We start from the raw sequence: 144,179 nt of genomic DNA, 5'->3' as shown, positions 1-144,179 counted from the left end.
CAGTACCTCTACTTATTACCCTTGTGACAGCCTCTGTTTCTCCTGGTTGCACCACAGGACATCTACTTTCCTTGTGCCTCATCTGTAGCTGCTCATGTCACCTGGCTCGTCTATACCGTTCTGCTGTACACCCACTCACAGGACCACGACCTACAGGTTTGGTGCCGCAAAGTCCATACCTCCTTGCGGCGGTTCCTGGCGAAAACCACCGGCCTGTTAGACTCCGCGCCTGTGGGTGGGCTAAGCAATGTCCAGCAGAGCCTAGGGATCAATTTCCTATAAGCCAACCGTGACACTCACTAACACCCCCTTTTCACAGACAGCCACATTCAGAGGATTCCACTATCTAAGGCCACCCATGACCCAGGCCCTTGAGCGTGGGTAAGTCTTCAAGTTATAGAGGAAAGAGTGAGAGCCAGGAATGGGTGGTGTTTTAGTTTTGGTTTAATCCTGAGAAGAACCCCAGTGTTGAGGTCTAGACTTCTGCTGGACTGAGCATCCTGCTGCTACATCTGCAGCTCAGAAAACCTCCATGGGTCTTGACTTTTGTAGGTCAGGACATCCAGCTGATTGAAGCTCCTTAAGCTAGTGATGTAATAGACAGATAGTGGCATATTCAATTCCGATCCCGATCCGCGGGATCGCGCCGGGAAACGGCCGCGAACCTAATCCGCGGTACCGCAATAACGTGGATTTTCGTTCGCAGCCCATAGGGCTGCGTACGAAAATCCGCGTTATTGTGGTACCGTATTACCGGAGTGCTGCGCATTTTCCGCGGTAGCGCGCGTTGCCGCGGATTGGATCGGAATTGAATATGCCCCATAATGTGTTAAACCTGCCTGGCATTTATTTACTGATTGTATATAATATTCTAGTGATTATTTTTATTACAATAAATGTACTGTTGTACTTTTCTAACTGCATTTTCCTGAGTGACTATAATAACCCTAGAAGGTATTGGACAGGCTTCCCTGGCGTAGTAAGGCACCCCTGGATGGCCAGCGTGAAGTGGGTAGAATTGGGCCAGATAAACCCGGAATCTTCAAGCTCGTTATCTTTCTCTTATCTGCTTCCTTTCTCTGCTCCTATGTGCCCCTATCTTCATTGCAGGTATCCCCCTCCCTCCCTCCCTCCCTCCCTGCTCTCCCCTGTGCCTCACATCCTGCTCCTCTCGCTCCTCCCTTACTCCTTGTTCCTCTCTATCTATCCCTGTTCCTGCTCCTGTGCTGCCTCCTCTCTGTGCCGCTCCTCACAGACAGTGTCGGGACGTGATGACATCATGCCCGACAGTCAAGGAAATAGGAGTAGGGCAGCGGCACCAAGTAAGTATTTACAGGGCGGGGGACAAAACCTATGGAGAGAAACATGTTGCATAAGTGTACTTATTACCAATATGGATTTTTGAGTGCACTTCGAAAATAAGTTTTTTTTTGTTGTGATATTTAAAGTATGTTTCTTCTTCATTTCTTATAGGTGAGCAAAATTGCCGTGAAATTTCACACAAAGTGTACAGGCCGCTTTGTAGAGGTGACGTACCTCCCACCCGTCCGGGACAGTCCCGATTTGAGGGCTCTCTCCTGTCATCCTGATTGGGACAGCTTTTTCCTACAGGTGGGAAATTTGGGAAGTATGTCTCATGCACATCACAGAGCAGTGTTGAACGTGTGCTGTGCGTACTGCAATGAGAGGTGTTTGCAGGGAGGGGAGGAGAGTATGGCGCAGCCTGGCACTTCAAAAGCGTTAGGCACTCCCCTGGTGAATGGCCACGCCGCCATCATGATGTGGCCATACCGCCTGTTCTTATGCCGATACCGAAATGTTGGGAGGTATGGGGTGTGAAGTTCCGCACCTACAGTCTATGAGTTCTGCTTTTGATTTGCCATTCCACACTGTATTTGTAAATATGCTTGAAATGTCTTATATATTAATGGAAAAGATCCTGCACAGTGGGAGTGAATAATAAAACATGTGTTCACATGACAAACCTGAAATCTTATTTCTACTGAAGTATTAGATGAATTATTTTACTTTCTCAACAAACAAGTACATAAAAACCACTGTTACTGCCAGTTCGGATCGTTGCTGGATACATTACAGAGAAAACTACAATAGGCTGCAATCCATGATCAACACAAGGTTCTGGACACAATTGGAAGCTGAGCAAGCTCTTTAGCTAGTTTTGCCGTATTGTTGCCATGACTGCAGGACCACTGAACCTCAATAAGTTGATTTATATAAAACGGTTACAAATCACATTCACAGATATATATGTAAATATATATGTAAAAGTTAAAGGATCTTAGTGAATATATTTGTGTTATAGATGTGATCATTATGGAAGATATTTTTCGTATACAGAGCAGATTCAATAGAAAACCGCAGCCAGGCTCTCTGGAGCCTGCAGTGCACATGCTGATCCCGACACACAGCCCGAGCTCATCTTTTTCCAAACTGGACAGAGACGTTGGTCGTCAAATTAAATAACCGCGGTTGTTAAGTGCTTGGGGCCAGATGCCAGATCACATGGGGCCTGTTAGTGCAGACATCTGATGACCCCAGGCTTATGTAGGCACTGATAATATACTGGTTATAATAAGGAATCAGCCTGGTTAGTTATGAATCTAAGGCTTTTGTATGGTAAATAATGTTTTACGGTGTCTTGTACTGACCACAGTTGCAGTTCAATCAAAATAACTGTCAGTAGCACAAAGCTTCAATAGCCTGCAGACTTCTGCCCACAATTAGATCTGAACATTGCACTTGTGGCCCCATAGAAGTACAGTACAGTAAGAGCTGGGACATTCACAGCTATATCCCCTTAATCCTATCTGCAGTCACTGTATTAAAGTTGCTTTTATGTCATTCTTTATATAAAAACCGGCACCACTTGAACTTTTTTTTATGCTTTCTCTTCAAAAAATGGTATAAATAGGAATAAAATATGTCCCAGTCATGGTTATTATTGTACCGTGACTCAGTAATAGCTATGAAATCTAAATTATACCGTTTTCAGCAAAGACTGAGTTTTAAAAAAAACTGATGTAAGTCAGTATAAAAGTAACACAGACTTTCACAAGTACTGATGACTCAGACATGGGTTTTATACCCGACCGCCTAACATTTCAATCAAGGATGCTCACCATAAGACAACTAAAGCTGCGGTATGGAGTTGAGTTGACTATGTTAATATTAAATACCCTCTCTTACTATACAAATCTGCAATTTGACCAATCGTTGGGTTCCCAAAAATTCCTACAGATCCATGCCAGTCCCACTCAGTTTAATCAAACAGGTACTATCACTGACCCTGGCCTCCATACTTGCCAGGCCCGGCGCTCCCATTAGGCAAGGTTAGGCACTTGCCTAGGGCACCGGGCTCTGGAGGGCGCCACAGAACTGGAAATTAATTTTAAAACTGTGCGGCGACCGCTGACCATACCAGTCACGGCCGCCGCACAGCATTCAGATGCATGGGGAGGGGGGGAAGAGGCTATTGCTCACCACCGCAGCCTCTCTGCTCCGTCTCCTCCCCTCCACTCACTAGTGTCAGTGAGTGGAGGGGAGGAGACGGAGCAGAGAGGCGTCGGTGGTGAGACAAGGTAAGAAAAGACGGGGTGAGAAGGGAGGAGGGCGCCGATTTTTGCGGGGGGGGGGGGGAGAGGGCGCCGATTTTACCTAGGGCGCCATGGACCCTAGCACCGGCCCTGGTACTTGCAAGTCACTCGGACTTGCACAAGGAAAGAGGCTACTTGCTTGAAAAAGAGAGCAGGACTATTATCCATGTCTGCCGTGTAGAAACAGTTGTGTCAGGATTACAGCCAAATGCGGATAATTATGAAAACAATATGATAATAATATATCCTACAATCTGAAGTTCATGTAAGCAAAATGGTTTCCAGCAAGTCACTGTGTGTAAGCAAACAAGGGGTTAATGGAAACATACTATCTGCCACCTTCCACTGATTGTTTACTCCCAGATTAGCACAGAAGAGCATAAAAGATTGGCTAAACTTCGTTTTACCAAGAAGAACCATATTTGCGCCAATCCAAGTACAGAAGATATTCCATATAGGAAACATGATTAATCAAAGCAATTCTTCATCTAATACATGTTTATGAAGACTTATGTATACATTTGTAACCTCTGAAAGTAGCCTATAGGGAGCAAATAGGAATCATCCATCTCCCCCAAATTCTGTTTTCTATGTATATGTGCAGAAAATGATACAATGTTTAGTGTAAGTAACGTCATATCTCTGCTATGTTCCAGAAGAGCGCAATGGTATATTTTTAAGAATCCAATACCAGAACTGTTCTTGGACAACAGGGCAATAAATTAATTGTAAAACAGATTAGCATACCATCCACACCTCTTTCAATCATGTGATGTGGAAGGGATGGGTAGTTTGGCAAGAAGGAAGAAAGTTTTAAAAGTAGTACAATTGTTTGGGAAATTGTCAGTTTTTGGGATCACTCTGCTGTTGAGAAATTTTGAGTGGATTTTTTTCTGTGTTTTATTTCTGTTTTATTTTAAGAAACTGGATTCATATTATGTATTCAATTTGCTGTAACTATTTAAGCTCAGTAAGCCTTGTTAATTTAAATTATATTAAATACTATTTCTTAAAGAATTCACATGCAAGATGTTTTTTTTGTTTTTTATAATGCTACATTTTTCCAGGAAACTGCAACTGAATAAATTATATTATGAGTGCATTTTGGGATAAGTCAAGGAATAACTAAATATTTCATTTGGAAGTCAAATGGATGAGGTTGGGAAGGATCTGGGTATGGCTTTCTCTGAGATCCTTTTTTGTCCTGATTTTAAAATGAGCAATGTTGGCAGATACACTATTATTGATACATTAATATTGTTGAATGTTAGTTATGAAGCTAAGGCTATTAAATGGTATTGCAAACAAGATATATTTTGTAGACTCCAATTAATTTCCACGCTCACTATCAGATATTGTTTTATTTATAAGTTATATTGCTGTTTGCTTGGAACCTAAGAGTTAACAGCTGCAATCTTAAATCAAATAAGCATTTCCAGTAAGATCACAAAGTAAACATACCGAAAGCAGTGATAGAAGCCAGTGTCAATAGGATGTGTAAAAATAGCCCTTTCTATTTTCTTTTCCATATAATTTTAAAACATTATCTTAAGCCAATAAAACATATTAATTCTATTTAGAATTAATGTAGCATTGATTGCGGCCTATATACGCCCTATAATGTGGGCTTGTCAGTCTGGAATGTGAGTGAGTAATATAGTAAGCACTTATTATTGGAAGCCAATTATAACATTGGTTTTATTAATGTTTTCTGGGGATCCTTCCCAATTGTACTGTTTATGGAGATCGCATGTTAATGTCACAGTGTATGATATAATTATTTGTTTCATTTGACACATTTGCAAAGATGTGAATAGATGGCCATTGAATTGAGGCAGCACAGTGGCTTAGTGGTTATCACTTCTGCCTCACAGCACTGGGGTCATGAGTTTGATTCCTGACCATGGCCTTCTCTGTGTGGGGTTTGTTTGTTCTTCCCGTGTTTGCGTGGGTTTCCTCTGGGTGCTTCAGTTTCCTCCCACACTAGAAAAACATACTGGTAGGTATCAAATTGACCCTAGTCTGTGTGTCTGTGTGTTCGTGTTAGGAAATTTAGACTGTAAGCTCCAGTGGGGCAGGGACTGATGTGAGTGAGTTCTCTGTACAGCTCTGCGGAAATAGTGGCGCTATATAAATAAATGATGAATTTCACAGATTAATGATCAGAGTAGTAGTAGTATGGATGAACATACCTGGAGATGAAAAGAGAAGAGAAGGATGAGGGTTAGTTGCTCTGTTGTCTAACTGCATTTTCGTCCACTTTGTGAGAAAATCCCACTTTGTGAAGAAATCACACACGTCTACCCCCCACATACGTCTCCCCATAGATGATGATGATGATGCCCATGACTTGATATAATGTAAATACAATGCAAATGAATTACATACTCAGCTGGAGGGGTCAATACACAATCAGCCAATCGGAAGCAGCTAGATAGTCACAATTACAATTGCGCATCTACACTGTAGCACCCACATGAGATAAGCCTGCTAAAAGGCGTGTCTTCAGATGTGTCCACATTTAATTGGGTCACAATTACGACAACTAAGCTGTATTTGCTCTGCATATCCCTGTTCTGCCTCTGCAGGTGTAAAGAGCCGCAAGTCAATGATACACAATATATACGGACATTTGTGTACAAATTTTTGATTCCTATCCTATAACAAACAATGGATGTAGATCAAATTGTAAATGAGCCACATTGTTAGGTTTTATATATTTCCCACTTGCAGCAGAGTGTAAGGCTAGCAACCCAGCCTCAACTGTGTTCAAGGTTCAAGCATTCCAAAATTCTGCCAGTCCAAAGCAGGAACATGTATAGAACTGTGTCAACCTATCAGAACATTACAATATGGATGCCTCCAGCTAAGCAGAGACGTCTCTGGGCCTTGTGGAGAACAAAAGTAAAATTAGATTACTCTTAGTGTTTTTACTGACATATTATGTTAACTTCTACAAAATATCTATCCAATTGTGGGCCAATACCCAACACCCAGTAGGCCAGGGTTGGTCTCATTCTGAATAGTTCAGTGAGAACATATTGGCGTACCAACCAGGGGCAGGCTGGGTTGGGGGCCAGGGAACATATGCCTTCGTGGCCGGTCCTATAGGGGGCTACCTTGGTCTGGGTCACTGGGCCACCTGCATTTTGTTTCGTTTAAAATGTTCCTAACAGGCTGCTGAGTTCAGTCTTGCCCTATCGGGCTAAAATTTGCCAGTCTTCCCCTGGTACCAACTAATGGAAAGTTTGATTATTCCACACTCATCACATTACAATGTAGCCGCTCTATGATGATGTTGTGGGGGGCAGTAATAGTTTGGGGTTCTTTGGTGTCCCTGTGTTTAAAAACAGAATGTACCAACAATGATTGCCACTGACATCAATCTTTGTTTTCATCTTGTCTTCTGCTGTTTTGATCTTAAAATAGACATTTTTTTTGTTCATTTCTATCCAAAATGCTGCAACTCTCTGACCTTGTAAGTAAAAAAAGAACTAAATTGTAAACAGCTACATGACACATTGGAGCTATGTATTATTTTTGCACTTTGAAAAATGTCTTGTAACCTTATTAAAATATAATGTATCTGTGTATTTATAGATCCACTTGAAGCAATACATGGCATCATTTAGTTAGACATTATTTTATTTTTTTCTGTGAACTTGAAAATTCAACCTCTGTTCACTGAATGGTAGAGATAGCTACAGCACAGATGTGAGGAAGATACCAAAGAAGACAAATATATTAACATAAAAAAATGTAACTTATTAGACTTATTAGAACACTCAGTAATTTGTTCCCTTTGCAAAAATAAGTTTAAACAGCTTCTGACAACAAGCACATGAAGGGAAATCATACTAAAATCTAGTTTACCAAGCACAGGTACCCATGTACAACAATCTAAACTAATCTGTCCACTTCCTGGAGGGCCAGAAAAATGTGAGCTTATAACTCACTCCTAGCAGAAGGACCCAGGCATGTATGTCTTCCAGGATTATGTGTAGACAATTCTACATTAAAGTGGGAACTTTAGACAATACCATCTGTTACAGTTGCTCCCCAAAGTAACAATTCCAGAAGGAAACAGATTATATTTTCTTTTACTTTTATATTTTGCTTTATTTTCATAGTGAACAATTTAGTTAACATGTTTATAAATATGACTGCATAACTGTTAAGAGCTCAGTTAGTGCGGTAGCTCCTAGCGAGTTAGTCCCATATAGTTAGATTTTTTTGTCAAGTCCTGGTGGTATATTTACTAAACTGTGGGTTTGAAAGAGAGGAGATGTTGCCTATAGCAACCAATCAGATTCTAGCTGTCATTTTGTAGAATTTACTAAATAAATGAGAACTAGAGCTGAAAGTGAGCGAGGTAGGCAAGGAGGAAGGGAGCTCCCCTCCGCCTGCCACCCCCCTCTGTCCGCCGGCATATTAAAAAAAACAGTCACCTGATCGCGCAGCAGCTCCCGGCAGTCTCCTCTCCTCCTCCTCACTCCCACTGAATGTCATCACACCCAATGTCATTTTCAGTATTGTATTACGTATTTGTATTGTGTGTGTGTGTAAGGGGCCAGCGTATTGGTATTGTGTGTGTGAGGAGCCAGCGTATTTGTATTGTGTGTGTGAGGGGCCAGCTTATTTGTATTGTGTGTGAGGGGCCAGCGTATTTGTATTGTGTGTGTGAGGGGCCAGCGTATTTGTATTGGGTGTGTGAGGGGCCAGCGTATTTGTATTGTGTGTGTGAGGGGCCAGCGTATTTGTGTTTTGTTTGTGTGTGTGTGAGGGGGCTATGGATTTTTTCAGGGAGGGGAAGTCCAAACCAGTTTCTTGCCTAGGGCCCCATGAGGTCTAAATCGGGCTCTGGTGATCATTATCATTCGCACTTACACCTGCCCTGTAGCTGATGCAAGTGATACAACAGAAAAACACGTACCTTATAGAAGCCCAAAGCTTGAATCGGGCCCTGCTACATGCGCTTGAGTTTGGCACGCCCTTACTTTAAATTGACTAGGTGCATAAGCCCATTGCCTTCCCTGATCCACCCATGGAATTGTAGGCTGTTCAAAGTGCTCTTTGTGCTCAAAGATGAATTGCATAAACTTACACTCTCTGGTGTGGAGATTGTTTCTGAGCAGAGCAATGTAATGCAACATCTGGCACGTATCAGCATTTATGGTCCTTAATAAAACAGGGACAGTAAGTTCAGTACATGTTAAATGGCCGCTTCCTCCAGTAACAGGTCAGGATTACAGTGTATTATTTCTTTTCACCTAAAAATATATTGTTAATCCTTCCTGATGGGAAAATAAAACATACCCTGTGGGCCTGAGTCATTAAGTAAGGCAAAAAAAGGAGTTAATGTTCTCTGGGACAAACCATGTTACAATGCAAGGGGCGCAAATGAGTTTATTATTTTGCACATACATTAAAAACTTGCTGTTTTTTTTCCATCTAGCACACTTGCTAGCTTTAATTTTAAACTGAAATTTAAACTTGATCTAGGACATACCCTACCCCAACTATAAATCTCCAATGCAAAATGGTTTTACTTAGGTGCACAGTTACTCCTTTTTAATGATTTGCTCTCTTTAATAACCCAGGTCACTATAGGATACAGATACAACAACAGCATAAATATCCAACACAGGCAGCAGAACATTTTAATCTGATATGGAGAAGTAATTTGATTGTTCTGTGACTTGGTACCATGTTATGTGTGTGTGTGTGAAGAATAAAATATATATCATGGGCCTGATTCATTAAGGATCTTAAATTGAGTTGTGACTGACTGTTTTTTCATGTAGCACACAAATATCAACTTTAAATTTCAGTGTACAAATAAGCTATCAAGTATTTGTGTGCTACATGAAAAACAGTCAGTATTTAACTTATGTGCAAAACAGAATACTAATTTGCACCCCTTGCATTGTAACATGGTTTTGTCCAGGAGACTCAAATAAGAAACTTCTCAATTTAAGATCCTTAATGAATCAGGCCCCATGTGTTTCACTCCAAAATTGTAATGCTCATTGGCAATACTCTTGAAAACAGCTTAGAGGCTATTTTCTGACATTGGTAGAATATAGTGGGAGAGCCTCAGGGTACAGAGAAAGGATAGTCACCTGTCACTAAGATAGGTCCCACCAGGACCACCCTTATTCTTTGAAAAGGTTTTTCAATAGTAGATAGAGACACCAAGATGGCTGGGTGATCATATTTAGAACTGGAAAGCTGGTATTGTGGCTCAAATGGCCACCTCAAGAAATGGAATCTGCCAGCAGGGACTTGGTTTCCTAGCCCCCTGGCTACTACTATTCTTCTCCCCTGTATAATGGTGTAATCCAGGACCTCTATCAGAGACAGGGCCATGCAGGTGGCATGGACAACTGACCAAAAGAAAACTCCTTATGATGTTTACATCTACTATTACAAATAATTAATGATATAGCCTATGGCAGCATCCATCTGTACTTTTGTCAGTGTGTGATGGAATCCCACATCTATCACCAAACTGCAAGTGACTGGAGTCCAGAAGAGTCTGGAATCAGGAAGATGAAGGTCTCAGAATTAAGTTTGGAGGCTTTATCAATGCTAAGATAAAATACAGGAAGTGACACAAGTTATTAGACACACAGAAATACATCAAGGTGTAATATCAGCATAAATTAGACTTACCTGGTCTGGGGAAGAAGGGAAGTGTTAAGGTCAGAAGTCTGAGGAATTCCGGCCTTATTAAAATAGTACATTGTAATTGCCCTCCTTAGGGTGGGAATAGAGAGAGTTACTAGAGGTGTGTAATCCTAAAACAGTTCTATTTGTGTGTAGATTTGTATAGATTTGTTATTTTATGGAACGTTTTCCTGGTTTTCTAGAAGCAACAAAGTGACCCTGGAACCTCAACAAGCTGCATAAACTGTGAACCTTCCTGCAGAACATGTGGATGTGCTGATATTATGTATTCTTACTTATTATTAGGGGCTCGTTGATCGTACATCTGTTTTTATATGTAATAAAACATACTGTACATGCACATCAAAAAAGCATATGTCTGTATGCAGGTCTAGCTGCTTCTTACATTTACATCTGGAGTGGCAGAACTGGGAAGGGAAAGGGCGAGTGAGCGTAGGCCAAACACAGTATGGGTGTTTTTGTATAATTACGGGTGAGGTACACCTGAGCAGTGCCGTAAATATATATTTTGGTGCCCTGGGCGAGACAGGGCACCGGCGCCCCCCATCTAGGGAAGGGGTTGGGGGGTAGGAGGAAAGAAAGAGAGAGAGATTTTGTGCGTTCCACTGGCAGGAAGTTCGGCATTTGAAACGCAAGTTGCGGAACTTAACGGCTGAAGCAGCAAACTCTGGTAAGTTAAAATCTCTCTCTCTCTTCAGCCCTTAAGCGGAAATTAAGGGCTGAAGGCAGATAGCGGACGGCTGCTGCGCCCCCTTGGCTTTGCGCCCTGGGCGACGGCACCGCCCGCACCACCCTTGTTACGGCACTGCACCTGAGCACCAAAGCATATACACCTGTCGGGAGGGGTATTTGCTGGGGGGGATGATGCAGTGAAGATGCTCTGATGGTGATGATGATGATGTAATGATGATGATGATCAGCAGGACTTGTTAACCATTTATGATTGGTTGATTGCGCCTTGATCACTCCCACTGTACTTACATCCATTAGTGTGGCTGCTACATTATATGAAGTTGCAGTTATCTACTTGCATTACTTACCTGACATTTCTGTTTGGACTGCAAAAAGAAAGAAGAGTCTCATTTGATTTTAAAAGGGGAAAAACAACAGATGCTTGTAGTGTTTGTGGTGCGATATGTCCACCTCTACATGAGCCCTTTATTCGTCGTCAGGATGTACTGAATATAATGAAATAAATAAAATAAATAAAAAGCAGAAGTAGCTGCACACTCACACACACACACACATACACACACACACACATACACACACACACACATAGACACACACACACATACACACACACACACACACACACACATACACACACACACACACACATACACACACACATAGACACACACACATAGACACACACACACACACACACACACACACACATAGACACACACACACACACACAAACAAACACGCACACACGCATACACACACACACGCATACACACACACATAGACACACACACACACACACACACATAGACACACACACACACACATAGACACACACACACACATAGACACACACACACACATAGACACACACACATATACACACACACACATAGACACACACACACACATAGACACACACACACACACACACATACACACACAGACACACACACACACAAACAAACACACACACACGCACACACGCACACACGCACACACACACAAACACATACGCATACACACACACATAGACACACACACACACATACACACACACACACACACGCACATAGACACACACACACATAGACACACACACACACACACACACATAGACACACACACATAGACACACACACACAAACAAACACACACACACATGCATACACACACACACGCATACACACACACACACCCAAAGTGAAGTGAGAACCAGCCTGATTTAGTTACCGCTACTGCAGGGAGAAGACCAGCGTGGGGATCCCCCACAAAAGCTGCGACTAGTACCAGGCTATGACAGGCTGTTCCCATTATAACCTGTGGTGGAGGACTGGGCTCCTCCTAGCATTCCTGGGTGGTGAATACCAGCACCTAATGTTGTTAATCTCCTGTTGGATTAGGTAATGGAGAAAAAGGGAAAGGAATAAAGTTGGGAAAAGGGGAAGTAGTCGAGGTCACCTGACTGATAGGCAGTGCACTGCTGGTATAGCTCACTAAGTTATGGCTGATATAGGGTTAATAGAAATACCTGGAGAACACAGGTTCTAAGAGTCCTCTGTGTACACCCAGAGTAGACTTGTTGCAGAAAAGTCAAGAGAATAATAAATACAAATATATCACCTATAAGTATGCTGTCTACAGCGTACTACAGCACATCACACTATTAGAAATACGATAATTAATTATCTAGATCTAATGATGAGAAATGAGAAGCACAATGAACACTTGTATGGAATTCAAGCTTCCATAAACTAGAAATTAGAAGATTGTGTTCAGGATTTTTAACCAAAACAGGTCAAAAGACGAAGTACAAACCACTCTTAAGTATTCAGATTAAGATAAAGAATGTGAAGTACTGTCTAGGTAAGACCACTGGGGCTGATGTTGAGTTAGATGAACACATATAGTAAAATACGCAACTTGGTTCTACGCAACCAGGCCGCACGCGTACAAGCGTATGCAGATTTGCTCAAATCAGACACCGGTGTCTGCTTGTGATAGGAGAACCAGATAGGTGCCTTTCATTGATCATGCATGTATTATATTATTTTGAGAGGGTATTTTATCAAGATTTGTTTGTTTGGACACGAGAAGGAAAGTTACACCTGCTGTATTTGAGGTTTCTTTATTTTATCCAGACATAATAACAAGTTTGTACTACAAACAAAACAAAAGTTTGGGTGTATTGGGTGTAAGTGTGTCTGATGTAAGACGTAAAACTGCAGCATCTGCTGCTGGTGCAGATCTGTACGCATCTTGTTATTTGGCCAACTTTACATACACACACAATAGCGGTTTTATAGTGAACGCATTTTTTGATGCAAGCAGCATGAGCCCCATTATAGTTATGTGTATAATGACCTAAGAAGAAGAAGGGAGAAGAAGATCCTAAAGGAAATAGTAGTGTAATAAAGAGCACAACAAGAGATTGGGTGAGGCTTTCTGTGTCCCAGTGGACCTTGGGTACCAGGGCATGCTCCGGCAGCCATGAATATGCTGGCACTTGTAGTGCCAGCATACCTGTACAAGTATGGTGCGGTAAATTATTTGAAAGTCCATAATCCAGAGAGGTCAGAAAAAAAAATAAAAAAAATATATATATAATCTCTGCTACCGAGTGAAAATGTCCTAAACACAGACATGGGGCTAGATTTACTAAACTGTGGGTTTGAAAAAGTGGAGATCTTGCCTATAGAAACCAATCAGATTCTAGCTATCATTTATTTAGTGCACTCTACAAAATGACAGATAGAATCTGATTGGCTGTTATAGGCAACATCTTTCAACATTTTTCAAACCCACAGTTTAGTAAATATACCCCATGGTCACCAAGTGCACATGATGCATCCAGCTGTATAACTGTAGCATTTATACCAGACATACAAGTGTGCACACTTAAGCTTCACGATAGAATAGACGTCTGACAGTGTTAGCTAAAGTCACATCAACCTATTATTGCACCTATTTGTCTTTGTTCACGTCTACTTGAATTAATCCATTGTGTGAACACACACTTGCTGTACCTGGCCTACCGTTGCCCTCACCTTCCCTCCCATTTCCGTCACTTCAGGTTTAAGGAGCTATAATTGTAAGATGCACAACAATCAGACCTATGGATACTCTTTGATATACATGCGCAGTACGAAAATGTATATATCATGCGGAAAAAACATTGATTAACCCAACTGGGAGGAGTGCTGCTATACAATGTAATAAGGAGGAAAAAAAAGCCAAGGAAACGACAGCGATAACTTGTAAATTTAATTCAGTATATTTTAGGAAGGGTGTGTCTATTAACAGATAAAAACCTTAGCCGATAAACCCCAAGGGGTATATTTACTAAACGGTGGGTTTGCCTATAGCAACCAATCAGATTCTAGCTGTCATTTAGTAGAATGTACTAAATAAATGATAACTAGAATCTGATTGGTTGCTATAGACAACATCTTCCCTTTTTCAAACCCGCAGTTCAGTAAATATACCCCCCGAGTTCCAAGCACCCTGGTTAATAGGCCCTGTAGCAGTGCTCAGCATAGCCAAAATGAAAATACACTCAGTTAAAGAAATCATCAGTGTAATATACCGGTCGTAGGGACCTTACAGCATGGAATGTCTTTGATTTCTGGTATATTTATCTATTGTTTATTTGCAAAAGTTTGTCATCTATTATTTGGCTAAACAGAGTACCGCTCTCTATTTTAGAGAAAAATCAACACACGCCTATTTTCCACTATTCAGATCACTTCTCCCATTATTATAGAACAACAATTGCTATTCTATGATATGTGATGTTCTGTATCTCATCTCTAATCACTGAATCTCCAGCAATTGTGGCTGCCCTGAACCATGGAGGGTTTCACACATGAACATTCCCATGCTCATGGGAAGCTCCCTTCTCACTGAAATAGACCTGAAGTTTTTGTTGCTTTTCATTAGGTGTCAGTTTCCTGCAAGGAAACCAGCCATACTGTACGCATCCTTAGTTTCCTTTTTCCCAGCATTGCAGTTTCTTTAGAGGCTCTCAGGGGCCGGTTTCTTGCTTAGCTTCGTTTTCTTGCCTTTCAGCACAGTTTATTAAGAGCTTTTTGCTTATTAAGCATTTTATATGTCTATAAATTAGAGAAAATGAGCAACAGAGAAAATCTTAGTTGTCTTCTGTTATTAAACTGAAAAATATTACTGCATGTAGAGTGTATGACGTTATTGTAACAAGCTGCTTATACATATATATATATATATATAACTGTTTTTCAAATCCCCCTATACTTACCTTTCAATCGCCCTGTTAAAAAAATCCTCTCTAGTTATTATACTATAATCACTTTTTGTATTGTTTCAATGCAATATCAATAAAGTGCATTTAAGCCAGGCATTGTATATCAGGGTGCCCTGACCAGGCCTGCGGTACCTGACATATACATCACTGTGACCCCAAATTGTGACCTGTTTTGCTAATTACACCACTATGTTAGTTAAGGGATAACAACTTATAATGGGCCAAAGAGAATAATATATAATGCCCCATTAGTATTACAAGTAGAAGTATGTAGCAGGGAGATAAGGTCCATGATGCTCCAGGACCAGGTGACTTTTATTCACTGGTCAGCGTCCCATGAAATAATAAAAAAAAAATCCCCCTTAACTTACCTTTTAATCGGCTTGTTCTCCTGTCCTCTTCTCTTCTTTTCTCCAATTCTGTACTGCTGATTGTTCTTCTCGCACGGGTGACTCCTCTGTGCTGCGCTCCGCAATGGATGTTGGGTGTGATGACATCATGCTCGACATTCACTGCGAGCACCGCACGGAGGAGGGAGGGAGCCGGAGTACCAGCTAACGTGACCGCGTGACCGCAAGGTAAGTAGTTTCTTTTCTTTTTTTTGCAGGATTTTTTTTTTCCATTAACAGTGCTGCCCCCTTGCCACAACCAAAACTCCTTCTGGGCCACATTCACAGGCGGGCTGGGCCGCATACAACCCTGGTGTAGAGCATACTTGCCAACTCTTTGGGAATGTCCAGGAGACGCCTTAATTCTGGATAGGTCTCCCGGACTCCAGGGAGAGCTGGCAATTCTCCTGCCTATTACCAGTGAAGTGGCCAGATTTTGAGCCTCCATGATGCGATTTTCCGGTAATCGCATTATTTTGGCTCGTCCCCCCTCCCCCCCCGGTGTAAAATGACGTATTTGGGGCAGAGTCAAAATGACGCGAGTCGCCGAGCTCTGCCCCTTCACGCCCACCAACCCCTGAGACTCCCAGAGGCCAACCTGGAAAGGTTGGCAACTATGGTGCTATGGTGTAGAGGGCAGAGGACAGTTGTTCAAAACTGCAGGCCCGTGTGCAAATATATATTATTTGACAGCACGCACCTTTTTTTAACTATTGTGAAATGTGTGGATTTGCGAGCTAAGATGAGGGTGTCTGGCTCATTGTCAAATGTGAGGAAAAGTAGTTGCATTTGTACTGAAAAGCACCTAATGGGACATTAAAGTGTTTAAAACCTTCTTATATCATTTCCCTGCTTGCGGCTTTTCAATGGTCTTTTCAATTTGCCTTGAATGTTCTTCGATCTTAATCGTGCATGGCACAGGGCTATTACAGAGGTGTATTTATTTTTAGAACAGTTGAAATACTTACACGGGGGAATTCAACAAGCAAAAATGAGCGAGATTTCAGGCCGGATATCGCTGCAGAGTCTGACTGCGCCAGGCTCAGTCGTCACTTCACTTAGAGATGAGTCTCCCCCATATTGTACACAGGTGAACTCCAATCATTTAATTATGTGTCCTTTTTGTAATTAAATAAGCAACAGCTTTTCAGTAGTTTTTTTTATTTAACATGATGTTCAAGGATTTCTTCTAAATGCTCCGGTTTTCTCCCATAGTCCAAAAACATTTTGGCAGGTTAATTGGCTTTTGGCAAAAACGACAAAAGTGTGAATGTGTGGAGGAAATGTGTGGAGGAAATTTAGGAGGATATTTAACCAGGGCCATCTTAACAACATTGTGGGCCCCCGGGCAAAGCAGTGCACTGGGGCCCATATATGTGTGTAAAAAAAAAAGTGACTCATTCAGCGTCCCCTTACTTACCTTTACATCCCCATCTCTTCTTTTTTTCTAAGTCTTCGCTCCGTGCTGCGATCGCAGTGAATGTCGGGCGTGATGACGTCATCATGCCCGACATTCACTGCGAGCGCCGCACGGAAGAGGGGACCAGGGAGGGAGCCGGATCGCCACATGACCTGACCACCTGATCTGAACGGTAAGGTGACTGCAAGAGGTAAGTTCTTTTTTTGTTTTTTTTTTGTTTTTTTAAACAGGATTTTTTATTTTCGTCCTGCCTAGGGCCCCCTTTCCAACTGGTACCCGGGCACCTGCCCATTGTGCCCATTGGAAAAGACGTCCCTGTATTTAATAAGCTGTGAAGGGCTAAAGTTCCAGCAAAAATTCCGGCAAAAAGGCTCTTTCACAGCTGATTCTTATTTAGTAGACGGTTCTCCGCTGCATCCCTGCTAGGTCAAATTCCTTTGTGCCTGTGCGGACATTAGTGTGGACGAAATAGCGCTTCCTCCTTTTACCAGCAGCATTAGCCTCGGCATGAGAAGCAGCAATGGTATTTCACTATGTATTGCTGTCATATGCGGCCTTACATAATGATAGTACCCCAATGATAAGTAGACCCCTTGGACCAAGGGTCAGGGAACTTTTTTACCTTTTACCCCCAAATATATTTAGATACGTGGACGTTACCCCCTTGATTTGAAAGCAAGGAAATCATATATTATTAATTATTGGAATTTAAAATTTTATTGAATCTATTCAAAATTTCTTTGAAAGCTTCAACTTCAAAACTTCAGGTTTTGGAGAAATGATGTTGCTTCATTTTTAATACGAGAGCATCAATTTTGGGGCATTTTGATGTCAGAGCAATTTGGATACAGTCTTTGTTTTCAAATGCAATACGTGCTTCATTATTGCATCGAAGCTCAAAAAGTGCCTCTGCCAACCCTTGAGGCTCTTCTGGTACAACAGCAATTTCACATTTAAAGGGGTCTACAATCCAACTGACAGCATGTGATTTGGCAGCATTACCCCCAGGAATTTAATTTTTACCCCATTTGGGGTAATTTACCCCTGTTCTCTGACCACTGCCTTAGACTGTAAGTAATGAGATAAGGACTAATGTGAATGATTCAACATTCTCTGTACAGTGTTGTATAATATAGTGGCACTGTATACATAAACAATAATCAATAAATAATACATTTTGCTTGCATCAGTGGTAGGAATGTATGAATTCATTTCATAATTGAAGAAAAAAAAAAAGTAAAAATTCCTAATTGGAGTGAATACATTTTATCGACACTGTATGTACCCTTACACCGGAACACCCGCAATTGTCGGAAGTGTCTTATATACTTTAAAAATAAACCCATAGAAACAAGATTATCTGGCGCTCAGCTGCTATTCAGCAAAAATGACCTGATTTAATCAAAAATAATAAAAAAAAGCAGAAGTCTTAGTTGCAGACATTTGCAGAAACATTTACTATGAAGTCACAATGGATTCTGAAAGACACTAAAAGGGGTTCCAGTAAAATAAGTCACTTCTTGTTATGATCTTATGGCAATCACCTGCCCCAGATCATGCTGTGTATCAGTGACAACACAAGAGTTATGACCTAATCTTCCATTGTTCATACTGTTGTGTTTTCTGTGGAAAATATAAACCTAATACATCCTGAGTGCTGTGATATGGCAGGAACACATTCCAACCTGGAAATAACATTATACATGGACGCACTAAATGTATTCTGTATTCAATTATATATTCGCTGGCTGTGAAAGTACTTGTTTTCTAAAAATAACTTACATAATTATTTTATACAACTAATTCTTAAAAACTAAAATACTTGTTCGCCCCCCCAAGTAGCAGAATGTTAGGGGGCACATTAAATAGTTACAGCGCTGGCAGGGATGAGCTTTCTAAAACTGCGGAGTTACATGACATTGTCCCCCTCCTCACATTTCTGTAAGCTTGCCTGATGAAGGGGCCTCTGTGCTCTGAAAGCTAGAAAATATAATAATTTCTTTTGGTTAACCAATAAAGGTATCACTCCTAGAGGGGAATTCAATTCCCCCCGAAGTACCACCCCTTTATGGATATTACCGTTATTGCCGGCTTTCTGTTCGCAGCTCAGGGAGCTGGAAGCAAAAAGCCGGCTTTAGAACTAATAACGGTAATTGCGCGGCGGTACTTCGGGGGGAATAGAATATAATACTTTTGTCTTTTTTGACACTAAAGTACTTAACATCACATATATGCTGCTGCTGTAGTTAGTTGAATATACTTTTTGGGGTAGAATAGCCTTTAGCATACCAGCGGAGAATGGTCCAATGTAGACTCATGGCAGAATAAAAGCTCTTCAAAAAGGGAGTATAATGTCTGCTATGTGTCCTATGAAGGAGAAGGTAATAGTTCTGACGATTTTGCTTTTCTAAACCCAACCAATGATCTAGAATCCTTAGCAACGAGATAACATAGTTTTTGTGGTAATCTAAACTCTCCCATACTTGTTAACATTGGCCCGCCACAAATGGGGATAAGTGGTGCACACACAAAAATGGCCACGCTGTGTTTGGGCGTTGCCGTGCCACTTGGGAGTGTGGTCATGCCATATACGAGCATGTCAAATCACCAGTGACAAGTATTGTGCTTAGATGCGCTAGGGATGTCACCATTAAAAGGCTAAGGTTGGTGTTCAAAACCATAAATAGCTCCTTTCCCTGATGGATTTAAGAGGACATGACCGGATTGCTGGGTTACTCACATGGTATAACATTGTGGAATTTACCTAGCCTTCTTATAAATTTCCTTGCTGGGCTGGTAGTCTCTATCTTTTGCTTTGGTCAAGTTGCCGACCCTGCCATCCATGGATTGATGTTCTTTGTGGTTGTGTCCCTTGGGTCGGAGGTCTGCAGTTTGCCCCGTGCTATCTGGTGGATTGTGTGATAAAGGGCATTTGGGGTGCCAACACTCATTGATCTTAGTGGTAAGTGCTGGTGGATCGAGACTGGTGACCTTGTTTTCGGGTGGTTCTGGGTACCGGACACCTATTGATATTGCTTTGTGGTTTTCCGGTCTTCCCTGCTGGTGGTGGGTAGTCTGGGGCAGTGTATCACAACTCCATGGGAGTTGATGTTGGCCTCGTTGGCCGGAAAACATTAGCAGTTATAGGCCAATACCTGATGGGAGCACAGTAGTATAAGTTATTTTGTTGAAGACTATGCCTCCCGTCAAATTGTCAGGCTTTGGTTTCGGTTACAGGCACCGCCCTCCTGGGCGGGTTTGTTGGTTGCGTTGCGTCAGCCCAGAAGGGATGCAGGTCCTCGAAGGCTTGAGGATTATGGATACCCAGTTGTTGTAAGGGTGTGCCCTGGAAGGAAAATGTCCCCCATATGGTTTATATCGAGAGGGTAAATGATCTTCATCATGGTATGATTGAAAGTGGTTCTAATACCCCATTCATACTGCACCAAAATCCCGGGTTTTTCCCAAGGCGAGCTCAAACGACCCGGGTCTTGGTGCAGTATGAATGGTACAAGTCAAAAATCCTGGGTCTAAAAACCCGGGTCTTCAACCCGGGATTTATCGAGGGGTAATTCCTGGGTCGGACCCGGGTTGCCTGCACTATGAATGGTGCAACCCGGGTTACACAGAAAACAAGCTGATTGGCTGTCTGCCTGTCTCTGGAGGATGATGTCATCGGTGGCAGCCCATGGAAGATTGGAGAAGGAGTTTAGGAGTGCAGATCAAGCTGAAGCAGAATCTGATTTTTTTGGAGAAAATTGCTTTTATTTCACTGAAAAAGTGTGTATTAACAGCAATTATGATACACTGGATGGAGGAAGAGGTGCGTGAGCTGCTGAATGTCAGAGGGGAGGAAGAAATTCGAAAGCAAGTGACTGGGACTGTGAAGGATGCCACAGTGTACTACAACATCGCCAAAATACTCACACAACGTGGCATAAAGAGGACGCAGCAACAAGTCCTGAACAAATTGAAGTCCCTGAGGAAGCAGTACACTAAAGTCCATGACCACAACAGGTGCAAAAGTGGCGCTGCAAGAATGGACTGGCCCTTTTATGACCAGTGCAATATGGTCTTTGGACATTCTCCTCTGACAAATCCAATTGCACTGTCATCTTCTAGCAATGTGGATGCGGCTATACCAACACCACCAGAGAGCACACAGACAAGCGAGGCCGCAACGATAATAATAGAAGATACTATAGAAGACACCCCAGAACTGGAGTGCTCTGCCACAACAGATGACACCAACATTTCTTTGGATGAACTGAACGATTCACAGCCATTCCCTGCTGCGCAAGTCGTTACAGATACTTTGCAAGAAACGCAGCCAGAACCAGTGCCGGTGTCAAAGTGTACGCCAGGTCCCAGTTTACGCTCCAACAGTAAGTATCTTTAATAATCTCACATAATAACCAACTATATATACATACCAATATATCTACATAATTGGCAAAAAAAAAATTAACTGTATAAACATAACTGCCAAAAACAGAGAACTATATCAACAGAAATGCAAGCCAAATACCAATAAATATATCTACATAACTTTAAAAAAAAAAAAATGTTTGAACATAACTGGCAAAAAAAGAGAAGTATATCAACATAAATGCAAACCAAATACCAATATATCTACATAACTTAAAAAAGAGAACTATATCAACAAAAAGCCCAAAAGACAAATATAATACACTACAAAGTATTAAAACATTAACACACATATGTTGCAGTGCAAAACTACTGGGCAAAAGGGAGGAGGCCTCAAGCACATATCAGCTTACAACACTGCTTTTTTGTTCTGCCACATTATATATTTTAATGTATGTTTTACCGTGTTTTTTTCTACGTACAGTTTACAACGTTCCTAAAAAACGCAAAAGGCCCAACAAAATGGAGCAAGCAACTAAAACAATGACAACTGTCATGATGGATCAACTGCGGGAGATGGACAGCACCATGAGGGAACACGAGAATACACAACTGCAGCGTTTCATGGGCAATGAGCGGGAACTCCAGGACTCTTTCCTCATGCAAATCATGAACATGCAGGAACGCGTGTTACGCGAAAATCGTGAGTGTATTATCGAATTCATGGACAGACTCCTCTCACGGGTGCAGGCACCTCCTCCAAGTCCTTACTGTTATGAGGGACATTATCCTATGTACCAGCGGGGGCAACCCATGTTAGGCAACAATAACCCTCCAAACCCTGTACAGAATACACAACATGCTCAACCTATGGGTAACCCCAACATAGAATACCCACCGACTTTTCCACTCCAAACCACTCCACAACCAGAAATGCCACAATATAGGCAATTGTAATACTCATGTTTTATGGTCAAATGTTTCACAGTTAATTGTTATCATGTATGTTACGTGTGATCTGGAATCACACCGTTAGCTTCACATATAACGTGAAAAGCAAATTTGCACTTACTGTTTGGGCACATTTGTGTCATCTGTTTACTACTAATGTATATATTTTATTTTTTTCTACATGCAAGTAAGCACTTTTATATTGTGTCATTTTATATTTTTTTGTGAAGAGACATATGAGGAAATATGTACAAAACAAAATACAATACGCATTACACATGGCACAGTCACATAAAAAAAAAAAAAATGCTTACCAATAGTTGTGGTCAACCACAGCCTGCAGAATGATGGAATGCCAGCCTTTGCGGTTGTAGTAATCCGCATGGTTGTCTGTGGGGGCAATGATGGGGATGTGTGTCCCGTCTATGGCTCCAGCACACTGTGGAAACCCAGGCTTCAGGAATCCTGCAATTGTATCATCCAGGCGCTGACCTTGCGGTAAGGAGATGAAGCGATGATACAGGGCTTCCAGCAATGCCGTGGTGACTTCATGCAATAGAGTGCACACCGTGGATATCCCCACTCCAAACAAGCAGGAGATTGTCCGGTATTCTCCAGGGGTAGCATACCACCACAACACAATAGAAAGGCGCCTACATGGTGGAATAGGTTTCCCAAAGTTAGTGGCCTTCCTGGAAAGTGCTGGGGTAATAAGGTCCAGCACATAGTTAAATGTCCCACGTGACATTCTGAAGTGTTGCATCCACTGCTGTTCCTCAAACGCTTCCACAGTAGACCAGAAAGCTTCTCCGTGGCTACGCTCTCTGACACGCATGGTTCAGTTACTGGCAGCACTGAATCTCAAAATTGAGGCAATGCTGGCCCTGAGAAAAGCTCTCCTCCTGCACATATGCAGAAACCGAGTTTTCTTCTGTTGTGCCATAAACTTCGCCTTCCTCCTCCTGAACTGGAACTGTGCAAGAGTGCACAGTGTCAGCAGCTGCAGCAAACTCTCATTTGCTGCATAAAACAGCAAAAACACACTAGTAAACATGAACTCTGGGCTACACAAAAGTGAGTCGTCGGCCATGATGAAAAGTAATGTGGTAAACAATCACCACCCACTTTTGCATCATCAAATTGCCAGGGCACAGACTTGTGCAGTATGAATGGGGTCAACCCGGGAAATTGGAAATTCCCGGGTCCGAGGTGCAGTATGAATGGTGTTTCTGAGCTGGGACGCTCCGAGCCCCGGCAAAAACCCGGCTTGAAAAACCCGGGATATTGCCGGGGCGGCAGTATGAAAGTGGTATAACTGAATTGATGATGCTTTCTCCTCCACCATAGGTTTTTCTCATGTTAATAAACCTTTATTTTGCCAAACTCTGATTTCTGCATCCTTTACTTAAATACAATGTTTGAGTATTGTTTTGGGGACATGTCCTGGATGAGCAACAACCGTTAAGCATTTTATAAACATTTCAAATAATCAGTTGTGCATCAGTAACTGGACAGGGACCTATATAACGTCAGTGTTTAAGGCACTACGTAAGCCATCCTTTTCTACATTCTGGCTCTCTGTACTGAAAGCGATTTCCGAAACAGATTAAATAAAACTCAAACTAGTTTCCCATTATTTGAACAAATTCTTATAAATTTCTGGTATGTAGTAAAGCTATTTAATGGGTTATTACAGTTTTCAATACTTAATGTGAGAAATAGACAGGAGTGACATCACCACTGACCTTGTGAAACGCAAAACAAAATACAGCTCTGACGTATTTCCATGCTACCTAAGCAACGGTTAAATTAGCCATAGAACTAAAATGTTCTCCATCTACAATGTGCTCCCACAGCAAAAATAACCACTTACAAAGCTTTTAAAGCATTTTATCGACGACAGTGTCAGTCTCCACTGTATATTCTGAGACACTAGCATCAAAACTGACGCACCAGTGTTTGCAACAACTAATAGCACAGTGTGCTAGTATTACTATTATATTTTAGTATATAGCATCAAGTCATGACGTAAAGCTTTATAGAGAATAATCACATTCACATCAGTCACTTCCTTAGTGGAGCATCCATTCTAAAATCTCCCTCCTCCACACACAACACACATTAAAGCCAGTTTCTTCCGAAGCCAGGCGATGATGATAGGTGCGTGGCTCCCTGCAGCTTTAAGCATCGCTAGAGGTACAGTGACAATGCTGCAGAGCCGAGAGAGCCAACAGCCCTCTGTGGCTGTTTCTCCGGCCGCAGCAACTAATCACCAAGATCAAAAACACGCAGGGCCTGGGACCTTGTGTGATCTTGTCACCACATAAAGAAACTGGGAAAAAATAGAGTAAGGAATGTTGTTTTTTTACAAGATTTTGTTTATTGCAGTATAGTATTTCTATAAAATTACTTTTTTAAAAATAATATTATGTTTACCTAAATTTTTCTTAACATATTTTTGATTAGGTTTTAAAAGTACGCTGCTTACTGTGCAGTACAGTTAATACAATATATAGCAAAAAATGACATTGATTAATGCATTTACATAAAAATGAATTTAGTTTTGATGCATTGTGCTTTCTTGTGTTCCGTATATTCATTTATTATATTAGAGTAATAGGACAGTGCTAAATAACAACAGCTTAAAACGCATTCAATAATTGGTCTTCCAGAAAACATAACATTATAAAGTGGATGACATTTAATGGAATATAACTTACCTGATCATAATAAAAGATGGTGGTATAAGGAGGAAGCAGTGTAATAATCAAGGAAATTCAAGTTTCTCTCTTATAGACTCCCTAGAGGTTATTTATTAACTGTAAGATTTACTTGGCACAACATATCGATATTTGTGGAACTCTGCATCATGTTTTGGGTTAGACATAGGTGCACATTCCATGCATATTCACCTGCTTCGGTGTCCATATAAACTTAGACAATATGACATATATTTATATGAACATACCCAGGAGAACATGAAGACATCATCGTACAGCACTTCCTATTATTATTATTATTATTATTATTATTATTAACATTTATTTGTATAGTGGCAGCATATTCCGTAGCGTTATATAATTGAGAACAACACAGTATTAAAACAAGACTGGTTATTACAGACAGACAAAGAGGTCCCTGCTCTCAATCTACAGTGCAATAAGAGTTTGATAAGATCTACATGTTGGATATTGGTCCAGCCAAATTACAAAAGTAGAAAGTGCTTAGTGGGCTATGATCCAGACACACAGCAATGTTGGTCAGTGGGTCAGGGATCAGAGGGTTGATTGAGTGTAGAAAGAACACATGTAGTCTTGTGTGAACTGTGTAGATTGTGGTAATAGGGTTCCCTAGGGAGGTTAAAAGGGTGGTTGAAGAAATTGATAAGCTAGCCTGATAAGGTTGGTTTTTAGAGAACGCTTAACGCTTCACAGAATATTTGTTTTGAAAAGGAGAGAATTCTAAGAGGGTGCAGCCTGAAAAATGTCCTGTAACCGGGAATGGGAGCTGGTAAAGAGAGTGGATGAGAGACGACGATCTTGTGATGTACGGAGGTGTCAGATTGGGAGATATTTTGAGACAAGTGAAGAGATGTATGTTGGTGCAGTTTTGTTGATAAATGTGAGTAGATGCATTTTATATTGGTTTGCTAAAACACAGAGTGGAGACTGACAGAGTGGATCAACAGTGGAAGAGTGATTTACAAGGAAAATCAATCTAGCCGCTGTGTGCAAAATAGATGGTAGAGATAAGGGTCTGATTCTGGGAAGACCAGTAAGGATAGTATAGTGATAGTCAATTCGGGAGATGATGAGTGCATGAATTAAACTTTTTGCATTGTCTTGAGTAAGATATGTGCGTATTCTGGAAAATGTTTCTTTTTATATATGTAACAGGATTTAGATATAAATTGGATATGGGTGACAAAAGATATTTCTCAGTCAAGGATCACACCTAGGCAGTGAACTTGTGGGGTAGGATTTATTGTCATATTATCAACAGAAATAGAAAGCAGGTAACTTCTGGTTTTGAAAGATTGAGTTTGAGTTGGCAAGAGAAGATCCAAGATAAAATTGCAGAAACACAGTTAGTAACATAGATGGTGAAAGATCCGTTGAGGATAGATACATTTAGGTATCATCTGATGCTGAAATCCAAAGGAGCTTATTAGTTTTCCAAGAGAAGTGTTATAGATAGAGATGAACCGAAGGCACAAGACTGAGCCATGTGGAACTCCAACTGATAAAGGAAGAGGAGTGAAGGTAGATCCAGAGAAACGAACACTGAAAGAAAAAAGAAAAATGTAGGATGAGAACCAGGTTAGGATAGTGTCCTGAAAACCTAGGGAATGTAAATTTTGTATGAGAAGACAGTGCTCAAAAGTGTCAAATGCATAAGAGAGATACAAAGTGTGGCTGGATCACTTATAATTAACTTATTGTATACATTTATTTCAATTAGTGGCACAGTGCACCGATGTATTTCATTGCAAATGTACTGATTTTTGTATTAGAAATGTATTGATTTCTGATGCAGTAGGAATATTTTGGAGGAAATGTCTTTTTGTAAGAAAGAAAATCAATTAGACCCTTTTCATTTGTGAGTGACCAAGACCTCTTTTAGCCTGAATGCACAGGACGGGTCTTTAGACTTTCATCCTCTGTCTTAGAAAGATAGGAATCTAACAGCAAGTAATTTAGGAAATCACAGCTTGATCTAAATGTTGTTTATTTGAAATAGCATTTAAATCCAAATTTAGAGAAAATATTACATCCTGATGCTGATAATTGAATGTAATATCTCAGACTTTGTGGTGCCAGGTAGGAAAGGGTGCTGGTTTACTCCTGCCAACTTCTTTGTTAGAATCCGTATATAAAGAGCTCTGTTTGACCATATAATGTATTACACCATCTGTACTTCTGGATGATCACTAGTACCTCCAACTAATGTGCAATGGTCCTTTAAGGACCCTTTGAGCAAATAAATATCACTGCTAGAAGATTCTGCCTCATGCCTATTGTCTGCAGTATCCTAAGACAAACAGATAAGAGCTTCCATTCTAATACATTCCCCAGCTGTCCTGTGTTGATCCCAGCATCTCTGTGTCAATACTCTGCCTGCTAGCCTGCAGTCCTGATCCATAATAAGCGGTTAGAAGGTACTAGCTAACCCACATCAAAGAGGCGTTGTAGCAGCTATATGAGCTACCCTAGCAGTAAGCGGATCTAGGCACCATTAAGGAGCCTAGTGGTGGCAGCAGGATTCTCCTACAACAATTGCGCAGTTGGAATTCGCAGTCGGCGACTGTCTGGTAGTAAGGTGACACCAGAAGGAGTGGTCAGTAACAGTTGGTTACTGATGATGCAAAAGAAACCCAGATAAACTGTGCAGGAAGAACCTCCCGTAATCCTTCTCCCCCAACAGACCCAGTGGCGAAGTAAGCCTATCCGGTCACACAGGAGAATTAGACTTAGCAGTGATCAAATCATTGACAACCAGAAGGGTCCAATAGTTGCGTGAGGAAAAAAGCGTATGAGGTTGGTAGGCAATTGTCTCAAGCAACTTGGAGGGGCATGGAAGCTGAGAGATGGGACAATAATTTAAGAGAGTGTTTAGGTCCAAATTTTGTTTTGTTTTTTCAGAATAGGAGAGATCACTGTGCGCTTGAATAATACACATTTTATTTAAGATTGGGATGAGCAGAAGAGACAGGAAATAACTGATTTATGAGGTTATAGATCAAGAAGACAGGTATTAGAACAGAAAGATGGAAAAAAGAGAATACGTACTTCATGTTCATTTGTGGGATCAAATAAAAGAAGGTGCCATAGAGTGTAGGGAAGGAATATAACTGGTTCTTTGCTGAGGAAGAAGATATCATTTCATGATAGATTCTATCTATCTTGTCCTTGAAGTAGGAAGCAAGATGTTGGACACTGATAGTAGTCGTAGAGTTTGGCAAGGGAGGGTTGAGAAGAGAATTAAGTGTATTAAAAATGTGTTTGGGGTTAGAATCCTGAGAGAAGATGAAAGATTGAAGTATTTTTGTTTGGCAGTGTCCAGAAAATTTCGATAGGAGTGATAGCAGTTTTTGTGAGGAAATCTTTAGAGGTACAAGACTTACGCCAATGATGTTCTGCTTGGTGAGAACGTTTTTGAAGATGGCATATTTCTTTAGTGTGCCACGGCTGACATCTTAATCAACAAGTAGCTGAAGCCGCTCTATCACATACTGCATATTATCACATTAGATACTTTGCACTAGGATCAATTTCACCCCTGCAGCTACTGCATGTGACGTTCGGCGGCAGCAGTACACTGCAGGCGCTAGTTGGGTCTCTGTGGTGATTGCCTATTCACCCCATTATAAGAGCGACCCTGTGTTTTTCTGCATTGTTATATTTGCAGCCTCTGCCCTGTTTCCATGTTGTTTAAACCTTGATGAACATTAATTTACTTGTTAAAATTTATGGCTTACATAACCTGTATATTGAATTGATGTACTTTTCAGACCCCTTTTTGACTTGAAAAGCTCTGCAATGTCACATAAAGTATGAATTATTTCCAACAACACTTGTCTTTAACACTTTGTTTCATGCAGCATTCTTATTGTTAAGAATTTTAAGAACTTTTTTTAGAATTATTATTTTTACGTAGTGGAATGTAAACATTTTCTTTTAAATATTAATTCACGTTCATCCTATTACTTTTCACCACTGTATTTATGTATTCTTCCCATGCCTCCTTCAGTTGTCACCCATGTCAGTATATACACATTCCTTCTCCCTGCTGTCACCTCATCTGACACACTCTCTCCTCCTGCTTCCAATCACCACATCTGACACACTCTTTCTTCATGCTTCCAATCACCTCATCTGACACACTCTCTTCTCCTGCTTCCAATCACCACATCTGACACACTCTTTCTTCATGCTTCCTATCACCTCATCTTACACACTTCTAATTCCCTGCTTCCAGTCACCTCATCTAACACACTCTCTCCTCCTGCTTCCAATCACCTCATCTGACACACTCTCTCCTCCTGCTTCCAATCACCACTTCTGACGCACTCTTTCTTCATGCTTCCTATCACCTCATCTTACACACTTCTAATTCCCTGCTTCCAGTCACCTCATCTAACACATTCTCTCCTCCTGCTTCCAATCACCTCATCTAACACACTCTCTCCTCCTGCTTCAAATCACCCCATCTGACACACTCTCTCCTCCTGCTTCCAATCCCCTCATCTAACACACTCTCTCCTCCTGCTTCCAATCACCTCATCTAACACACTCTCTCCTCCTGCTTCCAATCACCCCATCTGGCACACTCTCTCCTCCTGCTTCCAATCACCTTATCTTACACACTTCTAATTCCCTGCTTCCAGTCACCTCATCTAACACACTCTCTCCTCCTGCTTCCAATCACCTCATCTAACACACTCTCTCCTCCTGCTTCCAATCACCTCATCTAACACACTCTCTCCTCCTGCTTCCATTCACCCCATCTAACACACTCTCTCCTCCTGCTTCCAATCACCCCATCTGACACACTCTCTCCTCCTACTTCTAATCACCTCATCTAACACACTCTCTCCTCCTGCTTCCAATCACCTTATCTTACACACTTCTAATTCCCTGCTTCCAGTCACCTCATCTAACACACTCTCTCCTCCTGCTTCCAATCACCTCATCTAACACACTCTCTCCTCCTGCTTCCAATCACCTCATCTAACACACTCTCTCCTCCTGCTTCCAATCACCCCATCTGACACACTCTCCCCTCCTGCTTCCAATCACCTCATCTAACACACTCTCTCCTCCTGCTTCCAATCACCCTATCTGACACACTCTCTCCTCCTGCTTCCAATCACCTCATCTAACACACTCTCTCCTCCTGCTTCCAATCACCTCATCTAAACACTCTCTCCTCCTGCTTCAAATCACCCCATCTGACACACTCTCTCCTCCTGCTTCCAATCACCTCATCTAACACACTCTCTCCTCCTGCTTCCAATCACCCCATCTAACACACTCTCTCCTCCTGCTTCCAATCACCCCATCTAACACACTCTCTCCTCCTGCTTCCAATCACCCCATCTAACACACTCTCTCCTCCTGCTTCCAATCACCCCATCTAACACACTCTCTCCTCCTGCTTCCAATCACCCCATCTGACACACTCTCTCCTCCTGCTTCCAATCACCTCATCTAACACACTCTCTCCTCCTGCTTCCAATCACCCCATCTAACACACTCTCTCCTCCTGCTTCCAATCACCCCATCTAACACACTCTCTCCTCGTGTTTCCAATCACCCCATCTAACACACTCTCTCCTCCTGCTTCCAATCACCTCATCTAACACACTCTCTCCTCCTGCTTCCAATCACCTCATCTAACACACTCTCTCCTCCTGCTTCCAATCACCCCATCTCACACACTCTCTCCTCCTGCTTCCAATCACCTCATCTAACACACTCTCTCCTCCTGCTTCCAATCACGTCATCTAAACACTCTCTCCTCCTGCTTCAAATCACCCCATCTGACACACTCTCTCCTCCTGCTTCCAATCACCCCATCTAACACACTCTCTCCTCCTGCTTCCAATCACCCCATCTAACACACTCTCTCCTCCTGCTTCCAATCACCCCATCTAACACACTCTCTCCTCCTGCTTCCAATCACCCCATCTAACACACTCTCTCCTCCTGCTTCCAATCACCCCATCTGACACACTCTCTCCTCCTACTTCTAATCACCTCATCTAACACACTCTCTCCTCCTGCTTCCAATCACCTCATCTAACACACTCTCTCCTCCTGCTTCCAATCACCCCATCTAACACACTCTCTCCTCCTGCTTCCAATCACCCCATCTAACACACTCTCTCCTCCTGCTTCCAATCACCCCATCTAACACACTCTATCCTCCTGCTTCCAATCACCCCATCTGACACACTCTCTCCTCCTACTTCTAATCACCTCATCTAACACACTCTCTCCTCCTGCTTCCAATCACCTCATCTAACACACTCTCTCCTCCTGCTTCCAATCACCCCATCTAACACACTCTCTCCTCCTGCTTCCAATCACCCCATCTAACACACTCTCTCCTCCTGCTTCCAATCACCCCATCTAACACACTCTCTCCTCCTGCTTCCAATCACCCCATCTAACACACTCTCTCCTCCTGCTTCCAATCACCCCTTCTAACACACTCTCTCCTCCTGCTTCCAATCACCCCATCTGACACACTCTCTCCTCCTGCTTCCAATCACCTCATCTAACACACTCTCTCCTCCTGCTTCCAATCACCTCATCTAAACACTCTCTCCTCCTGCTTCCAATCACCCCATCTAACACACTCTCTCCTCCTGCTTCCAATCACCCCATCTAACACACTCTCTCCTCCTGCTTCCAATCACCCCATCTAACACACTCTCTCCTCCTGCTTCCAATCACCCCATCTGACACACTCTCTCCTCCTGCTTCCGATCACCTCATCTGACACACTCTCTCCTCCTGCTTCCATTCACCACATCTGTCACACTCCTACTTCCCTACTTCCAGTCACCTCAACTGACACACTCTCTACTCCTGCTTCCAGGAACCTCAGCTGACACACTCTTTCTTTGTGCTTCCAATTAACTTATCTAACACACTCTCTCTTCCTGCTTCCAATCACCTCATCTGATACACTCCTCCATCCTGCTTCCAATCACCCCATCTGACACACTCCTACTTCACTGCTTCCAATCACCTCATCTCACACACTCTCTACTACTCCTTCCAATCACCTCATCTAACAGACTCTCTTTTCCTGCTACCAATCACCTCATCTGACACACTCTCTTTCTGCTTCCAATCACCTCACCTGATACACTTCTCCACCATGCTTCCATTCACCCCATCTGATACACTCTCTATTCCTGCTTCCATACACCCAATTTGCCACACTCCTACTTCCCTGCATCCAATCACCCCATCTGACACACTCTTTCTTCCTGCTTCCAATTGCCTCATCTAAACACACTCTCCTCCTGCTTCCAATCATCTAATCTGACACACTCTCCCTTCCTGCTTACAATCACCTCATCTGACACACTCCTACTTCCCTGCTTCCGATCACCTCATCTGACACACTCTCTCCTCCTGCTTCCAATCACCTCATCTAACACACTCTCTCCTCCTGCTTCCAATCACCTCATCTAACACACTCTCTCCTTCTGCTTCCAATCACCTCATCTAACACACTCTCTCGTCCTGCTTCCAATCACCCCATCTGGCACACTCTCTCCTCCTGCTTCCAATCACCTCATCTTACACATTTCTAATTCCCTGCTTCCAGTCACCTCATCTGACACACTCTCTCCTCCTGCTTCCAATCACCTCATCTAACACACTCTCTCCTCCTGCTTCCAATCACCTCATCTAACACACTCTCTCCTCCTGCTTCCAATCACCCCATCTGACACACTCTCCCCTCCTGCTTCCAATCACCTCATCTAACACACTCTCTCCTCCTGCTTCCAATCACCTCATCTAAACACTCTCTCCTCCTGCTTCAAATCACCCCATCTGACACACTCTCTCCCCCTGCTTCCAATCACCTCATCTAACACACTCTCTCCTCCTGCTTCCAATCACCCCATCTAACACACTCTCTCCTCCTGCTTCCAATCACCCCATCTAACACACTCTCTCCTCCTGCTTCCAATCACCCCATCTAACACACTCTCTCCTCCTGCTTCCAATCACCCCATCTGACACACTCTCTCCTCCTGCTTCCAATCACCCTATCTGACACACTCTCTCCTCCTGCTTCCAATCACCTCATCTAACACACTCTCTCCTCCTGCTTCCAATCACCTCATCTAAACACTCTCTCCTCCTGCTTCAAATCACCCCATCTGACACACTCTCTCCTCCTGCTTCCTATCACCTCATCTAACACACTCTCTCCTCCTGCTTCCAATCACCCCATCTAACACACTCTCTCCTCCTGCTTCCAATCACCCCATCTAACACACTCTCTCCTCCTGCTTCCAATCACCCCATCTAACACACTCTCTCCTCCTGCTTCCAATCACCCCATCTAACACACTCTCTCCTCCTGCTTCCAATCACCCCATCTGACACACTCTCTCCTCCTGCTTCCAATCACCCCATCTGACACACTCTCTCCTCCTGCTTCCAATCACCTCATCTAACACACTCTCTCCTCCTGCTTCCAATCACCCCATCTAACACACTCTCTCCTCCTGCTTCCAATCACCCCATCTAACACACTCTCTCCTCCTGCTTCCAATCACCCCATCTAACACACTCTCTCCTCCTGCTTCCAATCACCTCATCTAACACACTCTCTCCTCCTGCTTCCAATCACCTCATCTAACACACTCTCTCCTCCTGCTTCCAATCACCCCATCTAACACACTCTCTCCTCCTGCTTCCAATCACCCCATCTAACACACTCTCTCCTCCTGCTTCCAATCACCCCATCTAACACACTCTCTCCTCCTGCTTCCAATCACCCCATCTAACACACTCTCTCCTCCTGCTTCCAATCACCCCATCTGACACACTCTTTCCTCCTGCTTCCAATCACCTCATCTAACACACTCTCTCCTCCTGCTTCCAATCACCCCATCTAACACACTCTCTCCTCCTGCTTCCAATCACCCCATCTAACACACTCTCTCCTCCTGCTTCCAATCACCCCATCTAACACACTCTCTCCTCCTGCTTCCAATCACCCCATCTGGCACACTCTCTCCTCCTGCTTCCAATCACCTCATCTTACACATTTCTAATTCCCTGCTTCCAGTCACCTCATCTGACACACTCTCTCCTCCTGCTTCCAATCACCTCATCTAACACACTCTCTCCTCCTGCTTCCAATCACCTCATCTAACACACTCTCTCCTCCTGCTTCCATTCACCTCATCTAACACACTCTCTCCTCCTGCTTCCAATCACCTCATCTAACACACTCTCTCCTCCTGCTTCCAATCACCCCATCTGGCACACTCTCTCCTCCTGCTTCCAATCACCTTATCTTACACACTTCTAATTCCCTGCTTCCAGTCACCTCATCTAACACACTCTCTCCTCCTGCTTCCAATCACCTCATCTAACACACTCTCTCCTCCTGCTTCCAATCACCTCATCTAACACACTCTCTCCTCCTGCTTCCATTCACCCCATCTAACACACTCTCTCCTCCTGCTTCCAATCACCCCATCTGACACACTCTCTCCTCCTACTTCTAATCACCTCATCTAACACACTCTCTCCTCCTGCTTCCAATCACCTTATCTTACACACTTCTAATTCCCTGCTTCCAGTCACCTCATCTAACACACTCTCTCCTCCTGCTTCCAATCACCTCATCTAACACACTCTCTCCTCCTGCTTCCAATCACCTCATCTAACACACTCTCTCCTCCTGCTTCCAATCACCCCATCTGACACACTCTCCCCTCCTGCTTCCAATCACCTCATCTAACACACTCTCTCCTCCTGCTTCCAATCACCCTATCTGACACACTCTCTCCTCCTGCTTCCAATCACCTCATCTAACACACTCTCTCCTCCTGCTTCCAATCACCTCATCTAAACACTCTCTCCTCCTGCTTCAAATCACCCCATCTGACACACTCTCTCCTCCTGCTTCCAATCACCTCATCTAACACACTCTCTCCTCCTGCTTCCAATCACCCCATCTAACACACTCTCTCCTCCTGCTTCCAATCACCCCATCTAACACACTCTCTCCTCCTGCTTCCAATCACCCCATCTAACACACTCTCTCCTCCTGCTTCCAATCACCCCATCTAACACACTCTCTCCTCCTGCTTCCAATCACCCCATCTGACACACTCTCTCCTCCTGCTTCCAATCACCTCATCTAACACACTCTCTCCTCCTGCTTCCAATCACCCCATCTAACACACTCTCTCCTCCTGCTTCCAATCACCCCATCTAACACACTCTCTCCTCGTGTTTCCAATCACCCCATCTAACACACTCTCTCCTCCTGCTTCCAATCACCTCATCTAACACACTCTCTCCTCCTGCTTCCAATCACCTCATCTAACACACTCTCTCCTCCTGCTTCCAATCACCCCATCTCACACATTCTCTCCTCCTGCTTCCAATCACCTCATCTAACACACTCTCTCCTCCTGCTTCCAATCACGTCATCTAAACACTCTCTCCTCCTGCTTCAAATCACCCCATCTGACACACTCTCTCCTCCTGCTTCCAATCACCCCATCTAACACACTCTCTCCTCCTGCTTCCAATCACCCCATCTAACACACTCTCTCCTCCTGCTTCCAATCACCCCATCTAACACACTCTCTCCTCCTGCTTCCAATCACCCCATCTAACACACTCTCTCCTCCTGCTTCCAATCACCCCATCTGACACACTCTCTCCTCCTACTTCTAATCACCTCATCTAACACACTCTCTCCTCCTGCTTCCAATCACCTCATCTAACACACTCTCTCCTCCTGCTTCCAATCACCCCATCTAACACACTCTCTCCTCCTGCTTCCAATCACCCCATCTAACACACTCTCTCCTCCTGCTTCCAATCACCCCATCTAACACACTCTATCCTCCTGCTTCCAATCACCCCATCTGACACACTCTCTCCTCCTACTTCTAATCACCTCATCTAACACACTCTCTCCTCCTGCTTCCAATCACCTCATCTAACACACTCTCTCCTCCTGCTTCCAATCACCCCATCTAACACACTCTCTCCTCCTGCTTCCAATCACCCCATCTAACACACTCTCTCCTCCTGCTTCCAATCACCCCATCTAACACACTCTCTCCTCCTGCTTCCAATCACCCCATCTAACACACTCTCTCCTCCTGCTTCCAATCACCCCATCTAACACACTCTCTCCTCCTGCTTCCAATCACCCCATCTGACACACTCTCTCCTCCTGCTTCCAATCACCTCATCTAACACACTCTCTCCTCCTGCTTCCAATCACCTCATCTAAACACTCTCTCCTCCTGCTTCCAATCACCCCATCTAACACACTCTCTCCTCCTGCTTCCAATCACCCCATCTAACACACTCTCTCCTCCTGCTTCCAATCACCCCATCTAACACACTCTCTCCTCCTGCTTCCAATCACCCCATCTGACACACTCTCTCCTCCTGCTTCCGATCACCTCATCTGACACACTCTCTCCTCCTGCTTCCATTCACCACATCTGTCACACTCCTACTTCCCTACTTCCAGTCACCTCAACTGACACACTCTCTACTCCTGCTTCCAGGAACCTCAGCTGACACACTCTTTCTTTGTGCTTCCAATTAACTTATCTAACACACTCTCTCTTCCTGCTTCCAATCACCTCATCTGATACACTCCTCCATCCTGCTTCCAATCACCCCATCTGACACACTCCTACTTCACTGCTTCCAATCACCTCATCTCACACACTCTCTACTACTCCTTCCAATCACCTCATCTAACAGACTCTCTTTTCCTGCTACCAATCACCTCATCTGACACACTCTCTTTCTGCTTCCAATCACCTCACCTGATACACTTCTCCACCATGCTTCCATTCACCCCATCTGATACACTCTCTATTCCTGCTTCCATACACCCAATTTGCCACACTCCTACTTCCCTGCATCCAATCACCCCATCTGACACACTCTTTCTTCCTGCTTCCAATTGCCTCATCTAAACACACTCTCCTCCTGCTTCCAATCATCTAATCTGACACACTCTCCCTTCCTGCTTACAATCACCTCATCTGACACACTCCTACTTCCCTGCTTCCGATCACCTCATCTGACACACTCTCTCCTCCTGCTTCCAATCACCTCATCTAACACACTCTCTCCTCCTGCTTCCAATCACCTCATCTAACACACTCTCTCCTTCTGCTTCCAATCACCTCATCTAACACACTCTCTCGTCCTGCTTCCAATCACCCCATCTGGCACACTCTCTCCTCCTGCTTCCAATCACCTCATCTTACACATTTCTAATTCCCTGCTTCCAGTCACCTCATCTGACACACTCTCTCCTCCTGCTTCCAATCACCTCATCTAACACACTCTCTCCTCCTGCTTCCAATCACCTCATCTAACACACTCTCTCCTCCTGCTTCCAATCACCCCATCTGACACACTCTCCCCTCCTGCTTCCAATCACCTCATCTAACACACTCTCTCCTCCTGCTTCCAATCACCTCATCTAAACACTCTCTCCTCCTGCTTCAAATCACCCCATCTGACACACTCTCTCCCCCTGCTTCCAATCACCTCATCTAACACACTCTCTCCTCCTGCTTCCAATCACCCCATCTAACACACTCTCTCCTCCTGCTTCCAATCACCCCATCTAACACACTCTCTCCTCCTGCTTCCAATCACCCCATCTAACACACTCTATCCTCCTGCTTCCAATCACCCCATCTGACACACTCTCTCCTCCTACTTCTAATCACCTCATCTAACACACTCTCTCCTCCTGCTTCCAATCACCTCATCTAACACACTCTCTCCTCCTGCTTCCAATCACCCCATCTAACACACTCTCTCCTCCTGCTTCCAATCACCCCATCTAACACACTCTCTCCTCCTGCTTCCAATCACCCCATCTAACACACTCTCTCCTCCTGCTTCCAATCACCCCATCTAACACACTCTCTCCTCCTGCTTCCAATCACCCCATCTAACACACTCTCTCCTCCTGCTTCCAATCACCCCATCTGACACACTCTCTCCTCCTGCTTCCAATCACCTCATCTAACACACTCTCTCCTCCTGCTTCCAATCACCTCATCTAAACACTCTCTCCTCCTGCTTCCAATCACCCCATCTAACACACTCTCTCCTCCTGCTTCCAATCACCCCATCTAACACACTCTCTCCTCCTGCTTCCAATCACCCCATCTAACACACTCTCTCCTCCTGCTTCCAATCACCCCATCTGACACACTCTCTCCTCCTGCTTCCGATCACCTCATCTGACACACTCTCTCCTCCTGCTTCCATTCACCACATCTGTCACACTCCTACTTCCCTACTTCCAGTCACCTCAACTGACACACTCTCTACTCCTGCTTCCAGGAACCTCAGCTGACACACTCTTTCTTTGTGCTTCCAATTAACTTATCTAACACACTCTCTCTTCCTGCTTCCAATCACCTCATCTGATACACTCCTCCATCCTGCTTCCAATCACCCCATCTGACACACTCCTACTTCACTGCTTCCAATCACCTCATCTCACACACTCTCTACTACTCCTTCCAATCACCTCATCTAACAGACTCTCTTTTCCTGCTACCAATCACCTCATCTGACACACTCTCTTTCTGCTTCCAATCACCTCACCTGATACACTTCTCCACCATGCTTCCATTCACCCCATCTGATACACTCTCTATTCCTGCTTCCATACACCCAATTTGCCACACTCCTACTTCCCTGCATCCAATCACCCCATCTGACACACTCTTTCTTCCTGCTTCCAATTGCCTCATCTAAACACACTCTCCTCCTGCTTCCAATCATCTAATCTGACACACTCTCCCTTCCTGCTTACAATCACCTCATCTGACACACTCCTACTTCCCTGCTTCCGATCACCTCATCTGACACACTCTCTCCTCCTGCTTCCAATCACCTCATCTAACACACTCTCTCCTCCTGCTTCCAATCACCTCATCTAACACACTCTCTCCTTCTGCTTCCAATCACCTCATCTAACACACTCTCTCGTCCTGCTTCCAATCACCCCATCTGGCACACTCTCTCCTCCTGCTTCCAATCACCTCATCTTACACATTTCTAATTCCCTGCTTCCAGTCACCTCATCTGACACACTCTCTCCTCCTGCTTCCAATCACCTCATCTAACACACTCTCTCCTCCTGCTTCCAATCACCTCATCTAACACACTCTCTCCTCCTGCTTCCAATCACCCCATCTGACACACTCTCCCCTCCTGCTTCCAATCACCTCATCTAACACACTCTCTCCTCCTGCTTCCAATCACCTCATCTAAACACTCTCTCCTCCTGCTTCAAATCACCCCATCTGACACACTCTCTCCCCCTGCTTCCAATCACCTCATCTAACACACTCTCTCCTCCTGCTTCCAATCACCCCATCTAACACACTCTCTCCTCCTGCTTCCAATCACCCCATCTAACACACTCTCTCCTCCTGCTTCCAATCACCCCATCTAACACACTCTCTCCTCCTGCTTCCAATCACCCCATCTGACACACTCTCTCCTCCTGCTTCCAATCACCCCATCTGACACACTCTCTCCTCCTGCTTCCAATCACCTCATCTAACACACTCTCTCCTCCTGCTTCCAATCACCCCATCTAACACACTCTCTCCTCCTGCTTCCAATCACCCCATCTAACACACTCTCTCCTCCTGCTTCCAATCACCCCATCTAACACACTCTCTCCTCCTGCTTCCAATCACCTCATCTAACACACTCTCTCCTCCTGCTTCCAATCACCTCATCTAACACACTCTCTCCTCCTGCTTCCAATCACCCCATCTAACACACTCTCTCCTCCTGCTTCCAATCACCCCATCTAACACACTCTCTCCTCCTGCTTCCAATCACCCCATCTAACACACTCTCTCCTCCTGCTTCCAATCACCCCATCTAACACACTCTCTCCTCCTGCTTCCAATCACCCCATCTGACACACTCTTTCCTCCTGCTTCCAATCACCTCATCTGACACACTCTCTCCTCCTGCTTCCAATCACCCCATCTAACACACTCTCTCCTCCTGCTTCCAATCACCCCATCTAACACACTCTCTCCTCCTGCTTCCAATCACCCCATCTAACACACTCTCTCCTCCTGCTTCCAATCACCCCATCTAACACACTCTCTCCTCCTGCTTCCAATCACCCCATCTGACACACTCTCTCCTCCTACTTCTAATCACCTCATCTAACACACTCTCTCCTCCTGCTTCCAATCACCTCATCTAACACACTCTCTCCTCCTGCTTCCAATCACCTCATCTAACACACTCTCTCCTCCTGCTTCCAATCACCCCATCTAACACACTCTCTCCTCCTGCTTCCAATCACCCCATCTAACACACTCTCTCCTCCTGCTTCCAATCACCCCATCTAACACACTCTCTCCTCCTGCTTCCAATCACCCCATCTGACACACTCTCTCCTCCTACTTCTAATCACCTCATCTAACACACTCTCTCCTCCTGCTTCCAATCACCTCATCTAACACACTCTCTCCTCCTGCTTCCAATCACCCCATCTAACACACTCTCTCCTCCTGCTTACAATCACCCCATCTAACACACTCTCTCCTCCTGCTTCCAATCACCCCATCTGACACACTCTCTCCTCCTGCTTCCAATCACCTCATCTAACACACTCTCTCCTCCTGCTTCAAATCACCTCATCTAAACACTCTCTCCTCCTGCTTCCAATCACCCCATCTAACACACTCTCTCCTCCTGCTTCCAATCACCCCATCTAACACACTCTCTCCTCCTGCTTCCAATCACCCCATCTGACACACTCTCTCCTCCTGCTTCCGATCACCTCATCTGACACACTCTCTCCTCCTGCTTCCATTCACCACATCTGTCACACTCCTACTTCCCTACTTCCAGTCACCTCAACTGACACACTCTCTACTCCTGCTTCCAGGAACCTCAGCTGACACACTCTTTCTTTGTGCTTCCAATTAACTTATCTAACACACTCTCTCTTCCTGCTTCCAATCACCTCATCTGATACACTCCTCCATCCTGCTTCCAATCACCCCATCTGACACACTCTCTCCTCCTGCTTCCAATCACCTCATCTAACACACTCTCTCCTCCTGCTTCCAATCACGTCATCTAAACACTCTCTCCTCCTGCTTCAAATCACCCCATCTGACACACTCTCTCCTCCTGCTTCCAATCACCTCATCTAACACACTCTCTCCTCCTGCTTCCAATCACCCCATCTAACACACTCTCTCCTCCTGCTTCCAATCACCCCATCTAACACACTCTCACCTCCTGCTTCCAATCACCCCATCTAACACACTCTCTCCTCCTGCTTCCAATCACCCCATCTGACACACTCTCTCCTCCTGCTTCCAATCACCCCATCTGACACACTCTCTCCTCCTGCTTCCAATCACCTCATCTAACACACTCTCTCCTCCTGCTTCCAATCACCCCATCTAACACACTCTCTCCTCCTGCTTCCAATCACCCCATCTAACACACTCTCTCCTCCTGCTTCCAATCACCCCATCTAACACACTCTCTCCTCCTGCTTCCAATCACCCCATCTAACACACTCTCTCCTCCTGCTTCCAATCACCCCATCTGACACACTCTCTCCTCCTACTTCTAATCACCTCATCTAACACACTCTCTCCTCCTGCTTCCAATCACCTCATCTAACACACTCTCTCCTCCTGCTTCCAATCACCCCATCTAACACACTCTCTCCTCCTGCTTCCAATCACCCCATCTAACACACTCTCTCCTCCTGCTTCCAATCACCCCATCTAACACACTCTCTCCTCCTGCTTCCAATCACCCCATCTGACACACTCTCTCCTCCTACTTCTAATCACCTCATCTAACACACTCTCTCCTCCTGCTTCCAATCACCTCATCTAACACACTCTCTCCTCCTGCTTCCAATCACCCCATCTAACACACTCTCTCCTCCTGCTTCCAATCACCCCATCTAACACACTCTCTCCTCCTGCTTCCAATCACCCCATCTAACACACTCTCTCCTCCTGCTTCCAATCACGCCATCTAACACACTCTCTCCTCCTGCTTCCAATCACCCCATCTAACACACTCTCTCCTCCTGCTTCCAATCAACCCATCTGACACACTCTCTCCTCCTGCTTCCAATCACCTCATCTAACACACTCTCTCCTCCTGCTTCAAATCACCTCATCTAAACACTCTCTCCTCCTGCTTCCAATCACCCCATCTAACACACTCTCTCCTCCTGCTTCCAATCACCCCATCTAACACACTCTCTCCTCCTGCTTCCAATCACCTTATCTAACACACTCTCTCCTCCTGCTTCCAATCACCCCATCTGACACACTCTCTCCTCCTGCTTCCGATCACCTCATCTGACACACTCTCTCCTCCTGCTTCCATTCACCACATCTGTCACACTCCTACTTCCCTACTTCCAGTCACCTCAACTGACACACTCTCTACTCCTGCTTCCAGGAACCTCAGCTGACACACTCTTTCTTTGTGCTTCTAATTAACTTATCTAACACACTCTCTCTTCCTGCTTCCAATCACCTCATCTGATACACTCCTCCATCCTGCTTCCAATCACCCCATCTGACACACTCCTACTTCACTGCTTCCAATCACCTCATCTCACACACTCGCTACTACTCCTTCCAATCACCTCATCTAACAGACTCTCTTTTCCTGCTACCAATCACCTCATCTGACACACTCTCTTTCTGCTTCCAATCGCCTCACCTGATACACTTCTCCACCATGCTTCCATTCACCCCATCTGATACACTCTCTATTCCTGCTTCCATACACCCAATTTGCTACACTCCTACTTCCCTGCATCCAATCACCCCATCTGACACACTCTTTCTTCCTGCTTCCAATTGCCTCATCTAAAGACACTCTCCTCCTGCTTCCAATCATCTAATCTGACACACTCTCCCTTCCTGCTTACAATCACCTCATCTGACACACTCCTACTTCCCTGCTTCCGATCACCTCATCTGACACATTCTCTCCTCCTGCTTCCATTCACCACATCTGACACACTCTTACTTCCCTACTTCCAGTCACCTCAACTGACACACTCTCTACTCCTGTTTCCAGGAACCTCAGCTGACACACTCTTTCTTTGTGCTTCCAATTAACTTATCTAACACACTCTCTATTCCTGCTTCCATACACCCAATTTGCCACACTCCTACTTCCCTGCATCCAGTCACCCATTCTGTTACAATCCCCTTCCCTGCATCCAGTCACCCCATCTGTCACAATCCCCCTTCCTGCTTTCAGTCACTTTATCTGCCACAATCCCACTTCTCTCCTTCCAGTCAGCCCTTCTGCCACATTCCAGCTGCTGTTTTCAAATATTACACTGCCTGTCTGACCTGATGTCTTATTCACTGGCTTGAATCTGGCAGCGGGGTATTTGAAAAAAACAGGTCAAGCGGAGGACCAGCACTGAGGAGTTACAGTGGCGTCCATATAATTATCAAGTGACAAAATAAGAAAAATAACCTGTATTCAGTGGGCTGACCACAACCTTTCTAGTGGCTGGCCATACTCCTTCAGTGCCCACACTAATTCATGGACCCCTAATATTGCATTTCCCGCAGTGGGCCCTGCATGCCCCAGTCTGACACTTCCTACCGGTGAGCACTCTCAGGAGAACCCGTATGAACACGATGAGAACAAACAAACAATACAAACACCACTCAGACAGTGTCCTGTTGTAATGGAGCCCATAGCCCCAGCAACACATGGCAGCAATGCTAACCACTGTGCCACCCAATATAGATTTGTTATACTTGTAAAGTGTTTTTTTTTGGATGGGGTATAGTGTGCTCCAAGTTTTCACAAGAGAGCAGTATAGTATAGCAAATTCATTATCTTTCCACCACTACGAATTATGTTGTGTCAGGATTTTCTTGCATCTCTTTAATTGTAAGCTAGTTTGAAGTGGGTGGGCTTATAACCAATCAAGCATTAGAACAACAGCACAGGCAGCCCATTACTATTAACCACTTACAGGGCAAAAATATGTGTCACCTCCACTAATCCACTGTGCCCTGTAGTTGGGCTCCACCACAAACATCCCGTGCTCTCACCTCCCCCAAATCATCCAATGTGGCTGTGATAGAAGACCAGAAGCATTTTCTGTTTAAATGTATTGTAAAGCAGTGGGTCACATTTTTAACATACTTACCAACTTGACAAAGTTGGTTTCCGGGAGAGGTGGGCGAGATGGGGGCGGGGCCCCAAAATGCGCGTCATTTTGGACCCGGCCCCCGTGACGTAATGACGCAAGAGCGTCATTTGACAGCGGGGGGCGGGGCCAAATGCCGCGATTCACCAGGAATCGCAGCGTTTGGGAGCTAATTCTGCCCACTTCACTAGGAAGTGGGCACTTCCTAGTGAAGTGGGCAGATCCGGGATATTGCCACACTCGCCCGGGACTCCGGGAGACTCTCGCAAAATGCGGGAGTCTCCCGGACATTCCGGGAGAGTTGGCAAGTATGATTTTTAATAATGCTGTTTTGATGCTATAAGTAAATTACATTTTGCTGAGTACATAGAACCCGTAAATTTACGTAACTGAATTATAATTTTAAAGCATATTATTACAACCTCATTGTCTTCTTAAGGCTAAAATGACCTATTTCGACCTCATTATAAACCGAGTGTAACTGTATTCAGATATACTGTATATTTTGTTGTACATATTATCCTTTTTTGTTAGACTAAAGAACATCTCTTATATTCCTGTACTCCACCTTGTTGGCCACTGAAAGATTATGCATTTGTGTTGTACTCTTATTTATATTCCATATGTAGAATATGAATGACTTTATAAGCTGCTTGTATGGAGAATAGTCCGGCGTAGGTTAAACGCCTGTGTGTAGGAGTCCTTAGAGTTATTCATATTACTTAGGAGTAATAAAGAAATAAACATTACAAATGCAATGTGAAAGTACATCTGACAGACTTGTGAATGTGGTGTAGAAAAACTGAATACTTTGCTCACCTTTTGTATAAACATGACATGCTTGAGAATCGCAGCATTCCTCTAGGTCATTACAGTCAAAGCCATTTGCCTTGTAGCTTGACAGTAACAACAAGCTTTGAAAACTCATTTTCCCAGTCTTGAACGGTGCAAATAAACCCATTCTAAATAGATTAAACGATGTATAATGTCAACTACAGACATGAGAGTAAAAAATATGGCAAAATAGAGAACTTATGAAGATATACAGTATTTGGATTATATTGATGACTGTTTTAAACAAACATGTAGACTTGGATGCTAGTCCATTTGCGTAGTGTAAAATACAAATTTCTCTACTGCGCGTGCACACACAAAATAGTACACTTGTGTCTGTATGGAGAGCCAGTGGCATCTTCATCATCATCATCATCATTTATTTATATAGCGCCACTAATTCCGCAGCGCTGTACAGAGAACTCATTCACATCAGTCCCTGCCCCATTGGGGCTTACAGTCTAAATTCCCTTGTATAGACACACAGACAGAGACAGACAGATAGGGACAGACTAGGGTAAATTTTTGATAGCAGTCAATTAACTTACTAGTATGTTTTTGGAGTGTGGGAGGAAATCGGAGCACCCGGAGGAAACCCACGCAAACACGGGGAGAACATACAAACTCCACACAGATAAGGCCATGGTCGGGAATCGAACTCATGACCTCAGTGCTGTGAGGCAGAAGTGCTAACTGCTAGGCCACTGTGCTGCCCATCTTGTGTATACGACTCCTTATGCTTATGGAGGTGGATCGGGGGAGGCAATGAGCGTGGAGACATCCAAGGACAGTAACTGCGACTAATATAGAGCTGGATGCAGAGGCCATTACGGTTGTCAGGAAGCATGTCTGTTGTGGATGTTCTCCTAGGGGAAGTTACAAACTGATAATGATCAGCTGAGATGTGTCCGACTCATACATAGAATCAGTGGCGGAACTACCATTGTTGCAGCAGGAGCGGTGCATGGCGAACTGTGGGCCCCGGTGTCCTCCTCCCTGCTTCCCTGCACCGGGGCCCACAGCTCGCTAGTTCCGCCTCTGCATAGATTGTGTCTTTATTTGGATGCAATTTGCTTCTGTGTTGCGTCCGAATTCTACATAAGGCTCAAGGTTTATACTCCATAGGTAGATGTGGGTGATTTATGATCCAGGGCAGCATTTAGTTATACAGAGAGTTGCCTAGTTTCCCTCCATTCTCATACATCTGTGCACTGCCCAATTCTGTTTTTGGGAACCGTCTCCATGGAAACACTACACACAGAGCAAACATATTGTATCCAAGTCTTGTGTTTAAGCACCATGGGCCTGTTTAATCAAGGTACGCATTCTGAGAGCAACACGCATTTGTTTAAAAAACGCACGTCAATCAGCTCTGCGCACTCCCGAATTAAAAAAGGAACAGTTCTGCCGATACGTGCGTTGAGGAATTCGGGTGTAGGTCTGCTGTGCTCTACTACAGAAGACACTGCCCGACACATCCAAAGCCAGTGTGGATTATAACTTCACTACAAAACACACAGAAAAAAATAATATTGAATTAATGTCACCAGTTAATAATAATATTTTTCCCCCATTAAATACATTTATTAGGATGTTCTTAATGTCTACTGAACATAAAATACATTTTTGCAGTTGCTCCTGTTTGCAAGCACATGTTATAGCATATATACAAGACTGTCCTCCCTAGTACTCAGGACTTAGATTAGCCCTGTAGCTGGAGATAAGGCAGAAATGTCTTTAATAAGTCATTAGGGAGGGAACACTGAGACTGTCTATATTATGCTATATTTTATTACAATGTTATAATCCCTGTCACCTTCTAATACAGTATTTCCCAACTCCAATGCTCAGGACCCCTAACAGTGCAGGTTTTCCATATCTCTTTGCTGGAGCACAGGTATATTCATTACTAACTGACACATTTTGAAAGATCCACAGGTGATTTAATTATTTCACTGGTCACCTTGAAAACCTGCACTGTTAGGGGTCCCTGAGAACTGGAGTTGGGAAACAGTGTTCTAATACATATAAAAATGAAGTCCATTCGCTAATCAAGGTACGTTTCAAAAAAAAATCTCTTCCTCCCTTGAACTTCAATTAAATGTCTTATTCCACAAAATTAAATCTTGTTTTTGCATGTGAGTGCAGAGCTCACACACCTCATTCAGTTAGGAACTCTCCAATAATACCAGTTCTTCTTCTCAATAGGAGCAAAATTATGCAATTCCTCCTTAAATTGATTTATTCGTTCAAAAATAGATGCATGACATCACATAAAGTAATTTGCACTGGGAGCCAATAATTTGATTTATTTTACATTTGAATTTATTTGCTGTAACTGAACTAAGAGATGAATATGTAATGAAACCGTGTCAGAGCCTGCAATACTTAAAGACATTAATATTACATAAATATCCTGATTTTTGGGAACTGCCTTGAGTAGACACTTCCCATAGCTCTGAATGGATCAAATTGGTATTATGAGACTACATGTTCTGGGTTAGGCTGGGTACACACTACAGGGTTCCCAGATGATTATTGGGCCAATCACATGATAAATGACCGTTTTGGCCTGATATTGAATCAGTGTGTACGATCCAACGATGAATAATTATCGTTCCAAATCACATCGTATTGTTTTATTTGATTTCTAAAGTGAATAAAAATCTCATTGTCACGCCTGAGGATCTGTCTGTACCCAGACTGGGTTGTGTCTCTGGACTTAGGCTGGTGACTACGTACACAAAGCTGGGTGGCCTGATTATGTTCATTTGAATGTAAATGAGAGGACTGGTACAGGTGGGGATGGTCTAGCAGAGGATACCAGGCAGGAACTGAATTGATGAACTGGACTGGAATCAGAATGCTGAACCGGAATGGAACCGGAATGCTGGAACCGGAATGCTGGAACCGGAACGCAGGCTGCACTGTCTGAGCTGGAAGGATAGAAAGGCTACAGACTGCTGGGAACCAGGTTGGCGTTTGGAAATACAACGTTGCCCTGGCAACAGGTAAAGGCTCCAGGAAGTCCTTTTATAGTAGTTGTTTGTTTCCTGATTGGAGACTGCAGTCAGCTGGGCAGAAGCAGCACTCCTAGTTGCTGGGATGGATCAGGTGACTAGGTCCAAGATGGCAGCTCTCATGGAATGGTTTTGGAGGGAAACCTCGAGTAGAGGCTGCTATCCCCTGTTTGGCTAAGAGGAATTATGTGAATGAATCCAAGATGGCAGCGTCCATACACTGATTTTGAAGGGATTTCTGGAGTGGAGACAGACTGGGCAGCATCTTGCAGAGAGACGTGAAACCAACAGAGCCTGAGGACTGTAGGAACTGCTTGGAAAGACAGTGGAGAGGTAAATGACAGGACCTGAGAGCCTGGTGTGTGACACTCGTTTAATGATAGAACAATGTCGTCCCAATCCTGCAGTGTGTATGCACTCAGGACCGGCAGTGCCATAGATCTCTAGAGTCTGCAGAGTCACGATCTTTTCAGACGATGATTATGACAGATGAAGAGCACAGATCTGAAGGTAAATCTTTAGTGTGTACATGAATCGTTAAACTGATCGGAACTTTTTTTTTTAGTTGTAAAATCGTTATATTGTATCGGGGGAAAATATCTGTAGTGTATAACCAGCCTTAGGGCTACGTTTACTAAGCTGCGGATTTGAAAAAGTGGGGATGTTACCTATAGCAACCAATCAGATTCTAGCTGTCATTTTGTAGAAGGTACTAAATAAATGAAAGCTAGAATCTTATTGGTTGCTATAGGCAACATCCCCACTTTTTCAAACCCGCAGCATAGTAAATCTAGCCCTTAGTCTTTTGGCATAGCAGCCACTAACTTTGTATTTGCGGACTGTCTTGTCTGGGACACCTCCTTATAATTAAGAAAAGAGAAATAACAAAACAGTCAAGATAAACCTTCAACAGGTCACTTGATGCATAAAATTATATGGACATTATAACACATAGTAAATACCTCTTGCCCAACATTTACTGTATATATACAATAGCAGTTTTTTTTGATTGTTTGTTGCCAACTTTATGCTTTTTAAATTTCTTAAATTACTATAACAATGTAATACAAAAATGAGATTGAAATACAGTTCTTTTTTTTAATGACCTTATTTCCTCTTGTTTACCCTATTTATATCTGTTGTGGGATAATCAAAAACATTAATGATGGTATGATCATATGGGGCAGCTCAATGGGAATAATAAGAGACAATAAAGTTTTAAATAACATACTCGATCTGAGGCCCTTTTAGGCTTTTCTGGCCTTTTAACAAAAAGCTATATGTAATTTTCTCAGCATGCCACATAAGGAACTGTCATCACAGTGTACATAAAGATCAAAGGATTAATAATATTTATTTTCAAATGAATGTTTAAATGTCATGTTTGCTAAGTTAAATGCAGTGTTCCTAAAATCTAACAACAAGGTAATTATTTTTAGTAATGGAGCTAAGTTCAGTGTTTTCTCTTAACAGGGCAACATTCCAAGGTCACTTGTGGTCGTCCATTGTTTTCATCTAAGGAGCAAGGACTTGCCGTTCTCTCAGGGCTTTTTATTTTTATTCTAATTAGAATACTTCAGTAAAGAAGAAAGAGTAAGGTGAGTAATAAAGAGGTAAATGATGGAACTGAGGAGTATTTATTTTATATATATATATATATATATATATATATATATATATATATATATATATATTTACAAGTTAACCCGTGCATGATACTCATGCATTCTAGTCAAATCAAGCTACTTAAGGTGTTAAAAAGGTTCTTGTCATGCATTTGGGTCATAGCCCAGGCCTCAACCACCAACCACTCCCCACTGTCACCCCCGGAAACCACCAACCACTCCCAACTGTCACTTCTCCTTCAAGAAATATATATATATTTTTTTTAAATCTTTATAAACACTTTTAACAATTAACAAATTAAATTAACAAATTAAAAACATCTTAGTATACCAAATTTCAGCCCTTTCTGAAATTTTTTTCCCACACACACTAAGAATTTAGTAGGTCAGTGTATAACTCCGCCCAGCAGGTGGCGCTGCAGCTTGGTTTTATTTTTTCCACACACAGACAGACTAACACACGCCACTAGACATTTATATATTAGATATATATATATATATATTAATAAAGTATATGGCGCATGTGTGTTTTTTATTATTAGGTATGTTCGAGGTACTACAGTTTCCAGCAGGCTCTGGCTGTTGGTACATGCTGGTGTTAGTAGTTCCTCAAGTTCGAGCCCCTGTCAACCATGGGCATGCTGGTGCTTTTAGTTCCACAAAGCTATTTAATGATTTTCTGAATTTTTTACTATTACCAACCACCCCAGGTGTGCTAGGATGAGCCCCGGTGTTCAGTATGAGGCTAATTCCCAGGGGCAGGCTGAGTTGGGGGCAGGTGGACATCTGCCCCCTGGGCCGGTCCCACAGTGGGCTACCTTGGGCTGGGTCACTGGGCAACCTGTATTTATTTTCCCTTTAAAATGTTCCTAAGAGGCTGCTGAGTCCAGTCTTGAACCCGGGCTAATATTTGTCAGCCCTCCCCTGCTAATTCCCCTAGGGAATTCCTCTTCATGCTGACCAGACTGAGATCCCATAGATTGTAAGCTTGCGAGCAGGGTTCTCTTACCTCTCTGTCTGTATGTATTACCCAGTATGTTTGTTCCCAATTGTAAAGCGCTGCGGAATCTGATATATAAATAAATGTTGATGACGATGATGACCTTAGGCTGCTATAGTGTATCCGTCCCAGTCTGGCATAACCCGATGCCACTTTTGCAGGGTATCCCACACCCATTGTCACCCAGCTTTAATAGTAACAAGTCCAGAGAACAGCACTGGTGCTATTCCCTTATGTATTGGCTACTTAATTCAGGGTACACATGCATTTTTAAATTCTATTCAGAGGTGTAGGAACCAGGAAAGGGGGGGCAGAGGGAGCAGTTGCCCCCCTTGATTTTTCTTGGGTGGGCAAAGACCATGATTCCCCCCCCCCCCCCCCACCCATTAACTTCTACACAAAAGCCTTCATGCTACTATCATGGTATCTGTTCTAAACTTGTGAAACCTTTTTATATTAAATGATTGTCTTAGTATAACTAACAAATGTTCTTTAACATAGATTGTCTTAGTATAGATTTAATACAGATTGATTGATTTGTTTATTTAAAAAACTCAAAGTGTTGCATTCAACAACATTTAATAAATAATTTGTATAGATGATGAACAACTATTCACTTTACTTTTACCCTAATTTCGTGCGGTGCGTCCAGTAACAAACATGAGATATAGCCATCTGAATTTATAGCACAGACCATAACCAGTGAGGCAATGACTATAGATTTAAAAATACTCGCAATCAAATGAGATTAGACTGTCAATGAAATCTGAATAAAAACTAGGTTAAAGACCATGAAATATTTTAATTTTTTAACATAAACAATTGAATTTATTTATCCTTTTAACAGCCATTGTACTAATTGATAATTAATATTAATCATAATATTTATTTAATAATGCATAAATAAATTTTGTCCAACCCCTGAAATACTGACAAAAATGAACACAGGATTGTGTATATGTATATGTGTATATCTGCTACAACTGTCGTAAAACGAGATACCATATGTAAGAAAAAGGGTCTCCAAGCCCTATAGTAATCCTTGACTTTTGCCCCTATGAAAATTTTTGTCACTACGCCCCTGATTGTATTTATACATAAAGTGTATTTATTACATTTTTAATATGGTGATTATCATAATGGACTTTATGATGACGAATGCCGTATCTTTACTCCGGTTGCACTAAGCCATGCTCACAGATTATATTGATACATGTCTGCATACGTTCACTGTATTTGAGTTGCACATATCTTAAAAATTTTCTGACTTAATTTTACGCTTACGTTCTGGCTGCAAAATTGCCGCCTACTGTAAACCAGGCCCAATGTGTTTAAACAAATGAAACAAATGCCTTAAAAATCATCTGCAATGACAGCATTAAGCAAAGATTGGCAAATTCAGACAAATTGTTAACAAAGTTTTGGAAAGTTAATCAAAAGTGCACTGAACACTAATAAATGTGTTGTGGAATTGACGGCAGAAGGTGAGTGTTGTACAGTTTTTAGATAAAGTTTAGTGAAGCCTGTGTTGCTGTTTACAGTACAGTATCTCAACCGCTGGTGCAGGACAATCATAAAGGTCCCTTTTGATACCCAGTGTTTGGTGTTATATCAATAACAGCTCATTTCAATAGTGAGAAATGGGAACTGCAGGAACTCTGAGAACCCCCTTCCTCACTCGCACACCCACCCACCCAGCTACTTCACGTAGCCTCACAGAGAACAATTGTTAAGTGTAATGACCTCAGTTGCTCCAGTTCTCCACATGCTAGGAAGCCCTAACCACATGCTTGGAGGAAATCCCCCTTAGTCATAACCTTTATTTTGGTCTACACAGCTGCAGGATTAGATAACTGGATAGGATGACTTACCTCATCATATTCTTCAAACTAAATCTGCATGTGCATTGACTAACACTAAATCAGGCCTAACAATACAATATAAAGTGATTTATTCATATATGATGAGGTGAAATTTTATGTGATCAGGCTTTAGTAAGTGATAATCAGCCCCTGTTGTCTCCACACAGTGGAGGCAGCCATTGTTGGGCTGAACCAATATGCATAAGAATTTAGCTTATCCATTAACTAGGAAACAATGCTATCACTGAGGCCTTTTAATTAACAATATTTATGAGGCACTGTTCCTGTCAATTAATAGGCTGAATTGTCTTGAGTTTTGGTTTCATCCACAAAATGGCCGCCCCCACTGTTTGTGTTAGAAGTTTTTTAACCCTTGTAGCTGCAAATATAGGCATTATCCTAACTACCAGACCCTGCATTCTTATGTCTCAGCTGCCTTATCACATAAGATATTGCCTTGATGCTGGCAGATGTGCTTAATTCCAATATAGCTATATTGTGCACAAACTTCTCCTTTATGTATATGCTGACATGTGGGGGTGTCTCCGGTGAAGACCCCCGCCAGCGCTGTGTCCCTGGAGGGACGGAAGATGCTGGAGCCGGTGCCCGTGAAGAGGGCGAAGATGTCCGCCAGCGCTGTGCCCCTGGAGGGGCTGAAGAGGTCCCCGATGGTGCCCAGCAGGAAGAAAGAAGAGAAGAAGTACTCACCCGTCCAGCGATCCAGCGGTGAGTATCGTGGCTTCTTTCCTGCAGGTCTTGTGCGCGGGGGAAGGATGAGCCAATCAGGGCTCATCTTTCCCCGCTGGCCAATCAGCGGCCGGATGCGCGAGCCAATCGCGGATCGCGCCCGGCCATTTAAAAGATTGGCGCCGACACGAGCCAATCAGCGCTCGTGCCGGCTTATGACGTCACGCCGGCGACTATATAAGTCGCCGCGTGGCGCCATTTTGGCAGAAGTCCGTCGGCGGAGAAGAGGAAGGACGTCTCTTCAAGACGTCCAGCAACAGGACCAGCGGCAGCGGCGGCAGGGGGCCCTTGTAAGGGCCGTGAGCTACCCTGCCGCCCGAAGACTACAAGCAAGTAGTGATCGCCGGCGGGGAGCCCTTGTCAGGGCTGAGAGCGCCCCCGCCCCAGCAGCAACAGGAGATCCAGCGCCGAAGAGAAGAGGCGCCGCCGGCTGGAGGGTCTGGAAGACCCGGAGAAAGAAGCAGAAGACGGCGTGGCAAGTTGAGTATCCTGCGCAGAGCAGGTAAGTATACTCAGCGTTAATTCGGGCACTAGGCCCGTGGGCACAGTCGGGCACAAGGCCCGTTGGCACGGTAAATTAGGGGCACAAGGCCCAGGGACCTGGGCACTAGGCCCCGATAAAGTTAGTGGGCCAGTAGGCCATTGTATTGATATAGAAGGGGACAAGCCCTTATTAGTTAGACAGGGGGCGTGGGAGCCCCAGTTACAAGGGCACAAGGCCCTTAGGTAGTGAGTGGCCTAGAGGCCATAGGAAGGCCAGAGGGCCTGGTTAGGGGCTGGTAGCCCGTAGGCTATTAAGGGCACAAGGCCCTCAGTCAGTTAGGGAGGCCACAGGCATCAGGCAGGGGCTAGGACCCCTAGGTAGTAGGGCATAAGGCCCTAGTGAGAGGGCTCAGAGCCCTGAGTTAGAGAGGGGGCTGAGGCCCATGAAACAGAGCAGAAGGCTCTGTGTGTAGCTGGGCAGAGACCCATGGTGTGTAGGGCATAAGGCCCTGGTGGTGTGTGGTAGAGACGTGAGAGCATCGTGAGTGTAGGCGCGGTCCTGTGTGAGGTGAGCACACGTAGTTAGGAGGTACAGTAGAGCGGAGGCTCCTGTGGTGCTGTAGCAACCTGCTGGTTGGCTAACAGCGGTGTGCTCTGGTAAGTAGCGTGCAAAGTACTGTATACTGTATTTATTCTGTCTGTGCGGCGAGTATAGTTTACATTACGGTATTTTGGGGTGTGCTACATAACTGTGTCCAGGGGCAAGACGTCAGGCCCCCATTAAAGGTAGGCTCTTGTTCCCTGTGTTTCCTGTGCTAACCCGTGTTGTGGGGACAAGTGTAGTTACCAGCATACACATAGTCAGGGGAGAACACACGTAGTTTCCCTGTCCCTTAGGTCCCCGGGGTCACACTGGTACCCAGAGGGGGTGGCTGAGTGAGTCGGTGGCAGTGCAGCACACCTTGAGGCAGTTCCAGGGGCGGCCGTGGTTCTGATCAAGGGTCCTCAAGGCCGGTTCCGTGCAGGTGGACCTGTGGTTCCGGATGTAGGGACACGTGTGAGATACCCGAGTACAGGCAGTCGGGCGGTTCAGTTCGATCGGCTGTTCCGTGCGGCAGTCGGCCCGCGGGTTAGTGTGCTGTTCTACTGAGCCTCAGCCGGGCTTAAAGAACCGGTCCTTAGGGTCCGTGGGTGACCCCATAGCAAGAAGGCAGCTTCTTGGTACGACCTGGGTGAGGGGGTTAGGAACCACCCTCCGGTTTAGGCTGTGAACACCGGCTGGTGTTCCCCGTAGCGTGTAAGTGAGCAGTTCCGTTAGTGCACCACACCTAGTTAGTCATAGTGTTTGACTTAGTTGCGTTGCCGACCATTAGAACGTTGTTAGGGTCGGGTCGCTGTTGTAGCCAGTCCAGTTTTGTGGGTGCCATCTTAGTCTCACTGAGAGCGTAGAGGGAGGCTGTGTGTTCTTGTCATCCGCAGGAGTCGGGAAGGTGCAGGAGAACCGGATCGGAAGTGGGAGTGTCCCGGTGAGTATCACGCTCGATTCCCCCTTTCGGTTAGGCCCTCACCGGCAGGTGTGTGAGGTACTTGAGGCGGGATTAGTCCTCGGACTAGTCTTGGCCTTCAGTGCCTGTAGTCCCCCGCATCTTGGCAAGAACAAAGTGAGGAGGCGGCAAGGAGCTTGGACTGACTGTGCCCTTGTTCTTTGCCGTAGTCTCGGACAGCCCTTACCTGGTAGGCACGGCCGTAATCTCTGTCTCTATCTTAGAGGGACGTGATTGGAGGTGACTGCGGCTGCGGATCTGCTGGGATTGGATCGCAGCTGGGAAATTGGAAGCGGACTGGAGGTGACCATCGTTTACAAGGTAAGTTCTTTTGTGTTGCGTCTGTCCCTGTCTTTCCCCGCAGGGGGGCGTTACATTTTGGCGTAGTCGGCAGGATCAACGATGGCTCATCGGGGGATCATTCCGCTGTACGAGGGATACAGCTGTGTCATCTCTCGTGACGAAGTGGCAGCGTTCACGAAGCAAATCCTGGAACGTTGTGAGACAAGGAAGAAGAAGAACAGAGGTACTAAACGGCAACAGGTGGAAGAAATGCTGTGCTGGAAGTATGGGTTGCCTGGACACTTCGCATACCACTGCCCAGTTGCCGAGGAGATCTTTGGTGAATGGGAGGACGACAAAGTCTCCGATGAATGGGAAGACGAAGAAGTCTTCGAGTGGAAGGACGAGGAAGCCTTCCATCAATGGTCTCAACAGAAGTCGGAGTCTGGAGGGAAGGATCGGCAGAGCCTGCTGACTGTTGGATCGCAGGTGATCGTCCCGTCCAAGCAAGATTCGCGACAGGGATACCTGCGTCAGCCGGATGCTGGAGCCGGGGTATTGGAGACGTCGGATACGTCAGACGACTTGTCCGTGGCTGTGGAAGAGTTGGTCCCTGAAGACGAAGGGAGAACTGAGCAGACCCTCCACGGGGCAACGTTGTGTCCGGAGACATGTGAAGATGTCTGCCCGGTGGTACCTGAGAGGATGGAAGCCATCAGTACCCCGGAAGAGAGAGCTGCTGAAGAAGTACTGCCTGACGAAGACTGTACTTTAGAGAGCGCAGCTGGAGAGTGGTGGATGTTGTCACCTTCTGAAGAAGCTTCCCGCACAACCGAGGAGGTATCGGATGAATGGGAGGTTCCGGCAGGCGCCGAGGAAGAGACTCCCTGGATACCGACTTCGGGCGAGGAAGTTGCCAGGATGGTGTGGATCCTGCGCGAGAGGGCCTTACCGCGAAGGATCCGGTGGACGCAAGTCAGGGATGCCGGTAAGCGACCCTTGGAGGTGAACGTAGAGGAGAAGACGTCGATTGTGGGGACCACAATGGAAAAAGGCGGCGGAAATGTGGGGGTGTCTCCGGTGAAGACCCCCGCCAGCGCTGTGTCCCTGGAGGGACGGAAGATGCTGGAGCCGGTGCCCGTGAAGAGGGCGAAGATGTCCGCCAGCGCTGTGCCCCTGGAGGGGCTGAAGAGGTCCCCGATGGTGCCCAGCAGGAAGAAAGAAGAGAAGAAGTACTCACCCGTCCAGCGATCCAGCGGTGAGTATCGTGGCTTCTTTCCTGCAGGTCTTGTGCGCGGGGGAAGGATGAGCCAATCAGGGCTCATCTTTCCCCGCTGGCCAATCAGCGGCCGGATGCGCGAGCCAATCGCGGATCGCGCCCGGCCATTTAAAAGATTGGCGCCGACACGAGCCAATCAGCGCTCGTGCCGGCTTATGACGTCACGCCGGCGACTATATAAGTCGCCGCGTGGCGCCATTTTGGCAGAAGTCCGTCGGCGGAGAAGAGGAAGGACGTCTCTTCAAGACGTCCAGCAACAGGACCAGCGGCAGCGGCGGCAGGGGGCCCTTGTAAGGGCCGTGAGCTACCCTGCCGCCCGAAGACTACAAGCAAGTAGTGATCGCCGGCGGGGAGCCCTTGTCAGGGCTGAGAGCGCCCCCGCCCCAGCAGCAACAGGAGATCCAGCACCGAAGAGAAGAGGCGCCGCCGGCTGGAGGGTCTGGAAGACCCGGAGAAAGAAGCAGAAGACGGCGTGGCAAGTTGAGTATCCTGCGCAGAGCAGGTAAGTATACTCAGCGTTAATTCGGGCACTAGGCCCGTGGACACAGTCGGGCACAAGGCCCGTTGGCACGGTAAATTAGGGGCACAAGGCCCAGGGACCTGGGCACTAGGCCCCGATAAAGTTAGTGGGCCAGTAGGCCATTGTATTGATATAGAAGGGGACAAGCCCTTATTAGTTAGACAGGGGGCGTGGGAGCCCCAGTTACAAGGGCACAAGGCCCTTAGGTAGTGAGTGGCCTAGAGGCCATAGGAAGGCCAGAGGGCCTGGTTAGGGGCTGGTAGCCCGTAGGCTATTAAGGGCACAAGGCCCTCAGTCAGTTAGGGAGGCCCCAGGCATCAGGCAGGGGCTAGGACCCCTAGGTAGTAGGGCATAAGGCCCTAGTGAGAGGGCTCAGAGCCCTGAGTTAGAGAGGGGGCTGAGGCCCATGAAACAGAGCAGAAGGCTCTGTGTGTAGCTGGGCAGAGACCCATGGTGTGTAGGGCATAAGGCCCTGGTGGTGTGTGGTAGAGGCGTGAGAGCCTCGTGAGTGTAGCCGCGGTCCTGTGTGAGGTGAGCACACGTAGTTAGGAGGTACAGTAGAGCGGAGGCTCCTGTGGTGCTGTAGCAACCTGCTGGTTGGCTAACAGCGGTGTGCTCTGGTAAGTAGCGTGCAAAGTACTGTATACTGTATTTATTCTGTCTGTGCGGCGAGTATAGTTTACATTACGGTATTTTGGGGTGTGCTACATAACTGTGTCCAGGGGCAAGACGTCAGGCCCCCATTAAAGGTAGGCTCTTGTTCCCTGTGTTTCCTGTGCTAACCCATGTTGTGGGGACAAGTGTAGTTACCAGCATACACATAGTCAGGGGAGAACACACGTAGTTTCCCTGTCCCTTAGGTCCCCGGGGTCACACTGGTACCCAGAGGGGGTGGCTGAGTGAGTCGGTGGCAGTGCAGCACACCTTGAGGCAGTTCCAGGGGCGGCCGTGGTTCTGATCAAGGGTCCTCAAGGCCGGTTCCGTGCAGGTGGACCTGTGGTTCCGGACGTAGGGACACGTGTGAGATACCCGAGTACAGGCAGTCGGGCGGTTCAGTTCGATCGGCTGTTCCGTGCGGCAGTCGGCCCGCGGGTTAGTGTGCTGTTCTACTGAGCCTCAGCCGGGCTTAAAGAACCGGTCCTTAGGGTCCGTGGGTGACCCCATAGCAAGAAGGCAGCTTCTTGGTACGACCTGGGTGAGGGGGTTAGGAACCGCCCTCCGGTTTAGGCTGTGAACACCGGCTGGTGTTCCCCGTAGCGTGTAAGTGAGCAGTTCCGTTAGTGCACCACACCTAGTTAGTCATAGTGTTTGACTTAGTTGCGTTGCCGACCATTAGAACGTTGTTAGGGTCGGGTCGCTGTTGTAGCCAGTCCAGTTTTGTGGGTGCCATCTTAGTCTCACTGAGAGCATAGAGGGAGGCTGTGTGTTCTTGTCATCCGCAGGAGTCGGGAAGGTGCAGGAGAACCGGATCGGAAGTGGGAGTGTCCCGGTGAGTATCACGCTCGATTCCCCCTTTCGGTTAGGCCCTCACCGGCAGGTGTGTGAGGTACTTGAGGCGGGATTAGTCCTCGGACTAGTCTTGGCCTTCAGTGCCTGTAGTCCCCCGCGTCTTGGCTAGAACAAAGTGAGGAGGCGGCAAGGAGCTTGGACTGACTGTGCCCTTGTTCTTTGCCGTAGTCTCGGACAGCCCTTACCTGGTAGGCACGGCCGTAATCTCTGTCTCTATCTTAGAGGGACGTGATTGGAGGTGACTGCGGCTGCGGATCTGCTGGGATTGGATCGCAGCTGGGAAATCGGAAGCGGACTGGAGGTGACCATCGTTTACAAGGTAAGTTCTTTTGTGTTGCGTCTGTCCCTGTCTTTCCCCGCAGGGGGGCGTTACAGACACACAGGGCCTGATTCATTAAGGCAAAACATTGAGTAAGTTTGATCCTGGACAAACCATGTTACAATGCAAGGGGTGCAAATCAGTTTATTACTTTGCACATAAGTTAAATACTGGCTGTTTTAATAATGTAGCACACAAATAACTTGATAGCTTTATTTGTACACTGAAATTTAAAGTTAATCTAGGACATGCCCTACCCCAACTATAAATCTGTCTCCACATTTAAAATTTACCTCCCCTCCAATGCAACATAGTTTTGCCCAGGTGAAAAGTTACTCATTTATTTTGCTTTACTTCCCTTAATGAATCAGGCCCAATAGCGATTTATATATTGTTTGTTTTTGGGCGTCGGACAACAGCTTTCTTTTGTTTGCACTTTTTCATTGGTCTCATTTGTCCTTTGCTGCCGTCTCAAATGATTTTATTCACTTATACACATTTCATTCATTTTAAAAAGCGCCTTTTTCTCTTTCACTCATTTCTAGTTTGTGATATAAGAACTGAAGAAAGACAGATCTCAGCAATGAGGATAGCACCAGATTTCATATAAGGAGTATTTTTTTCTATTTATTATGTGAATTGGAGAGTCCCAGTAATGTACATAGCCAATACAGAGGAAATTACTACCCATCCAACTGGATATACGTCTGGTAAGTCAAGCTCCATCTATTAGGGGTCCAAGTAAGATGGAGAAGGATGAATGGGAAAAAAGATGATAGTTCCCCTTTAACAGGTATTTTAATTAAGCACATCCTGGTAATAAAAATGTTCTTAAGAAGAGTAGAGAAGCTGCCAACATTTACATGCGGCTGATGCAGGATATTTGGACAGGTGATCTTGTGTATTTTGGATGCAACATCAATTCATTGTCAAGAAGAAGGTAATTAATATAAGCCCATCCGTGATTAACAAAAGTACAATTCAACTTCTAAACTGGAGAGTCACGTTGCAAGAGTTTTTCCTTCTTCTGCAGTTTAATTTTGTTGCTACACCTGTAAACTTAATATTGTATGAAGACAATTAAAGACAGGAAATAAGACTGTTCGTCCGGTTCAATATCCAAGACATTGTACATTCCAACTCAGCACTGGTTTAATTATGTTCCTGAGGCTGGAGATCATTACACAAACTGAACAGCTAATGAGATTAATACTAAGAACACAATTAATCTTACATATGTGAGATATCATACAAATAGTGTGTAATGAGTTTGTTGGGGACGGGAAGGTATCGAGAGTCATAAAGGCAGTGAATACATGCAGCAATAAAAGGTCTTCACATTTATCATTAATAACTTTGTACATCAATTCTTGGTGAGAATAATACTCTCACATCAAAGAGAGTTTTGTTGAAAAGCCAGTGGCCATTACTCCCATCCAAGTATTCTGTATATTCTAATGAACAACTGGCCAGCTGGTGGTGATATTGTATTGATGTCTATTGAATGCACATTGTTGTAACTCAGCTAACATCCAACATGGCAACACACAATCATATGTACAGAGAAGCAAAATAAAGCAGGCATGAAAATGTGCTAGAATTCCTTTTCAAATTGAATGTGGTTACATTTGCAGAATAATGTGCATTCCACAATATTAAATTAAGTCAACGTGACATTTGCAGGACTTAACAAATAATACAATAATTTAAAGTGTATAACATACTGTAATCATATATCATACAAAGACTTCAATGGTAATATTTTTACTAAGAGAAGGGTCAATATTTTTTAAATGTGTGGTTCTGGAACAAACAATATGGTCCTTATGTATAGTAGTATGCAACTTAATTTACTCTACAATGTAAGTGTAAATTGCTTCCCGTAGTTCTATGTGTCTTAAGACAGAGCCCTCTTAACAACATTTGAGGCCCTCGGGCAAAGCAGTGCATTGGGGCCCCTATATATATATATATAAAAAAAAATAATGATTATATATATGGGCCCTGCAGCCCAGGGGGCCCGTCAGAGGCAGATAAAAAAGAAAAGTTCCTGAAAAAAAGAAGAAGAAAATACTTACCTTGCTCTTAGCTGGCGATCCGGCTCCCTCCCTGGTCTCCTCCTCCGTGCTGCGCTCCGCAATGGATGTCGGGCGGGCGTGATGATGTCATGCCCGACATGCACAAGGAGGCATAGCCCATTGCTGGCAGCACTAGGGCTGGTTGTTTTTTGTGTGAGTACATGTTGGTTTTTGTTTTTTATTTTAAAAATCTATTTATTTTAACATAATCATCATCATTATCATCTTATCATCTTGCACTAGTGGGAAAACAGTCAGCTCTCTATCTGAGAGCAAACATGTAATGGTTAGAGCAGACATGTAATGTTTAGAGCAGACATGTAATGGTTAGAGCAGACATGTAATGTTTAGAGCAGACATGTAATGGTTAGAGCAGACATGTAATGTTTAGAGCTGACATGTAATGTTTAGAGCAGACAAATAATGTTTAGAGCAGACATGTAATGGTTAGAGCAGACATGTAATGTTTAGAGCAGACATGTAATGTTTAGAGCAGACATGTAATGCTTAGAGCAGACATGTAATGCTTAGAGCAGACATGTAATGTTTAGAGCAGACATGTAATGTTTAGAGCAGACAGGTAATGTTTAGAGCAGACATGTAATGGTTAGAGCAGACATGTAATGTTTAGAGCAGACATGTAATGGTTAGAGCAGACATGTAATGGTTAGAGCAGACATGTAATGTTTAGAGCAGACATGTAATGGTTAGAACATACACACAACATTTTTTCCCCAGCACACTGCTATAGCCAGCAACAGATCTGCCATTTCTACTGTAGATAAAAATGCAAAAGTCTTTGTTGCACACATTTGCAAATGTATGTTTAAGCCATCCGCCACGCCAAGGCACTTTTGCTAATAGGATGGTCCTACTCTAAACAATGAGAGTCCCATATATTTGGGCCATACATATGTGTTTTTAAATTGAGAGCCAACTTACCAAAGAGGTACCCCAGAAGCCTCCAAACAGCAATTCAGTGCCAGTACCCCCTCTCAGCTACTGACACCAACATGCCTCTCAGACAAATACAAAAGTGGAAGCTGCTCAAATCAATTTATAGGCCATAACAGGTGCTTGAAAGGGTGGGGTTATCCTGCAAGGAACATACACACATTTTTTCCCCCAGCACACTGCTATAGCCAGCAACAGATCTGCCATTTCTACTGTAGATAAAAATGCAAAAGTCTTTGTTGCACACATTTGCAAATGTATGTTTAAGCCATCCGCCACAACAAGGCACTTTTGCTAATAGGATGGTCCTACTCTAAACAATGAGAGTCCCATATATTTGGGCCATACATATGTGTTTTTAAATTGAGAGCCAACTTACCAAAGAGGTACCCCAGAAGCCTCCAAACAGCAATTCAGTGCCAGTACCCCCTCTCAGCTACTGACACCAACATGCCTCTCAGACAAATACAAAAGTGGAAGCTGCTCAAATCAATTTATAGGCCATAACAGGTGCTTGAAAGGGTGGGGTTATCCTGCAAGAGTAGGACCATCCTATTAGCAAAAGTGCCTTGGCGTGGCGGATGGCTTAAACATACATTTGCAAATGTGTGCAACAAAGACTTTTGCATTTTTATCTACAGTAGAAATGGCAGATCTGTTGCTGGCTATAGCAGTGTGCTGGGGGAAAAAATGTTGTGTGTATGTTCCTTGCAGGATAACCCCACCCTTTCAAGCACCTGTTATGGCCTATAAATTGATTTGAGCAGCTTCCACTTTTGTATTTGTATGTAATGGTTAGAGCAGACATGTAATGGTTAGAGCAGACATGTAATGTTTAGAGCAGACATGTAAATGTTTGGCCAGTGCATGCTTAGTAAAAAAAACTACTTTCAGTTCATCCAAGTCAGACTTACATCCTACACTACATGATCTCCTACATATATGCTTGGTTTTAACAGAAATATGAAATGAGGGCTTCCTTAGTGATAGAGTAGTGACACTAAAAGCAGAAAGTCAATAATGGTGTAAAGGTCCAGGAATATATACATATACATTAGATTAGTTTCTGTTCTTTAGTGGCCTTAACACTTACTTGAGGCAATTAACTATAACTTTGCAAATATATTAATTTCCGGGGATTAATATTTATATAGATGCTTAATTTTTAGTTGGAACCTTGGGCTCATCTCTCCAGGGGATGTGCTCCGGCTTTCCCGCCAAGAATCCAGTTTGAACTAGTCTATTAGCATCTTACTGTTGGTATCACTTTAAACATTTATTCCCTAACATCAACAACTAGAGTATGCAATGTGCGATCTTTTCGGCGAATGAACCGAACAGCTGCTGATGAATAGGGGATTAAAATGATACTAAATATGACACAGTTCCTGCAACCTGAACCTTGAGTTTTACTAATATGCATATAACTTATAATATTACACATAAATACTGCTATATTTTGACATAAATAACTATGTGTTGCAACTACAATTAATGTGTAATAATTAGAAATGTGTGTGTTCATGTGAATGTGCATAAAAATGTAAAAACTGTTATTGCCACGTGTTGCGGCTGGATACGACCTTCCACGCTGTAGCGTGCTCTACGCATATTTTCAGACAAAGACAACCAAGTTTGCTCGATATTAATTGAAATGACTTTATCCAATTAGCTGACTTCGACAATAGGTGCATAGTATTAATTTGGTAGGATTTCCTTTATTTCTTTGATGGTTTATTCTTAATTTGGAGTATTTCTATTTTAACTGCGAGTTAACAATATTTTGTAGTCATTTATATTCATTGTTTGTTAATTTGTAGTGTTTTACATCAGGGTGACTAATATGTGTTGTGTGACACACTGGTTCATTGTCAATGTTCTTCTTTTGACTTCTGAATTGCGGGCACGCATGCTCTGAAATATTTTGTACCTGTACAAAAATATATCTACTACAATTTAATTTCCCTTGAGAGAAGTTACTAGCGAAGAATCTTGATCCTCCGTGATGGCTAAATACTATCTCTCTATGGAGAACACTACAAACTTCATAGGAATTTATATTTTTTTTAAACGAACTGTAAAAAATAATGAATCTTTTTCTGTTTTTGAAGTGTTCTCTATTGTGTCTGGTGTCAGACAATATTGACTTTCTTTACTACTAAAATGCTAGAATACTAGAATGCTAAGTGAGAAGAGACGGTGATTACGGAGTGACTTGTTACTATGGAGACAGCAGAACAAGCGACTTGTACTGAATGCAAATGGGTGACTCAAGCTGTCTCGTAGTTTACAAAATGACTTGTATGAGAGAAAGCTTCCTGGTAATAATCCTCAAATCCCTATTGTTAGGAATACACAGGTTTTGTGAGGGTAATTTAAGAATTAAAAATTAGGAAGAACATGAGAGAATTTAGGAAATGAAACACAATTAGTGTTTTGTTGCACAATGTGTTCCTGTTGTGTTCACAGGGAAACAAAAATTGTAGTTATTGTATCAAAATGTTACCAGAAACTAAATTAGACAACTCAAGAGGTTGAGGTACAGAAATAATGAAGTCATTCATCCTTTTGTATTGTGCACAGCCATTTTGTCAACATATACCCCCCCCCCCAACACCCTCTCCCCCAAAGTGTCAGCCCCTAGCAGTGTGACTGACAGGCATTTCTGTTCTAGTAGTTGTGGGATCACTGTATTGTTATTCAATGGTTGTGTTCTGGTTGGAAGATAAGGGTGAAATATTTTGACACTGCAGTTGAGCATTACAGAAGGTACTGGTTAGCACTCAAATACACTAATACAATAATACAGTTTCAGCTGATGTGTAAGCTGTTATGGGTATGTTTTTGAAATTTGAAAGATTCTTTAATATCAGGGGCCTGATTCATTAAGGATCTTAACTTAAGAAACTTCTTAAGTCTTAAGTCTTAAGTCTCCTGGACAAAACCATGTTACAATGCAGGGGGTGCAAATTAGTATTTTGTTTTGCACATAAGTTAAATACTGACTGTTTTTTCATGTAGCACACAAATACTTGATAGCTTATTTGTACAATGAAATTTAAATTTGATATTTGTGTGCTACATAAAAAAAACAGACAGCATTTAACTTATGTGCAAAACAAAATACTAATTTGCACCCCTTGCATTGTAACATGGTTTTGTCGAGGAGACTGAAATAAGAAGTTTCTTAAGTTAAGATTCTTAATGTATCAGGCCCCAGATCTATTTAAGCTTTAGTGGCCCTTTAAACATTTATATACGTTATTGCTATGTAGAATTCTAGTTGTTTTCCCAAAAAATAAATTCTCCATATGGCGTTAATATATGAGATATGGCCCTATTGTATGTTGTATGACTATTAGTAACAAATCAGGAGTTCTGTCACAATATACAGGTGACTTCGCATATTAGTAATAATTAACAGAAGTGGGTGCATTATTCCTTGTAATACACAAGTTTTTCTATTGAACACTAAAGTGATGACCTCAGAACTCAACCATTATATTCAATGGCATCAAACTCAATGTTTAGGCAGGTATTTTTTATATGAGTCTATACATATATTGCAATCACTTGTGTATTATAAGCATATAAAGGGATTATATATGGTTTTTAAAGGCCTTTCTCTCTATGTGTTTAATACACAATTTCTAAGCACTTGAATTCACCAGTTATTGATGTGGACTAATAACACTGTACAAAACACAGTGGCGGATCCAGGGGGGGGCCATCGGGGCAATCGCCCCCCCTAGCAGACACTTGCTGCCGACGGCTGTACACTATGTGCAGGTCCGTCCAGCCGTGACTGGCAGGGACAGTGTGCTGCTGGCTGCTCTGATTGTGTTTAAAACACAATCAGAGCAGCCGGGCAGCACACTGGCCTGTCACGGCTGGACGGACCTGCACATAGTGTGCAGCCGTTGGCAGCCTAAGATGTTCGAAAGGGGGCGGGGCCTAAATCGCCCCCCCCTAGATCGCCCCGGGTACAACAGTTTTCTAGATCCACCCCTGAAAACATTGTTAATATATAGTAGTACAAGGTCTGCCTGACAATGATCTGGTTATATTTCTAGCTTTCAAATATGGATCAAGTGGGATGAGCATCCACCCAAATATATATATAACTACATGTAATAAATCTCCTCTTAGTGGAAGCTAAAAAAAGGAACTTATAGTATTCCTATTATTACTGAAGCAGATCTCCCAAGATACTCAGCCAGCTATCTAACTCAGGATCCCTATAGACTAACTATACGCAGTATGCTTTATTAAAGTTCATTATTTTGTTTCTCAGACTGAGGGCTCATGATAAGTTGAATGCAAATTGTGTTCCTTGCGTATAATAAACTTTTTACTGCTGGCCAAGCGCACAAAGCACTAATTCCGATATACTAAGATGTAAAAGACGCATTATACGCCAAGAACGTAACATGAGCCCCTGAGACTTTATACAGTTCTGGCTTTGTGACATCATTTCAAATGCATGGTGACATTCTGAACCAATGCTCAAACAAATTTTGTTAGCAATTATAGATAATTTGATCATTTTTGTTCCGTAAATTGATTATTAACTCAAGATAATGAGACGTTTCAAACCAACAAACTACCAAATAAAAAAAAAAGCATGAGGGAACCAGACATAGGGCTGGTTTAGTAAAGTCCCTAAACAGGGAAACAAACTCTGTGACATAAACAGAAGAAGCAGTAAATCCAGACATGAGCGATAACGCAAACTCTGTGACATATCTCTGGACAAAACAAGTGTGATGCGGGTGTTACTAGTGATCAGGTTTGTGAGGGGTTCCTGGTTCCTATATTGCACCCTGTTATTTGTCAGTTGTTAATTACTATTTCAATGAAAGTGAACATAAGTGACTGGAATGTGATAGTGTTACAATGAAGGCAGTAGGAGAAGTGGCGGTATGACATACCACTGTATACACCCCCACTTCCACCACTGTATATATATATAATGTAAGTGACTGGAATGTGATAGTGTTACAATGTAGGCAGTAGGAGAAGTGGCGGTATGACATACCACCGTATACACCTCCACTTCCACCACTGTATATATATAATGTAAGTGACTGGAATGTGATAGTGTTACAATGAAGGCAGTAAGAGAAGTGGCGGTATGACATACCACTGTATACACCTCCACTTCCACCACTGTATATATATATAATGTAAGTGACTGGAATGTGATAGTGTTACAATGTAGGCAGTAGGAGAAGTAGCGATATGACATACCACTGTATACACCTCCACTTCCACCACTGTATATATATATAATGTAAGTGACTGGAATGTGATAGTGTTACAATGAAGACAGTAGGAGAAGTGGCGGTATGACATACCACCGTATACACCTCCACTTCTACCACTGTATATATATAATGTAAGTGACTGGAATGTGATAGTGTTACAATGTATGCAGTAGGAGAAGTGGCGGTATGACATACCACTGTATACACCTCACTTCCACCACTGTATATATATATAATGTAAGTGACTGGAATGTGATAGTGTTACAATGAAGACAGTAGGAGAAGTGGCGGTATGACATACCACCGTATACACCTCCACTTCTACCACTGTATATATATAATGTAAGTGACTGGAATGTGATAGTGTTACAATGTATGCAGTAGGAGAAGTGGCGGTATGACATACCACTGTATACACCTCACTTCCACCACTGTATATATATATAATGTAAGTGACTGGAATGTGATAGTGTTACAATGAAGGCAGTAGTAGAAGTGGCGGTATGACATACCACCGTATACACCTCCACTTCTACCACTGTATATATATAATGTAAGTGACTGGAATGTGATAGTGTTACAATGAAGGCAGTAGGAGAAGTGGCGGTATGACATACCACTGTATACACCTCCACTTCCACCACTGTATATATATGATGTAAGTGACTGGAATGTGATAGTGTTACAATGAAGGCAGTAAGAGAAGTGGCGGTATGACATACCACCGTATACACCTCCACTTCTACCACTGTATATATATAATGTAAGTGACTGGAATGTGATAGTGTTACAATGAAGACAGTAGGAGAAGTGGCGGTATGACATACCACCGTATACACCTCCACTTCTACCACTGTATATATATAATGTAAGTGACTGGAATGTGATAGTGTTACAATGAAGACAGTAGGAGAAGTGGCGGTATGACATACCACCGTATACACCTCCACTTCTACCACTGTATATATATATATAATGTAAGTGACTGGAATGTGATAGTGTTACAATGAAGGCAGTAGTAGAAGTGGCGGTATGACATACCACCGTATACACCTCCACTTCTACCACTGTATATATATAATGTAAGTGACTGGAATGTGATAGTGTTACAATGAAGACAGTAGGAGAAGTGGCGGTATGACATACCACCGTATACACCTCCACTTCTACCACTGTATATATATAATGTAAGTGACTGGAATGTGATAGTGTTACAATGTAGGCAGTAGGAGAAGTGGCGGTATGACATACCACCGTATACACCTCCACTTCTACCACTGTATATATATATAATGTAAGTGACTGGAATGTGATAGTGTTACAATGAAGGCAGTAGGAGAAGTGGCGGTATGACATACCACTGTATACACCTCACTTCCACCACTGTATATATATGATGTAAGTGACTGGAATGTGATAGTGTTACAATGTAGGCAGTAGGAGATGTGGCGGTATGACATACCACTGTATACACCTCACTTCCACCACTGTATATATATATAATGTAAGTGACTGGAATGTGATAGTGTTACAATGTAGGCAGTAGGAGAAGTGGCGGTATGACATACCACTGTATACACCTCCACTTCCACCACTATATATATATATATAATGTAAGTGACTGGAATGTGATAGTGTTACAATGTAGGCAGTAGGAGAAGTAGCGGTATGACATACCACTGTATACACCTCCACTTCCACCACTGTATATATATATAATGTAAGTGACTGGAATGTGATAGTGTTACAATGAAGACAGTAGGAGAAGTGGCGGTATGACATACCACTGTATACACCTCACTTCCACCACTGTATATATATGATGTAAGTGACTGGAATGTGATAGTGTTACAATGTAGGCAGTAGGAGAAGTGGCGGTATGACATACCACTGTATACACCTCACTTCCACCACTGTATATATATATAATGTAAGTGACTGGAATGTGATAGTGTTACATTGAAGGCAGTAGGAGAAGTGGCAGTATGACATACCACCGTATACACCTCACTTCCACCACTGTATATATATAATGTAAGTGACTGGAATGTGATAGTGTTACAATGAAGGCAGTAGGAGAAGTGGCGGTATGACATACCACTGTATACACCTCCACTTCCACCACTGTATATATATATGATGTAAGTGACTGGAATGTGATAGTGTTACAATGAAGGCAGTAAGAGAAGTGGCGGTATGACATACCACCGTATACACCTCCACTTCTACCACTGTATATATATAATGTAAGTGACTGGAATGTGATAGTGTTACAATGAAGACAGTAGGAGAAGTGGCGGTATGACATACCACTGTATACACCTCCACTTCCACCACTGTATATATATATATAATGTAAGTGACTGGAATGTGATAGTGTTACAATGAAGACAGTAGGAGAAGTGGCGGTATGACATACCACCGTATACACCCCCACTTCCACCACTGTATATATATATAATGTAAGTGACTGGAATGTGATAGTGTTACAATGAAGACAGTAGGAGAAGTGGCGGTATGACATACCACCGTATACACCTCCACTTCCACCACTGTATATATATATATAATGTAAGTGACTGGAATGTGATAGTGTTACAATGAAGACAGTAGGAGAAGTGGCGGTATGACATACCACCGTATACACCCCCACTTCCACCACTGTATATATATATAATGTAAGTGACTGGAATGTGATAGTGTTACAATGAAGACAGTAGGAGAAGTGGCGGTATGACATACCACCGTATACACTCCCACTTCCACCACGGAATTAAACCATATGTCAGTCATAGGTACTGAATAGTATAATAATGCCCCTAGTGAATAGTAACAGTTATCAGATGTTGTCTACATTCTTTTTGCTATTTGTATGTTCCATGCTGTTGTATATAATGTTTCAGTATAATGTTCCTTTAATTATTCTGTCATGCCCAACTGAAACTACTTATCAACCATACTGACTTTGTCTTTTTTTGAGTACCAGTAATTAATATTTGGCAAAGTCACTTTGATATCCCTAATGCTGTTTTGATGAAGCTTTGCCATTTTCGCCTTGCATTAATTAGTACTTGGCTTACTGATGTCATTAGTAATACAGGGCTCAGGATGACTGCTACAGCAGCTACGGATATTTTCTTATTTTTGTTTTTGTATGTGAACATTGTGTGTGTTAATATGTGTACACTCATGACATCACATGGATGATATTGTACATCTGACAATCCGACAATCTGGATATCCTGCCTCAAGGAAGGAAGCTTGTGTCCAGTTAGGTGTGTGTGTGTGTGTGTGTGTGTGTGTGTGTGTGTGTGTGTGTGTGTGTGTGTGTCTGTGTGTGTGTGTGTATACCTTATCTGCCTCTTGTGCTGTCTGTAACATTTCATGTAGGGACATCCACCAAGGATGACAAAGGTTATGTTTTTAGGTCATGGGATATCCTGCTACACAAGTTATTATTAGAGGGCTCATCTGCAACTTGTAGTTGACCCCATGATCTGCCACTATTTAATTCTAGTAGCAAGACTTAGTTACCACTTTACGTGAAAGCATGTCCACCACGAGAACTATAATCATGCTCACTGACTTAAGGAGAGTTAAACACTTTACAGGTTTTATTCTTGGGTATTAGTGGACTAAAACACCTACACACATGTATCTGCGTTGGTTCTGATGTTCAAATACATACAAATTAGAAGTCTGTACTTGCACACTAATGAATAATGATACCAGATGTTAATAGATTCTCAACTTATTTCATATGGCTTCATAGGGCTAAAAAGCTTAATAGGATATACACTGCTTTTTACACCAATGCTATTGTATAGCTACTATATTATACTACCACAAGACAAACTTGCTGTAGTTAGCATCAGGGCCGGACTGGGACTAAAAATCAGCCCTGGCATTTAAAGCACACAGGCCCATGTGTTGTGGGCTCCATGCACTATATTGTTGCACACTGATGCTGGCGCAGTGCGTGTTGCTGGTGCTGTACAATATTATGTAGTATGAGTGTGTGTGTGTGTGTGTGTGTGGGGGGGAGAATTATTTCTCCTAATGACCCTCAACATTACATTGTTAGCACCCCAATTACATCAATAAATACCATGACAATACATTATTAGTGCCCAAATTACAGCAATAAATAACCCCCGCACACACTCATACTACATCAATCACCCCCACATTACAGCAACCGGCATCACCCCCCACATTCCTGCAACCAGCATGACCCCCCACATCACAGCAACCAGCATGACCCCCCACATTCCTGCAACCAGCATGACCCCCCCACATCACAGCAACCAGCATGACCCCCCCACATCACAGCAACCAGCATGACCCCCCACATTACAGCATCCAGCATCACCCCCCACATTACAGCAACCGGCATCACCCCCCACATTACAGAAACCAGCATCAACCCCACATTACAGCAACTGGCATCACCCCCACATTACAGCAACCGGCATCACCCCCCACATTACAGCAATACTCTCTCCTAATTATTAGCAATACTAAGCCCCAAACACACTACAACATTGCCGCCACCACGGCACCCTATACTACAGTAATACCACCAATTATACAGGCGCCACTGTAGGAAACCAATGTTTTGCTTTTTACAAATCTCCCACAAAATAGCAACAACAGAGTACTTACACACATATAGGTAACAGGTACCCTTTTCCTCACTTAAATAGTAATGGCAGAATTTTCATTAATCATTCCACATGAAATAAAACTCTTACATATATCTAAAAAGACATAACTATTGAATGATCATTTGAACCCACACGGCCGCATTAAAAGTATTTCTATCTACAGCAAAATGTCAAAGAAAAATATTTTTTTTACTAACTTTTTATTAGTAACTGGATATGTGTCTTTTCTATTCATTTTAAATGACACAATATATAAATTAAGGGGGATATTGGAGGTGGGTGAGAGATAATTGGTTGTGATCCATCAGTTTGATGGAAAACAGATAGGAAGCATTTAGATTATTTACCTGGAGACGTCTACCCCCTTAACTCACAGGCAGGGCCGACAAGAGGAATTTTGGGCCACGATACAGCAACTTCTTTGGGCTCCCATCATATTCAACAATGAAAACTTGCCTTTGGCAGAAGTTCATATTATGCCACACCGTAGTGCGCCAAGGTCATATTATGCCACAATAGTGTCCCCAAATAACATTATGCCATAGTAGTGCCCCCAAATCATTCGTAGTGCCCAGACAAAAACTCATTCACAAATAAAAATTGGTACAGCATATCAGATACTGAGAGTGTGAGGCCCAGGGGCAGCTTAGATATATTGACACAATCACAGATACAATTTATGACAAGCAATGTTTTTTCCTCTTAATTAAAAATCTCTGTACATGTAAATATGCAAGAAACATTACAGCGCAATAATGAGCAATTTTTTTTTTTAAATGTCATTGGATACACAGTAGTGCCCCCAGTTCATGAAAGGATGGTTAAAAACACATTGCACACGAGAAAATATATGAACTTACCTGATTATGGCATCCTGTGTTCTGTTCTCCTACTGGGCGCGCTGGGCGAGGAGGGATCAGGAGCTGTCAGCTCACACAGGCAGTCAGGAGCAAGAACAGAGGGCAGTGGTCGAAGCGAAAATTTGGAAGTGGGGGTATGGAAAATATAAGTGAATTGAGTATGAAGGCTTGATTTTTTTTTAACATGCATTCCCATTCTTCATTACTACTTGTGTTTTATGATGGCTGCATCCCTGACATTCCCATTCTTAAGATGTCTCTCCCTTTACACTTTCTGGGGGTAGGGGCTGTTGAGAGAGGGGTGAGAGAGCCAGGGGGTAGGGGCTGCAGGGATCATGAGTGTGAGAGAGCCAGGGGGGTAGGGGCTGCTGGGAGAGGGGTGAGAGAGCCAGGGGGTAGGGGCTGCTGGGAGAGGGGGTGAGAGAGCCAGGGGGTAGGGGCTGCAGGGATCATGAGTGTGAGAGAGCCAGGGGGGTAGGGGCTGCTGGGAGAGGGGTGAGAGAGCCAGGGGGTAGGGGCTTCTGGGAGAGGGGTGAGAGAACCAGGGGGTAGGGGCTGCAGGGATCATTAGTGTGAGAGAGCCAGGGCGGTAGGGGCTGCTAGGAGAGGGCTGAGAGAGCCAGGGGGGTAGAGGGGTCAGAGTAAACTGCCAGGGATCCAGTACAAGCTGCCAGTGATCAAGAGGGAGTTCAGGTCTGGTCCGGAGACAACTAAACATATCATTGTTTTCATCTACATAAATATTGCTGTACCTACAGCCCCCATCATGATTATTTTTTTCTTGAAGGTCAGAGTTATATTTTTCATTTAGAGATTACTTTTCATTGACTTCTTTACAAAGAAAGGGCTTCCAACACTTTATGCTGCTACCTCATCTTTCACTGCCTCCGAAAGAAGGTTTATGCTCAAAGTTTATATTCTACTGGTTCCAGTTTTTCCATATCTCCTGTATAGGCATTAGTTAAATCAGGGTATGTGTCTGTAGAATTAATTGAGAGTGCAGCCCCCTCTAAAATGTATGCCCAACCAAGTGATTTGAGCAAAGAGTGCTTGACAGGGCAATGCCACACAGCCACATTCTTGTAAGTTAGTTTATTGAATAGTGTTACTAAGTGTATTGTCAGTGCTAAATCTGCAATTCGATCAATGCTCTACTGATTCCAGAACTTCTTATGTAAGCACTAAATCAGTCTTGTGACAGGACAAGAGAAAACAGCAAGTCACCACACCTGACAGTGTCACATGACCGATGATTCCAATGAGACATTTTTTTGTGTTCAGTGGTCAGATCACTGCTTCATCATCTTACACAATGTTACTGTAGACCCCAAGGTTTGCTCTTGTTTAATCATTGATGTTATACCAGACCTTTGCTATTTTGATTAATCAAGCTGTATTTTCCTTGTCTATGTACAAATATACAGAAATATGTAACTAAAGTTTATTATTAACAATAATGTAGGAAATTTTTAAATGTTTTTGGATGCCACTACAAGAAACACTGAATTACCATTTAATAAATTCCTAGAAGTCTAATTTAGTTTGAAAACAAATTAATCTGTACACTACATTGTATAAGTAAACATAATGCGCTACACACACCAGGTGAGTCATATAAATAAAGGTATAGATGCATTAAACTTACATTACTTTTGAAAACAATATATTTGGCATGCCTCTTGGTAAGTCAAACAAATGCACTATAATGTATGAGAGATACTTTGTACAAGAGTACATCTCATTGTGCCGCTTTATTAGGTTGACCGATTGGTAGCACTGTTCAATTGTGGTTTATAGATGATAGATAATTTAACGTCAGCAATACGCATAACGTGTTACTATACTTTCTTTTCTTTAGCAAATATAAAGAAGAACCCAACCAGTATTCAACTTATATGCAAAATAATAAACTAATTTGCACCCCTTGCATTGCAACATGGTTTTATCCAGAAAACTTAAGTAAGAAAACTTACTCAAATTGTTTCCTAAGTACCTTAATGAACCAGGCCGTAAGTTTGATGACCCCAAAATAAATAGTTTTTGTTATATTGCTGTACTTTTGCTGTGTATAATAAAATGATATAATGACCAGGGATGATTTGCCATGCCATTGGTTAATTTAATGCAGCTAGTGCAATCTCAGAAGCATATATTTAGTTATTTATATTAGAGGCAGCACGGGGGCTCAGTGGTTAGCACTTCTGCCTCACAGCACTGGGGTAATGAGTTTGATTCCCGACCATGACCTTATCTGTGAGGAGTTTGTATGTTCTCCCTGTGTTTGCGTGGGGTTTCCTCCGGGTGCTTGAGTTTCCTCCCACACTCCAAAAACATACTCATAGGTTAATTGGCTGCTATTAAATTGCCGTTAGTCTCTCTCGGTCTGTGTATGTTAGGGGATTTAGATTGTAAGCTCCAATGGGGCAGGGACTGATGTGAGTGAGTTCTCTGTACGACGCTGCGGAATCAGTGGCGCTATATAAATAAATGCAAAGAATGGACTTCAGATTAATATTTTGCTGGAAATTAAACGCCTTGTCAATGTGTACTAAGAAACTGTAACATAATTTTTAAAACAGATGAACAACATCAAAGTGCTTTATCATAGTGCAAACACCACTTCATCTTTAAAAAACCAGATATCTACGTGCATATGCTTCATGTAACATGTGAACATTGGTGACTGCTCCGATCTCAGTCTTGTCAGCTGTCACTCTCGCACATTATACAGCATTGTGCTTTGTTGTACAAGCTAGTAACATATTTGCATGTACAATATTTTCAACGCCAAGCAGTTATGTATAGGGTTAATTAATATAAAGATGATTTACAAAAGTGCAAGCCCACAGAGCCAATCTACTTGCACAAATTTGTTTTGTGCATTCTTATGAACTGCACCTTAAAAAAAACAAAAAAAACACAATCTGTGTTTTACCTTTGCAGTATTACAAATCTAACCAGAAATGCCCATAGTGGAAGGAGTGAAATCATTGCTTCAAATCACAGACCTCTATCACTTTAACTCCACTCACTGAATTAAACACGTTAGTAGTAGCATTCTTTATTTCTCAAATCGGGACTGTCTTTATTGCACGTGACCTATAAAAGTGCAACTTGATATTGCATAAGGCATCTCTGGTGGAGAGGAAAATGCTGTGTGGCCCCTGCAAACCAGGTAATGCCACCCCCCCCCCCCCCCTCTGTAAATATACCTCCTCTACCCCGTCATCTAATATTAATAATATTGTTACACAAAACAAAATCTGTATTGCATGCTAGTGCAATAGTAGGTATAATAATTCCTAGACCACACCCATTAAGGTAATACACAATCCAACAAGCTCCTCCCACCAGAGATGCCACATATTGTACCCCATATCTGCTGCCTTCAGATGTTTCCATTGGTCCCAGATATGAGACAGACTACTCTGTTGATGTCATTGAATTCAGCACAGTAAAGTTGTCTGCAAGTGGCAAACAATTTAAGGTAAGAAAAGACAAGTTAACACATGCAAACATTTTTCTCTATTTTGCTTCCTCAAGTGGTTAAACCTTACACTCATTAGTCACTCTTGAGTGTATCCACCCTTATGTCCGCTAGCTACGGTTTTGGCGCTGATGTTAAAACAACAGGGTTATGTCAAAACAATATGAACTTTCCTTTTATGAAAAAGGTAAAAAGAAATCTATTATTTAGTAACCAGTCCACAGGAAGACAGGTTTACAAGATAAACTCTTTAATTGGTATTTAATATTGTAACCTGAAAAAAGAATTAAGTCAACCGTGAAAAGGTCGTCTAAGCAGGAAAGAGTATTTGTGTAACAAAGTTGTGTAATTCAGAATGAAGGTGTCAATAACAACAACAAACAGGTAACTATTACTTACTGGGATAATGAATAAAACACTTTTTTAATAAAAAGAACTGACAAATAATTGTTTTAACAACATTTAGTTAGCAAAAAAAAAAAGGATGCTACAGTAATAAAAATATTGTATGTTTTGAGCAAATTAATTTATGGTAAATATTATGGTGTTAAAGATGGTAACACTGAGCTTTTCTACATATCCTACTCTATCACTAGGTGTCAGCGACAGCCCCTAGCTCCAGCAACATGCCCAGGAATTAGCTGATTGAGTTCCCGTCGGGGTCTCGTTAACCGCAACACAATTTACTATGTGTGTTCGGGATGTGGAGATTCAGAAACTTTTAAAACTAAAGTGAGTACATATGATCTTTGGCCCTAAACTTACATCAGAATAAACACATATGCAATAATCTGAAGACCACCACCACTCCATAAATCCAGGCTCCTCTAATTAAACTGCTTGCTTTTACAGACCAGCCTAAGGCTGGGAATACACTACAGTCATTTTAGCTGATTATCATGCCAATCACACGATAAACTACTGTTTGGCCCGATAGTGCATCAGTGTGTATACTGAAACGATGAACAATGGTCATTCCAAAGCTCATCATATCGTTTCATTTGATTTTTAATTCCAGACTAAAAATCTCGTTCAATAATGGAACAATGCACGGTGGCTAAGTGGTTAGCACTTCTGCCTCACAGCGCTGGGGTCATGAGTTCAATTCCCCACCATGGCCTTATCTGTGTGGAGTTTGTATGTTCTCCCCGTGTTTGCGTGGGTTTCCTCCAGGTGCTCCGGTTTCCTCCCACACTCCAAAAACATACTAGTAGGTTAATTGGCTCCTATCAAAATTGACCCTAGTCTGTGTGTGTGTGTTAGGGAATTTAGATTATAAGCTCCAATGGGGCAGGGACTGATGTGAGTGAGTTCTCTGTACAGCGCTGCGGAATCAGTGGCGCTATATAAATAAATAGTGATGATGATGATGTCCTTCCTGCAGTCTGTGTGCACTCACGATCAGGATCTCCATAGAGTTTACACAGTCATGATCTTTTCAGCAGATGGTTATGACAGATGTCAGATTTGAGGGTAAATCTTTATAAACATTAATAGTGTGTACACATGAATCGGCATGCTGATCGGGACTTCTTTTTTTCTTCAGTCGTTTGAAAAATATGGCATCAGGAGAAATTGTCTGTAGCGTGTACCCAGCCTAACACTGATCTGAACTCTCTAAAATCATAATGTACCTTCAATTAGCTTTGCTTTGTTTGCAATAGCAAGTTCCTGTTAATCTTTATGTGAATAGGAGATGCCTAACAGGTTTAAACAGGACATGCCTTTTGTAATTTACAAGGTATGGGAGCTGCTGATAGTTGCTGAGTCAAAACACAGGTAGGCTGTTGCCTCAATCACTGGTCCCAGTGTTTATGGGGAGCTGGTTAATATGACTCTGCCCTGCAGGCCTGGGAAATGTTTATTCCTCTGAAAGAGGAAGCATGAAGAATTCAGCACGAGTTTTATTTAGCACAACAGGAAAAACAACATTGACATTTCAGCCAGTTGTTAGAAGATATTTCCACTTCCCTGAATATGAATATCACTAACCCAAAAGCACGTTCACTTGGGTAAAAATAAAAGAATTGTACTATTTTTGGTAGTGATAGACGACCATATCAGATCAGAGTTGTACGTGCCCGGATGCACGGACACCATAATGGAAATGGCCTGAAAGGTTTAATTTTTATGGTAGGTTGTTTTATTATGTGATATATACTTTACATTCTAATCTTGATTTTATTTTATGTTTTTGAATTTTATTCTACACCATCAATTTATAAATGGCTAGTCGCTTTACCTCACTGAAATAATGGGCAGTGTTAGTGTCATTTTTGACCTGCTTCCTAAAGACAATTTGAAAATAAGGAGAATTCAGTAGAATAGACTTATGGGTATTGCAACTCATATGACTGCACATAGGGGGAATTCAATTGGGCGCTTTACTGCCGAAAGTAACGAGGCCTGTGCACTGTTACCGATATTACGGTAATTTCAATGCCGGCTTTTTGCTTGCAGCTCCCTGAGTTGCGAGCAGAAAGTAGTGTTAAAATTACCATATTAACGGTAATAGGTTTAGCGCAGCGTTAATATGGGGGGAAATTAATTCCCCGCCATAGAGTCAAGGTATCATTGGTAGAATATATATCACAAGTGTTATGATCAGCTGCAGGTACCACTGTGCTCATGGCCATTGCATAGCAACAATGGCTGACGTCTTTCAGTCAGAAGCTGACATTCTTCCCGCTTGCAGTACTGGTTGGTAAGAGTTTGCAGCCAGAGTCATTGAATGTTTATGTTCCTCTTCTGGGGCCTGATTCATTAAGGATCTTAAATGAAGAGGTATCTTATTTCAGTCTCCTGGACAAAACCATCTTACAATGCAAGGGGTGCAAACTAGTTTTCTGTTTTGCACATAAGTTAAATACTGACTGTTTTTCATGTAGCACACAAATACTTGATAGCTTATTTGTACACTGAAATTTAAAGTTGATATTTGTGTGTTACATGAAAAAACAGTCAGCATTTAACTTATGTGCAAAACAGAATACTAATTTGCACCCCTTGTATTGTAACATGGTTTTGTCCAGGAGACTGAAATAAAAAGTTAAAATCCTTAATGAAACAGGACCCTGGTCTCTTACACAACAAACCAGAATCTATTCACAGGTGCATCTTGTTCTTAGGTTCCAATAGTGGGTCATGTGATCAGGAGGCCTGTCTTCCAGACCTCACCTCAATGATTCTACAGGCTTTATTAGGCTTCCTCTTCTGTACACTGTACTGGCGATAATGTTAGATCAACACCTGCTGAGATGATGAGACACCTAGAACTGCTTTGGAAGGTCTCACTCTACAGCAGCCCCTTTCTTGTTGAATGTGTCATGCTCATGATGACTCATAGTCATACTTGCCAACTCTCCCGCATTGTCCGGGAGACTCCCGCATTTTGCGAGAGTCTCCCGGACGAGTGTGGCAATCTCCCTGATAGGAAGGGGGAAAAATTTAGTTTAAACGCCGCGATTCATCCGGAATCGCGGCGTTTAGCCCCGCCCCCACTGTAAAATGACGCAATTTGCGTCATTCCGTCACGGGGGCGGGGCCAAAATGACGCGATTTCGCAGCCCCGCCCCCTGCACGCCCACGTCCCAGCCGGCATCTCCCGGAAGAAAAAAAAAAAATGTTGGCAAGTATGCTCATAGTGTGGGGACATATTATCACAGTGGGCAATGCGGGTGTCACGGGCACTAGGAGTCTTTACCCAGGGATCACCAGGTGATAGGCTTACCAGAGCAGTATAGGTGGTAATATGGTACTCTGGTAGCAGGGTGATCACGGAACAGGAAATAGCAGATGATGAGATGCTCAGGAAAGTCTATGACTAGCAGCACTGGCAATATGGAGGTAGTAATACACGAGGAACTGTATGGACAAAGGACACGTGAAGGTAGTCAGTGGTCTGCGGTAGCAAGTTGTACCACTGCTATAGTGAGGAGGAATGTCCAACAGAAACGAGGAGGTGATGAGAGTCAGCGGTCTGCGGATAGCAAGTTGTACCGCTGTCTGAGTGAAGGAATGGAATCCAAGTGGAGGTATCCGGGGAGTCAGTGGTCTGCGTTAGCAAGTTGTACCACTGCTATGTGAGAGGATACTGGAACAGGTGAAACTGTAAACAGGGGTCAGTGGTCTGCCACTAGCAAGTTGTACCACTGAATATATATGTGAGGAGGTGCACGGGGAGAGACTGCCACACAATATATACACGGGCACCTTGACTTTGATCCACAGTAATATGCACAATATAAATGTATAAATGACTGAACAACACTGCCAATATAGAAAGTCTCTTGAAGTAATCCAGCACAAGTTAACACAGTCAATGATGGCAATAGACTCAGCGGATAGCAGACTCCAGAGGAGAACCAACACAGTCCAGCAAGATATGCAATACACCAGCACAGTCAATGAGAAGTATGCATACCGTGGTTCAGAAGCAGGTAGTCAGATAGGAGTGCAGGGATACCTGAGCGGCAGGAGGCCGGCGGGATGAGAAGTCCCAGGATACCTGAGGCAGCGGTCAGTAGGTGCAGCGCACAGATAAGTAGACCAACAGGGACACGAATCCACAGGAATCAATAACACGTGGAACTGGACTCACGCAGGACCCAGGAGAGTGGAGATGATCCAGCAGAGGAGTAGTAGATGAGATATAAATCCAATGCAGACTGGAGGGTAGACCTGCGGGACACGTGAAGGCGTGGAGAGCGGATCAGCAGTAGATAGATGATAGCGCGGTCAGCAGCAGCAGGGCTCTGCGGTACACGGAGGTAACCAGTATCAACCAATAGTTGTCAGTAGCGATGGAACACGGGAGAGCAGAGTAAACCAGGAGCTGTTGATCACGGAGAGTAGCAAATGGCAATGAGAGCAGCAGTCTCGAGGAAACACAGGAGAGCTGAGAAGAGACTGCAGTGCACAGGAGCAGCGGATAGGAATCAGCTAACTTGTCACGATGATGAACACAGGCGAGTTGTAGGCTGGAGGCTGTAGTGCACGGAAGCAGCGGGTAGACATCAGCTAACAATCCCGATGATGAACACAGGCGAGTTGTAGGCTGGAGGCTGTAGTGCACGGAAGCAGCGGATAGACAACAGCTAACAGTCACGATAATGAACACAGGCGAGTTGCAGGCTGAAGGCTTGTAGTGCACGGAGGCAGCGGATAGGAATCAGCTCACGGACTTGATGAGGAACAGGTGAGTGGATGTAAAGTAACGGTTGGAGTGCACAGAGGCAGCGGGTAGGAACCAGCAAACAGTCACAGTGAAATATAATAGCGATGATGTGGATTAGAGGACTGAAGTGCACGGAGGCAGCGGATAGGAATCAGCAAACAGTCACAATGATAAGTAATAGCGTTGAAGTGGTTTGGAAGACTGTAGCGCACGGAGGCAGCGGATAGGAATCAGCTAACAGTCACGATGATACAGTTGATGGTAGAAGTGGTATGGGAACCACAGTAGTAGAAGTGGTTTGGAAACCACAGAGGTAGAAGTGGTTTGGAAACCACAGGAATCAGCAGCGCTGAAAACACGAGGAATACAGGAACACCTTCAGAGACTCATAGGGAATGAGACTCCAAGATCAGGCAACGTGGTGTTGACCACAGGTGCTTAATATAGGGAGTGTTGCCTGATCTGCCAATTAAGTTAAAGGGACATACACTGAAGGGTAGGAAAGGGCTGCGCATGCGCAGTCCCTCAGGATGGAGGACGGCCACGGTTCCTAAATGTCCGGGAAGAGGCACTCACGGTCCGGTGAGTGACAGTACCCCCCCTTTTAAAGGTGGGCACAGAACGCCTGGAACCGGGCTTGTCCGGATTTTTGGAGTAGAACTTCTTCAAAAGGGCAGGAGCATTAAGATCTTCAGCTTTGATCCAAGAGCGCTCCTCAGGACCAAAGCCCTTCCAATGAACGAGGAAACGGAGGACTCCTCGCGAAATTTTTGCATCCAATACCTCAGTAATCTCGAAATCCTCCTCCTGATGAACTTGAACTGGCTGCGGAGCTGAGGGAGGAGTTGAGAAACGGTTGATGATAAGAGGTTTGAGTAAAGACACATGGAAGGCATTGGAAATCCGAAGATTCTTAGGAAGAAGAAGTTTCACACATACTGGATTGATTACTTGAATGATCCTATATGGACCAATAAAACGAGGGGCGAATTTCATAGATGGAACCTTCAAACGAATGTTTTTAGTAGATAACCAGACACGATCTCCAATTTTTAGTGGTGGAATAGCCCGCCTCTTCTTATCTGCGAAAGATTTATATTTGATAGATGTCTTCTTTAAACAGGTTTTGACCTGAGACCAGATATTTTTAAAGGTCTGACAAGTAATCTCCACCGCAGGAACTTGGGTGGGCGGGAGGGCAGGAAATTCCGGAAAAGACGGATGGTGACCGTAGACCACAAAAAATGGAGTTTTGGATGATGACTCGTGATACATGTTGTTATGGGCGAATTCAGCCCAAGGGAGCAACTCTACCCAGTTGTCTTGATTGGCTGATGAGAACATCCTTATAAAAGTCTCAAGATCTTGATTGACACGTTCAGTTTGTCCGTTAGATTGCGGATGGTAAGAAGATGAGAGTGCTAATCGTATGCCCAAGGTTTTACAAAGGGCTCGCCAGAATCTGGAAACGAATTGTACTCCTCTATCCGACACAATCTCAGACGGACATCCATGGATACGGAAGATCTCTTTAATGAAATGTTCAGCCAGAATGGACGAGGAAGGCAAACCAGCCAGAGGAATGAAATGAGCCATCTTCGAAAATCTGTCCACCACCCAAATAGTGTTATGATTCTTACTATGTGGTAAGTCAGTAACGAAATCCATACTAATATGGGTCCACGGTTTGGACGGAATGGGTAGTGGTCGCAGCAACCCTGCTGGAGTTCTGCGGGAGGATTTAAACTGGGAACATAGCTCACAGGAAGCAATGAACTCTTTGACGTCTCTCCTCATTGAAGGCCACCAGTAACTTCGAGAGAGAATCTCAAAGGTCTTGTGTTCACCGGCGTGCCCAGAAAAACGAGAGGCATGGAACCACGAAAGGATTTTCCTCCTTAGAGTAGGAGGCACGAGGGTCTTCCCAAATGGTAGCGTTTTGGTGGATGAAGCAGCCAGTGAGATACATTTGGGGTCTAGAATGGTATGGTTGGAAACCTCTTCTATATCAGAGGACGTCATAAAAGCTCTAGATAAAGCGTCAGCTTTTTTGTTCTTGGCAGCTGGTTTGAAGGTTATTATTAATTCAAAACGGGAAAAGAAAAGAGACCATCTTGCTTGACGAGGGTTCAAGCATTGGGCAGACTGGAGATATGACAAGTTCTTATGATCTGTGAAGATCGTCACCGGATGGCGAGCTCCTTCCAATAAGTATCTCCATTTCTCTAATGCAGCTTTGATAGCCAGTAACTCCTTGTCCCCGATAGTATAATTCTTCTCTGCGGGCAGGAGACCCCGAGAATAGAAGGCACAAGGATGAAATTTTTGCTGTTCCGAGCGTTGGGAGAGAATAGCTCCTAAGCCCACATTAGAGGCATCTACTTCCAGGAAGAAGGGGAGTGTCACATCAGGCTGTCGAAGGATTGGAGCCGAAGAGAAGGACTCTTTTAGTATTTGAAAGGCTTGAAGAGCCTCAGGTGACCATTGCTTAGGATTAGCCCCCTTCCTAGTCAAGGCCACAATAGGAGATGCAATGGAAGAAAAGTCTTGAATGAAGCGTCTATAGTAATTGGCAAAACCTAAAAAACGCTGGATGGCACGAAGAGTAGTTGGCTGGGGCCAATGTAGTACAGCATTCACCTTGTCGGGATCCATTTTCAGGCCAACTCCGGAAACTATATACCCCAAGAATGGAATCTGGGGTAATTCGAATGAACATTTTTCTAATTTACAGAACAATGAATTTTTCCGTAGCCTGGAAAGGACTTCTGCCACATGTTGGTGGTGAGAAGGCAGGTCCTGTGAAAAGATCAATATGTCGTCCAGGTAGACGACGACACATACATATAATAAGTCCCGGAAGATCTCATTAATGAAACCTTGAAAAACAGCGGGGGCATTACACAGCCCGAAAGGCATTACCAGATATTCGTAATGCCCGTCTCTGGTGTTAAACGCTGTCTTCCATTCGTCACCGGAACGGATTCTGATTAAATTGTAGGCACCACGAAGATCCAAGTTAGTAAAGATACGGGCTCCCTTGATGCGATCGAATAGCTCAGTGATCAGCGGAATGGGGTACCGATTCTTGATAGTAATGGCATTGAGTCCACGAAAATCTATGCAAGGGCGTAAAGATCCATCCTTCTTTTTAACGAAGAAGAACCCAGCTCCAGCGGGAGAGGTGGAAGGTCGAATAAACCCACGCTGGAGGTTCTCCTGTATATACTCAGATGTAGCTTGAGTTTCAGGTAACGAGAGTGGATAGACCCGGCCCCTGGGGGGAGTCTTGCCAGGTAGAAGGTCGATCGGACAATCCCAAGAACGATGAGGAGGAAGACGTTCAGACTGAGCTTTATCAAAAACATCAGTAAATGAAGCATATTGAGGAGGGAGTCCCGGTGAGGTAGATGAGATGGAAGATTGCTGTACTTTGAGAGGAATGACTTGGGAAAGGCAACGATGGTGACATTCAGACCCCCAAGACGTGACTTGAGGGGTGCGCCAGTCAATCTGGGGAGAGTGACACTGAAGCCATGGAAGGCCTAAGACAATTGGACTTGTCGTAACAGGAAGGATTAAAAACGATATTTCTTCATGATGCAGGGCACCAATCTGAAGGGTTACTGGAGACGTACTCTGAGTGATGAGACCGTTGATGAGACGTGATCCATCTATAGCCGTCACAGTAATGGGTGTTTTTAAGGTAATCACAGGTAGGGACCATTGATTTACTAATGATTTGGAAATAAAATTTCCTGCTGCTCCGGAATCAATCAATGCCTGTGACTCAAAGGTTTTGGTAGCACAGGAAATCGTAACGTCAAAGGCACAGACTTTAGATTTCATGGAAGATGGAGAGGACTCCAGGGACCCTAACTTCACCTCTCCAGAACTAGTTAGGGCCTGGCATTTCCCGATCTCTTAGGGCAAGAGCTGAGCATATGAGTGGAATCAGCACAATAGATACAGAGTCTATTCTTTACTCTTCGTTTCCTCTCCTCTGAAGATAATTTGGAACGTCCTATCTCCATGGGAATCACAGAGGGTGAAACTGGACGAAATTGAGGGTTAGAACGAAGAGGTGCTTTAGCAGAAATTGTTTTCTCAGCCTCTCTTTCACGAAATCTCATATCAACACGATGGCAAAGAGAGATCAGATCTTCAAGTGACGAAGGAAGCTCCTGGGTAGTCAGTGCATCTTTAATTTTATCGGAGAGCCCCTGCCAGAAGGCGGCAACTAGGGCTTCAGTGTTCCACTGAAGTTCAGAGGCTAAGATCCTAAATTGAATGACGTACTGTCCTACTGTATGAGATCCTTGTCGCAAACGGAGGATGCTGGAAGCAGCGGAGGTCACACGACCTGGTTCATCGAACACACTTCGGAATGTAGCAATGAATTTGGCACTATCTTGCAATATTGGGTCGTTTCTTTCCCACAGAGGGGAGGCCCAAGCCAGGGCTTGTCCAGAAAACAAAGAGATAAGATAGGCCACTCTGGAACGATGGGTAGAAAAATTTTGAGGTTGGAGCTCAAAATGGACTGAACATTGATTAAGGAAACCCCTACAAGTTTTGGGGTCCCCATCGTACTTTGACGGAGTAGGCAGGTGAAGCGTAGAAGCTGTAGACACCTGGGATGGCACTGGGGAAACGGAGGAAAGCACAGGAGCCTCAGTAGTAGCTGTCACTGTCTGTCCAGATGTTCCTTGGGAGGTTAACGATTGATAACACTGAAGTAACAGCTGTTGGCGGGCATCCTGTTGCTCTACACGGCTGACCAGATGCTGCAGCATCTCTTTGGCTGTAGGTTCCGTATCTGGGTCTGTCATGGCCTGATCTTACTGTCACGGGCACTAGGAGTCTTTACCCAGGGATCACCAGGTGATAGGCTTACCAGAGCAGTATAGGTGGTAATATGGTACTCTGGTAGCAGGGTGATCACGGAACAGGAAATAGCAGATGATGAGATGCTCAGGAAAGTCTATGACTAGCAGCACTGGCAATATGGAGGTAGTAATACACGAGGAACTGTATGGACAAAGGACACGTGAAGGTAGTCAGTGGTCTGCGGTAGCAAGTTGTACCACTGCTATAGTGAGGAGGAATGTCCAACAGAAACGAGGAGGTGATGAGAGTCAGCGGTCTGCGGATAGCAAGTTGTACCGCTGTCTGAGTGAAGGAATGGAATCCAAGTGGAGGTATCCGGGGAGTCAGTGGTCTGCGTTAGCAAGTTGTACCACTGCTATGTGAGAGGATACTGGAACAGGTGAAACTGTAAACAGGGGTCAGTGGTCTGCCACTAGCAAGTTGTACCACTGAATATATATGTGAGGAGGTGCACGGGGAGAGACTGCCACACAATATATACACGGGCACCTTGACTTTGATCCACAGTAATATGCACAATATAAATGTATAAATGACTGAACAACACTGCCAATATAGAAAGTCTCTTGAAGTAATCCAGCACAAGTTAACACAGTCAATGATGGCAATAAACTCAGCGGATAGCAGACTCCAGAGGAGAACCAACACAGTCCAGCAAGATATGCAATACACCAGCACAGTCAATGAGAAGTATGCATACCGTGGTTCAGAAGCAGGTAGTCAGATAGGAGTGCAGGGATACCTGAGCGGCAGGAGGCCGGCGGGATGAGAAGTCCCAGGATACCTGAGGCAGCGGTCAGTAGGTGCAGCGCACAGATAAGTAGACCAACAGGGACACGAATCCACAGGAATCAATAACACGTGGAACTGGACTCACGCAGGACCCAGGAGAGTGGAGATGATCCAGCAGAGGAGTAGTAGATGAGATATAAATCCAATGCAGACAGGAGGGTAGACCTGCGGGACACGTGAAGGCGTGGAGAGCGGATCAGCAGTAGATGGATGATAGCGCGGTCAGCAGCATCAGGGCTCTGCGGTACACGGAGGTAACCAGTAGCAACCAATAGTTGTCAGTAGCGATGGAACACGGGAGAGCAGAGTAAACCAGGAGCTGTTGATCACGGAGAGTAGCAAATGGCAATGAGAGCAGCAGTCTCGAGGAAACACAGGAGAGCTGAGAAGAGACTGCAGTGCACAGGAGCAGCGGATAGGAATCAGCTAACTTGTCACGATGATGAACACAGGCGAGTTGTAGGCTGGAGGCTGTAGTGCACGGAAGCAGCGGGTAGACATCAGCTAACAATCCCGATGATGAACACAGGCGAGTTGTAGGCTGGAGGCTGTAGTGCACGGAAGCAGCGGATAGACAACAGCTAACAGTCACGATAATGAACACAGGCGAGTTGCAGGCTGAAGGCTTGTAGTGCACGGAGGCAGCGGATAGGAATCAGCTCACGGACTTGATGAGGAACAGGTGAGTGGATGTAAAGTAACGGTTGGAGTGCACAGAGGCAGCGGGTAGGAACCAGCAAACAGTCACAGTGAAATATAATAGCGATGATGTGGATTAGAGGACTGAAGTGCACGGAGGCAGCGGATAGGAATCAGCAAACAGTCACAATGATAAGTAATAGCGTTGAAGTGGTTTGGAAGACTGTAGCGCATGGAGGCAGCGGATAGGAATCAGCTAACAGTCACGATGATACAGTTGATGGTAGAAGTGGTATGGGAACCACAGTAGTAGAAGTGGTTTGGAAACCACAGAGGTAGAAGTGGTTTGGAAACCACAGGAATCAGCAGCGCTGAAAACACGAGGAATACAGGAACACCTTCAGAGACTCATAGGGAATGAGACTCCAAGATCAGGCAACGTGGTGTTGACCACAGGTGCTTAATATAGGGAGTGTTGCCTGATCTGCCAATTAAGTTAAAGGGACATACACTGAAGGGTAGGAAAGGGCTGCGCATGCGCAGACCCTCAGGATGGAGGACGGCCACGGTTCCTAAATGTCCGGGAAGAGGCACTCACGGTCCGGTGAGTGACAGCGGGGTTAAAAATGGACAGAAATGGTTGAATGGTATCCATTAAAAGTGGAGAAATGTCTACTAAACTATCCGAGGTCAGGGGCAGAAGAGAGAAGCCAGGTACAAACCACAGTCCGGGTCACAACTGAAAGGCACACACTAAGCACAAGTTCAGCACACTGGGTAAGAACAAACTATCAACAGTAAAGGTGTACAGTTTCTTTTATTCATCAAACCAGACCATCCTTATGTTGTCACATATTTAAATTTCAAACAAAATGGCTGACATCATGTCATTATGATATCATGTTTGCTTACTCCGGATTTTGTGTAGTTCTCCCAGGAAAGTAGGCTCCGGGAGAGCAGGCACCCACCCTCCTGGATTCTGCCTGATCTTCTTGCGAAGTGGGCATGATCACATGATTTGCTGCAAACTGGGTCATCATGGCCTGCCTCCCCTGTTGCACATTGACGTGAATGGCTGCAATGTGTAGCAGGGACCGAGGCTGTGATGACGAGAACCATAACTTCATTTCAAATTCCAACCTTACGGTACCACCCCTTTCACTCACTCAAACTTGTAACTTTTTCTCCCAAAATATTGCTATGTCTAGACTCATAAACCTTATAATAATAAGAGTGTGGGGACATGGACGCTGTCATTATTACTGGTGACAATTTTGTGTGTGAAGTGTTGTATAACATTGATCAGTACGTTTGGAAACATTTTTCTCCGTCAGATTGCAACATGCAGGCATAATATGGGTCCCCCTAAAAGTATAAAAAGAAACCCACTCTGTGCCAGCTTTAAGCCATTGCAAAATTCAAGTCCCTAATGTGCTTTCTCCTTTCACACTCCTGTCTCACCCCCTAACCTGAAATTTCATTTCTGCTCTGCAAAACATGGCGCGCCAGTGCGCTTACTCTGTATTTCACTACCTTTACCCTCCCCAACGTCTCCCCTCCTGTGCAAACTGCTGCTCCTCTGTAAATGTGCCCATCCTGCACTACAAACCTATTTGCACATGTGGTAATCTATTGCACAAATCAGGGGCCATGGCATGACCAGATATTAATGTGTACATTACTTCCACTGTAATTCTTCAGAAAAATGACATTGGTGAAGCACAGCTGGTATTGAGCATGTTACTTGTTACAGGCTCGAGGTGTGGGAACGTTTGGTGCATAAATGACAGTGGGCGGGGCTACAGCGTCTCTTCATTTGTGAGACGAGAATAGAACACAGGTGAAAATATAACTCTTGGACACCTGACATAAATTTTTTCCCACACAGTTGAAGCCAGTGATTATAAGTTCTCATGAATGCAGCTAGTGACTAATATGACTGCAACTAATAATTCACATGGATGAAACTTTCATCACTTAAATACAGAAAACATTGCATGCCAATTCCGTGAGCTCAATGTAAACATATGCTATTGTGAAAAGAAATGTACACTTTGTCAGAAAACAAATGTAAATAAAAAAAAAGGATGTAAACTAAAAATGAAAGCAGTAGATCAGTTGCCAAAAATGAATTCAGCTTAATTACCTTCAAATTGTTTGGGCAGTTTATTATTATTATTATTTATTATATATTTATGTATTTATTTATGTATTTAGAAGGCGCCACAGACTCCGTAGCGCTGGACAATTGTACAAATACAGCTAGGACATAAATAATACAGCAAGCAAAATCACATATACATGAAGCAGTTACGTATATGTAGCACAGACGAGTGTGAGTAAAACTGTGGGGACGCTCACAGAAGACATGACAAGACGTACGATGGAGACAGACAGTAGACCGACATGACTCAATAATTACACGAAACCCTGCCCGTGATAGCTCACATTCCACATGTACGGGTGGTTTACCCTGAACACCTATTTTTAAAGGTCTAGTTTCAGACATTTATATTTTTTGTTGCAATTATAAGTCTGCCTGGAATAAAGATTAGTGTTACCTAAGATTGGCACTGAAACAAAATGGCTCCCTCTAACTGATTATTATGAAGTATATACTTATTTTTCTTACATAATTTATAATGTTTACATTAGTGTAGTTTTTGTACTGTGATCTTTGCTAATAGTCAAAATAAAGACATTGTAAAGAAGTTAAGATAAATATATATATAAAATTTGAAATAATGTATCCCAGTGGTAAAATATAATGGTTTCAGGAGTCACCAAGGAGTTTGATGCCAGAGTCCTCTTATGCAGGTCACAGAACTCAAACTTCTAATACTCTTTATATTTTACAGTAAGGGGGACCTTATTCCTTATAACAGACAAGTTGCTCGTATGAGGTGATCCTCGTATCCAGATGTGTTTTACCTTCACTGATAGTGGTACATTCCATTACGGAACACTTTCAGAATGAGTCATGTGACAAGTGACATAACCCCTCTCCAAAATTAGACATTTACTTACGTCTTTACATATATTAATTTTGGTTACGTGTTATTATATAGAAGCAGATTTGTTATAATGCTAGATAAAAGTATAATTAACCAAATTACAAGGTAATTTGGAAAATCTAACCAAATTTACCAAATCTGTCTTGTGAGCTGGTTCAAGAAAACACAAACAATACACAATTAGGCGCTATTGGGTAAAATTTCTTAGAGTGCTTCACCAACCACTGCTACAACATACAGCAGATAATGCTTCTGCAAAAAAATGTTAAAGAAATAGCAAAAATACAGAAGAGCGCTGGTTAAGGTGAATAAAGTAACTCTTATAATTAAAAAAAAAATTATAATATATATAAATATATATATATATATATATATATATATATATATAGAGATCACATAAAAGTGAGATATTAAAACATACACGCTAGTTTTGTCTCCAATTGATTAATCACTCCCACAGGAACAAATATAAGGAACCACAGATATTTGATATATGGTCCGATAAGCAGTAGCAATTCCTTGTGAATAACCAAGCCAATTAATTATGTGGTCAGATTCCATTGTCCAGAAACAATTCCACATAAATAATCCAGTAATTCATCGATTGCCCACAAATTTATTCAATTGATGTTCTAAATGGCAAATCCACTGCTCACCTCCTAGGTGGAAAGGTCCCACCAATAAGAAATTGCGACAGGATCCATCAATTAGGAGTCAATTTGAAGCCAGAAAAAATTCCACTGTCAACAAATGTACTAAGTATCTTACCTTAGCTCTGATGGAGCGCTCTAGATTCTATGTAGTTTGAAAGGAGATCCATTTGCCAGAAAAAGTCCACTTTCCTGTTAGTAATTGAGAAGCTGGAGACTTCAATTTGTTGGCCACTAGCGTCACCTGACGCGTATGTGCAGATCACCCGATTCACCATCGTTTGGTTAGATATTGCAAAAGTGGGTACGCTCCCTCAATCATGTTTTATCATACCAAATCATATCGCCTCTGTTTATTTGGTTTTTGAAAGTTCCTAAAAATCACGATCAACGATGGAACGATGTCTGGCAAATGTGCAAGTGTGTACGCACTCACGACCGCCTGTCTAACACTTCTGCCAATAGTTCCCATGGGACTTTGTAGAGTGTGTATGGAGTCACAATCTTTTCAGCAGATGGTTATGAGAGATGAAGAGCACAGATCTGAAGGTAAATTGTGTAGGTGTGTACACATGCTCATCTGAACTTTCAATTGTTGGTGAAAGCGTTACAGAAACTGTATCTTAAATAAGATTACATGTGTGTACCCAATTTAGGGGCATATTTAACAAATTGTGATGGTGCACTATCGTGCACTTAACGTACAATCCATGCCCCGATGTGTCCCCCGCATATTTATTAAAGGTGCATCGCAGCAGATATAGTGGATATCTGCTGCTTTGCATTCTGCTTCGTTTTGGGGAGCAGTCACCATTCAATAGTATGGTGACTGCTCCCTCTTGCAATCTAACAAGTTCCGAAAAATAGTTTTTTTCGGGGACTTGTCTTGATAATGTACGCAAGCTGAAGCTGGCGTACATTATCATAAATGAAAAATCTCAGTGCTGTCAGCTCTGCTCCGAAGAGCAGAGCTGGACAGCGCATGTGTGGAGGGATCATGTGATCCCTCCCTGTCAATCTCTGCAACTATAGTTGCAGAGATAGAGCAAGATGTTTGTGCGCATGTGCAGTTCGAAGCAATTTCTGAAAGAAGAAGAGTGAAGAGGACGAGGAGGCGATCTGGAGACAGCGCATTCCGAAGAGGCGGGTAAGTATGATTTTTTTTTTATCACAGAAACAGCAGTTTTTCGGAACTGCTGTTTCTGTGCTGGGTTGTACATAAATGTGAGAAATAGTTCAATCCTTATCATTGCGATAAGAATTGAAAACTATTTTTCACTTTATGTTAATATTGATAAATGTGCCCCTTAAGCTGTAAGCAGAGATATTTCCTAGTAAACATTGCAAAAACAATAAAAAAATGTAAAAAGCAGTGAATTAAATCAAACCACAAATAAATTGGCTAACTTTCACAACTTTCAAAGAGTTCCCCTCAATTAAAATGATTACTGTAAGCATGTTTATGATGCTGTTTGAATGGGAAAAGTGACCACGCAGAACACGTGTAAGAAGCAGGGGAATGCCAAGTATGTTCCAATAATAAGTAATGGGTTTTCCTTACATTTATCAAGGAATGTCAGATTCCCCAGATCCCCAAGTGGGATATTTCATGAATCTGGAAAGAAAGAAAGCCAAGAAATTCTGCATATGAATGTGATGTACGGGAAGTCGGGAAGTATTACAAAGTTTGGCTGATGGTTATTAATATCCTATGTTTTTCAGAGTAATTTTTAACATCAGTGTTTCTACTTAGTTAAGAATATATATAATTCATTCTTGATTAGCCTCTTTCCAATGAACATAGAATAACACAGAAATTCTTATTTGTCACTGAACAAGGGTTGGTGACATTCTATGTGGCTTATGCTGAGTTGACTACTAAATTATAGGGGAATATTCAATTAGGAATCATGGCTGCGATTATGCACCGCCGCGTGGATCTCGGTACCGCAACATGGCGGATTCCTGTGCGCACCCCATAGAGCTGTGCACAGAAATCCGTGATGCAACGGTACCGTAATGGCACTTTATAGGCGCATAATTACAGCTCCGGATCCTAATTGAATATGCCCCATAGAGTGATAGACTCATTGGAATCTTGCTATGACAACCTGACTCCCGGGACTTATCCAGACGAAAGTTGAGGATGGTTAGTTTGTTGCAAAAGTAAAACTTTTCCGAGTCTTAAATAATTCCTCGTTACATCACACAGAAAAATAAATATTATATCACAGAACGTGTGTGATGCAGTGTTTTCTAAATCATTTCTATAAAGATACTTTTTTCAACAACATTAATTTATTCTTGGATGTCATGTTTCAAGCTAGATGGATGTTTATCTAGAAATAATTACACAGTAATAACAATGCATTGTAGACAGCCAGCAGCTTTTACTAGGGTGTGTCTTGTTCCACCTAGAGAAGAGAAACACCTATGATCCCAATGCAGAAATAGAACAACCTCAACAGAGTTTCAGTGAAATTTAGGCCTCATTGTTGCTAGACATGGGTGAATTGATATGGACAATTTTGAAATTTTGCCAAATTTCAACAGTTTAACGAATCAATTGTGTTCAGTTGATCCAAAATTTTCTTTCATTTACATAAACTGGAGAATCAGGCCATTCACAGGCCATAGACGTTAAAGAAGCTAATCAGCAATGGTCAACAACAATGATATGGTTCCAAAGGTGATCAAGAGTTTTAGTCCAGTTTAAAAATCAAATGAAACGATACAATGTGCTTTGGAATGATAATTGTTCATCGTTGCAGCATACACAGTAATGTGATATCGGCCGAACGGTCATTTATCGTTTCATTGGCCTGATAATCATCTGAAAACATTGCAGTGTGCACCCAGCCATACTGTTACTATCAGTCTGTTCATCCCCTCTAATAAAAGCTCTTATTGTATTGGGAAGTCCCAATATAGAGAATGATGACTAGAAGAAAAGAAAAGTAATGCAATAAAAGAGAAAGTTGTATACAGTAGATATCAGTCTACGGCATTAAAGTATGGACTGGTTGGCAATTCAGATAACAAGGAAACTTGTGAACCTCTACGATCACGTTTAGCAGAGATTTCTTTATTTATTCCCACATTTGCAGCAGTTTGATGATGACAATGATGAGATAATATGTACTGCAATGTTTAATGTGTACAATGTGACGAGACAATAATACTGCAATGTGAGAGGGAATATATAGATGGACATTTACTCTCATCCCATGCTCAAAAGTGATCAGATGAAAATTAAATTTTACCACCCAGCTATCAGCTATAAGTCTGACATATGCAGAAAAGGGTAAATATGCTCACATTGTAATTGTGTAAGAAAAGAAGCAATGATAGTGTCAATGGTACGGAAGCAAAGTAAATTAGTGCTAATTGATAATCGTCATCCAACTTCTTTATAATTAAAAGAAAATGTAATTGGTGGCAAACATTTATCAGTTATGCACAATGCAAAGTATCTGAGTTTGCAGATTCTCGCAATATGTTGGTCCTGTGCATTTCCACAACATATGGAAATGCATCATAGACCCCTTTGCAAGAAACATGTAAGATCCAACAAACAAGGTGGCAGATCTAAAATAAAAAAAGAACATATACATATATATATATATACATACAAAAGAACATATACATATATGTACATATATAATAAAAAAGAACAAATACAGCTACTATTGCCGTCCTTGCTTATGGTAACGAGGATGTTGATGTGATACATGTTGATTGTTCTTGGAACTTCACCTGGTAACAGTGAAATACAAAAGTGAGTTCTCAGTCACTGTCACTTAAATCTTTATAACAATTCTATGGGAACATTTCAAACCAGCCATCTCTATGGACACCAATCATCAACACTGAATGTATTAGACAAAGGGAAAAGATGCAACACATCATAGCGCACTGTCATTAAATTCACACATAGCAAAAATAAAAGCTCTGGTTGTGGGAGTCCCCAGAGGTTGGAGTGAAATGAAGTGATTTGAGTAGCTTGGACTCAATATCAAGCCAGGACAGAGTGGCAGGAAGGGTGAAGGAGATTGTAGATTGTAGTTTTGATGTTTAGGAAGCCTCTACCACCTCGTCTTGCGGGTTTTTAAGAATGGAGAGTCGGGTTCTGGGTTATTTTTTGTTGCAGATGATGCTTTTAAATTCTGAATAAGGAAACTTAACCGGAGTGTTTGAAATAGGTAAAGGAGTTTTGTGAGGATATTCATTTCGACTACAATGATCCTGCCCAGCCACAAGATTATTAGAGCTTACCAAGCATACTGATAGGATTTGATCCTAGGGAAGACACACTGAAAATTCTCGACATACAAGGATTCATGGGAGCGGATAATGTAGACCATCAAGTGTTTCTTTGGACAGTCAAATTGGGAGGGGACATGTTGTTTTACTGAAGAAGGAAGGTTCAGCATCATGGCTTCTGATTTTGTTAAGTTTATAACCAGATAATTTACCATAGGTGTCCATCTTTTTAAAAAGATTGGAAGTGATATTCTGGGTTGCTGTAGGATTAGTAGAAAATTGTCAGCAAAAAGAGATATTTTACCTTCAAGGTCTCCCACTTTCACACCCCGGATGCCTTGAGAAGATTCAATTGTTGCCACCAGAGGCTCTATTGCTAGGTCAAATATGAGGTGGACAAGGTATAACCCTACCTAGTACCATTTGTAATGGTGATAGGGTCAGACGGGCAACCAATAGGTGGTAGTCATTTTCTCCGCTCTCCAAATTCCAACACAGCATACAGCAACATTACAATACCGAAGAGTATAAGAGCAACACTTAGAAAATGACAAAGACTATAACAATGATAAAATGTAGACTTACAAGGTAATAGACAGGTATTATTTTCGCCAGGCTCATTGACCGCCAAATGTAAAATCCGACTTTCACAAAGCTCTCCAGCACTAAATTATGTCACATGTAATGGGCACAATGCAAATGACACTTACAAAGCGGCAATGGTCAGTGAACCAGAGTAGGTAGTATATTATTGAGCCTGTTAGCTAGTAACTTTGCATATAGTTTTATGTCATTATTTATGAGCGATATGAGATGGTAGTACGCACATTCATAGACTTCTTTTACCTCTTTATGTATAATTAAGATTCTGGCCTCAAGAGCATCCATGGACTGATACCTTCCCTCTAGGTGTTAGAGATCACGGCGGCCGCGGGCGCCGCCGCGACTCTTCCTGCTTCTCTGGGGACGCCCCGTCTGTTGCTACGGCAACCGGGGCGTCACTTCCGTTTTCCGCGACCCGGTTGCCTAGGCAACAACCGGGACGCAGGGGAGCTTCTGGCGCCGCGCTCGGCCAGCTGTCAAACAGCCGGGCGCGTGCGCATAGGGGGAATTTGAGTCAGCCATGCAAGGCTGTTGTGGATCAGTCAATTAGGGCTGATTAGGGAGTTAGGTTACCGCTGGCACTCTGCTGTTTCCATTTGCTGCAGGATCTGCATTTTTATTATGCTGCAGCTGAGGACACATTCTGGACTGTGTCCTGATTGGCCATTAGTACTATTTAAGGCAGTGAGGACTTAGCCTCACTGCCGGTTATAGCGTTCTGTCCTCAGTCCTGCTGCCTGCTTGTTCTATCCATTTAAGGTTCCTGCTACCTTAGATTTGACCACCCGTGTTTGACCCCTGCTTGTTATTGGACCTGTGACCCTTCTCTTCTGACCTTGACCTTTTGCCTGGAATTCGGATTTTGCTTCTCTGCCTGTGAGTTTGACCCTTCGCTTGCCCTTGGATATTGCATCTGTGCCTGTGACCTTTGGACCTTGGATTTCTCTTATATACAGACCACCAATCACTCCTGGGAAACTCCTTTAAGTCAGTATACGCTACTCGACCCTCGGTCGGCCCGCAGCCCAGTCTGTCCCCACCACTAGGGGCTCCAGCGAACACCTGGCCTTCTGAGTAGTTCCCGAGTTTCACTGTACTGACTTGGGAGTTCCTAACACTAGGACTGAGTTAAAAGTATGTGAAGGTGGGGGAGCAGGGTACCTAGCGATTTTTTGGAGTAAGCTGCAGACTATCCATCCTGGGCTATGGCCTTACCCAATTTTGGTGTAAGCTCTTCAATATAGATTTTGTTGTTAAGGGTGTTCGTCGCTTGTGTGGATAATTTGGGGAGATTTGCTGCTTTCAAAAAATCATTAATCAGATATTCCTGTCTTTGTTTGATGGATATGGAGTGTCATTGTTGGAGATTCTTTTATTTTGAGAAATATTTTTGGAATTACAATCTAATTTTAAGGAAGTCATAAGTTAAATTGTACTATGAGGCAACATCCAGAAGATACCTTATATGTATCCCAAAGCAACATTGGAGTGATTTTGGGGGAGTATTGAATTCAAAATATTGGGTGAGAACTGTATTCAATTGATTGAATGGAGTAGGAGGGACTTGTCTATCCTCCATGTGGATCTGGGAAGGGGGGGGTTTAATGCGATGATGGTGAGGGTTACAGAGATCTGTCCACACTACAGGAAAAATGTGGGTTTCAGATAAGTTTTGGGTGAAGTAATGGCTGAACTCTGGAATAGGTGTCGTGGGGTGGAGAGTAAAGGCTATAGTCTCTAAGAGGGGTTCAGTGTCTCTCAAGGAGTTGAAAAGATTATGGAGTTTTAGGAAGTCTTGAAGAACTCTTGGGGTAATAGTTTTAAGCTGCAAGATTCCAGCGGGTTTGAAAAGAGGAGATGTTACATATAGCAACCAATCAGATTCTAGCTATCATTTATTTAGCACATTCTACAAAATCATAGCTAGAATCTAACTGGTTGCTATAGGCAACATCTTCACTTTTCAAATCCACCAGAAACTCTCAGCTTGATACATGTACTCCCTGGTGTTTTGGGAATTTCTTCTATTTGGGATGGAACCCGGTAGAGAGGATCTGTCTAGAGTATTGGAAATATAACTAACTTTTAAGCACCCTCTCTAGATTTTACTCATTGTGTTGTGCAGTCTGATGTTCCCACAGATGTGGTATATAGCTGATAGGAGGCGGGCATGGTAAGTTTGACGTGGAATTGAAGCGAATTGCAATCTGCATGCAGATTTTATTTATTGTTTTAATTATTTTCATCACAATTTGCAAATTTTGATCAAAAATGGTAACAGAATTACCAGGGCTTCTTACAACCTTAATTCTTACTACAACAGCACAGCTTCTGGGAAAAAGCTTTGGGTCAATCTGTGTGGACAGGCTGTATTTGGTGAAAGGCTTTTTTCCACATATAATGTATTAATAAAATGTCTGTTTATATTTCAATAAATAATGTGACAAGTACATGTTGGCATGCTTATTACAGATATACTACATGTCAATTTTTATATAATAATATGGGACTCGAAGCCATTTGCTATTCACATTGGCTGGCAATATTAGAAATAAAAAAATGGTTTAAACAGAAATGTAATTAAGAAAAATCATTTTAGGAGCATAAAACGTTCTTTATAATAACATTTTTGTCTAAAACACAATTATGTATATATATATATATATATATATATATATATATATATATATATAAATAAATAAATATTATGTGCACTTTATAACAATGGGAAAAAGAGTATACATAAAACAGAAACATATAAGCTAGGCAAAATAGAAGCAGAAGTGAATGCAAAAGGTAGGGAGAGCCCTGCTAGTGAGTGCTTACAATATAATGGGAAAAGGTGCAGCTGAGACAAGAGGAACCAGTAAAAATTGTGCAAAAGTGGATGATTAAGCTGTTGTAAATAAAGTAGTTGTAAGTACTTATGTGAGGGCAGTCTCAGTGGAATGTTGGTGATGGAAGCAAGATTGCACAGAGTCAATATGGATGTGAAAGGAGCGAGAGTGACATGGGCAGTTGTACACATTGGGCCTGATTCATTAAGGAAATTAAAAGAAAAATGAGCATCCTTGAACCTTGGCAAAACCATTTTGTATTGGAAGGGAAGGTAAATTTGAAATGTAAGGACAGATTTATATTTGGGATAGGGCAAGTCTTAGATCAACTTTGAATGTCAGTGTAAAAATAAAGCTATCAAGTATTTGCATCCTACATTAAAAAAATATTTTTTGATGTAGGATGCAAAAAGTAGGATTTCAAAAGTATTTTCCTTATGTGCAAAATAATAGGTCATACGAATAGGAAATAAGTCAGATAAACAAGTCAAATGAGACAGGCAGCAAAGTTGTCAAGTAATTGGGAAACTAGACGTGGTTGGCGATAAATGACAGCAACATGAAGCTGTAGAGCAGGGTTGTCCAACCCACGGCCCGCGGGCCGCATGCGGCCCAGCACGCCTGTAAATGTGGCCCAGAAGGAGTTTTGGTTGTGGCAAGGGGGCAGCGCTCTTAATGGAAAAAAAAAATCCTGCAAAAAAAAAAGAAAAGAAACTACTTACCTTGCGGTCACGTCAGCTGGTACTCCGGCTCCCTCCCTTGTCTCCTCCTCCGTGCGGCGCTCGCAGTGAATGTCGGGCGTGATGTCATCACGCCCAACATCCATTGCGGAGCGCAGCACAGAGGAGACACCCGCGCGAGAAGAACAATCAGCAGCACAGAATTGGAGAAAAGAAGAGAAGAGGACAGGAGAATAAGCCGATAAAAAGGTAAGTTAAGGAGGATTTTTTTTATTATTTCAAGGGACGCTGACAAGTGAATAAAAGTCACCTGGTCCTGGAGCATCATGGACCTTATCTCCCTGCTACATACTTCTGCTTATATTACTAATGGGGCATTATATATTATTCTCTTTGGCCCATTATAAGTTGTTATCCCTTAACTAACATAGTGGTGTAATTATCAAAACAGGTCACAATTTGGGGTCACAGTGGTGTATATGTCCGGTACCGTAGGCCTGGTCAGGGCACCCTGATATACAATGCTTGGCTTAAATGATATTGCATCGAAACAATACAAAAAGTGATTATAGTATAATAACTAGAGAGGATTTTTTGAACAGGGCGATTGAAAGGTAAGTATAGGGGGATTTGAAAAAAAAAAAGTTATTGGTTGCTATAGGCAACATATCCACTTTTTCAAACCCGCAGCTTGATACATTAACCCCGAAGTGTGGTTTAGTTATTAATTAAATATGGACTTTTTTGCTGCATACAGTATTTGATGCATAAAAGTGTTACACTTAACCAACTATATCTTACATAAATTTAAAGAAATTAATTCTCAGAGCCTGCAGTATCCTCCTCTTAGTCAACAAACACATATAATTGTTTTGGATGATAAAGCAGTTGCCACATTGAAAAAATAAGTGAAAATTTTCAGTTTTAAGCAAAGCATTACATTAGAATTATCATTTTAGTATAGTGTATCAGATTAGAAATGTAGTTGTAATATTAGCAGATACAGAGTAATGAGTTCATGCCATAAGCTGTTTACAGCTTTAATTTACTGACTACACTTTAGATAACGAGACTCTTCCCAAGGGCTTAATTGGCATCTTCTGCTTCAAGCACTTCCTAGGTCTGCACTCAATACAAGTTCATGAACGACAAAAGCACCCCACAACTGAGTCTAGATTTCTACCATTTATTACAAGTAAACAGATTGTGTTGCTTGCTAACTGTAATTATCCATATTTCATTCAATGTGATATATGCCTTATCAGATATTTAAATTTAGTATTGCCCACATAGGTGTGTGTATTTCCTATTGGGAAACACAGTGGTAGAAATAGATACAAATTATCTTGATTGGTGAAAGGTAAGGGGAGCAGAGAACACACCAGGGCTTCAGATTCCATAGAGAGGACATTTTCAATTGTTTTTTTTTAAACTCAAAATTTTATTATATAAACACAAGTGACAGAAAACTTGAAACATTAAAAATACAAATATCACTCACTTTCCATAGCAAAATTACAAATTACAGTAAAACACAGTAATAATGAATAAAGGGGGGTGGGTGAAACTATGGAAACTGAGGGGATGTAGGACAGGGGAAGAGGGAAGGGTATGGTCCTCGGGTAAGGGGAGCTAAAAGAGTGCAAACTCCTATGGGAGGGGATGTCGTTAGGGCTGTATAATGGGACTCAGAGAGGCAATTGGCCTGGGGTCATACAGGGGGAGGGCTATTTAGAGGGTGATAAAGTGGAAAACCCTAGAAATAGAGCCAGGGAGCCCAGATTTGATGGAATTTGTCTTCTTTGTCCCATAGCAGTGAAGTGATTTTCTCCATGTTGACAATAAACCAGACAGAGGATCTTAGAGTCTTAGAGAAGAGATGCGCGGGGGGGGGGGGGGGGGGGGGCTCTCTGTCCGCTTCCACATCTTAGCTATCACACAAAATGCGGCCGCCAAAACATGCAAAGCTAGTTTCACTAAGTGAGCATCGAGGTCCTGTATAGGGTAGCAGAGTAGGAAGGACCACTGATCTTTCCTGATAGGGCATTGGAGAAAGGAGGAGAGGAGAATTGCAACCCTATCCCAGAAGGAGGATATGGCAGGACACCACCGCAAAATATGTGAGAGAGTGCCTCGATGACCGCAGTTCTCCAGCAGGCAGGAGAAGCAAACGGATGCATCTTTGCAAGTCTACCGGGTGTGAGATACCATCTGTAGTAAATCTTGTATGCGTTTTCTTTAATTAATGTAAATATAGAACTAGAGGCCACATTCAATCTGATGGTTTCCTAGCAGTCCTCCACCGGGGAGAGGTCCAGGTCCCTCTTCCACTCCCTCTCATGTGCATTACCAGGGCTAAGCATATCCTCCAACAGGAGGTTATACAAGAAGGATATCATACCTTTTTGCAAGGGGGAAGAGAGGCAGAGAGTTTCAAATGTGGAGGTGAGGTGAGGTGAGCTACCCGATAGGAGAGACCGGAGTAAGTGCCAAACCTCCAGATATTGATAGAAAGGTGGGTGAAAGTTAGAGTCTTTAGAGCTGAGAGTGTCATAGGGTATGGGCTTTTCCCGTTCAAGAAGGTTTCCGGCAACTCAAAAACCTGCTGTGGTCCATATCTGAGAAAAAGATCGAGACATACCCGGAGGAACGCAGTGGTGTGATGGGGAGAGGGCTGGAGGGAACAGAATGATGATGCTTACAGGTCTCCCAGGTCTGGGCAGCGAATTCCAAGGTTGGAAAATGTTTAATCAGAGCCTTCCTAGGAACGAGAGGCATTCCCCAGAGACCAGATAGATCAGGCAGGGAGAGATAGGCAGCTTCTAAGTCTGCCCATGCGTGAGAGGCGGGAGGCGCAAATGAGGACACCACTGAACTAAAGTGGGCCGCCTAGTAATAAGCCTTGAGTTTGGGGAAGCCCCTGTCTCCACGGCTCGTAGGTTTTTAAAGTAGCGCCAGTCGGATCCTGGGAGGCCTGTCCCGCCAGATAAATTTAGTTAAGTGTCATTGCATAGAGTATAATTCAGACAGAGGTCTCTTAACAGGCAGTGTCTGAAAAAGATAAAGGAGCTGGGGGAGAATAGTCATTTTCACCGCAATGATCCTGCCCAGCCACGATATGAGAAAATGTCTGATTTAAATTTGAGGAACAGAGCCGGGTAGTTCTCCTGGTATAGGGATTCATAAGAGGTGGTAAAGTAGACCCCAAGATACTTTATTTTCAATTGTTTTAAAAAGATACACAAGTTAGGTACAGTTGTCATGTTGATATCTGTGAGTGGGCAGGTACATCAGTGAGCAGGTATCTAAGCAAGCAAGTATACCAGTGAGCAAGTATCTAAGCAAACAAGTATATGAGTGAGCAAGTATCTAAGCAAGAAAGTATCTAAGTGAGCAAGTATCTCAGTCATCATTGTACAATCAGAGCCCTTAACTTCTCTTAAAACAAAAATGAATTGAAGTCATACTTTAAATTTAGAAATTGGCAACGAAGTATGAGCTAATGATTGGAATATTTCCAGTCATTTAATTTGTGTACAATGGCAACAAGTGCTATAAGGGGCCCACTAGGGTGTTTGAACAAGTTAGTCACAAGTGCACTATCTAATAATGAGTAACTCCCACCAATAAAGAATGAGTGTTATTTTTCTTTTCTAATGTAACAATTAGCAGCAGTGAAAATTCCAAACTTCATAGGGCAGACAATTGTCGAGAACACTGAGAGAATAGAGTTCACAGACCAAGCTACGTGACTATATGCAGCATTGCCACTGAAACTCAGCAATAAAAAAGTCAAAAGTAAGCATCACCGATGAACACCTATACAACTGTTCATATATTGTATTAAAAAAAATAGTAGTAATGTGAATGACTTTAATTTAGAAACATTTTTTATTTTAAATAATACAATAAGCAAACTTTTATACCTTGAACAAACTTGCCACTTTGCAAAACTTTAAGTGTGCCTATCATCATCATCTATTTATATTGTGCACTAATTCTGTAGCGCTGTACATAGAACTCACTCACATCAGTCCTTAATCCTTTACTAGCAGTCACATTTAAATACTTAGCAATAACGTACACGTGGATGCTGGAATTGGTCTGACCTTATGCAGTAATCATGGATACATAATTAATGGCAGTGCCAAACACTAGTAGAAGGTGGATAAACAAATAATAATTAAAATGGTCTATTTTTTAAACTATTAGTTATGTTTCCAATTTAAAAAACACAACAGACATTGATTAATTTTTATTTGCATAAATATGGACATTATTTGTGCTAAAAACAGTATTTGTTGCATAAAAGTGGTATACTAAACCAAATATATCTTATACATAAATAATGTAAATAAATGAATTATCAGAGCCTGTAGTATCCTCATTTTATCCAGCAAACACATCTGACTGTTTTGTCAATTAAGTACCTGTCACATTGAGAAAAACAAGTAGCGTTTTCAGTATTTTGATATATCATACTTGCCAACTCTCCCGGAATGTCTGGGAGACTCTCGAAATTCGGGTCTGTTCCCCGGGAGAGCAGGCAATTCTCCCGATTCCCAGTGGGTCGGTAAATTAAACGGCTGACACCGTGATGACTGTTTTGGAGGCAGGGCTAACGACGCGATTCTTTGAGCCCCGTCCCCACACTCCCACCTGCGTCCCGGAACACAAGTTGCCAATGTTGGCAACTATGTGATATATGGAACATAAATACATTGGGCCTAATTTGTTATGGAAAGTAAAGCAAAAATGAGTAACTTTGAACCTTGGCAAACCCATGTTACAATGCAAGGGGTGCATATGAGTATATTATTTTGCACATAAGGAAAATACTGGCTGCTTTTTCATGTTTCACACAAATACTTAATAGCTTTATTTTTTAACACTGGCATTAAAACTTGATCTAGGACATGCCCTACCCCCATTTTAAGTCTGTCCTCATATTTTAAATTGACCTCCCCCTCCAATGCAACATGCTGTTGCCCAGGTTCAAAGTTACTAATTTTTTTGCTTTTCTTTCCTAATGAATCAGGTCCATTGATACCATGAATTATAAAGAGATGCTAAAGGTCAAGCTCATAAATCAACAAGTCATTGAAAATTGGTGACCAGGATTCTCTCTTTAGAAGCCAATTGTGTTCAACTAATGTAATAACTACTAATAATGTATTAATATTATTTTTGACTCACTATATTTTTTATATATTTATTTTAAGTTTTCAGATACAACCAATAGAAAAGGAAGGAATTGGGGGAGAGGAATGACAGCGAAAGGATGGAGGGTAGGATCAGGTATAAAAGGGTAAAGGGGGCACATACAGTATTTGGCTACCTGTTTAACAGAGCAGAAAGCATCTTAAAAACAATTGTCAAGTGTGACATAGCTGCAACATTATTATATTAAACTCCACCCACCAGAGTGCCATGTTCTGATGAGTCCAATACCTGTGCCCACATTAGGGAATTCAATACCATTAATGCACCAGCCCTCTCTTAAGGGTATATTTACTAAACAGCGGGTTTGAAAAAGTGGAGATGTTGCCTAAAGCAACCAATCAGATTCTAGCAGTCATTTTGTAGAATGCACTAAATAAATGATAACTAGAATCTGATTGGTTGCTATAGGCAACATCTCCACTTTTTAAAACCCGCAGTTTAGTAAATCTAGCCCCTAATCTCATTTCAGAGCCACTGAACCCATATAAATTTGAACTTAATGACAGGTGTTAACCATAATGTCTCCGAGTTTAGATTTAACCATAGTTATAAGAAGACCCAGTTTCAGCCACTTTGCTGTCAACCTCAATGAACTTAATTTGTAGACAATGGTAAATTAATAAAATAAACTTTAGATGTGTGATAATTGGCTCTCTAAGTTGGAAATAAAGTCTAGAAACAGTGAATGATGTATTAAGGGTTATATTCTGACAGTGGGCGAAGTGGAAATTTAGATGTGGTTGTATGGAAAATATAAGTGACTGGAATTTGACAGTGTTACAATGTATGCAGTAGGAGAAGTGGCGGTATGACATACCACTGTATACACCCCCACTTCCACCACTGTATATGTATATATTTAATGTAAGTGACTGTAATTTGATAGTGTTATAATGAAGGCAGTAGGAGAAGTGGCAGTATGACATACCACTGTATACACCTCCACTTCTACCACTGTATATATATGTATAATGTAAGTGACTGGAATGTGATAGTGTTACAATGTATGCAGTAGGAGAAGTGGCGGTATGACATACCACCGTATACACCTTCACTTCTACCACTGTATATATGTATAATGTAAGTGACTGGAATGTGATAGTGTTACAATGAAGGCAGTAGTAGAAGTGGCGGTATGACATACCACTGTATACACCTCCACTTCTACTACTGTATATATGTATAGTGTAAGTGACTGGAATGTGATAGTGTTATAATGAAGGCAGTAGTAGAAGTGGCGGTATGACATACCACTGTATACACCTCCACTTCTACCACTGTATATATGTATAAAGTAAGTGACTGGAATGTGATAGTGTTATAATGAAGGCAGTAGTAGAAGTGGCGGTATGACATACCACTGTATACACCTCTACTTCCACCACTGTATATATGTATAAAGTAAGTGACTGGAATGTGATAGTGTTATAATGAAGGCAGTAGTAGAAGTGGCGGTATGACATACCACCGCATACACCTCCACTTCCACCACTGTATATATGTATAAAGTAAATGACTGGAATGTGATAGTGTTACAATGAAGGCAGTAGTAGAAGTGGCGTATGACATACCACCGCATACACCTCCACTTTCACCACTGTATATATGTATAAAGTAAATGACTGGAATGTGATAGTGTTACAATGAAGGCAGTAGGAGAAGTGGCGATATGACATACCCCCGTATACACCTCCACTTCCACCACTGTATATATATATAATGTAAGTGACTGGAATGTGATAGTGTTACAATGTATGTAGTAGAAGTGACGGTATGACATACCACTGTATACACCTCCACTTCCACCACTGTATATATGTATAAAGTAAATGACTGGAATGTGATAGTGTTACAATGAAGGCAGTAGTAGAAGTGGCGATATGACATACCACCGTATACACCTCCACTTCTACCACTGTATATATATATAATGTAAGTGACTGGAATGTGATAGTGTTACAATGTATGTAGTAGAAGTGACAGTCTGACATACCACTGTATACACCCTACTTCCACCACTGTAGTCTAATCAAAAAACAAAAGTCTTCACATTCTACAGTTTATTTTGTGACACACACACACTGCACGCTGAGAAAGTTACAGCCTATCATTTGAAATGTTGCACAAAGCTAAAATCTGAGGAGGACGTTAAGTAGATGTAATTAGAAGTAAATTACAGCTTCAACATTCATTTGCATCCTGACCTCTTCCTGTAATTGCTGGGAAGTGATATGTGAGGTTGTGTCGCTCAGCCAGCTTTCCTCTGGGAACACATTACTTTCAATGTCCCCGTCTATGAAATTACCTTTACTATTGTGTTGTAAGCAGAGTTCAGTGGAATTTTAAAAGCTGTTCTTCATAATATTGCCTCATTCCACACTTGGACTTGGAATGTCACATGCTTATTCAGAATGTGGCATTCAGTGTTCTGCTCAGTACTCCTACTCCTACCTCTACTGTCTCAGAGCAGAATGACCTGACACTCTCATCCCAGTTTTACTTATCACCTGGAAATGACCAAAACTGCTTCTCTTTTCAGTCCGGAACAACCTTTTGTTATAAGACTGAGAAGCTTCTCCCGGCCAATCGGATACAGCGATCCACTTTTTAATTCAGAGTGTGGTCCAACCCCTTTAGAACAACTTTTTTACTAAAAAAGAAAACCTTCTTTTGATAATTCAGCGCATTTTAACAGAGTCTAGGACATATTTAATTATTTTTGTGCTGCTTAGTAGGATATACTTACTACAGATGAGCACAGTTTATATATTAAGTCCTTGTTTGCAGGCAGGAGGACATAGGGTTCTCAGTACCCCGGAAAAAACACCTTAAATACGTTATAGCTGTGATATGAAATATACAATGTTTTTCTGATGTTAAGAACAATATTCCTGGTGCTTAAAATAATAATAATTATAATAATCAATATTCAATGTAACTGAACCACATTGTATCACTTCTCCTGTCCTTTGTCTAGGATCAGAATGATGCCTTTATTTGCGAGCATTCGATGAGAGTATTGTTTCCTCCTACCATCCCTAGTAAATCAGGGAATGATTATCTAAAGCATTTACAGGCATTCTATAAGCTATAGTCCATTGGCTGTGGAACTATAAGTTCCATCATGCTCTGCCAGCTAGAGAGAGTTAGCAGACACTAACTGGAGCAGCACATATTGATTGGGTAGCAAACCCAATTGCAAAGGGCTAATGCTAAACACAAACAATGTGCCTGATTAATTCATAAATCAGCCACTAGATGTCACTCATGTCGCCCAAGCACACAGGGATCACAAAAGTGATTCACATCCGTTCACGCTGATAAACAGCAACAAATCAGTTTTGGTTTTGAAAAGTACTTAATATAAAAATGATTTTTGTTATCTATACAACGGGGTACAATTTTAATGAAAGCTAATGTGCAAAGAACCACTAAACTTAAAACACATACCATTCAAAAATGCAAAAGAAAAATGTGCTGTGTTTTGAGAGAACTTGACGCATTCCACGTTGTTTTTAGAATACTGTATACATATACATGATTCCCTTTTATCACCTGTTTCATCCCCAGTAGGATCACAGATAAGAAGGCTGATGTGCATAGTAAAGAAAAACTCTCTCTCTCAACCCACATGTATCTCAAATATCTTTATTTCTACTAAGGTTCTGTAAATTACCAAATATCATGAAAATTAGGAAACCAATTTTACAGTGTTATGTAAGTCACTAATATATGAAACATTGCACTCCATGACTTGTATTAGTGTCCTTTTATATGAGACAACAAATTTACTAATATGTTAAACATAGTTGTAAAATAGTTTTTTCTGTATTTTCATCAAATGTCCATATGTTACAGGCCTTGCACTAATGCCTATAACTCACATACTAGATGGATGCCTGCGTATCAGTGGAAGAAAAAGCAGCTAATTAAATGCTATTAAACTGCAGCTTTGACTGCAGCTTTGATTATAGCAGTGGCAGTGCTTACACAATATATTTTTAGTATATATAAATTAAATAAATTAAAAATAACAATAATAATAATAATAAATAAATAAATAAAAATAAATAAGGAAAATCTGTGTGCATGGTGTGGCCAACATAATGACATGGCAAATACGTTATTCATATGGACTCTCCATTTTGCTTCAAAATATGTTTATTGCATATGTTTACAATAATAATAAGCATTAAAAAATACTACAACTAATGCGAAGCCACTTTAGCCACTAGAATCCAGTTTATCACTGTTATGTGACCCAGGTGTCATGTGACCAGTGGATTATATTAGTACAGTATTATCATGTATTTGTGTAGTTTTCCAACATTTTCTGCAACTGATATGATTCAGCCAAATTGGTAAGGACCAAGGGGCATGTTTAACAAGGATCGCAAAACATGAAAAATAGTTTTTAATCCTTATCGCATTGATAAGGATTGCACTATTTCTCATATTCATCAAAAAACAACACAGGATTAGCAGTTCCGATAAACTGCTGTTCCTGTGCAAAAAGAAGTAGACGACTTACCGCGGCGTCTTCGGAATGCGATCCTGGGTGGCCTCTTCGTTTTTCCTTTCAGAGCAGTTCGGACGTGACAGGGAGGGATCACATGATCCCTCCACACATGCGCTGTCCATGTCTGCTCTTCGGAGCAGAGCTGGACAGAAATGAAAATCTATGAAAAGATTCACATACAAAATGAAGCTGGCATACATTAACATAACAAGTTGTCGATAGTTTGTCTTTTTCGTAATTTGTTGAATTGCGTTAGGAAGCAGTCCCCATACTCTTTTATGGGGATTGCACAGAAAAACGAAAAGAAATGCAAAACAGCAGATATCTACTGCGATGCAACTTTCATAAATTTTAAGTATATAGACCCCTTATATAGATCAGGGGCGGATCTAGAATTGTATTTTACGGGGGACGATTTTGTCCCCACCCCCTTTTTGACAGCTAAGGCTGCCTGCGGCTGCACACTATGTGCAGGTCCGTTCGGCAGAGACAGGCAGGGAGAGTGGCCATCAAAGTGGCCGGGCAGCACACCCTCCCTGCCTGTCTCTGCCAAACGGACCTGCACATAGTATGCAGCTGCCGGCAGCAAGTCCCTGCTAGGGGGGCGATCGGGGCAATCCCCCCCCCCCCCCCCCCATGGATCCGCCACTGATATAGATTCATAAATAGGACCCATAGAATATTATGTCATGAGCACAAAGTCTCTAGTAAATTGCATTTACCATATACTTTAAGTAAATTATCGTTTTTTTAAAGTCATCGGACATAGCTACACATGGTTTTTCATTAGTAATCAGACTCCAGAAGGATTAGTTCATATACAAGGTCTGGCTGTTTATGATTACAACTATGGGATTATCACCAGTCCAGTCCCCAGTTGCACAGAAAATATATATTTATTTTTTTTATTAAACTCTCGGGACAGCAAAGAACCATTATCTTAATTTTCTTTGGCGAATCAGAACATTCCCTGTAGTTAGATAGTATTGTTTCACTTTATTTTGCTTTTTATATACATTTTTCCCCTCCTGTGGAGAATGTCAACAGTAGCTGTATTTGATTAGCAAAACACTTTATGCAGCTGGTTGCATAATATTTACAGCATGAAAACAATCCTGGCAGATAAGGAAACATTCAGCCCTCAGTTCTGTATTGACACAGCTTTCCTGCCCCATCCCACTGGCTTCCTGAGAGGAAAATTAACCATTTTTCTTGTGTTGAAGTAGGAAGTAGAAGGACTGCGCCCCAATCAGCCTCAGAGCAAATCACACAGAGATTCAGGGACACCTGCATCCCTGTTTTGCTGTACTTTTCACAAACACGTGTTACAGTGTAACATGCAATAACTGGGGTCATTAAACAGATTCCATCCTCAAAAACAACTGGGGCCTGATTCATTAGTGATCTTATCTTGTGCAAAAGTTAAGATGCTTATATTTAAGAAGAAACGGGGAGATAAGAGTGAAGTTAAGATAGATTTTCATCTTAACTTAAAAAAATCTTCACTTACGCAGTGGATTTTGCTTCTTATCACCCTTTTCTGAGCATGGACAGAGTGGATTTGCTTAAGATAAGCAAAAAGCAGCAGATAAGATCAGTAATGAATCAGGCCCTGTTTAAAGGAAAGAGCATACTCCCATAAGCAATGAAAACTGGGGTTTTTTTTACTTTTTTTATAAGAACATTTTAATATGAATTAAGTCACGAATATATGTATGACGTACAATAGGTTACCGCTTTTATTTTTATCTAAAAACACTATCTATTAATACTCTCTGTTCTGGCCTTCTCTAGATTATGGGTGTATCTTAAGGGTTTCTCCACTCAAACTTAATCATTATATTCTGCCAGTGGGTGGTATATATAGTAAATAATCGTTATCATCCACTACTGTCCCCAGATTCCATTGAAACAATATCATATTGTTCCTCATGGGCATAGCAGGATTTCTAATCTGGGGTTTCACTCTGCCAAAGTGGGAATGACCATCATGAAAGTGGTTTGGATACCATTTTAAACAGCACGAGGCCGCTCTCGAAACCCTTCCCATCCACTTCAAATTCATGGGCAATACTGTGGGCGTTACTGTTGGATGCACCCAGCTCCTCCTTCTCAAGTAGTCGGGACAAAGTCTTGATTGAGTAGGACAGTCAGCCTAAATCGGGAGGGTACCACCAGAATTAGGACTGTTGGCAGACTGTCCTGCTCTCTTCTACCTCTTCACTATCTGCTGCTGTCCGTGTCTTCAGCTCACTTGCTGCTTACCTGGATCATGAAATTTGGAGCCCTGTTTAGAAAAAAGATACATGAAATATGGAAAGCCGAGCGATGAGTGAACACACTAGGCCTCCCTCCACACAACCAACCTGGACATTAAATCAATGACACACACATTTAATAATTAGACCTGCCTCCCTGCAACCAGCCCTGGCATTCATCATCATCTATTTATATAGCACCACTAATTCCACAGCGCTGTACAGAGAACTCACTCACATCAGTCCCTGCCCCATTGGAGCTTACAGTCTAAATTCTCTAACACACACACACACACACACACACACTAGGGTCAATTTAATAGCAGCCAATTAACCTACCAGTATGTTTTTGGAGTGCGGGAGAAAACCAGAGCACCCCCACACAAACACAGGGAGAACATACAAACTTCACACAGATAAGGCCATGGTCAAGAATCAAACTCATGACCCCAGCGCTGTGAGGCAGAAATGCTAACATCTAAGCCACCTTGCTGCCTATACCTATTTGCTCCCACAAACATCCTCCAACATTAAACAATTAGTATTTACATTTAATAAATGGCCCTCTTTCTCCCCCAACCCACATTTAATAAATAGCTCTCAAATCGCCCCAGCATTAAATTAATTGTCCCATGACCCCACCTTAAACTAATAGCACCACCATGATCTCACTATTAAATTAAATTGTCCCCACCATTACCCCACCAATAAGTCAATAGCTCCCACCCACCATTAAATGATTAGCCCCATCATGAAATTAACAGCACAAGCTCCCACCCATATTAGAATGACACTAATGCCATGCTAAGGGAATGTTTAGCATCAGGTGTATACTAAGCATGTAATTTCTGAAGACGGTACAAGATGCCCACCAGCAGGGGCAGGCTGAGCTCAGGGGAATGGTGGCATCTGCCGCCCAGGTTGGCCCCATAGTGGGCTACCTTGGGCAGGGTCATTGGGCCACCTGCATTTTTTTTCATTTAAAATGTTCCTAATAGGCCAAATCAAGTCTTGCCCACTGGACTAAAAATGTGTTGCATGCACAATTCCAGCATAAGATGCCCGTTTATCAGGGTTATTAATGATACTTAGTAGCAGATGTTGGTGGGGTACAACATACTCGGGGCCATTCTCTCCTAGCCAGAAGCAGTCCTGATTGACATAATCTCTAGTTATCTATTTATCCTTATATCAGCATAAATAAGCAATATTACTTTATAGTAAGCTGTGCCAGCTATGAACATTGTACTTATGCCAGCTTATCTCAGCATGACTCTGCAGTTGTTCCAGTACCAGGGTCTATTCCACACTCACTTGCATTCTTTGTGCATAGAGTTAAGTATCTAATGGCGTGTGACATAAGTCACATGTATCTGAATGAAAACTATTTAACTATTTTATCTCAATGGAATTTATAGTGGGTGGGTATTTGTAATGTAGGAAAGTTACGTTGCTGTTTCCAATAAATGATTCTATATACATATATATATATATATATATATATATATATATATATATATATATATATATATATATATATATTAGCTTTTTCAGTTATTAAACTGGACATTCTAGAGCAGGCTCAGGTAACCTGTTGCTCACCTGCAGGACCTGCTGGGACATGTAGTTCCTTCACAAATTCACTTTTTATTTATACTTTTTATTTACACTTATATTTTAGGTAAATACAATGGAGTAGGATGTTCTCTAATAAATAGGACATTGATTTAAATTCATGGCTCATAGATCCTTTTACATTGACAGAATATGACATACTATAGTTCTTATTCAGGTTCATAAATGATAAATACTGTTCAGAATAAATTCTGCCAGTAAGTTTTGTAGAACTGTTATGTAACAAACCCACTTTGTTTTATAAACATATGTTTTAAAGTAGAACCGCAATATTTTTAAAAAAATGCTTAAAATATTGAATGTAAACGGCATCTGTTTATATGATTGAAAGAGATAAAGGAATTATACATGCTATCTCTTGCCAGTCCTACAAGGCCCACATAATACCTGGTAATAATTGCCTGCTCTGATTATCTGTTGGCTATTTGACAAACTGTCTCTGGCTTTCTATTTAATAAGGGTGAGATGCAAACATGAATCAGGAAACAAGTGTTTCCTATTGCAGACTGGGTATTTACAGTATACATTTTTGTGTGATATAAAACACACATATATCATGTTGATCTTACATTTAGATTGTTTGATTTTGACAGGAGGGTTTAGGCTAATTGGGGCGTTCCCTGCAGACTGTTGGGTAGTTCCTGACTGCAGGATTTAGGAAGGATATTCTGGTTTTACAATTGTTGGCAAAGCCTTTTTGTGGGCAGAATATTAGTTGATTTCTACATGTCCTGTGAAGTGGCAGTGAGCGTATACATGGTATTAATATGAATGGTATGACGTATGCACCAAAACATGTGATAAAGCAAAGCACATATACAGTGGCTATAAAAAATATTTGCCCTGTTGTCATTTTTAATTTCTTACATCATGGAATCAAAATGGATTTATTCTATAAACTCTTACAACTAATCAATACAATATAGTCTGTAATGTAAAATAAAAAGTCGCTAAAGCTCTTAATGAACATACACCGAAATAAAATCTGGTGGAATAAGTTGTCTTCAGGTCACATAATGGATTGAGCGGAGTCCTCCTTTTTACATGTAAACTGTTTTTATTGCTTTAGAAATAAATACAGCTGTCTGGGAAAGGTTCCACAGTTGGTTAGTGCATTTCTAAACAAGAGCTTCCTCATGAAGATCAAATATTCAAAGCAAATTTGAGAAAAGGTTATTGAAAAGCAATAATCAGAGAGAGGATATATAAAAAAAACTTGCCAAAATAAAGTGAAAAATGGATAGCATAATAAGTAGATGAATCTCGAAAGAGTCCATAAGAGACTTAGGACTTATATTCAAGCAGGATAGTAACCTAACATAGACAGAAAAAGTGACAGAGGAGTGTCTTAAAAATTGAATGCATTGGAGTGGTCTGGTAAAATTCCAAACCCATTCAGAATTTTTTGATATTATAGAGTATTCTGTGTTTATCAATGACAAGAATTCCCAAATAAATGCATTTTGATTCCTTGATATAAGAAAACAAAATGTGAAACATAAACGATAACTATTTATAGTCACGAAAACAAATCTAAGTAGAAAATAAAAATGTAGATATGTGTCATAAATTAAAGACATCCCCAGTATCATCTTACTCTCATTACTGTAAACTTCTCCTCACCGGCCTCACCCTCACCCATTTCGCCCCCTTCACCCATGTTCTCTTTGCGGCTGCGAGACTCATCTTCCTCTCCCGCCACCCCTCTTCTGCCTCCCCTCTCTGCCTTGTCCTACACTGGCTCCCCTTCCTCTACAAAATCCTTTTCAAACCGCTTACTCTGACCTACAAGGCCCTCTCCCTCTCCACTGCCCCATACTTCTCCAACCTACTCTCCATTCACACTCCATCCCGTTCCCTGCAATCGTCCAATGACCATCACCTCTGCTCCACTGTGATCACCTCATCACACCTTGCACCTTCAAACGAGCACTTAAAACTCATCTGTTCCTCAAAGCATACCACCCTTACTCCTGTTCTCCTCCGCTCTCTTCCCCTGTCCCGCTACTCGCTCCTCTTGCGATTGATCCCCTCTGACTTACTTTGTGCCTCCTGTCTGCTTGCCCTCCCCTTAGGATGTAAGTTCTTACAAGCAGGACCCGCTTCCCTCCTGTCTCTCTACCTATTATTCTCCTCCAACTTCACTATGCTAGATATGTTTGGTGCTATTGAAGTACTTGGTTTTTTGTTCATTGTTCTATACTGCTTAATCCTGTATGGTCCACTGTTTGTTTTCTGTAGGGCACTGCAGAAATCTTGTGGTGCCCTCTAAATAAAGATTAATCATAATAATAATAATAGCAATATCACTGGTTCTCCAACATGCAGTATTTAAGGTAATATATAATTAATGGGATGGTCCAGAAATGATTGCAGATATGATTTTCAAGACAAAGACAGAATCACGGACCACAAGTTGCGCCAACGATCTGCACAGAAATAGTTTGAAATGCAGAAGGGGGACTGCCCCTGTGTATGTGCACAGCAGACAAATAGACATGTACATGCCAAAAAACGTGTACCTCTATATTTCTTCTCTGTACTGCTGTAATTTCTACTCTTCTGCCCTCCAGTTTATTAGTCCAACATATCAGCAAAGGCAAATACTTAGTTGTAGCATTAGAACACCTTAGTATATTGAACCCAAACTGTATAATACAATATTACCTGTCTACAGGACAGTGTTATCCACCAGTAATGTCAGTATGTACTGAATCTTCTGCCAGGCATTTTAATTTTCCTGGAACTATGAGAATGATGAAAACTTGAATAACCTGTATTAATGAATGTACATAGAGACCAGTACTGGGTGTAATAAGTGTCTCTTCCAAAAGCCTAATGTTTGTCTTTTGTTATTTTATCTGGATGTCTCTTACTAAGATTCAGCTTCATTCTTAGAGAGTTATGAAACCACAGAAATTCTATTCTCGCTGATTCGTCTGAATTCAGATGCAAATTTGTGAAATGTACCGAATTTTGTAAATTGTGATTCCTGTCGGAGCAAACTGACAATTCGACTGGAGAAAGCACAGTTCGCCTCATCCAGCTTTACAAGCATTGTACAGAGAGGAAATGGCTGTGTGCCCTTCCGCCACGCAAGCAATACGCCTAAAATGCACACATTCTACCTTATTTGAATAATCTTGCTCTGCAACATTAAATCGTGTTTTTGCACTTACACCGGTCACCTCCAATTGGCTGGTGCACAAGAGAGTACCACAGAGAAATGAAACAATTACAACAATAAGAATTATATTCGCAGTTCAGGTCTTATGCAATTTAGTTTCTAATTGTCACAGAATATTGTTTTGGTTCCAAATCAATGTAACATAAACATACCGTAGTACAGTGTATTTTTACATAGTACATCTATTGTTCTTATGAGCCTAGTGTGTGTGTGTTGGAGGGAAGTAAATTTAGGGGTTTAATTTTGTTGATTCTTTTTCACATGTTTTGGGGGATAACTGACATTGATTTTTGGCTACAGTTCCACTGCAGCACTGACCGCACATTCAGACAATACACTAGAACACCAGCAGGAAGTAGTTTCAATGGAAACGTTTTGGTAATTCTGGCCACTGGTCAAACGTCTTCTGCCAATATTCCAGCTGATCATCATCAGGTGGAAGTAAAATAGGGCATTTCAGGTAATCTCCTACCATTCTTCAATCATCAAACATCTGCGTATGCAGTAAATATATAACAGACAGCTTGTTTTCTTAAATGGTTGTGGATCTCCTCTGTACTTCTAATATAATAATTATTATAATTTTATTATTAAAACAATTTATCCCTTTCCATTTACACATCTGAAGCCATATTCCACATTTTTAGTCCCTAATGTGACCTTACACAGGTCAAAGGTGACATCTCAGCCAACTAATTCATCATAGTGCATTTCTGGAGAACAAGTCTACCAGTGCATTCTAAAATGTAAATGCTGCAATTAAAATATTAGAATGCAGCAAAACCTACTTCCCAAACCTCTACAACAGATTGTGTTGGTAAAAGAGCAATGCATCATCAAGCCCATGGAATATATCGTATTCCCCCATGTATAAGACGCACCTTTTTCCCAAAAATTTTGGCCCTAAAACCTGGGTATGTCTTAAACAGGGGTAGCGAGGATGCAGGGGGGGTGGGGGCAGCGTTACAGTGGCAGCGGGGGGGATCCAGAAGGAGGGGGACAGTGGTATGCGCGCATCCAGGAGGAGGGGGGCAGAGGCACAGTGGCAGCGGGGATCCAGGAAGATGGGGACAGTGGTATGCACGCATCCAGGAGGATGGGGACAGTGGTATGCACGCATCCAGGAGGAGGGGGACAGCGGTATGCACGCATCCAGGAGGAGAGGGACAGCGGTATGCACGCATCCAGGAGGAGGGGGACAGAGGTACAGTGGCAGCGGGGGGTGGGCGATTGCAGGGAGAGTGTGCTGCTCGGCTGCTCTGGTATCACAATCAAGGCAGCCGGCCAGCACACTCTCCCTGTCTATCTCTGCCGAACAGACCTGCAGGGAGAGTGTGCTGCCAGGCTGTTCTGATTGTGATCAGAGCAGCCGGCCATTACACTCTCCCTGCCTTTTTTGACAGCTATCGTAATAATTTTTTTTTCAAATTTCGGGGCCAAATTTAAGGTGCTTCTTATACAATGGAGCGCCTTATACATGGGGAAATACGGTATGTAAAAAAAAAAGCATAACTTAAACACAAAAGCATGCATTAGTTTTTTTGCAATTCCCCTGTACATCTGTGTGAACGAGCGCCTACAGATTGAAAGCTCTTGGTATCAGTTTGTAAATATAAAGCCTTACTGAAGAAGATTCAATGTTTTATAAAAAATCACAGCACTTTATCTACAAGAAAAGGCCATGTTAAATATTTTGCTCTGTTGTTTTCACAATCGTAAACACTATTACTATATAAATTGTGGAGCAGGCTGAGCAGAATACACATTTCCTATCCGAAGCGTAAACAGATATTGAGCTGCCTTAAATAAGAGCTTAGTTTATGAAAGGTTGCATACTTTCAGGATAAACTGTTTACATAACCCTACTTGGCAGTGTTGATTTCTGAGGCTATTTTCTTCCATACTGCTTAAAGGGATACTCAAAGCAAACATTATTTATCTTTAAAAAAAAAACAAAGTAATCTGCAATTCAGTGATTATTTTGTAAGTCGACTTTACCCGTATTTGTTTTAGTGGGAGAGGATACTGATTTGCTTGGCGCAAGTTTTTATAACATTCTGAGTATAGTATATTGTTATTTATTCTAATTAACTGCAGAAAATGATTTATTAATCCATGTGTTTGAGCCTACCTGGTTCATTTGTAGCTCATTTCATATCGATGGAATAGGGCGGTAGAAAGGAATTGGACAATGGTTCTCTCACCCTAGCAGCATCTCAGATTAATGAAGAATGCAAAAAATTCAATTTTTATTGTAATAGAGGCAGTGAGATTGAATATAGCTTGTGAGGCTGCAGTCAGCCTATGACAGCCAGGCTTTCCGTTGCAGCAAAGTTCTCCACTGGCACTTTCACCTTCCCACCCTCCATTCAACCCGACCACTTGGGTTGTGATGACTGAAATTGCCTCTGCTGGTGACAATGTTAATCGTACTGCACAGACTCTCCCAATCTGCAAGACTATTAATCAACATAACTACTGCTTTTGCTCCGCCATTCTGTGATGTATTTTACATTTACATTTTGCATAGTTTAAAGCTGCAAAGCCCCAACAACATCACACCTTCATAAATCTCAAACCATATCTTGAATCTCTCCCTAATATCCTCACAGATCTGCCTCTGACCTACGTCTCGCCCCCTCTCGGTTAATCACCTCTCAGTCCTGGTCAGGGGCAGGCTGGGCAGGGGGGCATATGCCCCCTAGACTGGTCCCATACAGGGCTCCCTTGGGCTTGGTCACTGGGCCAGCTGCACTTTTTACCTTTAAAGTGTTTGTAATAGACTGCTGAGTCGAGTCTTACCCCCGAACTAAAATTTGCCATCCCCCCCCCTTTCCTGGTCCCCGTCTCCTATATATGAAAATGGAGCCAGTGATCCTGGTCAATCTGATCCTTCAGGCTGTAGCGGTGGCCGAGGAGTTAGGGCCAGAAAGCAGCTGTCACAAACCGTGTCAGCTGTGGCTTGTCTGGTGCTCAGAAGCCCAGAAATACGTATGTGATGAAGAAGACACTATATAGAAGTATGAAAAATGTTATTATTCTCAGACATTTGATAGATTGGAAGCTGATCTGGGACAAGGGAATCTCGGGGGAAGTTAATGTTATGCACATAATATAACATGAAAGTCTCCTTGATGGGAAGTGACATCATGCAGGTGATGCAACAATGACTTCAAAGCTACCTTGCCAGACTTCTGAGTCTGCTTGACATTGTCCAGCATATCTGTTAATCTTCTTCTATGCATCTGATTCGGCTTTCAATAGACCATCGCTTGTTTGCTGCCTGACATACCGACTCTGCTGCTTGATCTGACAACCACTTGTCTACCAGTGCTATGCTGATCTAGTTTGCAATTCTGACCATGGCTCTCCCAGGGGCATATCTAACAACTGGTGATGGAAATCTATCATGCACTTACTGTTAAAAACACGTCCCTCTGTGTGTCCCGCATAATTAAGAAGGGTGCATCGTGGATATCGTGGATATCTGCTGCTTTGCTTTCCTTTTGGTTTTTGGGAGCAGTCACCATTCTACAGTATGGTGACTGCTCCCAACCGCAATCTAACAAGTTGAAGCTGGCGTACATTATCAAAATTGAAAGATTTCAGTGCTGTCAGCTCTGCTCCGAAGAGCATGATCCCTCCCTGTCACTCACCGCTCGCTCTCTGCAACCATAGTTGCAGAGACATAGCAGAGATGTCTGTGCGCATGCCCGAGGGTTTCACTCCACGCATACGCACTGGAGTCAGAAGAGGAGCCCCGTTCATCGCATGCTGCTTTGGGAACGAAGAGGCAGTGGTAAGTATGTTTTCCACTTCACAGGAACAGCAGTTTTTCGGAACTGCTGTTCCTGTGTTGCTTTTTTAATAAATATGAAAAATAATTCAATCCTTATCAATGCGATAAGGATTGAAAACTATTTTTCGTATTTTGCGAATGTTGATAAATGTGCCCCCAAGCCTTGTAGCTGCTTGACTTGTAAAGTGACCTGGAACTCACGGTTTATATTATTACTGAACAGACTGCTGCCTCTGACTTCTGATCTTGTTTAATGCTGGTGCACTTTCCGTTTGGCTGTTTATTGTCTGCAGGCGCTGTACCTGGCTGAAGATTCGGCATTAGTAACCCATGTGTCTAAACTATTAATGCTGCTCTGGATTTAATGAGTCTGATGATATTCCTGTTATATTTGACACCATCTAATGCTTCAGCTGGATATCCACCGGCTGCATTCAGCCGGATATCCACTGCTTTCACTGCGATTGCTCTGGCATTCTACTTTTGCTTGCAATTTGCCATTCAATAATGTGTATATATATATATATATATATATATATATATATATATATATAATAGATAAGACTCTCTTTTAGTAATGATATGATTTACTGATTGGAATAAACCTGTGTAACTTATAAGTATATTAGATCTTGCAGGGATATCATTGATGTACTAGGAGTCTAATTTTTGCATGGTGTAATCCATGTCATTATATAGCTATGCATAATATCTAACCAAAACTATGCCAGCGATGTATAGTACGTGACTAATATTACAAGCACGCAGCAGTGGCCACAGAGTGACCGTTGTTGGCTGTACAACACATATAATCTTATCTCTCCTTATTTTCTAAAGACATCTAAAGCCAGAATACTAAGAGCAACATCAGTCAGGAAATAGTAAGGAAAGAATGCACAATATCAAGATACTGTCAATATTCCATTCAAAGAGAATTCCTTAATGTTGTCTTTGTGTTTGTGCCAACAGATGAGACGCTTTCTTGTTCATTAGATTACAAAAATATTACTTTGGTAAAAAAATACAGCATCAAATCTCCTCTGAAAAGGATTCACTGCACAATCAGAGATAGAGCCCAGGGCAGAATTGAACTCATGACCCCAGCACTGTGAGGCAGCAGTGCTGACCAATGTGCTACCTGGAGCAGATGTGTTTGCCAGGAGATGTTTTCTTCCTGAATTGATCTTTATGTGTCCGGCACTGCACGTGCAACAGAAACTATACATGGTATAAAGTCTATGTATGTGCCACACATGATGCATGCTAAACTTTGAATATGTACAGATGCTCAAATTATTCAAATTGTTTAAAAATCCTGTACTAATATGGTTGGTTTGAAGTCCTTCAACTCGCTGTATAATTGTGATTTTTGAGCCATTTCGATTTTGTCATCCATGATGACTCTTCTGTGAACCGACTTCAACCAATCCCAATGCAGGAAGACGCCGGCGTGACTTGATGACGTCAGTGACATAGGCTATGTACAATGTTCAACCTTTTGTAACGTACATTGTACATAGCCGCATACTGACATTACCCCCTTAAGAGCACTGTTAACAGCGTCGTCTATGTCACTGATGTCATCAAGTCGCGCTGGGGTCTTCCTGCATCGGGATTAGTTGAAGTCGGTTCACAGAAGAGTCGTCATGGATCCTCGTCGGGAAAGGCCCGCCCAGACTGAAGATGTCGGTTATGCTGTACTCCACCCTCTTAAATAGCTACATTTTATAGTTTTTTTAATAAAATGTAATTTCAAACTTCATTACTTTGTTTGAGTTCACCATTCACATGGAAAACCATTGAACATGTTCAAAGCTGTTCCCCCTGTTCAAATTTATGTTAAATATGAGCATTTATCGTGAACTTTCAAACTTTAGAACTGATTTGTATAGCTGGTTCAAAAACTTTTAAACAAATGAGTTTGTCTTTTACTTTGTGCTTGCAAAATGGAAAATTACACGGAGCCATGCTCCAATGCTCTTGTGCTTGTTGTAATGGAGGGAATGGCATAGGCAAACCGAAGGGGGGTTCCTAGTGCCTGGAAACCCCCCTCCAAGCCTAGGGCACTGTATAATTGAGGGGGCTGGACCCTGCCCGTCTGCTTCACATAGCTCTGCTTGAAAAGGGAGAGCTGCGTGCACCTAACAGTAGCGCACACAGCATTGCCCATGTATATTATGGGGATAGGAAGAGTTGGAGAGCAGCCAAGGACTGTCTAAAATTCTAGCCACGCCCCCATGCATGCTGGTCACGCCCACTGGTGGTGTGGTGTGGAAATCCCCCCTCTGCAGATCCTGCGTTTGCCCCTGAATGGGAGAAGTCAAAAAGGTTTGGTTGTAAGCACATGGTGTTGAGGGCCATTTTGTTCTGTCACCACCTTCCTGCTGCTCTCTGTCACCAGCGTCCTGTGTGAAACATGTTACATTATTTCTTACAGGGAGAACTTTGGTTTCCTGGAAAGCAAAATTTTGCATGGTGTAATCCATGTCATTATATAGCCATGCATAATATCTATCCTAAACTATGCCAGAGATGTATAGGACGTGACTAATATTACAAGCACGCAGCAGTGGCCACAGAGTGACCGTGGCTGGCTGTACAACACATATAATCTTATCTCTCCTTATTTTCTTACAAAGTCTAAAGCCAGAATACTAAGAGCAACATCAGTCAGGAAATAGTAAGGGAAGAATGTATAATATCCAGATACTGTCAATATTTCATTCAAAGTACAAGAGAATTTCTTAATGTTGCTTTTGTGCTTGCGCCAACAGATGAACTGTTTTCTTGTACATTAAATTCCAAAAATATTACTTGGGAACAAGTTACAGCATCAACGCTGATCTGAAATGGGTTCACTGCAACCATCCCCGTCTCTGTTTGTACTACAGTATGTGGCCATAGTCTTGATCTGTCTTATCTCCACATATATTAATATACACAGAACTTTGTGCAGAATATTAGTTTAATAAAACCACCTGTTCTTCACCTAATAATAATGTACAAGTGGGGGTGATATACTGGTGGAGGTAACATAGTAACATAGTTGATGAGGTTGAAAAAAGACACCAGTCCATCAAGTTCAACCTATTTTGGATCTCCTGCGATCCTGCACTTATATTTGAAATTGATCCAGAGTAAACAACCGCCAATCTGTTTCAATTGTGAAAATCCCCCAAGACCCAATATTGCAGTCCTATGTTTACCCTATATCCAGTACTATCCTTCATTTTAATTAATGGTCGTATCCCTGGATACACTTTTCCGCTAAAAATTTGTCTAACCCTTTCTTAAACAAAGCTATTGAATCTGCCATCACAACCTTCCCTGGCAATGAATTCCATAATTTGACTGCTCTTACTGTAAAGAACCCCTTCCTTTGCTGGTGAATAAGCAACAAACCACAAGTCTGGGGGGATAGGACCGTCATGATTTTGCCAGTTGGGGACAGGGGGTCTTTCTATTAAAATATTAATGCTGTATTGTAACTATTTCCATTTTCTATGTGGGATTGCTGGTTTTAGGCTTGTATTTCTGATGGCTCTTTTTGTGGAAAGTTTTTAATTGAAGCCATTGTGACCTATTTGGTTGTCTCAGGCTTAGTACACATGGGTGTTAAGACTTTGATAGTTCAGAAATAATGAAAGAGATCAAACCTGTACACAAACACTTTCTGACCTGCGTTCGTTTTGCATCAATTTCAATGTTGCTGACAATTCTCAGAATAATTAACATTCAGTAAATAAATGGAGTTCTGTGGGGACACTCATTAAGTACATAGTGCAGAATGCTGCAGGAAAACTTTAAGACATATTCATGAACACTCTCTGTTAAAAGCCAGGACAACTAGTGTTGTTTTTCAATACACGTGTGTGCGAGCCCTTAAGTGTTCATCATGTTGAAGCCAAAATCCATATCTCATAGTAATGAGATTGTAAGAGCTGTTTACAAGGCAGAGATTTGCCATCTACCTGCAGCTGTGCTTCCAAGATGGTTTATAAATCATATTGCACAAACCGCTCAGATCAGACATAAAAGTGATATCTGCATTTATTTTTCATTTCCTTGCAAGGTAACATAAAGGTGAATTTTAAAAATTGTTGTGGAATATTCAGGTCATTCCACATTTGGTTGCAGAATTTCACACGTTTGATCTTAAATGTTCCATGTGGAATTCTGATCCCAGAATTCAACTCCTGTGGAGATGTGCCCCGCTGCGGTGTCTAGGAGGAGGGCGAAGATGGAAAAAGAAAAAGAAAACTACTCACTGGTCCTGCGGTTCAGTGTTGAGTACACATCTTCTTTTCTTGCAGGTCCCGGCAGCTATGGGCAGGTGAGCCAATCAGGGTTCACTCTCCCCTGTTGGCTAATCACCGTCCGGGACAGTGAGCCAATCCTGGCTCACCATCGGTCGTTCGAGTTATTGTAGCGGCGACGAACCAATCAGGGCTTACCGCATCAACAAGGGACGTTGCGGCAAGCATGCCAGCGGCTATATAAGCCTTTGGGCGCCGACATCTTGCAATCAGTCCAGCGGCTGAGCCCAGCATAGGAGACATTGTGGGACATCCACAAGAAAGAAAGAAGAGGACGGTGGCGGAAGTGGCAGGGAGCCCTTGTAAGGGCTAGGAGCTACCCTGCCACAGGAAGGGCTCAGGAAGCCAAGCTGACAGCGAAGACCAGTGCACTGAACTGGAGAAAAGGCGCCACCAGCTAGAGGGTCTGGAAGACCCGAAAATGCCGGCGTAAGTTGAGTATTCTGCGCAGAGCAGGTAAGTATAATTACTATTGTTAGGTCAGGTGCAAGGCCTAGGGACAATTCGGGCACTAGGCCCATGATGGAACAAGTAGTGGGCACAAGGCCCTGGCGCAGTTAGGACCTAGGTAGGGTTTATCTGGAGACTGGGCCCCATAAATAGCTGGACCCTAAGCACATAGTTAGTCAGGGGACATAAGGCCCAGGAGTTATTCTTTGGGCACAAGGCATAGTAGGTAGTTTAGTTGGGCTGTAAGCCCACAGGTAAATTGGGCATAAGGCACTTAGTTAGGCTCAGGGAATAAGGCCCTAAGTAGTTAGGATCAGGGACCAAAGCTCTTAGTTAGGATCAGGGCACAAGGCCCTTAGTAAATTATAGGGCGCAATGCCCTTAGTAGGTAGGGCACAAGGCGCAGTTAGCTGGGCACTAGGTCCATTTGGTAGTTTAGCACAGGCCCATATAGTGCCATGGCGCATGACCTTAACAGTGTAGGAGGGCGCCATTCTCTTCTTTTTACTGGGGCGCTAGGCCCTTGATAGTTGTTTAGCGGGAGCTATGTCAGAGGTGGTGAAGAGGACATTAGGTCCTGGTTAGTTTAGCAGGGCACTCGGCTCTGGATGTAGTGGGACATTCGGACAAAGTGAGTAAAATAGTAGGCTGTTGAGTGGCATACAATGCCCCTCAACCCGGTTTAGGGGGCCGGGGTCAGGCAGCAGATGGAGGCCTGCGGAGCGACTGAGTATTGGCCGATATGGGTGGCCTAGGACGGGTGAGCAGAAGCAGGATCTGCTCCCAGAGCAGAAGTAGTGACCATTGGTGAGGTGGTCACTGGCAGGTAACACACCAAACTGTTTGTTGTTTTGTATGCCAACCTGTCTCTCTTTTAGCATCTTCCCCGTAGGAACCAAAAGCCAGGCTACAGCAATGGTGGACACGTTAGGACGATCAAACGTGAGGTGTGGTTCTCGCATTGCGTTTGAGAAGGGTGCAGTGTATCTCGTAGTGGTTCCTCAGGATCTGGTGAGTATCTGGAGTGTTGGAAAGGGGATTGCGGTTTGTGTGGCTTTGTCCCTCTAGTACCCGTTACACTCCCATTGCAGAGTAGATTGAATTGGCTGCCATTTTCCCAGTTCTGTTTACTACTATAGACTATACATTTTGCAGAATACAAATGCAGAATGGCAATGCCACAGGAATGTGAACATTTTATTGTGAGACGCAACTATATTTCCTGTTTCCATTTACATGTAATTTTGTCCCAATTTCACTCATCTTTACCCGCAAGTTCTTGGATAGCCACGTTTTCTCGGGTCGCATGAAGAATTGCTTCTTTTAAACCATTACTGCCCCCCAAATGCCTTTTATGTTAGGTGCACATTAGAATGGTGGCCACATGTTTCTATTCTATGTCATTGTCCCCGAATGTCTATTATGACCTACTGGGGCACTCTAATAAAAAAACTATTAAAAAGGTAAAACAAAAAGTAGTTTGCAGATCTCATAACTTAGTAAAATACACATATTGGGTCTGATTCATTAAGGGATGCATACTGACCGTAATGAACATTTAAAAAAACCCACAAAATAATCAGGTATACATATGCCCAAATTCATCAAGGAGCGGATGTGAAGATATGTGTGGTGATGACTAGGGGTGTAGGTCTGCTCTGCTCTAGTAGACAATACAGTCATGGCCAAAAGTTTTGAGAATGACACAAATATTATTTTTCACAAAGTCTGCTGCCTCAGTTTTTACGATGGCAATTTGCATATACTCCAGAATGTCATGAAGAGTGATCAGATGAATTGCAATTAATTTCAAAGTCACTCTTTGTCATGACAATGAACTCTATCCCAAAAACAACATGTTCACTGAATTTCAGCCCTGCCACAAAAGGACCAGCTGACATTAGGTCACTGATTTTCTCGTTAACACAGGTGAGAGTGTTGACAAGGACAAGGCTGGAGATCACTCTGTCATGCAAGTTAGAATAACAGATTGGAAGCTTTAAAAGGAGGATGGTGCTTGAAATCATTGTGCTTTCACTGTTAACCATGGTTATCTGCAAGGAAACACGTGAAGTCATCATTGCTTTGCACAAAATGGACTTCACAGGGAAGAATATTGCTGTTAGTAAGATTGCTCCTAAATCAACCATTTATCGGATCATCAAGAACTTCAAGGAGAGAGGTTCAATAGTTGTGAAGAAGGCTTCAGGGCACCCAAGAACGTCCAGCAAGTGCCAGCACCTTTCCTAAAGTTGATCGGGGCACAACCAGTGCAAAGCTTGCTCAGGAATGGCACCAGCCAGGTATGAGTGCATCTGCACGCACAGTGAGGCGAAGAGTTTTGGAGGATGGGCTGGTGTCAAGAAGTCCAGCAAAAAAGCCACTTCTGTCCAGGAAAAACATCAGGGACAAACTGATATTCTGCAAAAGGTACAGGAATTGGGCTGCTGAGGACAGATTGTTTGGGGCAGGAAAGGTGAGCGCTACCATCAGTCCTCTGTGATGCCAACAGTAAAGCATCCTGAGACCATTCATGTGTGGGGTTGTTTCTCAGCCAAGGGAGTGGGCTCACTCACAATTTTGCCTAAGAACACAGCCATGAATAAAGAATGGTACCAAAACACCCTCCAAGAGTAACTTCTCCCAACCATCCAAAAACAGTTTGGTGACATTCACTGCCTTTTCCAGCATGATGGAGCACCTTGCCATAAGGCAAAAGTGATAACTAAGTGGTTCGGGGATCAAAACATCTAAATTTTGGGTCCATGGCCAGGAAATTCCTCAGACCTTAGTCCCATTGAGAACTTGTGGTCAATCCTCAAGAGGCGGATGGACAAACAAAAACCCACAAATGCTGACAAACTCCAAGCATTGATTAGGCAAGAATGGGTGGCCATCAGTCAGTATATGGCCCAGAAGTTGATTGACATCATGCCAGGGCGACTTCCAGAGGTCTTCAAAAAGAAGGGTCAACACTGCAAAAATTGACTCTTTGCATAAACTTAATGTAATTGTCAATAAACTTATGAAATGCTTGTAATGTGTCTCAATATACCATAGCAACATCTGACAAAAAGGTCTAAAAACCCTGAAGCAGCAAATTTTGTGAAAACCAATACTTGTGTCATTCTCAAAAATTTTGGCCATAACTGTACACTGCAGGATACCTCCAATACATATGTGAAATTCAATTAATGTCACCTGTTAATAATAAAGGTGTTAATGATTAAACATTAAAAAATTAAAAAGTGTTTTTGTGCCATGAAATACATTTATTAGCATGTTATGAATATCTACTCTACATAAAATACATTTATACATTGCAAACACATGTCCTAGCATACATATTTAGCTGTTATCACTAGTAATCTGCACTTAGACTATACCTGTAGCTGGAACAAGAGATATGTCTGAAAACCAAGTATCTGAGAGATAATAATTTTATTCACAGCTTTGTCCTTCAATTATTGGGTCTTATGCATTTTAAACGGATGGAAAGCTGTGAAAGAATAAAACAGCAATAAGGTTATGAATAGAGATGGTCACTGACCCCCGTGTTTTGGTTTTGTATTCGGTTTTGGATCTGGATTACCTTCGTGTTTTGGTTTTGGTTTTGCAAAACCGCCCTTGCATGTTTTGGTTTTGGTTTTGGTTTTGTTTTTGTTTGGTTTTGTTTTGCTATTTTTGAAAAAAATAAAATGTTTTGGTCTAAAATAATTTAGTGCTCCACCAGTTTCTTAGATAAGTGAGGTAATTCTAAAGCTAATAAATTATGAAAAAACAGTTGAATCCCTGGTAGGCCGTCCTTAATGCGAACACTTGTCTGCAAATTATACAGTCAAACCTGGTTGTCTACCTCCTCCATCTTTGATTATTGGCAATGTAGCCATCATCTTTGAGTGTATATTAGACCCTACACTTGTAGTTGAATATAAAAAAAGCAGCCTGCACAGACTGTGGAGCTAGAAAGTAGAATTAAATGGACCACGGTACTTTGGTGGCTATCTAAGCCCCCCGCCCGCCCTCCACTTGTAGTTGAATATAAAAAAAGCAGCCTGCATAGATTTTAGAACTAGGAATTTGAATATACAAAGACATGGACAAAGGCAGTTTGGTATCTGTCTGCATCAGACCCCCCCTTCATCCACGTGTAGTAAAAGAGAAAAAAAAGCAGCCTGCATAGACTGTAGAACTAGAAATTTGAATATACAAAGAAATGGACAAAGGCAGTTTGGTATCTGTCTGCATCAGATCCCCTCTCCACTAGGAATAAAATAGAAAACTATTCAGCCGTTGTATAATCTAGAATATAAATAGAAATTGAGAAAGGCAATTTGGTATCTGTCTGCATCATAATCATCAACATCCTCATTAGCGCCCTCGTCACCTCCATAAATCTCCCCCTCATCCTCTTCTATTTCCAAAGTGGCATCCTCAATTTGTGTATCAGCGGCTACAATCAGGCTGTTTAGGTACACATCAGCAGAACTGCTGAAAGGGCCCTTCTTTATGGGTACACTAACAGAATGCTCACAATTAGACATACCACTGTTGGATGGACTCTCCACAGGGATCGGTGTCATTTCTGATTCAGAGCAAACATTATTCTCCAATGCCTTACTGTTATCTTGCAGCTCGGCTTTGACGCGTAACAGTAGTTGTGCACCACTTGTAGGGTCGGTAACATTTTTGGATCTGCCACTAATAGCCAAAGGTGAAGGCCTCATTCTCTCTTTGCCACTGCGTGTGTAGAATGGCATGTTGGCAATTTTTTTTTTATCGCCACTTAACTTTTGCTCAGTAACACTTTTTTTTCGCTTCAACACAGTAATTTTTTTGGGGGGTTTTGTTTTGTGCACTGATTTGAAAACACTCTGTTGTTTGACATTGCCTTGGCCAGATGACGTACTGGGAACACTAACATCAGGACTGGTGACAGAACCTGGTTGCTCATTCTGATCATATGTGGACTGCTTTGAATCCATTCTGAGCGCAAAGCACTTGTAGTGGTAAAAATTATTTGGTAGATACTACTGACAGATATGACTTTTGACAGCCAGAAATATTTATGCACAATTATGGGGGACACCCCAAAAGCACTGAGGAGTGCTAACAATTATTTGGTAGATACTGCTGACAGATATGACTTTTGACAGCCAGAAATATTTATGCACAATTATAGGGGACACCCCAAAAGCACTGAGGAATGCTAAAAATTATTTAGTAGATACTGCTGACAGATATGACTTTTGACAGACAGAAATATTTATGCACAATTATGGGGGACACCCCAAAAGCACTGAGGAGCGCTAAAAATTAGTTGGTAGATACTGCTGACAGATATGACTTTTGACAGACAGAAATATTTATGCACAATTATGGGGGACACCCCAAAAGCACTGAGGAGCGCTAAAAATTAGTTGGTAGATACTGCTGACAGATATGACTTTTGACAGCCAGAAATATTTATGCACAATTATGGGGGACACCCTAAAAGCACTGGGGAGTGCCAAATATTAACAAAAAATAATAAACCTCTATCCTCCTCTCTTCTCTAGCGATTTTTGTTAGAGCAATTGCAAGAAGAATATTGGATTCTCTGTCCCTGCTCTAATCAGCCTGTGACTACACCCTGCTCTCTCCCTCTGTCAAATGGCGATGGATTGCTGTGTAGGCGTGTATTTATAATGTTGAAGTATCGCGAGAACCGAGCCCCGAGATCCGACGACGTCACAATGACGTTCGGCCTCGATTTGGATTCGGAACGGGCGTGAGAGTACCGAGCTCGGTACTCGGATACCCAAAGTTCGGGTGGGTTCGGTTCTCGGGGAACCGGACCCGCCCATCTCTAGTTATGAACAATGTTGTGTTTTTTTTTGCTTGAATGAAAGGTAACTTCTTATTACATTAATGATATTTGGATTTGCTGAGTATTTGTACAATTTCCTAGCTTAATAATGAACCTTGAAAAATCCTAATGAAATAATAAAATTAATGTTAAGATGAAACATATTTCTACAGGTCATGAGGAAGATGCATTACCTGGTTCTGTAAGCAGTGGCTCCAGGCACAGTAAGCTGACCGTGGTCTGACATTGCAGGACACCTTAATACAAGCAACATGAAGAGACTTGTACAAAACGTCCTGTACACTCCTTCACAAGTAGCGGCCTCCTCTGCCGTCACCTTCTTCATTTGGGATTACTCTAAATTGGACTCTTAAATCCTCCAGTGATTTTCTTGGAATTATATTTCTATTCTATCTAATATGTTTTGTGGTATTTTAGAAGCATTTAATCCAGCATTAAAGAAATGGAAAAATAGTCACAAAAACAAAGGGCCTTGGTAGGTTTATAATTGTGCAATTGATTAGAACAATTTAGGAATATTACTAGAACATATTGAAACTATTCACCATCACAAAGTGTATGTGCACAGAGGAGTTCTGAGATCCAGCATACAGATTAATGCCAGGTGTATGCAATAGTGAAAAATGAATAGCGGAAAATATATATATATTAACCTGTCACTGCTATATTATTAGTATGTTATTCAATGCATCCAAGATCTGTCCTTGTCTTCTGCTATTATTTTTATGATATTATTTTTATTATTATTATTTTTAATACTATTATAATATTATTGATATTATAATATTATAATTATATCTTATAATTAATATATAATAATAATATATATATAATATATAATTAATATTATTATTAAATACTGTTATTTATTATATATTATAAATAATATTATAATTATTATTAATATTATTAATTATATTATTACTATGATATTATTTAGTCATTTTTCACCCTTGTCCTTGTTTTTTTTTTAAACCTGCATTTTAATATGCAGAATTATTTTCAGGCATATCCACCAGTCTGGAACCCCCAACCCCCCCCCCCCCCCTTCTTTTTCACTTCTCTGTAGCAGGTTTCCAAACTAGAGAGGGAGGTATTGCTTTGCCAACTGGACAGGTTAAACGTGATTGACAGCTTTGCCCACTTTCTCAGCAGAAATGCACTGTGTGGCCTGGTAGATTCATGCACAGGGATAGTGATGTCACAAAGGTTCTAATGACTGGACACCTGTGTCAGATTGCTTTAGCACCCAGTCCTAAACAAGTGACAGGTGGTTTATGCTGTCTGTAATGGAGTAGTGATATTTTATTATTCTAATCATCATCATCATCATCATCATCATCATTTATTTATGACGTACCACGGATTCTGCAGCTCTGTACATTGTACATTGTTTGAATGCTCTCTATTGTATCAGAGTTTTAGGGGAATTTCAGGGTAACACTGAATAATATATTTTACCTTTATACTTCATGTCTAAAAATTTCAAATTTGTGTTTTAGTGGTCTTTGAACTTTATATGCGCCCATATTGACGGATAAACACAATATGTATCAGTGCCTTGATCAGGATGGAGTAGAAATGTGTTTTCTGCCATGGTCAAAGAGATCAACTTTACTAAATATAATAGAAAGAAAAAAAGGCATAACACCGATTGATACATATTGGCTGCAGCAGTTGTCGCCAGTCAGTCAATGGCATAGTACAAATACTCCCAGTTCCATGTACATGAACCTCAAGGAAGCAGCCAAAAGCACATTGTGTCCACAAATGCCGTAGCATGCTACAAGGGCACACAAGTTCACCAGTCCACTGAGTGAAAGACAAGTGGAAATGTGCGGAACATTTTGTATTTTTGTCAGATGATAATGAAAAGCTGAATCCTGTTTCCACATCCCCTGTCATCCACAACAGGACACGCTTTTTTCACCAATATCAAATATTTATGATGTTTGAATCAATAAACACTTCCGTGACTTGATAGCTGGTTAACATGGTGAAAAAAAATGTTCTGAGCTAGTATACAATTATTATACTAAAAGAGCATGCAGGGGACACAGTGGTGTATGATGGGTGACTGCTGTACAATACAGTATACAAGCTCTATCTATTTTCCAACAATCGTGAATATAACATCCTCAGTTATGTATCATTTTCCAGAAGATATATAGTTACACCTTTTTAGTACTGGGTGTGTGCAGCAGGGAGTTTGCTCCCAGAACAGCCTAAATTATTCATGGTATGGATAAACCAAGGTGCTGGAAACATTCCTTAGAGATTGTGGTTCATGGTGACATGATAGCATAATGCAGTAGCTTCAGATCTGGTGACTGTGGAGGTCAATTAGTGTACTGACAATACAATCTGCAAGACAGCAGAAATAGAGATTCATCAGACCAGGTGATTTTACCTGTACAGTTTCGGTGAATGTCTGCCCAATATAGCCTCGCTGTCCTGTGCTTAGCTGGCAGGAGTGGAACCAGGTGTGGTCTTCTTAGGCTGTAGCCCATCTTCTTCAAGCTATGGTGTGCTGTATAGAGTTGTTCTTCTGCACACCCCTGTTGTAAAGTTGTTACTTGAATCACTGTTGTCTTCCTGTCGGCAGAACCAGTTTGGCCATTCTCATATGACCTCTTTCATTAACAATGGATTTTTGCTCACAGAATAGATGCTTTTTTAAAAAAAAAAATGTGCACCATTCTCTATAAACTGTAGAGCCTGTTGTGTGCGGAAATCCCAGGAGATCAGCAGTTTCTGACATACTCAAACCACCCCATCTGGCATCACCAATCATTCCTTGGTCGAAGTCACATTTCTTCCCCATTTTGGTGTTCTGGACAAATACGGAATCTCTTGACCATGTGTGCATACTGTTATGTATTGAGTTGCTGCTACATGATTGGCTGGCTAGATGTTTGCATTATGAGCAGGTGTACACAATATAGTGGCACTGAGTGTATATACTGTTTATATACACACTATTGTGTTATAACGCATTATGAACGTACTTGCCTACTCTCCCAGAAAATCCGGGAGACTCCTGAATTTTGGGGAGTTCTCCCGTACTTACGGAAAAGTCCATCCCCCCTGGATCCTGCATCACTCACTGGAAGTGGTCGGGCCATTAATGACGTAATTTGTTGCAACTGTTTTTTCCTTTCATTAATAGGTCTATCTTTGATAGTTATAGAACTAATTAACAGTACACATAGAGGCCTAGAAATAAATTTAGAATGTGGTAGACAAATTATATATATACACATAAAATACATATATATATATATATATATATATATATATATAAAATAACTCAGCGCAAAGTAAGTGCAGGATTTATATTCCTAAAGATAGAAGAAATAAAAACATAATTATGAGGTGTAGAGATGAGTGAGGTCGTGATGTGACATCATAATGGTAACTGCTTACATAAGGCTCCAAGACTCCACCCTCTGTCACACACAGCCAAGACACTGACATAGCAGCAGCATACATCCCAAGCTTACATACACATACTCACTACAACCTCTGCACCTCGATGCCCTCTGACATATGCTTCACAGACTTGTTACCATCTTGCAGAAAGAAGCCTGCATTAGGTAAGTATAAAATCATAAAAAGCTTTATCTCATTTGGATGTTCCTGCAGACTTGGAGCTTGACTAGTCTAAACTTTGACCTTGAACATGTTTAGTTATAAAATTTGTGGTTCTAGCAGGAATGAGAGAGTGACAGCAGGGGCGTACGCAGGATTGTTAGGGGGGGGTTCCCCCCCCCACCGAAGAAAAAAAAAAGCGAGAGAGCTGCTGTGCATGCGCCCGTTTCAGCAGCACTGTACAATACAGCACCGCCGCGGACACTTCTTCGACACCGCCGCGGCTGCTGTATAGTACAGTACCGCTATGTGGGGCACTTTGTTAGTGGAGGGGAGGGGATTCTGGAGACCCAGAAACCCCCCTAGCGTGCGCCACTGGACAGGCAGGGCCGGTGCTAGGGTCCACGGCGCCCTAGGCATTTTTAAAAAAGCGGCGCCCTCCCCCCCCCGCAAAAATCGCCGCCCCCCCCCCCGCAAAAATCACCGCCCTCCTCCCTCCTCTCCTTACCTTGTCTCACCACTGCCGCTTCTCTGCTCCGTCTCTTCCCCTCCACTCACTGACACTAGTAAGTGGAGGGGAGGAGACGGAGCAGAGAGGCAGCGGTGGTGACAAAATAGCCTCTTCCCCCCCCTCCCCCTCCATCTGAATGCTGTGCGGCGGCCGTGACAGGTATGGTCAGCGGTCGCCGCACAGTTTTAAAGTATTTTAGAATACTGTGGCGCCCTCAAGGCGCCCTCCAGAGCCCGGCGCCCTAGGCAAGTGCCTAACCTTGCCTAATGGGAGCGCCGGGCCTGTGGACAGGACAGACAGACACTAGCAGAAATGAGAGAGTGACAGGACAGACAGGCACTAGCAGAAATGAGAGAGTGACAGGACAGACAGACACTGGAAGGAATGAGAGCGTGACAAGACAGGAAGACACTGGCAGGAATGAAAGCATGAAAGGACAGACAGACAGGTACTGGCAGGAAGGAGAGAGTGACAGGACAGACATACACTGGCAGGAATGAGAGAGTGACAGGACAGAAAGACACTGGGAGGAATGAGAGAGTGAAAGGACAGACACTGGCAGGAATGAGAGAGTGACAGGACAGACAGACACTGGCAGGAAAGAGATTGTGACAGGACAGAGAGACAGGCACTGGCAGGAATGAGAGGGTGACAGGACAGACAGAGAGTGACAGGAAAGAGAGCATGACAGGACAGAGACAGACAGGCAGGAGTGAGAGAGTTACAGGAAAGACAGACACTGGCAGGAAAGAGAGTGTGACAGAACAGACAGACAGACAGACACTGGCAGGAATGAGAGAGTGACAGGGAGACAGACACTGGCAGGAGTGAGAGAGTTACAGGACAGACAAACAGACAGTGGCAGGAATGAGAGAGTGACAGGACAGACAGACACTGGCAGGAAAGAGTGCGTGACAGAACAGACAGACACTGACAGGAATGAGAGAGTGACAGGGAGACAGACACTGGCAGGAGTGAGAGAGTTACAGGACAGACAAACAGACAGTGGCAGGAATGAGAGAGTGACAGGACAGACAGACACTGGCAGGAAAGAGAGCGTGACAGAACAGACAGACAGACACTAGCAAGAAAAAGAGTGTGACAGTGACAGGACAGACAGACACTGGCAGGAATGAGAGAGTGACAGGGAGACAGACACTGGCAGGAGTGAGAGAGTTACAGGACAGACAAACAGACAGTGGCAGGAATGAGAGAGTGACAGGACAGACAGACACTGGCAGGAAAGAGAGCGTGACAGAACAGACAGACAGACACTAGCAAGAAAAAGAGTGTGACAGAACAGACAGACAGAGCCTGGCAGGAAAGAGAGCGTGACAGGGAGACAGACACTAGCAAGTATGAGAGAGTGATAGAACAGACAGACAGACACTGGCAGGAATGAGAGAGTGACAGGACTCGCAGACACTAGCAGGAATGAGAGCGTGACAGAACAGACAAACAGACAGTGGCAGGAATGAGAGAGCGACAGAACAAACAGACAGAAAGACACTGGCAGAAATGAGAGAGTAACAGGTCAGACAGAAACTCGCTAGAATAAGAGAATGACAGAACAGACAAGAAGACACTGGCAGGAAAGAGAGAGTGACAGGACAGACAGACACTGGCAGGAACTAAAGAGTGACTGGACAGACAGACACTGACAGGAATGAGAGTGTGACAGGACAGACAGACACTGGTAGGAATGAGAGAGTGACAGGACAGACAGACACTGGCAGGAACGAGAGCGTGAAATGACAGACAGAAACTGTCAGCAATGAGAGAGTGTCAGGACAGATAGATAGACACTGGCAGGAATGGGAGTTACAGGACAGACAGACACTGGCAGAAATGAGAGATGGACAGATAAACATACAGACACTGAGAGGAGTGAGAGAATTACAGGACAGACAGACACTGGCAGAAATGAGAGAGTGAAAGGACAGATAGACACTGGCAAGAATGAGAGAGTGACAGAACAGACAGGCAGACTGTGGCAGGAATGAGAGCGTGAAAGGACAGACAGACAGACACTGGCAGGAATGAGAGAGTTACAGGAAAGACAGACAGTGGCAGGAATGAGAGAGTGACAGGACAGATAGACACTGGCAGGAACGAGAGCGTGAAAGGACAGACAGAAACTGTCAGCAATGAGAGAGTGTCAGGACAGACAGACAGACACTGGCAGGAATGGGAGTTACAGGACAGACAGACACTAGCAAGAATGAGAGAGCGACAGCACAGACAGGCAGACACAGACAACAGTGAGAGAGTGACAAGACAGACAGACACTGGCAGGAATGAGAGGGATTCACATGATCAAACATTTCACCTTCGCATGACCAAGAAACATTTCATCATCATATGATGAACAAACATTTCACGTTCATATGAATAATAAATATTTCACCTTCACACTTTCACATATGCAAGTTTGATTAAGGCTCAGTAATTTATCTCTGTGTATCCTCTTAATGCCCAGAGGGAAGGGCAGTCCTTGCAGCCATGGTTCCCCAGAGGTTTCCTCCACAGGGGGTTTTTCCCTCTCCTGAGCGCTGAAGGATGACTCTGCGTGAGTCCAGGGGTATCCACTATTTGTAAGAGCCATAGGCCAATTCTGGCCCATACTTTATCAATTTTATTATGGAAAATAGCAAAAATGCATTTTAATTATGAAAAACAGTAATAAATGTATTTTAAAATATATTTTGCATGTCTTTTCCTTTATTTTCTTAAAAAATTCTCCTGAAATGGGAAGAGATATAGTCTGTGAGATAATGTCTGGGGGCAGAGATGGTAATGGAGAACAATACAGGAGTAGCTTAAATAATGAAAACTCAGCTTATTAAAGATAAACCACAAGTAAAGAGAAGACAAAGTTTATCATAGACACATAGGAGAGTTGAGTGGAAAACACTAAAGCTACGTACGCACATGTGAATTTAATCCATCTGTCCTATTTCCAGTTCTCTTCCTTGTGGAAGATAGATGCCAGCACAGTATGCATCTATCTTACAAAAGAAAGTTGGACTCATTGATCACTATGAGAGAACCACTAGTGCACAGGAAGTGCTACTCAATGACCAGTTGTACACCAGCCTCACAATTGAGTGTCCATCTACTGATGGAAATATGGGAAGCATCTTAGGCACTGGTTCTAAGGAGGGGAGATGATAAACTGAAAGAGGCATCTGAAGTTTATTAGAAATCATAAGAACTAATGATACATCATTATGTATATGTGGACAAAAAGACTTAAAAAAAACAAAACGCTGGTTGCAATTTAAAGATATACTAATATCATATACAGTTCTGCTTTTATCCACTTGTTCCCTGTTTGCTTTGAGTCACCTCACGTGAAGATCGGGGAGGTCCCCCGAAATGTTGTGTGTCATGATACCCACCTGTCTCGCAATAAACCAGCTCTGACCAGCTTTTGATATACAATACTGTGCAAAAGTTTTAGACAGGCTTGGAAAAAATGCTGCAAAGTAAGAATGCTTTCAAAAATTGAAGTGTTAATAGCTTATATTTATCAATTAACAAAATGCAAAGTGAATGAAAAGAAAAGAGATTTAAATCAAATCAATATTTGGTGGGACCACCTCTTTGCCTTCAAAACAGCATCAATTCTTCTAGGTACACTTGCACACAGTTTTTGAAGAAACTTGGCAGGGAGGTTGTTCCAAACATCTTGGAGAACTAACCAGATCTTCTGTGGATGTAGGCTTGCTCAGATCCTTCTGTCTCTTCATGTAATCCCAGACAGACTCGATGATGTTGAGATAAGGGCTCTGCATAAAAAAAATAAGCTCTAAAGATGTATCCAGCTCTGCACCAATAGCACACCCAGATACACTTACACCCAACCAACCAGGTGATAAGCACAAGAAAGGTTTGTTAACATTTGTTTTGCTAGTGAAAAACGCATTTGCTATTAGGTTTGACATAAATACAAAAACCTTCAATAGCACAGCAGGTATAATCTTCCTTCTTGCGTGCAAATGAAAGTAACAAAGTTTTATCTAAATATCGCCAGCAACTTTTATTTATATAGCACCAACAAATTCTGTAGCGCTTTACAATTGGGAACAATGAAAAAGCTTCAGAGGGGAATCGCATTTAGCCGATCAGAAGCGGCTAACTAGTGTTGGCGATCTCCATGATTAACAGCACGAATTACACCAGCTCTCAGGCATCTGCAATTTCTACAGCTACTGAAAGGACATCTGTGTATTTGTGCTGGTGTGCCCCAGTACGCAATTACGCAAAAATGCCCATACTGCACTCTGCCTGCTTCTACACGTTCCTTCCCTCTTCGTTCCGTTGGTCCAAGCATAATGAGGAGCAAGTACCAAATTTGCATTACACTAATTTCTAGGGACCCTGTGCTGCTGTGTAGTTATATCTAAGCCAGTTACACAGAGTGCAGTATTAGCTTATCTTGGTGCACTACAATCCCAATCATGACAGGTCTCATAAATACTCCTCTTTATTAAATATTAACCTTTCAAGTGAGGAAATAAAGAACAGTGGGTAAAGATAGAATCTCATATTTGGAACAGGATATATTTTATATAAAAATGAAGTGGATTAAACATTAAAATAAACTATAAAATGTTGCCTTTTCTACCCTTTGATCTTACACAGCTGATTTTAAAGTATTTTATGGGTTTTTTTCATTGGAACAGTGAACATCACTGTGGTTGAGTTTGAAATTGTCAATTGCATGGAGAACATTTTTAATTCTATACAATGTGGCCATTTAAGCTCCCAATAATGGTGGAAAATAAAAAGTCTAACATACTGTAAAAGACTACAGGGGATAAATGTATCAAGCTGAGAGTTTTCCGGCGGGTTTGAAAAACCAATCAGATTCTAGCTTTCATTTATTTAGTACATTCTACAAAATGACAGCTAGAATTTGATTGGTTGCTATAGGCAACATCTCCACTTTTCGAACCCACCGGAAAACTCTCAGCTTAATACATTTACCCCCAGAAGTATCTTGGTAAGATCCCTATTGGAATACCGCAAGACAGAAAGATAAACCACTAAAATAACCTGCCAATAGGTGACTTATACACAGAATAGTGAGCTATTGCTTGTGAAATTCCACTTATAAAGGTATTTGGAGATGGAGCTTTTTAGAGCAATTAACTAATAAAATAATAGTGGTTATGATTGGCTAAGAAGGTGGCCAAATAAAGTCCCAGCAGCTGACATATTTACCTGTGAAGTTGTGAAGGAGACAGCCAGGAACTGAAGTGGCAGAATGAAGATCATGGCTCTGCTGGTATAAACCTCATGGTTCTTGGAGATGCAGTTTTTGTAATGGAAATAAATTAGAATGTTCCAGTCTTGTGTAATAAATGTTTTGTGGAACAGTGTATACAGTCCTTAATACACAAAGATACTTGCATCTAATGTATACTAACACATAGAGGCTTGGCTACTCCAAAAATAACAATGGGCTTGTTCATATATGTGTTTTAGCCCCATGTCAGGCCTTTTCTGCTCTTTATGTTCTCCATGGAATACCCCTGGTGGCTTACAGATAGTAAATATCACAAGGAACCAGCATTTGTACACACCTTATAGTCAATTTTTGCATTTTACATGGTGTCAGGGCCGGATCACCCATTAGGTGACCTTGGCCCCCAATTAGGGCCTTGCGAGCCCTTAGAGGCGCACCTGTCCACTGCCTCCTGACAGCAGCGGGTGGCTTAGGTCACCGAGTGATTGATCGGCATTACAGTGATTATGAAGGTTGGCCGTTGGTTAAAGGTGGTCAGCCCTGATGGTGCTCTGCTTCATGGTGGTTTGTCCATGCCATAGGACCAGCCTCCAATGCATTGCACCGTAGATCAAATATCCATTATTTCCCCTTCTGCTCACTCCTTCCCTCTGCTCCCCTCCCTACCCCTGTCTTCTCATTCTTCTCCTGCACACTGGGGCTGGTGCAGAGACCAGAAGAATGCACCTCTCTGACTGAAACATGTCTTCAGAGGCCCTCTGTGAAAATGGAGACATTACTTCTCATCAGTGTTCTTAGCTAAAACACTACACAGAACATCTCACATAAACACATTTCTAGAAGCAGGAAGTATATTTTACAAAAAGATATTCCTTTTGTACAAAAATAAATTCATATAACACTACAGTACTATGCATATCATGGCTGCTGGACTCCATTTTGTATTCAGGCTGCCATTCAACTCTTTAAGCAAAATTCTGACATGTTGCAATAAAAATGGAGATTCGCCAACCAGGCAACATTTTCCCAAGCTTCAGCTGACCAGTTTAGGTGACCCTGTGCCCACTGTAGCCTTAGTGTCCTGTTCTCAGCTGACAGGAGTGGGACATGGTGTGGTCTGCTGCTGCTGTAGACCATCCACGTTATGATCAGAAAGTCTATTTCAAACTGCGTTTATGGTTAATTAAGAACGGTCCAACAACAACTCTACAGAGCAGAATATTGCAGTAGGGTAGCAGATCATAAACCATTCTTCACATCTGCTAATTCACACTTATGTGTTCAACATTGCAAAGTCCACAGGCGATGGCCAACCAAGCAGCAGAGGAAGGTTATATGATTGTCCTTCAACATGTTCTGGAGAAATAGGAATTTACACATATGGCACCATCCTAAAAACTGCTACACACCTAAGTGCTTGATGTGGGACGCATTTTCCTGGCATGGTTTGGGTACAATCATTTCCTTATAAGGCAAATTTGATGCTAATTGCTACTTAATGGCGATTATCTTCACTTAATGTTGCAGCATTTATTTTCTGACAGGAGGTGTGTCTTCGAGGATGTTCAGAATGATAATACCCTATCACAGAGCATGTTTGGTCAACCAATGGTTTGATACACATGATATTGATGTTAACACAATATGTCATGACCTTCTCAGTCACCAGATATGAATCCAGTTGAGCATTCATGGAATACTCTGGAACGACACCCAAGATATTGTTTTTCACCACTATCAACTAGGTGTGAGTTGAGAGACTTTTTATGTGATAATTGTACTGCATTACTCCTGCTCAGTTCCAGACTTTGGTAGACTCAATAGATACAGGCCATACTGACTACACAGTGTGCCCCAATGCCCTATTAAGTGACCAGTTTGAATTCCGCCTGTCTTGGTAGCTGATGATATGCACTGCACAGACCTGTTTAGTACATAGCATTTCAGCACTGGCAGTCTCTGACAAGGGAGGCACTCCATTGTACTACTGAGATTGATAAGCAACACTCCTTTCCCTAGAGTTTTATCCTACCCTTGCCACCAACATCTTGATGCCCTTGGTGACTGCCTAGGTTAGCCTAGAAAATATTGTGAAAGTAATTTCATGCAGTAGGTGGGGCCATGTTGTGGGCAGGCTGGGTCAAATCTGCATGGCACTGCCTGCTGCTGGTGTGGGCATGTCCAGCACGCAAGGGCATGGCTAGATATTTAGAAAGTACTAGGCCTTCTTCAAACCCCTTTCCTTCCCCTTCAATCATACAGACACAATGCAGCGTGAAGTGGGACAGACCTCCTAACTGCCCCGGCAGTCCGAACAGAGTCATGATCCCAGCACTGTGAGGCAACAATGCTAACCACTGTGCCACCCTGCTGCCCCAACAGATCACCATATATTATAAAGTATAGGTATAATACCTTTGCTCAAAAGGGAATAATAAGACATTCTCTTACATGGGGTGAGAGGCCTGGACAGACGATCCGTCAGTATTGTTTGTGAAGAGGAACCTACTATTAAGTACTTGAACAGTTTATATCAGAAGATGTTGTGTCTCTCAGGTTGTGAGGTGAAAGATCACCATGATGCTGGGCTAGAAGGTCATTAGCTAACTCAGGACCCATTCATACAATTGGTTCTAGAAGTAGGAAAGAAATACCCAGATGGAAATTCCAATGATCTCAAATTTGGGTCAAGGGGATGGATATGTGGTCAATTCAAAATATCTAATGCATAGCTTCCAAAAGGAAAGTTTGAGAATAGGGTTATTCCAAATTATTATTTGTTCCCAAAGAGGCCAATGTGGTCACCAATGACTGCGCCCCTGCATCTGTTAATACTGTACCCAGTCTAAAGTACCTGGTGGACAAAGAACCATACTGACTAATAATAATATTATTCATATCTGGCAATCTGCTCCCACCACTGCTTCTTCAGAGCAAAATAGTACATGTTAGCCTTAGTAGTTTACTTAGCCAGATAAATTTTGAAATAAGTCTCCATATTTGTTAATAAAATCCCCAAGGACATGAGCAGGAATTGTTTGTAAATAATATAAAACTCTTGGACGTACATTCATTTTAATTCCCACTGTTCACCCCAACCAGGAAATAATCTGCTAGGGCCTGATTCATTAAGGATCTTAAATGAAGAGGTATCTTATTTCAGTCTCCTGGACAAAACCATGTTACATTGCAAGGGGTGCAAACTAGTTTTCTGTTTTGCACATAAATTAAATACTGACTGTTTTTTCATGTAGCACACAAATATCAACTTTAAATTTTAGTGTACAAATAAGCT

Source organism: Mixophyes fleayi, chromosome 1 (genome assembly GCF_038048845.1).
Source record: "Mixophyes fleayi isolate aMixFle1 chromosome 1, aMixFle1.hap1, whole genome shotgun sequence".
In the NCBI taxonomy this organism is placed as follows: domain Eukaryota; kingdom Metazoa; phylum Chordata; class Amphibia; order Anura; family Limnodynastidae; genus Mixophyes; species Mixophyes fleayi.
This window is presented reverse-complemented; position numbering follows the sequence as displayed.